The sequence below is a fragment of the Mycetomoellerius zeteki genome, unplaced genomic scaffold (genome assembly GCF_001594055.1).
Source record: "Mycetomoellerius zeteki isolate Tzet28-1 unplaced genomic scaffold, Tzet1.0 scaffold35, whole genome shotgun sequence".
Taxonomy (NCBI): domain Eukaryota; kingdom Metazoa; phylum Arthropoda; class Insecta; order Hymenoptera; family Formicidae; genus Mycetomoellerius; species Mycetomoellerius zeteki.
The window spans coordinates 3,783,394-3,927,572 of record NW_017257338.1 but is presented as its reverse complement, the minus strand read 5'-3'; the positions used below and the strand labels follow the sequence as shown (position 1 = coordinate 3,927,572).

At 30.7% G+C, this 144,179-nt stretch overlaps 1 protein-coding gene across 1 annotated transcript; it reads left to right on the top strand.

Moving 5' to 3' along the window:
* Positions 1 to 54,822: 54,822 nt before the first annotated feature.
* Positions 54,823 to 137,051, top strand: Nmdar2 (glutamate ionotropic receptor NMDA type subunit 2). Its single transcript, XM_018452830.1, has 17 exons — positions 54,823 to 55,304; positions 58,225 to 58,396; positions 96,201 to 96,379; positions 96,691 to 97,105; positions 99,194 to 99,377; positions 99,808 to 99,946; positions 113,809 to 114,038; positions 125,692 to 125,839; positions 126,651 to 126,834; positions 127,265 to 127,374; positions 127,989 to 128,101; positions 129,355 to 129,639; positions 130,145 to 130,326; positions 130,486 to 130,721; positions 131,785 to 131,978; positions 135,444 to 135,545; positions 136,234 to 137,051. The coding sequence occupies exons 1-17, from the start codon at positions 55,014 to 55,016 to the stop codon at positions 136,289 to 136,291; spliced, it is 3,222 nt and encodes a 1,073-aa protein (XP_018308332.1). The 5' UTR covers positions 54,823 to 55,013; the 3' UTR covers positions 136,292 to 137,051.
* The last annotated feature ends 7,128 nt before the right edge of the window (positions 137,052 to 144,179 follow it).

Sequence of the window (144,179 nt, the reverse complement as noted above, 5' to 3'; positions counted from 1 at the left end):
AAGATTGCTCGAGGAAAGTTGTTCTGCAGCAAGAAACAGTAATAAACATGATTCTTTTCTCGTGCAATTGAAACAATGTTTTTAATCGATTTTCATATACGCAAAATTTTTTTTATTTTTTTATTAATTTACATTCCATTTCCCAAAGATTTGAGATTCTTAGAGAAGAGCTTAATCATCCAATAATTACCAGAGTGTCATTCGCGTCCACAGTAGGTATGCCACGTGTCGAATACTCTCTTATTCCCTTTTTATTTTTTGTAATCGCTTGTTTGCTTTCCTCACGTCGGGCTGGCGCCTTTTCCTCTTCGGAAATCCACTGTGAAAACCTGGCGCCGATGGAGCTCACGTCGTTTCCTTTTTCTGGTTTTCTTGTAAAGACTACCTTGCCGCGCTTTTGCGTCGACGTTGACGTCCGTACGGGGAGCTATATCCGCGTAGATCGTTTCCGCTCTCCAGTTCGTGTCGCGTTACTTGATACCATCTGTCCCTCCACTCCGTTCATTGTGGAGGATATCCATTCCTGACGAAAAGAGGGCACTGTTATTTGTCACGTCGTACGAAAGGATTGAACCTAAACGTGGCTAACGTGCAAGTGTGGTATGCCGCTGTAAATCTCACAAGCAGAGCTCAACCTAGGTATTCGTCCAATACGAGGTAAGGATCTTACTTCCGGTCGAGATGCTTCAAAGAGTTATAAAAGACGGAAACACAATTTTAGACCATACTCATATATCTTCTCCAGATGATATCGGCTGTAGATCTTACTGGACGTATTACTGGACGCAACAGAAAAGTAGAAATTCAATAGAACTGTTTTCTTATCTTAATTTAATTTTCTTTTCTTATCTTTAATTTGAAAATACATGTAAAATGTTATCTTTTTTTTTGTAGGATAAGGAATTATCTTTTCGTTATCTAACAAATTAAATAGATGCTATATGTATGATTTTGGTATAAAAAAATATATTTACGATATATATGATATTTTATTTTACTATATATGATTTCGCAAAAAAATTACCATTCCTCAATATCAATCAGGTTTGGACTATGAACAGCTTGAAATCCGGATTGACCGTTATGGGTCACAGAAACCATTTGTCCATTTAACTTGCGGATCACTGGCCGTGCCGGGTCTCGTTTTCTGGCCGAGAAATTTTAATTAAACGATCTGCTATGTGCGCTTGCCAAGTAAACAGTCTGGAAAAAATTTTTCAATTTAGAAACTTGTTCAAGGACTTAATTCTCGGTTTCATAGTTGCAGCAATCAAACGCAAATAGAAATTCTGTGTTTTATGTTATCACACAGGCTTCCGTACGTTAATTGTCTATCACAGATGTGAGCAAAGCTTAACCAATTCAGGAAAATTGGCTCTCGGAGAGTATTCGTATCTTATAAGCACAGCTTCCCAGATTTACTCTGGGTAATTCTATTCTTGTTAATCGAATTATTCTAATTATTCCTTTCCCCTTTTTTATGTCATAAAATTTACATTATTATTCCAGTCCGTTCTTTAAATTTTTGTTTTAGTTTTTGTTTGAAAAGTGATGAAAAAATATAATACTTTAAGTAGAGTGTGCACGCGTAATATTTTCCTAATTATTATAAAAGTATCATATGTAATAGTTAGAAGTATAAAGCTAACAAATATCCAATGAAAATAAAAATACTACGAATAGTGATTGAGATAAAATTTTATTTTTATCAAAGCAAATTTTGCACCTTTGCGAAATTTTTATATTTTTTTACACAATTTATAGATATATCTTAGTAAACAAATAAACCAATTCATCATTTGAGTTCCAATTTCGATATTTTATTACAGAAATTCTGCTTAGGCAACAATACCAGATTGTTTTATGTTGTAACTAATACAGTAATAACAATTTTAGTATGAAGTAGCTTTAAACGTTTAGAATAAAAAGGGTAAAGAACAAAGAAATGAAGAGAGAGGAAAGCAGTCGGTAAAAATTACATGGAAAATTAAGCCCTTGAGATTCAATTTATTAAAAGTTTGTGAAAGTTCACAGAAAAGTGCTCTTAGGCTACAATAAATATTTACTCTCATGAGTTTAATTTCGACATTTAGGAGACGGGCCTACATTTTACATAAAATTTCATCTCCCAAATATTTTTGCGTGGCCATCCGTTGGGAGAACTTAGCAAAAGCGCACACGTTCCCACGATGTGCCTTTGCGGCGCTTTGCATTTAAAATTTACGGATATTTCTCAGAGGAATGTTGGTTTCGTGACGAAGTCGAAGTTAGGAATAAAGTCGATAAATTTGAACAAGTGCACTTAACTTCATAAACGTATTTCTTTAAATGTAAAGTAATTTGTGACAGAACCTTTTATCTTTATAGAATTGTTACGTCAATAGATAAATAATAACTTTAGTATAGTTTTATAGAAAATATAATATAATTCAATATAATTATAAATCTTATATATGAATTATATATATATTTGCTTATAAAATATTAAGTAAATTATATGAATAAATTTACTATTTCTTTTAAAAAGTATTATTTTTTCTAATTGTAAGTATTATGATAATAATAATGTTATTTATGATTTAAATAAAAATAATAAAATTGTTTTAAATATTAATCTAAAATTTTTCAATGCAACATAAGATAAATGTTTCATGCGAAAAATATGAATTAAATCAATATATCTAAATATTTATTAATTGATCAGTTACATTAATTATATTTTTCTCTATTTTTATGTTATTTTAATTATTGAAAGTTGGGGTGGGCAAACTATCATTAAAAATTTGAAAAGGTTTTAGTCTTTATTTCTTTATTATTTTCGGTCTTTCTAATTTCTCAAATTTTGATGAAGATTAAATGTGAGTGTTGAGCTCTCCTTGACGCTCTCCAATCTAACTCTAATAATATTCAATCGAGATCGTGGTGGAACTCTGCATCTAGAATGGTGAAAAGTTAGGACAAACTTTCTCAGTGTCTGACGTTACTCGATGCCGCATTTGTTTCGCATAACGATACGTACATGTGCACCGGAAACCGATCAGAATTTGTCTCACTTTGTAGATGCTATCGCTACTTCGTTCGACATGATACGGCGCGTTTCAGATTGCTGTACCGAATTACACATCTGGCTCGCCAACAGTACAGATAAACACTTTTTTCCTGAATTGATGAATGAATTTGGACCATAAATATTGTTAATTTAAGTTACAGATGGATTTCTGTAAATATCATTATATATGTCACGTGAATTCGCTATATTGTATAATCCAGACATGTGAAAAAAAATATAGTCAATTTTAATAAATATTTAGTTCAATACTGCCAACTAAACATTTACTTACAGTAAATAAATATTTGTTTAGTAAAAAGAATGATTGTTAAATCAAATTAATGTTTCTTGTATCAAATAAATATATCTTTATATTTAATAAATATTTAGTTGACAGTATTGAACTAAATATTTGTTAAAATTGATTATATTTTTTTCAGTGTGAGGATAGAATTTGTTAGCGATATAATTTTTTTTTCTTTTACGAGAGAGAAAAAAGAGAGAAAGGGAAAAGAGATGATATTATAATTAATATAAAATTATAAAGAAAAACGCGAATATTAATATAGAAGAAGAAATTTAAATTTCTTTTAATCTTAAAGAAATTTATAAAAAAGTGCTTTTACATCTTAATTTTATGAAGATTGAAAATACTAACTGCACCATGTGAATACACAGTACAATTTAATTTCGCTTTTCGTTAAAGCATAATGTAATGAAATGCTTACTACTTTATGGCAAATCGTATAAATATTATACATTGTTATAAATATATTTGGAAATTCTGTAAAATAATTTGCTTTAAATTAAGAGGGATTTAAATAAAAAAATCATTTACATTTTTATTAAATCAAGTTGAATTTTATTAAATCACGTTGAGTTTCTAAATTGTTCACGCACGCACACACGCACGCACACACGCACGCACACAGCGAGTAAAATACTATAATTATTTAAAAAATTGTCTGTTGTGTGTGTGAATTTTACCATTAAATTTATACATCATATATTAGAGAGATTGACGTAATATAGACACAGCAAAGATTCTAATTAGTTCACTGCAATTATACAGTTGCAGGAATACATTAACATTGCTTGTTTTATATAATACCATCTTGTTTAATGTTCGATATTGAAGCGCACATGTGTTTGAAATGATTGTATCTGCATTACTTCGGGCTGTGGTCATAGCTAACAGAGTATGCGAACGGGAACATAAGATTGCGTTATGAAATATTCATTTTCTGTAAGATGTATTTATTTTCACAAAAAAAAACAATTTTATATTTTTTTTGAAAAATTCTTATACCTCTTGCAATATAATAATGCCCATTCATCATCTTCCTTGAGCACGTTCTTCCTATTAATACAATATTTGCATTTGTCATGAGTTCGATCTTAATAATAATAATATAAAATTTAGCGAAGTTTATGTTGAAGAAATGAAAATAAAGATTTTATTTTGTGAGAGAGAGTTTTTGTATGAAATATCAGAATAAATAATACCTTAGCTACAATAACAATATTAATTACTTAATAATTAATTATCACATAATGCCAATAATTAGTTATTATTAGCAATGGATGACACAGCAAGATAATCCGCAAACCTTTTGGTATCTTTAAATTAATTATTATTATTATTAGTTTTATAACGATAGAGTTATTAATAAGTTATAAGATTTAAAATAACATCGGAAAGAGAAGTACCTATGAAAAATAACGGTGTTATATTAGAAATGGAGATTTTATTGCAATCGTTTAATATAATGCACTTTTAAAAGATATTAAATATAAAAATTTGAATATTGGACAGAATTTTATATAATAGAAATTAGCTCTCGGAATTAGCGCAAATTGCATTATAAGTGTCGGTACGAAGCATATAACTTGTAATATGTTTAGATGATGAGAAAGGTTGTATTTTTAACAAAATTAAAGTTCTTGTACATAGAAATAACTTGGCAAAAATCGGTGCATCTGCTAATTATTTTTATCTTTCTCAATGTAATTATCAGATACTGAGACAGTATGTTATTTACATTATTTTTTTTAACACGATAGATTCATTAAAATCTTTTTTTAAATTTTGGTTTTTCTCAAATTTTTAAAATTATTGAATTTATAAGATAATATATACAAAACAACAGTCATATACATAAGTATGATAATTACATTGATAAATTTATGTTTATAATACTACTAGTCATCAAATTTGAATTTCGGCTAGTTATTGAATATCCGTATTATTGCCTGCTATCGAATTACTAATTATTTGCAGATTATCAAATTGTCGGATATGATTATCTGTATCCATGTGTTTGTACATTCATAATTGATATATAAACTAGTGCTTTCCAAATCTGTATATCTCTACAACACATTTCATAAAATTTTAAAAAAATAAAAGGTATATTTTTCTTTCTATATACGTTGAAAATTCTAGAATAATAATCAATAATGTAATAAATACCAGACAACATGAAATGAATGATATATTAACTGCATATGAAACAAAATATTACTATTTTATATATATTATAACAATCTATTTTTTGAATGTATAATTTTGATCCGTTCAATATTAAATCTCTGTCGTTGTACTTTCAAGCTTTATTCGCCTACAGCTGACTCTTTTTATATTCATATTATTCAAACGTTCAGCTCTTCGAAAGGGCCGTGAATTGCCCGTAACCTTTTTCTCTCTGAATAAGCGCTTGAATAGCCGTCTATCCGTTTTCTCAATTAAGAAAGGGGAAACGTTAAGCACAATCTTTTATGTTACATTCTATATAATGATAAATATATATATAATTTCTATTATATATATATATCTGAAAATATTTGATAGTATTTGACTTATAATGTTTTTATTGAATTTTTTAATTTACAAAACAGTATTTTAAGCGCATCCTTTAAAATTGATTTTTTAAATAAGATTTTCTCCGAAAAATCATATATTACGTTAATCGCATATTTTAGTATAGCAATGTAGCGTACATTTCGCTTGTATTTAAAATTTTAATGTTGATACGTTGTTACCGTTAAGTAATGCATTTTAGCTGATACATAGCGTGTATGCAATCGATTTGCAACAGAATAGAACCCAGAGGATAATTTTCCGTAATATTAGTTTTCAATGTTACACGTCATAATAGCGTGTAATCTATCGGTAGCTTTATCATATCTCGAATAAGCTAAAAGTACTATGCGTGATGAAGATCGTATTGTGATTAAACGTTGGATGTATATATAGCTTCACATTAGCTCTGTTTGAAGTGTACTCTTGAATTAATAATACTATCTTTAGATTCTTTGATTATTGTATTTTGTGACTTAACTTATCTTAATTTCCGAAAATATAAATCTTTATTTTATAATTTTTTTAGTTTTACGTGATAAATAAAAAATTTATTAAAAAATTCGACTCGAATTTTTAAATCCTTGATTCGTAGAGATCTCTAATTCATGGAACTAAAATTCTAAGGCTTCTATCGATCCTAAATTCTTGGATTTCATGTAGCTAGACATATATTTGATGACCTTAATTTCTCTCTAAAATGGAGCGACATAAATTTTATACGTTTAATTTGATTCATAAATCACATGCTGTGTAAATATATCATAACTTATAATTATTTTTTATTACGCAATTACTGTAACAAGTGCAATTAAACAAGTATAAGTAAAATTTTTTCTGATACGCTAAAAGTAAAATACATTCATGTTGTATTAAAAGATTTGACATATTGTATGTGTTAAAAAATTATTGAATAAGAATAAATAAGAAAGTTACAAAACGATAAAATTTATTTTTTATAAACATAAAATATAGTTGAAATTATGAATGCATAATACATAATGAATATGACGAAAGTTTACAAAGCACAATAAATTCAACAAATAACATTTGTCGTTCACTTTATAAATTATTATCGATATCTTACATGAACTATATTATTATTGCTATTTAAATTTGAACAGAAACATCGCAAATTTGTGACAACAACTCTTATATATTTATTAAACATTATTAAAATACATATTTATTTTATTACTATTATTTAAAAAATATTACAATTGAATATACATAATAATTTTAAAATTTAAATTATTTTAATATTATTATTAATCTAAATAATTTACGTATAACTTGGATGATATACATCAATGTATATTTAATCAATTTTTATTTTTTTCGTTCTTTAACAAAATTCTTCACCATATTTTTGTCGCTTTATATTTAAAATAAAAGTAAATAAAAATGTACAAAATTTCTGTAATTGAATTGTTTCTTCTCGGATCTTTGCTTTGTTATAGATCTGTTATAAATTGTAGTTATATTGAATGTAATGCATGATTTATTTTTCAGCCATATCTCTTTTAATACTTTCTAGCCATAAATATTTTTTGCCCATGCTCTTTATGCCACTTAATCGCCAGTTTCTATAAATCTTTACAGTGAATAAAAAATATTATTTCGATCGAAAATATTAGAATATTTTAAAATACGGAGATCGATAGAGAGAGAGAGAGAGAAAGGAAAAGAGAGAAAATTATATTGTTTGTGTACAAATTAATTAAGAAACGTTTTACTTGTATTAAATTAATTAAGAAACGTTTTACTTGTATTAAATTAATTGCTACTTAAATTGTAAGTTTGCACTGTTATCTACTGTAAAACGTTTCTTATAGGTAAAGTTAAAATACAGCCGTCATTATTATATTTTTTTTATTGAAGAGAATTATTTTATATTTAACATCTTGAATTTTATTTTTATGATAAATATGAATGTGATGTGTAGGTACTTTATGATCAAATAATTATTTTTTTAAATATCAAAATCGTATTCGATACGCTTGTTTCGCGAACATATATGCAATAATTAAAGACAATTCTTGCAGTGAAGTTTCAATGAGCAGTCATAATAAAACGAAGAGTATGACATTTGCTGATATATGTACGCTTTCATTAAAAGTCTAATTGCATTTCCGTATGAAAATCACATCTTTTGAAAATGCCATCTCATATGCTTAAAAGCATTCTGCTATTGTAAAAATTGCACTCTACTGTGAAAGGCTACAGTGTTCTTAATATCAAATCAGAGAATGTATTCTCGACACATATGTAATGTTATTATAGTTCCTACTCAAAAAGCCTGCTTTTTTCGGACTTTTGAATTTAATTTATTTCTTCGTACCTTTTTCTGTTATATTTTGATTTTTGTTCATCTGGTTTTTCAACTAAATGATAACTTTTGTAACAATCGAAAGTAATTTGTTAATTATAGAATATAAACATAAGAAAATCTCATATCTTTCTTTTCCTTAAATCATTATTTTGAATTTTATTCTTGAGAATCTTTTCGAAAACATAATCTCAGATAGTTTTAGTTTACTGTACAAAATTTAAATATATTAAAATAATGCACAATTGAACTTTTGTGGAAATTTTATGTGAAATGATATAAATACATATTGTGTATGAAATGATATATATTTTAATTCAGTATAACGACCAGACACAATTTCTACGCTTTGTTCCATCCACATATGCTGGTATTTTCTTTGGTTGACGTTCTTTTACTATCTAACTCGCAGATCGAGATTACATCCAGACTGTAATGCACAGTGGTGTCCTAGGGAGATGTTTCGCATAATTGCGATCGTATATTGTAACGCTGGCGGTCCAATTTTCATGATTTTGCTCTTTTTTCTCGTCTATGCTTTGTTCCGTTGCCTGACACCTGCCTTGTATTTCCAATCCAATTTTAACTCGATCAATGTTACGTTTGTACAGAAGTGGAAATGCAAGTGAAAACAGAATTGAACACATATAACAGCAGTAGTACTGTTCTGGAACAGGGGATAGAAAAACGCAAAAGGGAATTCAACACCTATAATAATGATAGAATTGTTAAAACGAAAGTTAGTCTTTTGTATATCTACGAAGTATACAAAATGCTGTGATACTTATATCTGGCAGTCTTTTGCTTATTACTAAAAAGGAAGTAAAAATTATTCATGTTGATAATTTTACGATCAAACCATAAAATCTTAGAATTTGAATATTTGAAAATTTTAAAAAAGGCAATTTATAATCCAAATTTGCATGTCAAAGAACCTGCTAAGAATTTAAAATATAATATTCATAAAGATACTAAATCCGGTTTTTATATGATATATTCGCAGAGAGAATTTCGTAATGTAATGAAAACTAATTTTGTTGTTTAATATTAGGTTTTTAAATATACTATTTGATTTACAAATAAGAATAAAATTAGAATTGATTTGCAGAAGCATTAAAAAAATAGAAGTAAAGATAATTTTTCAGGGTTGAGGAAGATATATTTTTAATTTATTTTGACTATGAATTTCTCTTTTATCTAAGAATTAAAAGTCATATATTTGTGTTCAAAGTTTGAATTTGAATATCTAAAAAAATTAAAAGATATAAGAAAACTAATTATTACTATTAATTGTCAGTTAATAAATAAAAACAATTTATTATAAACAATAATAATTTATTAACTTATTTATTAAAAATTTATTAAATTATAATAATTTATTAATAATAATAATTTATTATAATTTTTTAAGTATTCATAGTCTAGATTTGCACGTTAATGATTACTTGCTAAACAGCTATTTCTGTAACAAGCTATGCACATGTATATGCAATAGTCAAGTTGTTCAGCAACACGATAGTTTTGTTAACCGAATTGGGTGATAATATTCAAAGTTTAGGGAATTTGTCAATAAAGCACTCTTTGCAAGAATGACGAAGTTCATGGAAAGTTTGCGAACAATAGAGACGATACTAAGCAAGGTATCATTATCCATGTGAAAGTTTCAGATTATTATGGAACATCTATATACAGGCAGTATGAAAAATAACATTTTGTAAGCTCCACAATCAAAAGAAGCGGCGATAGTACCGTCGCATCGGTTCAATATCGGAATCGCGTTGCGGATTCGAAGGATTCGCTTGGGAAACGTGGAAGGAAGAGGTATGAAAAGCACAGCGAAAAAGAAGCTACATTTTCAATTTCGGTTTTTACAATTGGATTCGCTTCTGAAACTTTTGACTGCGCGATTTATCCCGACCAGGTGGATCTTGATGTACGATTTTTCTTCGCGACGGCGTGGCGATAGGTTGATATACCTCACCATCGAGATTTATATGTGGATATTTCGAAATAAATGACCATAGTCGGAAGATCTATTTCAGTATGTAAAAAGCAGTATTTTGCAAACAAACGAAAAATATTAAAACTCAACGTAAATTTGATATACATGTTTTTTTCATCAAATAGAGGGATACGCATATCGAGGTCTAACAAATTCCAATATTTCGTTGAAATATCCGCACGATTTTTAACCATTTTCTCCTTTGAGACTCAATTAGATAGAGCTTTATTTTCTTTGCTTAGAAAAGTAGCCGAAGTACATCTTGGAATACCTTGGAATATCTTGGGAACTGCTAAATCCCAGTATGCACTTAAGAGACATACCTATATAGTGATACGTAAACTTCTACATTTAAGTTTTTATTCAGCGAGAGTACATTTTGCCCGAATAACGAAGTTAGAATAAAAAGGCTAACATAGTGTCCGTCCAATGATTTCCATGGACACACCAGCGACGATAACCGTCCAACGTTGCGGGAGTATCGATCATACGACGTTGCGCCGCTGGCAGGATTAAGCGAAAGGGCGTAATGTCGTCAAGCGGCTATATCGCCACGTCAGAAATTAAATTTCGCATAGTCTCTCCCCGACAGATGATGAAATCGAAACATCACGGAGATGATTTTTTGGATTACAGCACATCGCTGTTTTCGTACACGGGGCCGACAACATTGAGCGACGACAAATTTATTGCCCGATCTGGAGCACGAGAGTACGCGAACGAAAATTTATTGTCGCAAAATTCCATAGTTCATGTTTCGCTACGACAATGGAAACATCCTTAAGGCGGAAAGGATGGTAACATCTCTCAGTTACGTTAGTAGATAGCTTATATTGCTATTTTATTTTGACTTGAATTGTCGACTTGGATAATTTCAAACTCGTACGATGTACCGAAACTGTCGCGCTTGCTTTCAAAACGGAAAACGAGATGGATGTCGTATTCCACTTGTGCCGAGCACTTCACGATACGCTTTGCGATGACAAATTATATGTCTGATGTTACAATCAGGATGGAAGACATCACGTTATGAAGCATCCGATATCGCCGCGCTCACGCGTCGCTTGCAGGCCGGAATTTCCCCGACGGCGTATTCGAAGTGGAAGATGGAACTGCGATTCTGCATCCGGCGTTTCGCGATAGCACTTGATTTTTCTCATTTTTCTGAATTTCTCCGTCTATTTGAGTGGCCGTTCAGCTGTGAACGGAGATTCCAATCGAATTAGAGTCGAGAACGGCAATGACACGACGACGCTCCGGGAAACAAAAAAAAATTGATAGAGAAAAAACGGTAAAGGGAATATCGAAATTGAACGCCGGTTGCGCTGGGACGTTATAATTATGCGAAGCATCAGTTCCCTGGAGAGATCGTCACCGTTGTTTGTGAACGGCGGAGCTATATTCCGAGATTACTAGCAGGAAGGCGTGAAGGAGAATGTGTCGTGAGAAACAAATGCTTGAAACTCAGAGGGAGAAGAATACTATGGGGAAATAGCAGAGAGCTTTCGGGTGTGTTCTAATCGAAGCAATATAGCAAAAGGAGGTACATAGTCGTGAATCTAGAAAGATATTCTTGCAACACACACAATTCGTGCAACATGACAATTCTCTATTCTGTTTATTTGATAAGACCATTTTATGAACGAAAAAACAAGTTTAACTTTGCCACGGCTAATTTTCGTTTCGTATAGATTTAAAACAGATAGAAAAATACATTTTCTTGAAGAATAATTCATTGAATAGTCAGAATAAGTTGGATTCGTGAGAGAAAATTAATTTTCTTTATTTATTACTTTTTCAATCAAAATTGCATAATATTTGTATATAATTAAAATAAGTTTTTTGCATATTTATATATTTTTTCTATATTAAAAAAATACTTTTATAAATTTATTTGGTAAATAGTAAGGTTATAAATATCTTTAAATTAAACAATAATAAACGATTTACTATTATCTTTAAATTAAAATTATATCCATGATAAGATTTAAGCACGATTTAAACAAGTTTATCATATATTTTCGGCGATGTGCAATACTATTAACTCTCACAATTACTTTTGCAATATCATTATTTTAATCAACAATTTTATTACATTTTTATTAACATTATTTGATAAATAGATTTTTTTCAGAATATTGTATCCAGAAATTATTCAGTGAGGTACTATTCTCGTGTTAAAAATGAAGAAGCAAATAGAATATTCAAAGGAATTCATAATTATTTTATTCTCAGCAATTTAAAAGAAGATTGTGTCTTCGAGTAAGACGAGCGTAGCCTGTAAATCTACTTTCATAGGAATTAAATATCTTTTAATCTTCTTTTCCGTTTCGGTTTTATCACGCTAACTTAATTGCACTAAAAGTGGAAAATTGTATATAAATTGCTGGTAAAGCGGTTATCTGAATATAAAAATTAAGATGATTTTTTGACCATGTAATGTAAATAGGCAAACTTTGCGTTACTAAGCGACAGTGTGTTAAAAGAAGAAATATTTCAGCATATAGCCGATTTTGAAACTACAAAAAAATAAATCGTGTGAAAGAAAAGGAAAACAAATGAAGTACACAAAGCACGCAAGACAAAGAGAGATGGCGAGGAAAACAAACGGCTTCCATCGTTGAAAACTATTAAGTACTGAGAAATATCGCTGCGCGCATGCTTGTCGGGCAGTGAAGTGTACGTCAAGAGAGCAATTCCATTAGCTGGTACGTTCGTGTGCGATCGGCTTTCCGCAACGGATGCGCTCCGACATGCACGATATCCTGACAGCACTGATCCATAAACACGCATATGAAATATCCAAAAAATACTTTCCTTTTTGATGGTGAAAAAAAATTTAAATGTTCAAAATTTTATTAAAGGAAAAGAGAATTGCATAAGAATTTTACGTAAACAGAAAGTTCACATCTTCCCATTTTGCTATTTTTTAATTTTATTCTCAATATTTTTTAGACTATATTTTTTTGTTTTAAATTTCTTTTCAATGAATATAAAATTTCACATTACTATTAATTAATAAAAATATTATAGAAATATAACAACAAATTTGATAATAAGGCTGTTAGTGTTGCTATTACTACTATTGCTAATCATATGAAAGGTTTTCTGTGCAGCATCATGTATAATGCCGAGTCTATACAATAATTTGTTGCGAAAGCACGTCGAAAATTAGCTGGCGCTTTCTCATCACGATACAATTTCGTACTTGACGTCATACCATCTGCAGTTCACACGTGGCAGAAGTGAACAGATGCGGCGTACGATGGCTGGTAACTTAATGGATAACTTCGAATTCGTACTAAATTCTCGCATCTGTGTGCAAAAATACGTGAATGGACGCAATCAAATCGTACATCTAGGTAAATGTACGTCGCCAAGTTCTAAGATGTATGCTTGTCACTTTAAATGATGAATGATGCCGAGGTAATCCTTCATTTTAAATTAGTTTGGTAGTAGCGTAGATTTCATATTCGATTATTTGCATATTTCTGATAATGTATTTTTAATAGTGATACGTCAATCGTAACGTTAAATTAATTTAGAAAGAATAGTAACGGAATGGCGAGCATTTTGTTTTATTGAAGTAACCCAGTAGATATTCGTGTGACATAATTACTTTTTTTAATACGAGTTTGTTAGCTAAAGAATGATAGCTATTATGCTGTAGGTAAAAGTTCTTCGGGTAGAAGAATGAACATAATTTACAAAAAAGCTAAAGACAAAAGGTTGCAGTTGCGGAATCAGAGGAGGGATATGGAATACTACCAACTTATAGTTTACTGCGTAAGATATCCTGGTATTCCACAATCTCTACTTTCCTCTCTTCTTCTCTCTTCTTTTCTCTGTTAATCCACATAATTTAATTTTGCATTTTTATATAAATTATTTAATTTAATCTAATTTTACCCACTTTTTTGTTTTATAATGCGTGTACATCATATAACATATCGATTACCACAATTTCATCATTTGTGATATCGCTCCGCTAAGCTGGAAAGCTGTAAGTTTTAATGGAAAATGTTTATGGTTTTAATGCTTGGGGATGATCTAATTTTCCGCGCCATTTCGTAGAACAAGCGAAAACATGATTCGAGTTATGAGAGCTTTTGTAGCTCTCGGAACTTCGGCAGTCAGTAGCGCTTATATGTTATGAGCTTGTACGTGTAACCGCTGATGTCTCATCACTAGCCATGATATTGTGAACTCGCATGAGAGTTCAGTCATTTATGGAAAGTGTCTCAGAGTGTAAAATATGCCGCGTGCATTCCATTCGAATAAAATACTCTGTGAATAGCGGTACGTTCAATGCATTAGTATGCAAAGCATGCAAACGGTATATTCATTGGTGCACATTCGCCATTTACATCGAATACGTGCGTTAGCCTATGTAGGTACATGTCTGCATTCATGCTCTTGCGAGAGACCGCATATCTGAAATGAGGATGAAAATGTCGTTGTCTTTTCAATACGTGCACGAAAATCGCACAAATTATCAATCATCATGCAGTGAAAAAGATATAAATTCTTTATATAGATATATTATATAATCTGTATGCTCTTGCAAAATTAATCACACAATTAGTGTTTAATGATGTGCCGCATATAATATTTGTGAATATGAATTGATTAACGGATTTTCACAATGTAGGTGTACATTGTACATTTTGTAAATTTTGTTTAATATAAGTCTGTAATGTAATTACATATTTTATCTGACATAAATAACACGTTTGACTTTTTCAACTTAAAAACTTGACAATCTAAAATCAACATTCTCTGCAAATTGTTCGTATGTTTTTGGTGAATGGGATAAAATTCACTGTAACACGACAATAGAATAGAAAACTGAAAGGGTTGGATGGTATATGGCACATGCCACAATACACGATCGCGATTGTGCACGCATGCATATCTCAAATGTCGGATTGACTTTCCAACCAATCGGCTTGAAACACAAATAGATCTCTTCTTATATTTACGGCACAAATCATAGAATATGTATTGCAATATCCAAAGATTTATGTTACATTAGTCAATTTAAAATTACATAATTTATTTTATACAGTATTTTTTACTACTGATTTTACTATGACAACAATGGCAGTCGTAGAAATATATTGCACGCTGAATGATTTAAATTCAGATATTCAGTAGATATTTCGTGATATGTTACGTATGGATTACCGCAATATGAGCCATAATTTGCGAGCGCTGCGTACACGTTTCGTGCATCTTAATGATCTCGTACCAGTCGAGTTGCGGGATTAAGGTAAAATCTCGTAGGTGCGCGAATTCGTTCATAAAGTGCATATACATACACGTGTACGTGAATAAAGTGCTATGGAAAGTCGGTGCATAACCCAGATACACTTTACCAACAAACGTGCGAACTATGCTTAATAGCGAATTAGTATTAAAAGCAGAGAATAATATCCCATGTAATAAAAATGACATATTGAACTTGTTCCGTCTATTTTGCTAACTGCACAGCTGCGTGTAGTAATGGCGAAGAAATTGAACAACTTTTACGATTCTTTTTGTGTGGCTATTTTGATATTGAGGACACTCTTGTGGATATTTTAACACTATATAGGTATTATCTTTTTTTTAAATGCTCTTTTTATATTAAATGGTAACTATATTTTACTTTTCTTAAATATAATTATGATTAAAATAATTATTTTGTGTTTTAAAAGTAAATATAGTGTAAAATACATATTATACTGAATACGTATTTTACATATTCGGAATTAAATTTTAAATGTAAAATAAGGCAAAACAATTTTTTACATTAGTATATAACATAGCTTTTTATTATTTTAAATTTTCATGTGATATATTATTTGTCACAATTCGTGTTTATTCAATATTTCCAACATAGAGATTAAATTGTATAACGAAATGATTGCTAGATCTAATTAACTAACGAAATGATTTGTAAGTAATTATGACTAATATAATATAATTAATTGACATATTAATAATGACGAATACTATATAATGGAAAAAAAAATTTTATAATGCTGTATAATAGAAAAATATATTAAAATGTAATTATAATAACTAAATATTGTATATATTAAAATTATTAAAAAAGCAAAAATTATTAATTATAATATGTTAAGTCAAAAATTTTTCTCAGATTCAAGAAACGTTTATGAGCAGTAAATATAAGAAGAAACAATATATGTATCTAAATCTCTTTTATATATTTTATTGAAAATATAATTCTTACAGTAAAGGTACTTAATTACTTTTTTAATTAGATTAAATTAATTTCTTTGCCTCTATTGATTTTTTTATTAATTGCAAGGACTTGGACTGACTTGTATTTACCAGATGTTTATAATTTATAAACATTTTATAAGTACAACTTACAACAGCATAAACATTCGACTCCGTAACTGATAGGCGTAATTATAGAGAGGAAGGAAATCGCGCGAACCTTCCGTTACGTTCTCGAGTATCCCACAACCGCTCTGGTTGCGGCCGTTGCGTCGCACACCGAGAACCCTTGGAAGAGCCTTTAAACCTTGTAAATCCGATGGGATTGTTTCCGCTGTTTTAGCTATGAAACACGACAACAGTCCTAGGACTCGAATTTCCTGTGGCACTCACAGCTTTTCAGCTCTGGTATCCTGAGCAATAGCATCGTTAATAACAATTTACCGCAAGAACATTGATGTAACGCGATATTGTGGATTCTGAATCTTTTGAAATACGAGTGACTTTGCTTATTTTTTCTTATTTTTTTCACATTTTAACGAAAAATGTTAAAGAAAACGGATTTGAAATTTGCTACCCTTGAAGTTTATTATTCTCATGTATAAAAAACTATATTCCTTCTCTTAATATTTTATTTATTTAAGAAAACAATTTGATCTATAACATAAATAACTTACTAATTCTATGTATTGAGTTAGAAATGATAATTAACATATCTTTGATAATAACAATGCATTATAGTTTTCATAAATATATTTTTATTTGACTTATATTAAAACGTAAGATTTTTTTAAGTCTGTTTAATATATTTAAAATCTCTACGGCAGCTTAAAAAATTCTGTGAATTATCAGATAATACGTATCTTATATGTGATATATATTTATCTTTTTATTTATTATATTTTTATTATATTATTTAAATAATAATGTAATCAAATGATTCTGTATATTTAAAGATTATTTTTTGTTTCGTTTCTTACAATATAACTTATGGAATAAACCCGGTATATACGCCGCACCTGAGGGAGATTTAATTTATCAAGTACTATTTACCATGTTTAAGGCAAATAAACTATGCCAGTAAAAACTTCATACTTTCTACTACTATGAAATAAAATGACACAATAACTTATAAAATGCGTTTATAAAGTTTTATTAAGGAATAAAAATGATAAATATGTATATGAAGTAATAAATAATAATTACAATCTTTCTACATATATTAGAAGTATTATGACAAGAGATACATATTTCACGTAATGCGTTTATTGCATTTAGTGCACTGATTTCAATCTGCGCACTTTGTATGCTTTGGGCAAATCCCGCCCGCTAAAAATGCCGTACATCCCAAACAGAGATATACAAGACAACAAACTAAACAAAGAACACGAAAGCAAAGCACTTGTATTTTGTTATACAACATACTTTATTATTCTTCTATACGTATGTAGCACGAAATAACCATTAGGTCTTTTACACGCCCTACAGTAATCATTTTATGTAGATTATAATTTATGATGGCGCTACTTATTACAGTAACAAATCGATTCAACTCATAATAATTTCATTAATATTAACAGTAAGAAGCTGAAATTATAACTCAATACTAATATAACATAAAAGTATGTAACAGAGTAGTTGCGAAAAAATTACCCTTAACTCCTTCTATTTTTTTTGACTTCTGCGGCGTAAATCCCAGTGTGACGTATTTGTCGGGTTTATCTATACATATTATTTGACTTGTCAAGTTGAAGCATCAGTGCTATATTCAAACTTCGATATCAAAGTTGTATATATGTATGTTTACTTCCAATCAAAGTATTCTTGTTACCAATATGATTCTCGTATGAGAAAAATTTTATTTTTCCTTTTCGGCAAATATATCAATTATTAATGATTATTTTATCTCTAAAAAAGTAAAAGCGATATCGTGTCCGCGCAATTAAGCATCGTTGAGTGTCTAGGAGAGAAATGAAATGGAAGAAAGAGAACAAGGGAGTAGTGTCGAACATGAAATTGACATAACTAATGGTTATAAAGTAATGCACTCACTTAAGTAATTCTTCTTTTCTCTTTCGATTGCGACTAACAGAAAAATTCGATTTGCCAAATCAATCAATATGATGAAGACATAAGGTTATTAAAGCTGAATGCTTTTAGCGTATTTTAAAAATAATATTGCAATTGTATGTATGTATGTCCATATGATCGCAAAATAAAAATTTGTGCAATAATAAAAAGTAAAGAAAAAATAAATGTTGATATTTCTTTTATATTAAAACATAGAAAAATGTTTGTTACTTTTTAGCACACATTAATCAATTATTACGAAATATTAAGTGTTTCAATCATTTTAATATAGTACATACCCTTCTCAGTACTTTTTAAAAAAACCAAGATATTTTATAAATATATTCTGATTAGATGTTTTATTGATAAAAGGAAATGCCGAATATTTGCTTTATAAACTACTTGACATTTTCGTTTCGCACCGTTCACTGCACGTAACACAGCAATTCTCGAAAAATGCGAGCGACATCCTGTCGAGCACATGTGCAGATATCGTAGGAATATCTAAAGGAGATGGAAATGAAGTGCATAGAATTCGAAATTCGCCAGAGAAAAACAAGAATACGCTTCACCACTCTTCAAAATCGATCAGTCAGCTTTTGCGCTGCAAAAAAGAGAGTAAAGTTTCGAGAGTTTAGCGGTTAAAAAAAGACGTTAAAAAATATTGGGTGGAGCACCGTGAAATATTGGATGGTCCCGAGTTCTCGATGTACGAAAACAGCTTGGTGAAACGAATTATCGCGAGATTTTGCTCGATCGTTTAAATTATGTTTGTCGTAGCTATTTCCTTCGAACTTTCTAGAACTAAAATACAAATGTTGGTATTATACTTTAAATATTTTTGCAAATATTTATGTAATATTGTGCAAAAATTAAAATAAAAACGTTTATACAAGTTAGAATTAAATTACATAAAAACTTTTATACAATACTAATAGCGTTATATACATATTATATTCATTTTTTACGAAATATTCTTATATATTTCGTAAATATCTATTTATATAAAAATTCTACAGTAAAAGTTCTCTTAGAGAAATATTATATTAATATTAAAACGATTATTACGATGTGTTTGAGATAATAGATTAAAAATTTTATCCTTATAAACGCCACTTTGAAGCGAGATTAATTTTATAAAACTTTGAATTATATATTATAAAAATTTAACTTTACTGGAAATATGTCCATGATATCGACGTGGATACTCCCGGTAATCATACACAATTCAATTGATGCGTCTGTGAGTGATATTACATAATAAAACGAGTGAGAATGAAGAGAGTATAATGTTTTAATTTATAAAAATAAACGAGGGGGAAAACATTTGTAATTTGCGAACGCTGATATATTAGTCAAGAGCTTTCCATAATATTGTAGCAATGTATTATTTTTACATTCTTTTCCTCATTATTTATGCAGATGTTTTTGTTTATACTACATTATGAAAGTTTAACGTGATAATGATACTTATAATAACGCATGGAATGTAAAATATAAATAAATTTCGCGAAATTATAACACAATGTTTATATATGCTGCGAATTGTATTTTTATATGTAAATAAATATTTACTTTTAAGATAATTTTATTATTCAAATACTATATAATATAAGAAAACGGTTCAAATGATAAAAAATTAAATAATTAAAACAAGGGATTACGAGCCAAAGACATTTTTTATTCAATACATGTGAAATTAATTTTTTCGTTATTCATCTTTTTTCCGTTATATAAATTTAGATTCTTTCGTTTATGTAAATAACGAACGTATAAAAGTAAAAATAATTAATTACAAAATCCGTTAGTTTATATTTCTCGATAAATAGTGAATGTTTGTATTGCTTGTAGACTGAAAGAAAAAATTGGCTGTTGCAGCAAATTATATGATAAAATATGGTATAGCATTTTTAATTGGCTGGAACATCCAATTTTTGATTGTGTTAGCCTATCCGCGATGTCTAGGAGATCAGTATAGGATTTCAATAGGCTAACGCAACCAAAAATTGGCTACTGCAACCAATTAAAAATGCCATATTCAGCCAATCTTTTCTTTCAGTGTACCGAAAGTACACTTAAACATTTATATATTACTGTTTGAGAAAATTTGAGTGGTAATAACGCTTTTTAATAATTATTATTAGTTTCAGGGTGCCGATTAAATTTGTGTATATGTGTGTGCGTGTGTGTATGTGTGTGTGCGCGCATATGCCCCAAAGTTATTCAAATAACTTTAGAACTTCTTTGTTTACTATATGGATGAAAAGGTAAGAGAAAATGTTAATTATATCTCCATGCTTTCTCTTGCTTCTTTGTTTTTCATGTTCTGGTAAAGGAAGTTATGGCAGAGAAATATTTCTGTTTGAAGAACTTTATCGAATTCTCCTGTTATTATTAGAAGAATAAGCTGTGAGATGGATGGTGAAGATTTCCTTTCGTTTTAGCTTGCATTGTCGAAGAAGTAATTTTTTTCTCTATCATAGTTTACAAAATCAGAGAGAATATGTATTATGTAAATTTCTTCGGATATTGTCTTTTTGCTTTAGTTTCTTCTTTCTTCTTTCTTAATGAGAATTGTAAATTTCTATAACGCAAAGTGCTGCCTATTTTTCTTGCATGGTGCATTATAATTCTCGCCTTTTCTTGTCACATTTCATTTGCATTATTTAATATTTTATTTTTCTGTATTATTCTTTTACAGTTACTTTTCACGCAGTTTTTTTAATACAATTTTATCCGATATATTAGAGGGGAAGGTGATATTATGGCTAGTGTATATATTGTGGCCTCCCTTAATATCTTAGCTATCGTATAGCGAATCCTAATGATTACTTATGGAATTATTAGTTCAGTAGCTCGCCGTTACACCATGAGAGAGAGAGACGCTAATATTACCAATACTCAATAACCAGCACTTATTATAACGCATTTTTACTTTTTCAAATATTTTGAAACGTTTCTGAGATACACTTTAGCTTCTTCTGAGGTACATTTAATTACACTTACTTCCTTATTTTTCTTAAACTTGAGCGTATTATCACATGAATATGTGTATTTTTGAGTGTGTTATTTATTATTTAACATTTTATTTGACTGTATATACAATTTTGAGTTATGCAAATTTAAACAATACCATGGCATTTTGCTAATGTGGCTTTCTATGGATATCGACTACTCGACCTCTTTTTTGAGGTTTTCATATCAAAATAATTATTTTAATCGATTGTAGCTGTACTGTTAATCTATAGTTTATATTACATGTACTATTTTTAGTACTGAGCAGCTTATATGCAGAATTCATTCGCATTTATTTGCATATATTTTAAAATGTTTTACAGTTTTGTTAATTTTGTAACCAAATACTGTTTTTTAAACAAAACTAATATTTTAAGACTATTTTTATGGAAGGCCATATTACCCATTTTTTTCTTCGAGTCATTATGCAATGTCGCCACATTTTTATTAATAGTATCTTAAGTAATAAATATTTCGTAACTTTGAGTCCAGAATCGGTTCAACAACATTTTAACGAATGTAATTGTCAAGTTTTAAACTTAAATATTGATTATTAACAAAGTTATTTTGTAAAATGTAACTGGGATGCCATAATACCACCTTCTCTACATTTTTAAAAAATTTTAGCATTTTTTCTCATAAAATATCGTCAAATAAAGACGAAAGTTTGTGATTAGTTCAGTAAAAGGACAGACAGAAAAGAAATAATACGAACTGGAACAGTAAAGAGTAAAATGGTGGCGAGCGGAAGGCAGGAGTTGCAAATTGCATGAGAGTGAACACCGAGAATGGAAAATAGAACGTTGAATCTGTACACAAGGATCTCATGTAAAGCAAATGCATGTTTAAAGTCATTTACTGATCATAACAACCTTTTACCACCCTTTCCATCATTATAATTTCGAATGATCTGATTGCTTTACGGGATGTTTACGATGGTAAATATTTTATCCATCTACCTCGTTTTTCTTTTTTTCGGTTATTTTCTCAGTTTTTGCACTGTAAAAAATTCTAGTAGAAAATTCTTTCGCGGAGCTGCCTTCGCACCGATCTGCCGAGCGTCGTTTGTAAAAGAAAGTAGGCGGAAGGTAAAGTCCTTAGTAACTCCCGCATGAGGTTATCGCAAGAAATGACGCACCGTTGGCCGACATAGCTGTCAAGCTCCACGCTGGAACTTTCACGATGCTATAAAGTTTTGCAAAAAATTGTGGAAAAAACACTGCTATTTTATCTTCTTATTTTTTCCTTCCTTCTATTCGGTTTTCTTCTACTTTTGAGTCTATCATAATTAGACTACGTTTGTTATTTCTGAAACTTTTGTTGTATTTATTATGTGCCAAATTTATATTTTATAGAGATTTTGTGCGTTTTAAATAAATTGTGTTACTTTTGTCTCAGTTCAGATAACTATTGTAACTGATTTATCGGCGAAAGTTCTTAATGAAGACGTTAATTTTTGCTTTCGCTACCGATAAATGTTTCATGTGATTTCGCTTCTTGAACTTTCCACAAAAGCTTCGTCAAATGGTATGTAATTTGACGATTGTCAATGGTACGATTGTTCCGATCTCGAAAAATCAGCGCAGTACTTCTACACTCGGGTAACTTATCTCTAAATCCCTCTTGGCACGTTTCTTACTGTAACGACGTCCAAGAAGTTCATTGCCTTCTTCGTGAACTCAAGTTTTTAGGATCCGCGATTATCTAGGGCGAGAGACTTCTCCTGGGATTCTGTAGAATTTCGGATCTTTGTCCCTAATTTATGATCTAATAAATTAGAAATGTATATGACTGTTAAGTTTTTTTTCACGTTTACATTATTTGCTAACTATGTAGTGAAATAAATCACAACACAAGCGGCATCAAAAACAAATGAATTAAAATATAAAAGCAGAGGAGCAAAAATATCAACATCTCGTTTTATCAGTAATGGTTATTATATATAAATAAAATGAAAAGTTAAAAACACGTTCCGAGATTCAAAGGGAGACAGATTAAAACTTTTCTAATTTCAGAAATCGATGAATCTTTCGGTTTACTAAGAAAGATTTCGTTTCTCTTTTGATATAAGCCATTTAAAGGAGTTTAGATAATATCGCCATAGTCGTCTCTTAAAATAAACTAATTAAGCGTCCACTTTTTTTAACATAAAATTATATTATACAAACAAAATTTGTACAACGAAAACTGCATAAATACCTACTTATGCAGTTTAAACACTTTAAATAAGTTCGTCCATTTTCAGATACACGGATGTTTAATTAAATGCGGCGATCGTTTACTGTTTAACATAGATGGTGAATATTTATTTAAATTAAATGCAGAACATGAATTTATTATTACATTATTTATTTAGCACTGAAGAATTATATTGAAGTTAATAAATTCATAAAAATAAAATTTTCAACAACAGTTGGCGGATTAAGTCGGTATAAGAACACATAATATCGGCTATCTAGAGATGGCTTTTAAAATGCTGTTGCAAAGCGCATTTGTGCGCCTGAGGGGAGAATTTCTTTTGCGTAAAGACAGAGTATGTATACTAGCGAACCACTCTCGTGCTTCCATAAACAAAGCGTAGAGAAAGTCTTTATCTGGCGTGTTTCGAATGTCCGCGAGGTCCTCGCGAGATGTATCTCATAACAGAATTCCATTTCAAGCAGTTTATAATGGTTATCGCAGAAGTAAAATAGATTGTCGATTAAAGCAGAATGAGGATACACTTCTACGATCTAATTGCCTGAGTTAAAAGAGTTGGTCAGGAAAAAAATATGTCGCGTTCAAAAAAAACAGAGAAGAGATCTAATACAATATGAATATGAAACTCTCATCTTTACAAGACTTCACTGAATGTCGAGAACCATTAAACCGGATACTTTCAGGAGCTGAAATAATTATATCAGCCTTAGTTTTAGACAAACTATTTCCCAACATTAATTTTCTGTTCTGCATTAAATAAGTGCATTGAGATAAAAAATTATTTACTTTAAACCGAAAATAAAATATTTATATGTCATAAATTATAAAACAGTAAATACGAAAATTATTAAATTTTATATTATACAGTCGTTGTTTCTATGCAAATTATCACATCGCCAAGATTAATACAGACTATTTTTTTTTCAGTAGCAAAAAGTACTCCATTTAAAAATGAAAAACATTATATAATATAACGTATAATATATACGTATAATATATATGTATATTTGTAGTAATGCATTGAATTAAAAATTTAATTAAATTAAATTTCAATATTTAACTTTTTATAATCAGCTTATGCTAATTAGTAGAAAAGAATAGTATTGGTCAAATTCATCAAAGTTGTCTTATCTATTCGTCCACCAATGACGTAATCGAGCACATATATATCGGTAAGTGCGACACGGCCACGAAGTGGGTGCGGCAAACACCACCATCCTGCGCCAAGGGGCCAAGGTCGCTTTTATCTTGTATATAAGAGCCAATGTCGCTGTCATGCCAACCGTGTGGAAGAGTTTTCTGGCCTAGTACTCTATATAGTATGCTGTCCTTTCGACGAAAAGCTGCCAAAAAAAGTTCGATTTGCATCAGCCGGCGTTCCGGTCGTTAGCTGTGACAGGAAAAAGCTACGATAGTGCAATTTGCTTTGCCTAGCCCGCGCGTTCGCGTTTCTTGTGCATCGGCAAAAAGTACGTTGCCTCCGTAATAGAATTGGCTCGTGGGAATCAACGGTACAAAATATTTTAGAGAAACTCTTAAGTTTGGCTGAATATGAAATTATTAAAATACTTAGATATACTTCTGCACGGAAAGAACGGTTTTGTTGAAGTAACGAAAAGTTTAATTAGATACATAGGTTGAAAATAATTTTATTGGGCTATCAAAATAATCATGTAGGATGTTCAAACTGGTTGCATATCAAATCTTCTGCAGGATTGTTCATCACTCTTGAGTTTCCTACATAATTATTTTAATGGTCCAACAAAATTATTTTCAGATTTATATCTATAAGCTAAATTTTTAGATTTTTAACAAAATCGTATTTTTCTGTGTGTAAAATTTAAATTTAAAGCTCGTTCTTTGTACATGTATATTTCTTCTAACAGACATTTTTGCACATGCGCATTTTATTCTAACAAACATTTTCTTTATTTAAAACAAGCAACAGAGTAATATCTTTCTTAGTGCAAAATTTACTTGTAATGTTATTGTTACGATTCATATCAATTTCAATTAATTTAAGAAAGATTTTAAAATGATAAGTAACAAATAATAAAAGTGCGACTGAAAATACTGTATTGAAATGTAAATTCATTTCTGATTCATTCAAATGATCGATAATGAATAAGTATTAAGGTGAATAATCTTCCAACTTAGTACTCAACTACGATATAAATTTAAACGAGATACATTTTATCGATTCCTTGTAGTATGAAATAAGATTGCGGAGAAATGAGTTCCAATGCATCCAGTTGGATAGGAAATATTTCGCGTTTATTTTCGACGAGCAGAGACGGTCTGTCACCTTTCGAATCTTCGCTGGGATGCATCGCAACTTCCATTTCCGCTTTCAAGGATACCTGCAGTTCTTCCAGATTGCTGCAGCCACGAAGCCATTACGTTATGGTGAAGAACGAATTGACAGTTGAAATCCCTTTACTATCAACCAGCGTACATATCAAGTTTCCATCGGTAAAAGACGGGTATGTTTTCTTATAAATGTAAAAAGCATCATATTTTGTACATGAACTTTACACTAATATATCGATTTACAATCGGTCAACTTGAACGCGTTAATTACATTTACTATTCTATTTATGTTAAAATCTTTTCAACTTTTTGTTTGAAACATGCGAAAAATATCAGTATTTGTTGCAATAACGATATAAAAATAACCGATATGTAAAAATTATTCACATATTTTAGGAAAAAAATTAGCTTAAATTTGGGTTCTTAAAAATATAAATTTAAATAAATATATGTAATAGAAAATTTTTAAATGGATATATAAATAACTAACAATATAGCTATAAAATCCCAATTTAAATCATTTTTTAAATGAAATATTAATTTACAAAGTTTGATTTAGTTGGAAGTTGATTTATGTCTTTAATTTACAGGAAAAAAGAAACATTGTAATTAATTTAAAATTTAACTGTAATTTAAAATCGAGAAGTAGTATATATTTTGACAGATTTTATATACATGCTAATACGCAAATATTATAATAATATTGAAAAAAGTAACAAAGAAAATTGAAAACATTCTTTAAAAAGCAGCTGAATACTTTTTGTCTTTTTTCTCGAATCAATAAATTCAAGTTTAAAGTTCTAATTGGTCTAACTGAATCCAATTCGGTTAGACCAATTAATCTCTCAAAAGATTTATGTGAAAAGTAACAAAAAAAGGATAATAGTGTTCAAAGCTCCTGAACTTGATAATGACAGGAAGTATGGTATTCAGTCGGTTTTTCGCACGAAAGCTTTAAGTCGCTCTCCATCGGTCTCGTCTCTGAGATACAATCTTTCGGCACGCGAAAAGAGTTCAAACGATTGAACATTAAAATCGTTCCTCTCTGCAAGGTGATTAAACTTAATTGTATCTTCAGACCTGGAGCTTTTAGAGCGAAGCAACGTACTTACATTTACATAGAGCGTGAGAAATATTCATTTCAGTGGATTAACGTGTTTTATGTCACGAATTCGTGATTAATTCCTTCTCTAAAACGTTCCTTACGCGCTGCACATCAAAGACTCATTTTAAGGCGAGATTATTCCTGTGTCTGAAATCCGGAATTAATGGTAGCTTTGCGTAGTACTACTCCTGAACCAAATTTGACAGAGATTTCAACTCACTTCAATCTGCGCTCCCAGCTAGATCATTTACTAACAAGTGCGAATCGTATTCTCTGTGATGTTAAATGCCGAGGGATTAAATATAAATTTAGAAACACTATTAGTACTGTTAGTAGGAATGCGCATTTATCTAATTTCAAACGGCATCAGTCTTTACATTTAATACAAACAAACATCTCAAATGAAATTGTAAAAAATAATACTACAATCATAGAATTCTACGTTCTACACTGTGTTACCAAATGGTATAATAAACTGTGATGGGGAGAAATCCGAGAACATTCATTCCTTTTAACCCATTTCACATATGCAACTTTACGAGGATCCCATTGGAAAATATTACATTTGTACTCTACTAACCGTAAATTTAAGGTTATACTTATTTGCATCTTTACATTAAACGATATTTTATATTTATACGATATTTACGATATTTTATAGTTATTAAGTAGGAGAGACCGGAGCAAGTTGTTACAATTTTTGATTAGCAATTTTTTCCGTACTAATGTATACATTTAAAAATGTATACATTTAAATTAATAAATATCTATGCATCGCTTCAAATACATCTTTAGCTAGATAGTCAATTTTTTTCTGATTTGTATCTATGTCTTTAAATAATGAAAATTAAGATTTTCTATCAGATAGATAAATTGTAACAACTTAGCCCACTGTGGGACAATTGTTGTTGCTGAGTTGGGAAAAGTAGTTGTTATATTTACAATATCACTTGAAATATATATATAAAAGCAAATTCAAGATTACAATGAAATCAAATACGAAATACTTTACAAGGAATATTTAATTATTTTATAATATAAAGTTCAAAAAATATATTATTACAAAAATTTTTTCTTTAATTAGTTATTAAAGTTAACGTTGGAAAGTCATAAAATTAATATTACACGTATTTACTGCTTTTCTCACAGATAGGTGGCCACCTTTAATTTTTTTTGCCGCTGTCGCATACGTTTCTACATTTACAGATCCTCTGTTTGTCTTTTTTTTGTAAGATCGCATCATTCCACAGACTTTTATAACTATACTGCTGACTTAATATGTTAGAAAGAGATGAACTTGATTCCGTCCGAAGAGTCCTTGTTTTAGTTCACATATGTGTATGTATAATGCATCCTGCTGTGAATATCGCATAAATTTATGCGAAAGCACTAACGTTATTATCCATGTGATTTATACATGTGAGATGAGTGAGTGAACACAAATATGGTGCTGTCCAGCGCTGTCTTTAAATATGGAGATGAAGTCGGCAGTCTATTTATAGAAGTCTGTGCATCATTCTGTAGAAGAAAAAAAATTTTTTTCAATGGAGTAAGTTGTTACACTGTAACAACCTGCCCCGATCAAAGTGTAACAACTTACCCCAACCTTCTATTTTCAATTCGAAAAAACACAGAAAACCAGTACCTACATTATCGATTCAAATAAAATATGTTATTATATTATAATAAACGTATATAAAAGAAATATACAAAAAGATAATCACATACATCTAACTTATATATACAATAACACAAGCGATTGATACAATGAAATATTTACTTTTAATAGTGAAAATCAAGAAAACATATGTAGTGTCTTCTAAAGTTCAAATATGGCGGCTAAACTAAGTGAAATTGTAGAGTATCATAAGAATCACATATAAAAATTCATAAAAATGTGCCACTTGTGGCAACTAAAAAAACTAACTGTAACAACTTACCCCGTGTAACAACTTGCCCCGGTCTCCCCTACATTTTTACAATATTTTGCAACAATAATTTATATTTTATAAAAAATAGATATTTTATAATGTCTGTTGTTTTATAAAAATATTTTATAATTTTAAAATATATAAAAATTATATAGTAAATGTGGTAATTTTACAGATTAGAGTAAAAATTCTCATAACAAAGTTCAAAATAAAGAAATCGGCAGAATTATAAATATTTTCACATTTGATAATTTATTATTCTTAATTTTTAACAAAGCTTTACTTTGCATTGAAGTCATTGGCCCTTATGAATATCTTTTTTTGTGACGAAACATGGCAATCCAATTGTTCAATCAAGGACTCATCTAAAATCTTTTGTTTTTTTTAATTAGATAATGGGAATTCATTAATCACACTTAAAGACTGCCGCAAGAGAATTTTCGATGGAAAAGATCCAATAACTTTTAAATCTTTGCGTTTTACTGCAAAGAATATAGAAGTTCCAGGTTGCGCATAAACAGAAGTTCTTTAATTAAGGATGCAATTAAGACGCAAAACTTAGCGGTACTCATTCCTGTCTTTACGAATTCTATTTTGTGTTCCGATTGAAACGGATTAAGATGTCACTGAAAGCCATTTCATTTACATGATACAATATTATCACGTAGGCGGAATACGCGCCTCTCATATGAATAATATTTTAATTGTGTTATTTATAAATCACTTGGTCATTTTTTTGGTGTTCACAATTGCGTTTACAACAAATGAAACGTCATTAAACCATTATATTTTATTGATTCTCTTTCGTTTGTTACACGGTTAAAACGTCATAATGATTTCTACTCCAAAATTTACATGCTGTTTTTTGGAGCTTATTTGTGATATTTTATCATGGAATGTAGAATATTTTAATGAGACATATTGTTACAAACGACATACTAACATTCCTATGTTGGTATTGCGCAAAAAATATGACGTAGAATCGATGTCATATTTTCTCTGTTGAATATTGATATCATATTTTTTCTATCAAATGTATCGATTATCTGAAAAGATTTTTTTTAAATTCTATTGAAATAAAAATATTCCAAAAGCTAAACACTATTATGAATTAAAAAATTGAAAAATAGTTATGAAAAATTAAAATAAAATAGAAAATGTATTTTTTAATTTTATAAAAATAAAAGTATTTTTCGTAATGTTCAGTATCACATATATTCTTCCAATTAAATATTGTCATTCGACTGCGCTATATAAGCTATATTACCACTGTTCGGTAGCTCGATAAAGGGAGAGTAAGAAAACTGACCGTCCTATTATACTCAGATTCTTGGCGGACAATTCCAAGCATTCAGACTTTCCACAAACTGCTTTTCACGTGAGTCTCGTAAAGGCATGCGTCCTCCGCTTAGTAGCAGAAATACGAGCGTAACATTACTGTCTCTCTGAGTTGCCGCTGCAGCTTTCTTCAAAGTTCCTTATTCGTATTTCTTTCGTATTACGTGTTCTATTCACTAGCACGCAGTATCCGCGATTCTTATCTCTTATAGCGATTATTATTCGATCAGCAGAAAAATATGCATAATTCAGAAAACAGGTTTGCCACAATTTTACGCGATTTCTACACTTTGTTATACTTTTTCCATTTGAGTGCGTAAAAATGCAAGTTTTACTGTTTAACTCTACTAAAAGCTAGACCAGTAAAACAGAAAATCATTATAAAATAAAATTGAAATATGTATACTAATATTAATAATAAATACCTGTACATACTATACATGTGTACATTATTTTACTTAAAATTTGTAATTTTTATTTTTTATTAAAAATACCGAAGTTTATAAATTTAGATACGAATCTTATTCATTTATTTTTTATTTAAGATATGTATTTTTTTAATCAGTTTATTGCAAAAATTCAGAAAAGTTTATCCACATCTCTTTTATTAATTTTTAAATTTATTTAACTAAAAAGGGAACTTTCACAACTGTCCGGAACTGATTTGATTCTCCATGAAATAAGTTGTAAAACACGAAAATCTAAGAGAGACACGTATTTTTTTATACGTGCGCTAACTCATGTTTAAGGGGTGAAACACCCCTTTGAAAAAAAACGGTATTTCTATTTCGAGCCGAATACCGTCGGAAGTATAAAAGATGGAAAAAAATTTTTTAAACAAAAGTTGTACGGTTTCAATGTTATGAAGAAAAAAATTTTTTTAAATTTTTTTTTGTTAACAATTGTTAAACAAAATTTAAAAAAATTTGTTTTTCTTCATAACATTGAAGTACTCTTGAAACCGTACAACTTTTGTTTAAAAAATTTTTTTCCATCTTTTATACTTCCGACGGTATTCGGCTCGAAATAGAAATACCGTTTTTTTTCAAAGGGGTGTTTCACCCCTTAAACATGAGTTAGCGCACGTATAAAAAAATACGTGTCTCTCTTAGATTTTCGTGTTTTACAACATATTTCATGGAGAATCAAATCAGTTCCGGACAGTTGTAAAACTTCTCTTGTAAATTAAAAAGTACGGAAAAAGTTATATAAAAGTTTTTGGGATATGTACAATATCTAAAGCCATAGAAAATATAGATTTATGTTATGATAGTTTGCATGTACCAATCGCTTTGCGCATATTGAACCGATATATTATACATGTATCGTATATTTCCATAACACGGTTATGCATATAATAACACATCATATTGCGTCAGTACGGGATCGACAGCATATCTTAACTGGTACACATCGACCTTAAGCATGAGCGTATTCGAAAAGCGCGTTCGCGTATGAACTGCATATTGCTAACTTTTTCAGTAATTCCATTTCCAACAGCAAACATGAACCGCTTTTATACGGACCGAAACACGCATCTTTTTTTTGCGCCAGCTATACGAATGTATTGATTATATATAAAGACCGTTGTGCATTTCAACGTTAGCGTTATCGGCCGATATATTCGTTGTCATATTTTTATAGATATAAAAACTCTCCTCCGGGCCTTGGCAATTAATTCATTGTTCCGTAGCACATCGTTTTGCGCGCGATTTATATCACCCTATTGACCAAACACTGATTGGCAGCTAGGAATTGGCATTGTCCGCAGGTCATTCCGAAATAGAAGCCACGAAATATAAACGAACACGCTGATGTATTTATACGAGCCAATTTCGAATCACGTGAAATGGAAAATTTGTAATCTGCATATGCTTTGCTACTGGAAGTGATAATGAATAACTTCATGATTTAATGATGATTTTAATTACTAACAGTGATGAAATAATGTTAAAAATATTTTAATTCTTCTTATTTTAGATTTTTTAAATACTTTTCTGCATATTTTATTATATATATATATATATATAAATGTTTTTAAATTTTTATTCAAGCTCCGTTAAGTGATCGATATAAATAATATTATGTAAATATAACATAAAAATTTTTATATATAATATATTATTAAAAATATTATACGAATAATTAAAATTTTAATGCAGAATTTTTTTCGAACGTGGCAAAATAAAGCTTTTTAAAATGCGTATAATATTACGAAAGTGGCCGTTGAATAAGGCTCTTTAAAAAAAATTTAGTACAAAAAAAAATTTATTTGCTACATTGTTATGCATGTCTACCGGAATAGTTTGTGTACGAAGTTACTGCTATGTAAATATAATAATAAAAATGTGTACAATATTTTCTATAAATTATAATTATTATATGAAAATAAACATCGCGTTTGAAAATCGTTTTGCATATGTGAGATAAAATTTAATCTTGATAGATTAGTAATAAATATGAGACACCATGACTTTATCAGTAGCGATAATTGTTTAATATATTTTTGTTTGCTGTTCCAAAAATGAATGTTTTATCGGAATGCTTTCTACGACGCTATTGTATTGTGACTCTGTCCTTCGCTTGAGCACAGATAATCGTTACATACATAACAGAGCGTCAATTCTCAGCCACAATGGAGTCTTCGTTCACACACAACGAAATGTAGCCTTTATCTAGAAACAATGGAACTGTTACCAGATGTAAACTGCTGAACGATTCAATATAATATCGAAAATTCCTTTGTATTAGATAAATAGGATATTCGAAGATTATGGTGGTATAAATTGAATACGGAACTCAATTTTGTTTTTCTTTTACATAAAAGAGAGAAAAATATGCATATACATTCACGTATATAAAAATATAAAAAATATACAAATGAACTGTTACACGTTATTGTATTTGCAAAATATAAATCTGAAATACATAGTAGTAATTTTGTGTGTGTGTGTGTGTGTGTGTGTATGAGGTCTTTAATAAAAATAAAATCACTAAAAGTAAGATGATCAATAAATGTGAGGATAACTAAACGTGAATTACCAAATTGCCAATTATGTCAATTCTAATAAATTGAACTAATAATATCTTTTTATAATTTAATTAGAATATGTACAATTAACTTTGATATAAATTAACTAATTGTGAAATGCTCATGCGTGATCATTAAACTTATCAATATAATATGACATATCGTAATCAATAATTGTGGCCAATAGTATACCAATCTAATACTGACTAAGTGATGTGAGACAGTGGTCTCCCAGTTGGCTATCAATCGTCAGTCTGATCAGCATAGAATTATGACAGGAGTTCCGGAAATGTTGTAACGGTCTGTACAATACAGCGCTTGTCGGGGTCCCCAACAATAACGGAAACGTGCCTCACAGATCGAGAACAATGTTATGCAACTTGGAGACAAATACTGTTCGGTAAGTTAAATGTAACTATCTTTGGGTAGTCCGAGATAAGCTACACGTACTGACTTTATGACTGGCCTCAGAGCTTAGATGAGAAAGTGTCTCACATTACATACATATACATATATAACTGTAAAGTTCTTGTGTACTCAAGGGTACGCTTCGTACATACATGTAAGTCTTCTACATGTGCAAATCGTGTGCTGACCAATATTAGTTGCGCGCAGGGATAGTTTCAAAGTTAACCAGATTGTGGACAAATGTGTTTGATATCTGGTGTAGTACTCTGATGTATTGTACATTTGTTATATGTAATAAGATTTTTTTATATGTTGTTATTTTTGTATTAATTTTGCACAATCTCTTAATTAAAGATCGAACCGATATAAAAAAAATTCCGATATTTGATTGGCAAAGTTATACGTAAAAAAATGCATTTTGTGCAAATTTTATGGAAAGTCACGTAAATGATTTGTAAATATTCATAGTATTGAAATGTCTAAAAGATTATTATTATATTTTTCATCCCTGTTTTTTTTAGTAACCTAAAATGGATGTAAAAATTGAATATCCCAATACTTGTTTCCAATGACTGCCATTTCATTTTTACGTTGAATCAATAATGCATTACAATCTCGTTGCATTTATGGACAGTATTTCTCTCTCTAATGCAGTATATTTTAAATATTAAACATATAGCTGTACATCGGTGTTTCACGAGTGTTTCGAAATATCTCGAGTTGCAGTATTATATAGTATATTACATGAACTTTCCCAAACATAAATAGGAAGCATTTGTAACCTCGATGTCGGTGAGATAGTAAAATGCATAACTATTTGAAGGATGCGCAGACGGTGCTTACAATTCGTCTCTGAAGAAATTTCCTGGCTATTCCCAGCAGGGATAAGCGGAACGATGGAAATGGTCGTTTCCGCGCGACCGTGGGTAACTGGGATACTGTCAAAAATTGCACAAAACGTTAAGCTTCTCCGGTGTATATCGAGCGCGCTTGCATGAACCATTATGCATGTTCATATTTCAAAAGATAAACAAAAATATCTGGAATAGAGGTGTGATTGGTTTGTTCCAAATTTTACATATCCGGCTCGTTGCAACAACATGGAATTATTTTGCGAGGCCATGACATCGCGTGATTCCGTGGTAAACAATCACGTGATTTTATTTCGATGCATCGCTATGTGTTATTCAATTGTAAATTCATATTTCTGTGACACGTAAATTCAGTGCAGATTGTATTGTAGGTAGACGAGCGAGCGAGCGAGCGAGCGAGAGAGAGAGAGAGAGAGAGAGAGAGAGAGAGAGAGAGAGAGAGATCAGTAGTATTTTATTATATTTATTGAATTTATTGACACTATATTCCCCAAATATCATCATAGTAGATATTTAGCACATTTATATAATACATATGTACATATTTTTGCTTTTGTACTATAATAAGAATAAAATTATATGTACATATATATATATATAATTTTAGACATACATGAACAGATAGAATCATGTTTTTATACAAACGTTCATTAAAAAAATAAAAAAAGGTAATGCAAAGTGACGTTGCAAATTTCTAGAACTCTCTGGTATCTCATAATCTCTAGAACTCTCTCTAGAAATCACTGGTATCTTTGAATCTCTAGAACATTACTAAAGTTCGATATATTTCTTGTAGCTTTACCTATTCGCAACATTAGGATACTTTTGTGAAGGTTTGCATTATGCATTCACACGTACTTTGATGCATCAATACATTATGTAGTTAGTAACTGTGGAAATAGAAATATGTAGTCACTACTCATAAACATGATATTATACGTGTAAGTGTTAGTTTCTTTGCATAATAGAATGAAGTATATTTTGTCATATACAATGAATTTCAATAATTATTATATGAAATCTAAATATATATGTATTAAATATTCAAGTTTCAGGAAATCTGCATAACATTAAAGTAGCATAATAACATTAAACAGTATAAATACTATTTTGTTAATACACTGTTCACACGCTGTCATTATTGCTTATGTTGATTCTATTGATTTATTAATCAGTCAATTAAACATAAAATTAATCAACTGATTTGTGTGATAAAACGTCTAAAATTGGATCCAAACAGAACGAATAAACACAAATAACTTCTGGCGTTCCTGTTTCCACTCATTAAATTAAGTTATTTGATCACAAGTGTTCGATCGCATTCTCTTGCTTAGTTAAGATTTAAGGAAGGATCGCTTAAAAAGTAAAATAGTTTTGTAAACAAGAAAGAAGAAAGAAATAAAGGAGGAAAGAGTATAATAAGGATAAATCGAACAACCGCGAACGATAAACTGGACTAAGAAACATAGTGTTAAAAGAAAAGTAACCAGCGATAAAAGGGTGAATAACGTGCGAAACAAGGTTTAAAAAGAGGTCATTCGATCGATCGACCTTTTATGATTTTTCAACCGGAAAAAGATCAGAAAGCAGAATGAGATCTGCGCGTGAGGGTATTCTTTCATGGAAGTTAAGTAAAGAAGCGTCGAAGTCATATCGATGTAGCCGGAGTTTACTATGTCTTTTTTTCTTCCAACAATATCGACAGGGCGGATGTGTTCTGACTTTCAAGTATCGAATAGAGAGAGAAGAAGGAACTGCTTTAGGATTGGGTAGAGTAGAAATCATAAGAGTTACAGCTTTCGGGGCGTTTCTTTTACAAATCCCTGAATATAAAAACTTATGGAGAATTAATAGTCAGTTTTTTTACGGTTCGTAAATTTAATGAGATCTATTAATAATAGAAAATGAAACAAAACGAAAAATAATTATATTTATTATTTTAATGTTGTCTATAGAAAATATTTATTTATAACATTATAAAAAGAAAACGAGTATCATTCTAATTTTAGATAATATATACAAGATATTGTGAAGCAAAGAAATTTATCCACTATTTTTCCACAAAATTTTCTTTTCACGCAAGGTATCTGAGAAGATATAATTTCCTCTCTGCTAAGATTTAGTCAATTATATAAAAATCTCAGATAAGATGGCGTTTTCATGATTAGAATCTCTTGTCATCATTAAAAGGAGCGTCTCAAAATTTGTTTTCTTATTCCTAAAGAATATACAGGGTGTCTCACAATCATCGCGCAATACTTTTATAGTGTATTCTAGAGTAAACATTTTTAATATGTACGAGAATGTCGAAGCTACAACAGTTTTTGAATTATAATTGATAGTTTATAATTCAAAAACTATTATAGTCTCGATATTTTCGTATTAGGATTTTCGTCTTAGAATGTTCCAAAGAATCCAGAAATAATAATAGGACTATGAAAGTAAAATAGTTTTTGACTTATAAGCAGCTAAAGTTAGCTTATAATTCAAAAAATTATTGCAGCCTCAATATTTTTCTATTAGGATTTTTATTCTACTTTATCTCATCTAGATTACTTTAGAATAGTCTAGAATATGCTGTGAAAGTATTGTACGGTTATGAGACACTCTGTATATAAAGTACTCCGATATTAAATTATTCGTAGAAAAGCATGAGTCGATTGTAAGATGAACCTACAGAAATCAGGTTGTGAAATCAGTGCCTTGCAATACCCAGAACTCTTTGGCGTATAAGTTTGCAAAAGTAAATGCATATGCGTCGAATTGGAAATGCTTTTACGAGAACCACGTGTGTTAGAGGATACCCGCCATGCGAACTCGATCTTGGATGCTCTCCATACCAATTCGGATCATGTCTTATCACCTTTTTTGTTCTTTCCCCTTTCTTTCTTCCGTGACAAAATGTCACACGGTCGTGTGAATCGCGCAAATCTCTGTGCGATTGGTTGGAGCTACGCATGGAATTCGATTATCTCGGGTAAAGCCGAGTAAGGAGGATGATCGGAGTGGCGGGAGAGAGATAGACGTGAATCGTGAACGACATTAGACTTCGTATTGATTGACAAACAGATAGATGCCGATATTTATTATTCTGAAAGAATAGAGTTTTAAGTATTATAATGAATTGCAAATATTATTCAAGATTATGATAATATAATCGCTAAATTTGTTCTGCGATAGGATCTGTCGAGTGTTTTGCATCTTACGCATACATACAATCAGATAAAACTTATTATTGAAGAAATTTATTATAGAAGTGCTTGGAGATCTAAACTCTCTTAAGACTTTTAAAAAATTTCCTTGTTTAATTTTTTTGAAACATAAATTTTTTTATAATGTGTAAAAACGAATGCTTTTTTCTTAACGTAGATTATTAAAAAAAGAATTAAAGAGATGTACATACGTCATTAGAGGAACGAAAGTAATTATGGAATAAATAGGGGGTTGTGAAATATCACAGTATCTTGTACAGTTTGCAGTGTATTTTGGAGGCAACTGTCAAAATTACTTCTTCGTAGTCTGTTTAAATGTTACAACATGGCCACTGGACATTAGTGTTTATTGCGTTGTCGTAAAAGATGTATTTTAGTTTTGTAGATAGTAGACAGATTTGCAGGTGTGTACTTTTTACGTAATTTTGAAAAGTACACAGTTAGAGTCAAAGGAGCAATAATAACCTAATTCTTTCAGTTAAACAACATTTTGTTATTTTTAACTTTCGTGTGTCAAAATGTAAATTAATCCATTTCTGTGTTCCAAATTAAACAATATCCATATTGACTTAGATATTTAGTCAATAATAACCTAAATTTGAATTAAATTTAATACATCCTTTTAGTTAAATTATTTAATTCCATTGTTTTAGATAAATTAATGACATAGTGAGTAGGAGCAGTGACAATCTTTAGAAACGATTAAAAATAACTCAAATTGGGTATAATATGACATTATGAATTTAACAGTGTAAGTTGATATTAATTTTGTAACTTTAGTCCAGTTTGAAGGGTTTGAATGTGGTTTTCAAATAATGCAATTAAATTTAATAATGAAATGTGTATATGTGTGTGCATCCGACGTGTAACGTTATATTATTTGGAGATATTCCATATGTTCTCTCCTATTTCATAACCGCAACCTTTTTTCTCTCTTCAGTTGTTTTGTAAATATTAAGCTGATTTTGTTTATCCGAAGAATTCCTGTCTACAGCATAATTAGTATAGCATAATTTACTCTATGATTAACAAACTTGTACCAAAAGTAATTATGTCATGTGAATATTTACTGATTATTATTTCGCTAAAACAAAATAGTATTTTATAATCCCTTCCCTTCCTCTACATATAATTTATAAATAAAAAGAGACAGATATAAAAGAAATGGAGAAATTAAAAAAGACGTTATTCTTATATAAGATGACGATAATAAATCGCAAAATGTTTTCCATTCCAAGACAATCAATGTAATATATTATAATCTGTACAGCTCAGCTGAATTCTTAATTCAGAAAACCAAGTATGTGTGACTGGCGAGAACGAGATAATGGAATGGAATTACGATCCTGCCAATGAAAACAATACCACAGTCGTGCACATACCACACAATGTCGACCGCTCCATCGTAGGTCGAAATGTGCCGTTTATGTTCACTGTAAACCGGAATTCACACATCACAAATCTGCGAGTATTTTATAAACAATCACGCGATATATTTTATATCGCGCAATTTATTTTCTATCGTAATCTATATGTTTGCAAAAATGCTGCACAGTAATTATATTTTCTGATTGTTTATTATTCTATGAAATCCACACAAATATAAAATTTATTACAATAATAGATTTCAAAAAAAGTTTCAAAATATAAATATTATAATAATATTATTTTAAAATAAAAAAAAAGAAAATAAGTTAAAAAAACATTGGTGCAAAAGAATATTTGTTTTTTTAACAATAAATAAAACTTAATAGCCCATCGTCATCAAACTTAATTAAATTCTTATTAAATGTTTGTCTCATAAAAGGAAGTGATCTATAAGTTTTACAATATATAAAAATTTATTGAATGTTAGAGCTTATATGTTTGTTCTTGTCTTAAAAGCTCACATTAGAGCTTATGTGTTATATTAGGAATGAGAAAAATTTCCAACAAAGAGTAAAAAAAAGAATATGGTACTTGTGTGAATGCACGGTATTCTTTATTTGCATATGAAGAATGTGAAAGCGCATTTTTGACATATGTGAGAACGCGTGCAAGAATCCGTGCACGGATTTCGCGTTTCGAAAAGTGGAGTCTAGATTTATCTGCCATGTGACCTAACAATAACGGGCCCATATAAAGGGATATCTTATTTTCTACTTTGCTCTAGTTTCTCGTATAATCCAATATACCCTCTTTAAGTTGTCGTAAAGTACTGTCATTCCCAACGGCATCCGTTTTTTTTTTTTTTTCGAAAGCTTTTTTTCTTTCTTTAAGATTGATGTCTTTTTAACCTTTAGACCGCCGGCATCTTTTTGTTAAAATAGTGGTTTTTTTCTTGAAATTTTTTTTATATAAGTAACATATCCATGGCGCAAAATATCGAAATTTGTGCAAAGCCATAAAAGTGGCTTTCCCGGCAGGGAACGTACGATCAAATAAAAAAATTTTTATTTTCTTAAAAATAGCGTATTTCAAGGTTCTTGGTATCGCTGATTCCAATTCTGAGCATAGATTTAGGAAATCTCGAACCCTAAACGTAATATTGACAATATACACGAATATAAACGTATAGACTCATGCAGAGAACTTTCCTTTAGCATTACTCAGAGCTAACGACGTAGACGTAAAAAGTTTATAGCTCCTTTTTGACTTTTCTTTTTTGTTTGGTTCTTAAACTTATTTTTTGTATTTTTTTTTACTTTTTTCTTGTTTTTTAATTTTTTACTTTTTTATATTTTTTTACTTTTTTTGTATATTTTTCAATACTTATATATTTTTATATATTTTTGGCAACATACACATACTATATATATGTTTAATACAATTAGTATTTAAAATGCCACCAAAAATGATATTTTAACCCACACTTAAGAGCTACAAAAGTTCTGTTGTGTGGCTTTCCTGGCAGTCTAAAGGTTAAGAAGGTTTTAGATTTTGCTTAACATATAATATTATTTCAGTAAGTAAATGTTTGTTCAATTTTTCTCAATTCAGATTTTTGTCTAAAAAAACGTGAACAAAGATAGTAAACTTTGATATATTAAAAAAATTTTACCTATTTTACCGTGGCGATAACTTTGAATTAGTTAGGCCGGAAAAATGAATGATGGATCGTGATCGATTCGAAATATGATCGACCGCGGGGTTTCGTCTTGGTCCCCACTACTGGAATCATCAGTAAGGCGATGTAGTGGGACCTGCCTTAGACGCCCGAGAAAGTATTAGATCGGGATCTTATTTAAACGGAATTCTGGGGTGCTTACGAGAATCCGCGCGAGACCCGTGAGCCCTCGGGGGGCGAGCCGTCACAGCACTCCACCCCAATGAGGGCGCGATCCAACGGATTGCGTCGGGGAATGATAAAGATTTACGGACGAGCGCGGTGCTTGTTGGTGCAGCTCGATAGCTTATTCTCTTCAAATTATAAATTCTAGATTTTTACAATTGCTCGATGCTTGTACTCTGATGCTTGCTCCCACGGCGCTGTCGCTTCGAGCTGCTCTTGCTGTGAGCTTATGCGAGCGTATGCTAGCGCGTGCGAGTGCATGTGTGAGCATGTGCATGTGTGAAAACGTCTTTACAACACCTATGGATCCCCACGGGATCGCATACATGTGTGTATAAGGATCAGAAGGTTAGATTAGAAGAGACGCGTATGCGTGTGCGTGTTCAAATCACGTCGGGGTCACCACTTGTGGCGATAACTTTGAATTAGTTAGGCCGGAAAAATGAATGACGGCTCGTGATCGATTCGAAGTATGATCGACCGCGGGGTTTCGTCCTGGTCCCCACTACTGGACTCATCAGTAAAGCGATATAGTGGGACCTGCCTTAGACGCCCGAGAAAGTATTAGATCGGAATTTTATTTAAACGGAATTCGTGTAACTGGGGTGCTTACGAGAATCCGCGCGAGACCCGTGAGACCTCTGGGGGCGAACCGCCACATTACAAAGTATATTTATTTCTATAAAAATTTTCTAAAACACTCTCTAAATTGCTTTATATTATATAGCGAAATTTAATACATAATTAAATTGAAATAACATTTTGACATTGTAAAGGAATTAAAATGTGTTAAAATATATAAATTTAATTTTTTTTTACAATACAAGGACAACATTATAATATTTAAATATATGATAGTAATAAGGCTTAACAAATTTAAAAAAAACAAGAAAAGAAAGGGCTACTAGCCAAAGTCTATCGTTAAAATTTAAAAAGTTAGTAAATAAAACATACAAAATAGTCAAAATTTAAAATTTAAAACAGACATTTCGATCCTCATCGGATCATTCTCAGCATTTTAATATTTATTACATCATTTTATAAAAATTTGAACTATTACATGTATTGTAAATCTTATATAACAATTGTATATTGATTTTCTCATTACCGATTTATTCATCGACTTACTTTTATCTTTACTTAAGAAATATAAATTATATCGGATGTTAGATTTTGAAAAATTTATCCGTCTAAGAGTACCCATCGTTTGGTAGTTGTCTCATTTGTAGAATCGCATCATGACAACAGATTTATTCTTGAAGCGACGTCGCGTCGAGTGTAATGATTACAGAAAACACGGTTCGCCACTTTTACGCGTATGCGCCCAGGGATTACCTGATTTATCTTCTTTATTCGGCATTCTCAGAAGCTACTTGCGAAAGGGATATAAGAGCGCACGCAGTTCCCCGATGTCTGATGATACGACGGCACAGGGTCCCTTTGGTGTGTACCGGTGTCCCTGGAGCTCGCTTTTGTCTTATTGAATTTATCGTCTCGTCGGGTCTAACTTTGTATGGAGCTACAGCCAATGGCGGGTCACCCTCTCGCTCCATCGAGTTACTCGCGTCCGTCGGGATAGCGAAGGGTGGCGTAAAAGCGTGAGATGGCATGGCAAAGGCAAGGAAAAAGAGAATTTAAGGGTGGCCAATTTATGGGAAGCAACGGTAAGAGGAGTGTTATTTCTTAGATACGAAAGCGTTAGTAGCTAGATCTTTTGTGTTGTTGTTTATTTGGGATCGAAGGGTGAAAACAAAATTTGCTGGTTGATCGAACTAAGACAGATAAGTTATCGGGAATTTATCGCGTTTTGTGTATTGGATTGGAATGAATGAGATTAATCCCATTGATAACGATAAATGGAGCTAACTATTTAAAGATTTATTTCGCTTAGCGGACATAAGTTTAACGAAGGATAAGAATTTAATGCTGAGAAAGCATAATTGTTATTATGATTAATTAATTTAATATTATCTAGTTATATACTACATATTAGTTATATATATTAATTATACTCAGAGAAAGGATGTAACGTATCACATTTAATGCCATTACCATTAGAATTTATTTTTTTTATAACGGATTGGTATCATCTTTCTTTTTTGTAACTATAACAGTAACGTAGTTACATTTTTTGATAACGATAACGAATTTTATAGTTATGTTTATCGTTACTTTTTATATTTTGCCATGCATTTGTTGTAATAAGAAATGATTAAAATTGTATGATATTTAGAAAGCTCGACGTTCACGATATTAAATAAAATCATCTTGAAGCAGTTTCATTTTAAATCTTCTTCAGATTTTACTAATTGTGTGCTTTTAATTCGTTCTTCTTGATTGCCTTTTTTAATCAAGAAGATATCTTATTCAAGGCGTAACTGCGAGAATACTCTCAAATAATGATCTTTAAATATTACGTTTTTATCGCGCTTAATGAGTTATATTGCACATGATTGAATTACTACGTGGCAATCCCTTCGTCATTTCAATTTTCAAAGGTTTGTCACGATATCTATGTCGTTTTATTTGAGAGAAAAGAGGATCGAAGAATTCTTTGGTATGACGCTGTATAGTGTGAAAATCGCACTTTTCTTTCGAGACAGACAATTCAGAGCGACCTTTGTTGTCTCGTAATGGAGCAATAAAACGAACAAGCACTGCCTTCGTAATGAGAATTTCTTAACTTCTAACGAAGACTTTGAAAACAAGGCTTGAAGTTTGCACGTTGGAAATTTGTACAGCGGCAAATTACAAAATTGTGAATTTTCTCCAATACGTTGTCAGTATTAAAGCTTTATTTTTTTATTTAAGTTTCAAATGTCAAATTTTCGACATTATTTATTGCATTTGTACCAAGTTATTACTATGAAACATATAATGAAGTAACTTGTATGTTATTGTTAAACGGGTAGTAATTAGAGAATAATTAAAAAGCATATATGTGCTTTTTATTCGTAAAAAATGCTTAAAAAGTATCAAAGCGTAAAGCATCTTTTATAAAATATCATCTTAATTCTAATAACTTGTTGTAATTTATTACAACATAATGCGAGACAGGGGGAGAGAGAGAGAGAGAGAGAGAAAGAGAGAGAGAAAGTTTTGTATAATATATAAACATTTATATAGAGCGCGACAAATATAATCTCTTTTTAAATATCTACTTTTTATAATCTGTAGCTTCAGACGGTAAATCAAATTTTATGACTTTTCGAGTTCAACGACTTATGACAATTTATTCGTCGCTACTAAGGTCATAAATAATAGTTTCTCGGTTGTAATATTCGGTCGTTTTGATGTCGTGGTAAAAGAAATGGATATTCAAGTGTTCTTTAATGGTTTTTCTAGTTGGATGACCGACGTTTATTCGCGTTCCTTTGGGAAAAGACATGGTAGATGGATCAGACATAAAGAGAATATACTAGAAAAAACTAAATGTATCCGTAACAAGGGTCAAAATGGTATCTAAAAGAATTGCTTTTCTTCTTTTTGCGGTTTTTTTCGTACGTCTAACCTTTTGTAAATTTACTATTCTTTCAAACGTTTAACTTACATTAACGTAGTCTCTGAAAGAGAAAATCGTGGTCTGAAAGCTTATAACTTGTCGTAAGGTAATAATTTACTTCACCATTTAATTTCGGTATAAATTAAAATAATTAAAATAGAATGAACAAAGTGATATAATATAATATATTATACATGTGTGTGTGTGCTATATATGCTACATATATATTGTATAAATATAGTGTTAATATATTTATTTATTCATTCTATTTATTTATAAATACGTAATATGCGAATTATTTTATTATAATTAAATATCTGTATAGCCTATCATTTATAATAACAAAAAACAATATATAACAATAAATTGCACATTTAAATTTATATCTATACATTTATAATATATATATATTTATATCTATTATATGCTACTCCATAATTCTGTACTACTAAATTCACATTTTCCGGAATTATCTGTGCGATTAAACTTAAATTACAATAATAATAGCAATGAGATATTAATACGTCTAATAATTAATATATGTATCATATTAATTGTGATCTCATCGCGCTACGTCAATAATGTTATGAAATAATGTTATAAGAATAAATAATACAAGGAAATAAATAGAAAATAATGCACATAACATACGAAAATTATCACGAGCAATTTTATTATTACTTCAACTACAAAAATTATGATATAACGTAATAATATGCGAGATATTTATGACAATTGAAAATAGAATAAATCGTGTTTCCAAGAAAAAAGATTAAGAGTTATATATATAGATATACAAGAATTTCAATACGCTATATAATTAGATGCATATAAAGACATTGATGATGTTTGCCATAAACTGTCAATATCTATCCTGTGAAAGCTCTTGGGAGAAATAAAGCATATGCTCTAAATGGGAATTATTATTGTGTATCTCGCAACATTATGTGTACTTACATGCCCGTTACTGTGATACATTATACATAATGTATTATATGTAAATGGACTGCCGACAAATGCAAATCCTATGCAGTTGCGTCATGTGTTCCCATACTAACAAAACTGTTCGGTTAACCACTTAACATCGTAGTTAGCATGCTGGCTATATGACGATCATATGTAAGCACTTGAGATGTCTCATAGGCATCATCATTCCGTTTCTAATTGCGAACCAGTCTCAAAGGAAAATTAATTCCATTCGACGAATGCATTACTAGCAATCAAGGATGTTGTAGAAAGTGCATAACGAACTTCAGCTTATCACTCAAAACTAAAGTTTTAAGCGATGTTTTAATAAATTAGTTCCCATACGTATTCTTATCGATAATAACTCTGCAAGAAAGTATTAATTTTACTGTAATGGCGTAGACGGTACCAACAATTCATCGCAGAATTTTCAGTCGAATTAAGGAAACAAATTTTGCACTGAAATACATCTTCCACGCGGTACGAGCTATTGTAATTTCGAGGAAAATTACGAACGTCATAGTTCTCTTTAATACATTAGAACTTTCTTCGAGAAACATCGCAACATTGTAACTTTATTCGCTGAAGTACACAAAATTCTCGGAAAGTAGAAAGAAAAGAAAAACGATAACGTATAGAAAATACGCCGTCTTATGATACGTCCCTTCGTATGCTCTTCCCTGTATAATCTTGAGCATAGTTCCTCATTTTCTCGTATTATCATTCAAATTAGGTTGTAACTTATCTTTCGGTTTCTCGTTCATTTTTCGGTATTCCCTTTGCCGATGTTGTATGCAGCATCTCAAGTTCCCTTTGCTGTTACGCGTACCTCACCGAAAATCCTCTTACAGGTTTTATTGATCCGACCTCAAAGAGCTTTACGTAGCGTGTTTATGTCGTCCTGTGCATAAACTATTAGTCTTAGAACAGTGTTGCTTCTTGACTTTGCCGACAGCTTTCTGTTCCTCACCCTTCCTCATGTTTGTTTCAAAAGCAACGTAAAGTAATATGCGCCGTTATATTGCTTTACGCGTATTCGCTTTCATCTTATTCTTTTCGCCTTTGAATACTTATTTTTGCCCACATATTACTTAAAACTCGGTTTTCTCTGAAGAATTAAGGAACTTAAAATCTCACATCTCGATCAATTCCTTCATCATCTACTTTTCTCGGAATTAATCCTTGCAGAACTTTATCACAATAATTCGTCGCGTCTTCTCAATTTCACGCGAGGCTTTTTTAGATCGAAAAGTCACATAATCAAAGAAATATCACGTAGATTTCCACTTTCCTAGCAATTACCAAGAAAAGTTGTAAACAAGTCCGGAAAGAAGTAGAATTCGATATTTGATTCGCTTGGTTACGAGAACCGGTAGTTCCGATCAAGAGCTTCCATCCGGCGGTCTCGGCGTTCCGGGTTATTTCGCTAGAGATACATACATCGAATGAATTCTTGATTGAATATCGAATTGCGGTCCAATAGAAAAGAAATTGAAATCACCGGTGATTGATAAGCTATCAAGTGATATAACAAATACACGAATCATATGTCCCGATGTTTAATCTTCGGGGATCGAGTTTCCATATTTTACTTGCTTTTCTAATTAAACCTTCGTTTTTATAGATTGTGGAAATTTACTCGATGTTGCGAGACATTATATGTACATCAACTTTAATAATTAAAAATATCTATTTCTAACAAAATTTTCTTTCTATTTAATACAAATTATACAATACCTAATAATTCTATATTTAAAAAAAATTAGCAAGACATTATTATTTATTGAAATATTAATTCATTTTTTAAGAAACATATTGTTATAAATTGTTTTGAAACTAAATAAATATAATTATTAAATTATATATTTAAAGAAAGGTTGAGCCTAATTAAGCTCACAATCGGTGGTATGATTTATTTTCACATAAATAATTCAGATAGAAATAAAAATGTGAAAGAAAAATGATTAAACTTCAAAAAATAACAAGATTAAATTGATAAAGACATAATTGAATTGTAAAATTTATTTTAATAATTATAATTAGTATTGAATATAGATCCGGCAAATACGCCGCGCTGAGATTTATGTCGCAGAAGTTAGAAAAAATAGAAGGAGTGGGGGTAATCTTCCCGCAACTACTCTGTTATATGTTTTTATGTTATATTAGTATTGTGTTATGATTTCAGCTTCTTATTGTTGATATTAATGAAATTATTATGAGTTGAATCGATTTGTCACTGTAATAAGTAGCGCCATCATAAATTATAATCTACATAAAATGATTACTGTAGGGCGTGTAAAAGACTTACAAGTAAACCTACGGAAGTGTCACTCACCGATTTAATGAAACTTACATATTTGTACAATTATGAAAAATATTTGACACATGTATTTTATTTTATCGGCAAAGGTTTGCTCTAAAGAGTGAAAACTACCCCTTAAAGGTAAGGGGTAGACGCTATATTGGGTCGGCCATTTTGAATTTCATACTTTTGACATAAGATTTAGTTTCAACTCTAAAAACCCCCTAACCTAATTTTACTTTTTAAAATTTTCAATTTATTTCACTTAATATATTAAATCTACCTCTTTAGTTTTTACCTTTCAAAGCGAACCTTTACCAATAAAAAAAAAATACGTGTCAATGGTTTGTCATAGTTCTACAAATATGCAAAGTTTCATTAAAATCTGTGAGTGACACTTTCGTAGGTTTACTTGTTAGTTGTTATCTCGTGATACATACGTGTAGAGGAATAGTAAAGCATGTTGTATAACAAAAAGTGCTTTGCTTTCATGTTCTTTATTTAGTTTGTCGTCTTGTATATCCCACTTGTTTGGGATATACGCATTTTTAACGGGCGGAATTTATGCCCCAAGCATACAAAGTGCGCAGATTGAATTCAGTGCACTAAATGCAATAAACGCATTACATGAAATATATACCTCATGTCATAACACTTGTAATATATGTAGGAAGGTTGTAATTATTACTTTATATTCCTACATATTTATCATTATTCCTTAATAAAACTTTATAAACGCATTTTATAAGTTATTGTCATTTTACGTTTTATTTAGAAGCATTATTTGTAAATTTTTCATGAGCCGTACATACCCCCCTCTCCCTGAGTAGCTATATATCTCACTCCTGTGGGATATACGGCAAAAATGCAAAGAGGTTTTAAAAAGTTCATTTTTTAATACGAAAAATAAATATATTTCAGATTTGTAATATTTTTTTCATAGTAGTAGACAGTACAAAATTTTTGTTGATATAATTTGTTTACTTTAAATATAGTAAATAATACTTTTTTAATAAATTAAGTTTTTGATAGGTGCAGCGTATATACCGGAGTTAACCTACAGTTGGTATTTATTTATAATTTTTAATACTAAAAATCAATAGAAAATTTAAAATTTTTTAACCAGGATATTGATTACGCCGATTACGCTGTTGTTTAATCGAATTTCCAATTATTGGATTATCATTTATCTGAGACACCGGTTATTCGATACGACAAATGCATGCAATGTCGTATATTCCGATAATGCACTGATATTGAATATTGACATTGACGTAAAATTTAACAACACAAATTTCTGCGATTTGAATGACTGATGACAGCTTGATGTTGACAGCTTGATAGTGATTAGTTAATTTAATAATTATTATGAATAAATGATATTTAACCATAAACTTTTTTATTAAGTATTAGTACTTAAAAATATTTACTTTATGAAATAGTAGATTACGAGTAAATTTAATTAGTAAGTAAATTTACTATTTAATAGCAGATTAAATAGTAGATCTAAATTTTATTTAAACAAATAGAGAAAAATGGATATTTTTTAGAGATTTCTAATATCTATAGGCGATATATCAAATTAATACATTGTTGAACTTACAGTATTTATTTATTAAAACGCGATATATATTAGCAACGCTATTAATCGACATTTACATGGACAGTGTTAATTAACCTACATACCGCTACCTAATCACGTCAGAAGTTCGTAATCAAAGCCGCGTTTCGATTTTCAATCAATTTTCAATCAAAGTAGCTTCTAGATACATACGCATTGCTTTAATACATTTTAGCTAATTTGTGTCAAAAGTATGTACTGGTTGAAGAATAGGAATGATGGATATAATTTCTTATAAAGAAGATGAAAGTATCATGAAGAAATGAATGTGTGAAAAATACATAGGGTATTATTCAAACTTATAAATCATATAAGGCAACATTTAAAAAAATTTCATGAAGTGTTTGATACAAGAAGAAAATTCTTAGAACTATGACTGAATATATTTTATTAAATTGTTCGTTAAACTTGGTCATGTCCGCAATTTATCTATATCACTGTTTGCAATGTAATTTCCATCTTTTTCATGCATTATGGTGCATTTCAAAACTTAATGCACTTGTAGAGAGACTATATTTGTGTAAAATCTCTTTCTGTGCGAGAGATTTAGACTTAGTAGTTTTACATAGTATTGTTTCATAAATTATTAGAAATGCAGCTTCATCTTTTTGCAAAAACTATTCCAATAATTGTGTTTATTTATTCCTTTTTTTAAATATATACACAGAGAAATTGCATGAATTTTTAAGCAAAAGATATCGAAGAAGTTTGTTGAATAATCAAAGTTTAAATTTATCAATTTTTGTTAATATTAGGATTGATTTATGAATTATGAATTCTTTATATTATTTAAATGTAGGTACTAATTCTGTTTGTTAAAAATAATTGTTTGGTACTTACGTTATTTCTACATTAGGATTATTAATTATTGTTAGTAGACGATTTAATATCCGACGTTTGATGTTACAAAGGTGGTCGTTAATTGGATGTGTAATTATCACAAATAGATCAATGGATAGCGGCGGGTAGTCCCCTTACATGTTGGTTAGTTTGGCGCCTTAATAGAGGATACAAGGGTTCAGAGATAGAGCCAGGCCACAGGAATCCGCGACGACCAGTATAGTAGTAGGTTTACCAAAGGCCATCCGTATGGGACGTGGTTCAATATCGCGAAACCTGATACGTAAGAGCGATAAACGCGGGTCAAAGCAATACGTGGCAGTAAAAACTCAACCGTCTCGTAGCTGTATGCTTGTGCCAATATACCCTATGGACCACTTTAATCGCCTGTCGACTCGTTGATTGCCTGCTGAAATACTGAACATTTCGTAAATATTTATATTGTGAAGGATTCGATTACATAGTATTATAAAAGTAAAGATATCATTCTTTCTTGAATCATATAACAGTAATTTTTTCAAGAATACGTAAAATATGATATTTAAATAGTTAAGAATTAATAGTTAAGTATGTACATTTTAATAATGATATTTTATTGTATATGCAAAGAAAAAAGATTCGTTATGAACGCAAAAGGGATTGAAAAATGTGTTTTTCAAATTTCTTTGCTGTTTATAGCAAATAAATTTGTATATTTGATAAATATTTTGTATTTGTTATAAATAATTTTTATAGCAAGTACAAAAAAAGAATGAATATTTGTTACACCTGCAAATAATTTGCGATCCCTGTATCTGCAGATAAATTTACCGTAATGGCATAGGATTAGCGTTCGAGAAACAAATTTTTTCTCTCGGTGTGTGCAAAACAACTTGCACAAAAGTATTTGAGATTCATCTCTTACAGGAACTGTTTTTTTTTAAATTTGACAAATAACGATTGTAAATTCAAATGACGATTTTATCTTCGACTGTAATAGGTCTATAACAGAAATAGATAATATATTTCTGAACAATATTTTAACACGAAAAAGCTCGATCTTGTGAGTGAGGATCATTAGACGTTCTCGCATCACGGTCTAAAACAAATATTTGACTTCGAAAATCGCCTTTCGAAGAAGCTTGAGAGGAAAAGGAGAGAATGAGATAAACTTTCACAATAAACTCAGACAAACCTGACAAGATGAACGTATCACGTAAAAAGTTAAGAAAGAATTTATGTTGTGAGATACTGTTGAACTGTCAATACGTTGTGTCTACTTCCATTCAACTCTCAAATTGTTAACCAATTACTTATATAAGATAAGAACTAAATCCCTTTATCTTTAGCTATTTAACTGTTTAAAAGTCTTGAAAATTAATCTGATTTATCTAACATGTAGATTGTTACATCAAAGTAAACTTTCTATCCGATTAAGAAATAAATTCATAAATATATTAATAATAAAATTACTATATAATCTACAGTTAAATAATATAATAGTTTATAATTATTAAATATATAATAACTATTAAATTCTATTTGAAGAAAAATTTTATGGAGATATTTATTATTATTATTTAAATTATACGCTTATTAAGAGACATATTGCGATTATAATCTTAATTGTATATTGCATTTGCATTATACCGGTGTAAAAATTATTGTTATGCAAGTAGGAAATACAATGCAATGCGTTGCGATTGAATTTGTACCAGTCGTCTGCGTTTTACATTTTACATTTGAATGTACAATGCTAGCTCGGGATTAAAATTGTTTGCATGTAAAGTCAAGCACATTACTCGTAAATTACAAATCGAATTCGCATGTGACGTTAATACGCATAATGCTTCTATTATTACGATTTCCATGCAAATCACTCTATTACCATGTCAATGATTAATAGCAGTCCCCGAGAAAGATAACTAAACGTTTAAAAATACCTATCGTCATGTCATATGTACAGCATTATTCATACGTGTTCAAAATATAAATTTCAGTCGGAACCGACGAGTGTCTGCATAGTAGAGACATTGCAATAATGAAACAGCTGCCAGTATGTCAAAGTTGAAACAAACGTCATTTTGAATGCAGGTCTGACAATCGAGAAATAAAGCAGGAAATACGGCAATATATCATTTTCGTTATCGACAACGCATCACATATTTTCTATGGGACAAAGTTTATATGCTGGTTAATGAAAGATCACTTAAATCATAATATTTCATATATATATTTTTACAATTTTTTTATAGAAGGTCTACAATGAAAAATATAAAAATTATACAGTAAAATTATCTTGCTATTAGTTTCATATATTTGCTCTAGATTTACGCATCAATAAATGATAACAATCTCTCCTTGTTCACATTTGTTATCGGACGTTGAATGATTGAAGTTCGATGAAACTTAGAAAAATTGTCGACCGTAACGTGAAAGGACCAATATCTACGTTTTATGTTACGAAAGGAAAGCCGTGAAAAGCTTTCACGCCACAAAATAGGAACCTTCTTTAGAATAGAAAGTCTTACAAAAGTTGATAAACTTCTTAACACGATTGACATACTTGAACAATTGAAGTAAATAAACATTCAATCAATTTTATAGGAACTTGATTTTTGTTTAAGACAACCTAGAATCCATAAAAATTATGAAAATTCATAATGTTAACATCAAAGTTGCAATATTCTCTCTCTCTCTCTCTCTCTCTCTCTCTCTCTCTCTCTCCCATTAAGTATAAATTAAAAATCACTGTTTTTATTTCTTTAAATATAATAACATAATATTTTGAAGTTACAGTTGACTAAAACTTAATTTAATAGAAAATATTTAAACACACAGTTACGTAAAACGTAATTGCTCTTATATAATTGGCAACACATATCTATATATTCTACACACGGTTAAAGTTATTTTAGGCAATAAATTGATCGAATCTAATTTGATATATATATATATTTCATATTTTTATCGACTACATCTTCAAAATCGAAAGTTTTTTTTTTAGGTTTGCCGAATCGAAAGTTTTTTTCTTTTAGATATTACCGACTAGTCGCTGAACTTATGTAAGACCAGAAGTTTCGTTCGTTACGGGACTTGAAAGCTTGTTCTTTAGAAGACTAAAGTATTCTAGTGAAGTCCGAAAAATCAGATCGGAAAATTTCTGAAACCGAAGAAAGACTCTTGAAAGTTGAACGTTCAATTTGAAATTCTTTAAAATACGATATAAAGATTATATTTGAACATGAAGCGTGCTTGCTGCTCTATTTCTGGATATCAATCTGTATCATATTTTCATAAGAAAATATGTATCTCTTTTATGTGCTCTGAATACAACATTCAGGCGTCAAGTTTCGAATAAAATCGATTTATACTTAATATAACTTTCAGTATTTTCTTACAAAATATTTTTTTTATTATTAAAATAAAATAAAACATATGTTAAACTAAAATAATACATAATGTTTAAATTTGCATTTGCACCTCGTCCAGTATTAAAAAATATTTTAAATAGAGAGAGTAGTAATGTTTGCGATAATATTTTCTTGTTTTAACTTGAAAGATTTAAGTCAAATTATTTTTAATCCATGGAAATGGAATATGTATGTCAAAGCTGCAAGTTCATGAAATTGGAATTTATCCGATTAGACTTTACAGATTTACGGTATCAACGTGCAGACTCGATTTGTGATAGACTCGATCTGTCAGGTAGAGCATTTCACATACGGGTACGATGACAGGTAGTGATGACCGATCAAACTGTCCGACTAATCCTACGGGAAATTGACCATTATATACAGCCGTCTGTTTTTTTTTTATTGATCCATATGCAATTCTCTCTATAAAACAAAACCTTATCATATATAAAGTTCACTGATCAAAGACGTATTCTATAGACATACCAAACTGTAATTCCCGATTTAGATAATAGCACAAAAGAGGTGAAGCGAACCGAGGAATTAAAGGGAATTAACCTTGGATGAGCTTGTATTTGCTCCGACGGCAAATTGGGGCAACTAAATTAAAGACCTTCTTAGCTAAAGCTTTAGTAAGAAATATGAAGGATTATTTCAACATGTCTTGTATTTATTGCCGTACCATACATTAAGTATTTACACGTTTCGCTCCCTTCGAAGGGATAATGATTGCATTAAAAATTTAAGACAGTAAAATATACTTACAGTAGATTATGTGGTTAAAAATAAAATATTGAATGCAATATATATTGGAAAATTATAATTTTCAATAAGAGCTATAATTATTCAAGATTAACAAAACTTTTTTTTAACTTTTTCGTGATTTCTATACTTGAATCATTACTTATTTGATATTAACAAATTTTAAATTTGTATTTCAGGCGCATCAGATCGCGATGAGACGACATTACGACAGCAGAAATGCGCGTGCATGCAATTGCATTGCGTCGTCGCGACGCTAAAGAATTTGCCGGTATTTTGAATGGAAGCGCAGTGTCAAGATAGCACGAAGAAGCGGTACACGATTGAATCAATCGTCGACAGATCGCCGTCTCGTGACAAAAACGGTCATCGCTTCGAGCAACAAATTCCGCGCCATGAGGACTGCGTGGATCCTCTCGTTGGTGATGTCACCGTTGTTGGTGCTAGGTAGTCCACCGGGTAACACTATTAGAGAAGGAGGCATCAAAATCGGAAACAGGGGAACGGTTTCCAAGGGCGTAAACGTGGGTAGAGGCAATTCAGCAGTTCGTATCGGTGAAGGAAGTAGACTATCGAATTCAACGAGACAGCGATCATTTCCGACTACCACAACCACCACGACTACTCCTACGCGTTTTACACCGCAATCTTCTGTGGGGAATAATTATAACATCACCGATCTCAAGGTAATGACTTTTTTCTGAAATAGACTTGGTAAAAAAAATCTCGAATCCATCATTTATTAAAGCCGAAATGTTTCTTCCAAATGAAAACATTTCGTATCCTTGATATAAAAAATTTAAAGTATATTTATAATATGAATTTATTGTGTTTCAATTGAAAAAGTGTATTTTCGAGGATAGACTGAGAAAAAGTCGTACGAATGTTTTATTGACAAAATGCGAAAACTTGTTTTGTTAAGAAAAATTTATTAAGCTGCAAAGCATTATATCGAAAAATAAATATATTATTTAGTACTCAATAAATTCTATATTATTAGAAACACTTTTACTTTAATCAAAAGATATAATATATGTATGTATGTGTATGTGTGTGTGTGTGTGTGTAATTAAAATTATCCGTCAACTATTAAAAGAAAGTGTATTTAATTTTTAATATTATAAAAAAAGATATAGAGACTATACGATATATCTGTTATGACTTGCACAAACCTTTCTTTGTGAATTTTTGTAATTTTTATAATAACCAATTTATCATATAATTCTTTTCTCTTTTCCTCCTATTAATGGATAATCAATTATATATTCTTTAGATAAAATATTTTACAATTTAGGTATTTAATTAAGTCATATTTTTTGCACAAATTATACTCTTCTAGCTGTCAGCTTCATTTAAATGCAGTTGACGAAAAGTTTTTAACGTTTTGGGAATATTCGACGTGGAGATAATCACCTTTAATGAATGTTAATGAATTCATCGAGTTAATAACTCACATTATTCGGAGATAGTTACCTCATTATTATTTGAACTTAACCGAGTTGAAATTTCCAGGAAACCACTCATTTTCAATGAATTTATGAATTTTTTCTCGATTTTTCAAATCCGTGTCGATCTATAACGAGTCAATTTATAGATTCTCGTCTCCATTTAATACACTGATTGTAGCACAAGTACCGTCTGTACTTCGGAACAGAGTGCATAATTAAAGTCGATAAATATACGGTTAGTGGTGCGATTCGTTACCAATCGATGGAATACGTCACTTCTCCGAATTAAATCCGTTATTCAAACGATATTTGAGAGAAACTTATTATAATATAATTTTTATCGATTTAATGTCACAAGAGGCGATAATTTTATGAATGAAAATATTTCTATAGAAAATGTTTTTAAATCTTTAAAAGCTTGAAATAAAGAATTAAAAATTATAGATTTTTTTAGAATATTTTCATCTATCGCAGATGTGTACAAATTATTAATAAAAGTAATACTAATATATTTTGTATGTCTAGGAAACCATATTAATATTTGTTAAATATTTTTAAATAAAATTTTAGTTAAATAAAATTATTTTATTTTCAAATAAACTGAATAATATTGATAATGGAAGATCTAGTATTTTTTTTTGCGCGCGCTTACAGATTGAAAATTTTATATTAAATCGAAATCTTCTATGATTGTATTATACATCTTAAAATTATAGAAAGATATTGTGCTAAAAACCAAAATCTTGATCGTTATAGAAAAATAATAAAACGCTTTCCTTAAAGGACTCTACTTTGAAGTAATCGGTCTTTTGCTAAAAAGCATTATTGATAGGCCGAAACGTAAGCCGTTGTCCAGTCTAAGCCTACACGTAGGTATTCATTCTCATCGATCGATTTATGCAACAGGTGCGCGCCAGTCCATTCTTGTGGTAATAAAGTGAACAAGATGCCCCTTGCTGCACTTTTCTGATCGCTTTGAGCGCTTAATGCATTGTCGATCGTGATGCGGTGCATTGGTGATAAGTAAAAATTGTAATGGTCTGTCGTTAATACTTAAGAAGCGTTATTAAGCTAAATAATTACATATCGACATCACAATTTACAAATCATATAAGACATTGAACAAAAGAAATATTGATCGCCCAATTAAATAGTTTGATAATATAATGACAAAACTATACGATCTATTAAAAGTCACAACGTACCTACTTTTTCTTATTTTTAGATATAAATACGTAATCTATATATATTCCTAATATTGTATTAATTCAGAATTCTCTTTAAATTTAAATATCTTATTCTTATTTAAATATCTTAATATATATATCTATCATTGATATATTGTGTTTTAAGTAGATTCTAGTTTTATAATGGAGCAATTTTTATATCTATATTTGAAAGAATTACTCTTTTCGATAAGAACATGTTTAAAATTTCCACTATCACGACATTATTAAGTATTTTACATTTTATTTAAAAAGAAAATGTAACTTTAGAAGAGAAAAAGTGCACGAATTGACATAGAGGAAAATCTAATTTGATTAGTTCGAAATTATATATTGTATTTTCTCTTTTATATTTATGTAACAAACGAATATGATATATTATACAAATTCTTTGATGCGAAGAGTATGAATAAAAAATAATTTATCATTGAGATTATGAGATCAGTCAATATTTATTGTCATTAAACAAGTAAATAACAAAATAATACAGTCCAATTTGGTTGAATATTAAATTATCATAAATTGAGGAAAATTCAGTAAAGAGAAGAATTATAAAATATCCAACATAACGTAACAATAATAATGATAAATTAAAATTATATAACATGTACGTAATGAATGTATTTTCCAACGCAATCATACATGTCACGAGTGAATATATATTGTAGAATAACACTCGTTGCTAAACTCGGGTCATTTGTAACGTAGCGGCCGTGTCAACTGCCACGTTCTTGGTCGAAACTTGGCGAAATATCGTTTTGTACAACCTGTTGACGATCTTTCTCACCATTTGATGGAGCAAGAATGATTTATCACCTGACGGACGTTGTTCGTTTCCGCACCATCCGAAAACGCATGATGTACGTCTGTAAGACAGCCTAACAGGTGCCTTACTAAAATTTCATATTTCCTCCATCATATTTGTGTAACAGGTGGGCATGATGGTACCGTACAAATCCTTCGGCGTGAGAGAGTACACCAGAGCAGTCACTACCGCTATTAACACGCTGCAGAGAAGTACGAGAGGTCCAAGGCTGGGGCTTTTCCAGCGATATGATCTTCATGTCAAGATAGCGATGAAGGAACTTACACCTAGCCCAACTGGTGAGTATTAATCTCGCTTGATTGATAGCATTATTTGCCATATATTGCTATTATTACACATTCTATCACACCGTACATTATATGTAAATATATTAACAGAGGTATTTTACATTATATAAAATTAAGTAAAACAAAATTAACAAATTAACAGTGTTCTTAAAATATATATTTGTATTTTAATTTTTAATATATACAGTCGGTGTTCAATTTTTTGTGAAATGCAGTTGTGACATTTTTGCATTGGAAATGCAATATATGTATGAAAAAAAATCTGCATTCTTCCTACTACATGAATAATACATACAAAAATTCTGGAACTTTTATTCTCAGTTCTTACTAACAAATTTGGTATGCAAATATTTAGTGCTTAATTTTATGAAAAGCATAATATAAGTCGTACATTAAATTTGTTGATTTGCAAGTGAGAAGATTATAAAACGTTTTAAAGAGAATTTCGAATGATAAAAAAGGTCTCGACGATTATTAACTTTTTATCTTTGCGATGGGAAAGATTTACTTGCGAAATGGCAAATGATGAGACTTTTCGGAATCGTAGCAGGTTCATAAAGAGAACAGAAAGTCTCAGATCAATACGAACCCATTTCTTTAAAGACATTGGAGGCTTTTATGGGGCTTGGTCTTTATCAAACAAAATCTGAACGTTGGACTGTACTCCTTTCACTAGTACCGTTCTTTGTGCCCACTGGATACAAATCAGCACTTTAGTCTTGCGATAAAGAGATTCTCTGTTGTCAAACGAATGCAAAGCAGAAATGTAAAATGACTTGGATTTATCCTTTTGACGATTTATGTAATTACTTCTTCGCAAAGCTTATACACTGAATAAAGATTATAATTTATAGTTCTAACGTGACTAAAGAATGAATTTCTGTTTTACACGAAATAGAAATTTATTTTGTATTTTTTTTTATCTTTGCTGCATTACAGTACCTATTACAGCAACGTAGAAAATGCCGAGTAATGCGAAATAATTAGGAAGCCAAGTGTTAAAGTAACATGCAGGATAATATAACCTTAATTTAAAATTCATGTCTGATGCAATGTAAAAATAATTAATGAATAGACGAAAAAATTTTGTATGTATTATATATATAAATATATTTACACATACACACAGTCGGTATTTATAATTTTAACAAATTGCCATAGAAATGAATTTATATTATGGTATAATTTTTATTCTTTTGTTGAAAATTCATAACATTGATATTTGCACTGAATATTTTAACATCGGAAACTTTGTGTCAATTTCATAAAACATAAAGTGGATTGAAATGAAGTACAAGCATTTTGATCATTGTGGGTTTTGATGGATGAAAGTGCATAAAATACATCCGTTCTACAATTTGCACATGCTGACCTGCAGTAACAGCTTCATATTAAATTAATTCAGAATGAGAATTATATTGAACCGACGCAAATATTAATTAAAGAGGAAAGTTTCGAAAGCATGAGAAAGTATTAATTACTATTTAATCCTGACCTTATCTGTTATCGGTACATTAGTAAAATGTGAAAAAGAAAGTTACTTTTTATATAACTTTTCAAATTTAAAAATATATAAAAATCCATAAAGCTTTATATAAATAAATATAAAAATAAATATTTGTATTTGCATTTAATATATATAATATATATTTGACTTGGTGTAATTTTTAAAATAATTATGTATGCAGTTTACTTTTTGCATATCATATTATCCATACTTTATATATTTCATATTTATAAAATGCTTAAACGTTAAAATAGAAACGTGTCTAAAAATATTGTTATGCACCGTTCCTTTTAATCATTTCGTAATAGACCGTAAAATTTTTAAATCTTTTTTGAACATTTTTTAAGTTTATAATATATTAGATTCGGTAAATGACTATGAGCATGTGTGACGTTCAATTTTTTCTAAAAATTCTATTGGTGATGGCGGAAACTATCTGGAGCGCATTAAATTTATGAAAAATCGGAATTGGGCTGAAATGGGATGTTTTCATGCTGCCGCGCTCCGTCGAAAGAAAAAGAGACGTCGGGCGCAGTTCTGCCATGTAAATCACGTTGGAAAAGCTGGATGTCAGCCAGGCGCTGCTTGCTCACACATCATCACACGTCACACCACCCATTGCCACGTACCACGTTCCGTCATCACCTCACACACTTCCTGAATGAATACATTGGCCGACAAATGGTCGTACTACTGCCGGAAATCTTAAATGAGTAATGACAATCACTTAGTAACACAGCACCATCATTTGTCGGTCCATTAAATTTCCGTGCTGCAGGAAAATTTTAAACATTCTGGTACAGCAAGAATAGAGCAAGTAATATGAAGAATGCCACGTAATGTAAGCTGAAACTTTGTAAATAATTCTTGTTTTTCAAAAAAGCGTTTTGTTTTGCGAATTCTGCGGATTATTTTAGAAGCTTCGTTTGGAAGGTACCTTTTTAGAACGAATAAAAATTGATAACTTATATTTATGATTTAAGAATTTACAAGTCTCTGATTCAAAATATTTACAAATTCGTAGATTTTTAATTAGTTTATTTAGAAATTTCATAGATTTTTGTAACGTAGATAATAAAACATAAAAACGTAAGAAAAATTTTGTGATATACCTTTATATTTTTTACTTTAAATCGGAAATAATAGAAATGAATATTACAGTCATTTTTAATCTATAATGATCTATAAGCTATATAAAATCATACTTTTTTTATTTCTTTTGAAAATTACGCGAAAATTTTTTCGCAGCTTTTCAGCAGTTTTCTGTGACCTTATGAGACACTTCTAATAGCACAACTGCGATAACTATTGGGGAAGTAGCGACTGCTTGCCGAAAACCGGAAACGGTTCGGCTGGAGGGCAAATTGAACATTGCGGTTAAACGCAGACACCGCAACGGCTGACATGTGTAGAGTAAATCGCGGGTCAACGCCAGCAGTCACGATCGATATCCGTGCTTTCGATATTGCGAGGGCAATTTCGATATACACGATAACTTTCCTATACAGTCGCGTTTGTTAAAAATGGAAATGGTTAACGTTGATCCATAATTGACATGTCAAAAAGAAACTACGATTCGGTGTATATATATATATATATATATATGTATACATACTTATAATATGTAAACCCAGTACATGGACAAACTCTCATTATGAAGAAAATGAAGTGGAGATAAGGCAAAAAATTGCATATACGATACAAAAAATTGCATAATACACTGCAAAAAAATTTGCATTATTAAATCAAATTGCAGATGAGTTAGGATATGAACGTGAACGTCGAACGGATTATATGTATGAATAATGCAAGATTATAGCATGTCGAGAATTGAAGCTAACGATAGGTACAAGCATATATAAAACTTTCTTTGAATACATAACTTCTTATTCTTCAGATTCTTTTAAGATTCATAAAATATAAAGAAATAGAGAAAGAAAGAGAAAAATTGTATGAAACTTTTAAGATATGATTTCATGTATATTGACAATGAAAAAAGTTTATATGAGCTTCGCGATTGTTGGTGTAGTTTTTGAATTACTCGCATATCGACGGCTATAAAGCTAGGTTTGTGCCAGCATCGTTGCGTGAAAATCCATCGGTAATTCCAGCTGGCGTCACTAAAGGAGGTCGCGTCATGCCTTGAGAGAGCGCTCTGTTCTCCATCAGGCAAAGTGATCCACTCAATTTTATCGGTGACTCGATAATACCGGCAATGCATGATTGAGTTGGAGCTTCATCGATTATTTAAAATCTTGTTAATCGCTATGTTCGATCCGGCAGTATGGATAAGAGCGAGCTTTCGCAGAGAGAGAAAGAGAGAGAGAGAGAGAGAGAGCTTGCAAGCTGCCGCCATCTAACGAAAAATGACGGAACGTTTTTACACGTGGATTTTGAGAAACGACTTAATTATAACATCTAAATAACAACAGCTAGTCATAACTTCCGTCGGTTCAATATATTAATTAATATTTTATTGAAAACTTTTAATAAAATTATTCAAATAAGAAATGATTGAATTCAATTCAGTCTTATTTGAATGGGCTACTAAAGTTCAATATAATTTTACAAATAATATGATAAAATAAAAAAATAGAAAAATCTAAATAATAGTAATTTTCACTTTAGAAATGCTCCGAGATGCTCCGCGCTTGTCTCTATGGCAATGTAAGTTTTGCAAAATAAGAATGTGTTTACATAAAATTTATTACACAAATTTCAGCGTTGTTTCTGTATAAAATAATTTATCATTTTGTTGTATAATTACAAAGTAACGTGTAGAGTTAGATTGAATGAAAATTTTGAAACAGCATTGTGCAATTTCTAAGTTAATTTGAGTCGGCTGTACGTAAGCCCAAGTTAAATCGAACGCTTAGCTGTACTAATTGATGTCGGATCAATTGATTTAATTAGAAATTAGAAGCTTGGAGATGTAAACATGGGAGTGTCTCTTTAATTTTAATTCTATTTCTTTTTTTGTTTACCGATCTATTTAATTAGTTTGAAATCTTAATATAAAACAGAGGGGTATTGTATGTAAAAACATTTTAGCTACAATTTTATCAAAAATTTTGAATCGCAATTAAAAGATCTATTAGAATTAAATGTATTATCTGAATACGATTAAATATATTATCTGAAAGACAAAAACTTTAAAACGTCCATTTGATTTGATGTATTTCTTTGTTGTTACATGACTGATATAAAGTATATAATCTTAATAATATAATATATATAGATATATAAAACGATATCAGAGAAGAAGTAATGAGAATGAACCAATATTTTGTTTTAACTCCAACAATCCGTGATCAAGAAATAAGTAGCGATAAAAGTAGAGATAAGTAGAGATAGTCTTCCAGATAGTCTTTTAATTTCCCAAAGTTAAACTCACAATATTATGTTATATACCTTGTTTCACACTATATATATATTTATATATATAAATTTTATCAACAAAAGATAATTAGAAACTTTATATAAGAGCAAAGATATAAGAACTTTTATTAATAGCAGTGTTCAATAATAATTACTTGTTGATTTTTTTAAGCATTAGAGTGAAAAGAAAAATGCAATTTATCATAGAGTACAAAATTATGCTATTTTACGTTGAAATTTATCTGGTCTGAGTATTTTGAATATAAATAGTAATTTGTGAAGAAGATTTAGAGAAGTGTTCAAAACATTTTGCGTAGTCGCAAAATGCAAAACTTTCACGAAAATATCGACCGTCTTGAAATAGAAAATCAAGATACAATCTGAAAAGTGTTCAGAAGCTACATTTTGGAAAGTTATACAAAGTACAAGTGAGTTAGACCGATCATTTTTCCTGTCGTATCTTCTTCTTGCTCTCTTTTTTTTCTCGATTTCATTGTTACGCAATCGAAGTGTGCTGATTTATATGTCTCTCACCTTTCCTTAGCTATTGGAAGTAGTTTCAATTTGTTGATCACACCTTCCTTACGACATATAATTTTGTTTGTATTGCAACTTTTAAAAGACAAATGTCGAAAGGAGAAAGAACAATAATAGATGAAAGGTCTTTTATTAAAATCTAAACTTTATAGACATATTTAATTAGTTAAATATATACACACACACACATACATAGCAATATTTTGAAAGATACATTTTCTTATGAGTATTAATTGTTATATTCTTTAGCTTTTTAGTTCTTATTTAGTTTATTTGGCTCTTATTTTGATTACTTCATAAAAACGTTTATTTTAAATTATTTGGCGTATAATATTTACTCCTAAATCTATATTTTATATCTTAATTTACGTCATACGACGAAACTTAGCGATCAAGATTTCCGAGCAATTAATATCAGGCCAATTTACCGTTCGTGACATCTCCGTTATTTACTTGCATTTACTTCAATCATCGGCAAAGTCTGTCGCACATAGACTTAGTTTCCTCGAAATATTTCATGAAATATGTGGATAATTAATTTTGTTTTAGAGTTTATTAAATAGCTTTTGTACATACGAAATAATGTATTAAAATATCTTTTGCGTCTATAAACATAGTGACATATACATATTTTACGCATATCACGGTATTAGACGCAAAAATATTTTTAAAAATATACATATATGTTTACATATTCACAATTTTTCTAAACAATACTTAAAATTATAATAATTTAAATATTAAATAAACTCTATGTAACGCTTTTTATTGACCATCCTTTTTCTATACACATCTGTGCACTTTCTTCATTATCTTTTTCTACACATTTTGCAACGTACCTTATATAAATAGCTGCAACTATTTAGTTGCTGTGAAGTTTCTGAGCAATTACTCGACATCTGATCTATTTACCGGAATCAGAATACTATAGTATGAAGCGGCGTGTTACAAATGCTTGGCATACCGTTTGAAACGTCGATCGAAGAGCTTTTGAATTATTTGCTTTAGCGTTCCTTTGTCCTTATTAAGAATCTTTTACCCGACATCATTGCATTGAGAAATGGATTGACAGAAGGAGTAAAAGGGGAGGATAATAACGGTATTCTAACAAATAATATAATATAAAATATTTTTGCGAATTGTAAAACGTTTCCTTTACACATAACGACTTAACAACTTTTGTTCAATTTTATATAAAAACAAGAGAAATCTCGCAAAATTATTATTCATTAATTAAAAAATAAAAATTAATATTTTAAAAATGAAAAGTTATATATGCTACACATATCAGAATGTAGAATATATTAATCCAAAAGAAATATAATATTACATTCGAAAACTGCGTGTCAAAATAAAAAGATATATTTAATGAATAACGATTGAATAGATATTTTTACATTTTTTCATATATTTAAAAATATATGCGACTTAAATTGATACAAATAATATCATTAATTTCCTCATGTTTTGATACATCGAGAAGTTTCAACTTCATTTCATTAATTTATTTAACTTAGTATTTTGTATGTAATTGCATACAATTGCAATTTATATCAATTGTGATTATTAAATTGTATATAGAAACATATAGTGAAGTCTCAATTTTAGTTATTTTTAAAAATTACTTTTTTAAAACGCTATTAGGAAAATTATTATATTTATTACAGAAAGTGCATGTGACAGGTCTCATTTAGTAGATAATTAAGCTCTTATAAAATTAAAGCTACATTTCATGCAAAGGCCAATTTTCTCTGCTTAATACACACATTTTTCGTCCTTTGAAGGAGATTTTTGCTGTTTGCGAATCGGCAGAGAATATAGCTACGAAAAAAGTCGTTTTCACCAATCAAGCTTTATGCGATCTTTAAATTGTCACCTTGTGTGAATTTTACCGTCTCGGGATAACTTCGCGATCAATCGATCGATTTTGTCATAGATTTACCGACGACATTCGCACAAAGACTGCGCTGACCTTTCTATGGCAAGTTCGAGCCATTTCAACAAACGACATCCCCTTATCGCGGGCTATTCCACAGATTGATGTAGCTACATCGTGCGCTCCAATACGAAGTTCAGATTGGTGTGCGTCATCGATTAGTAATTTGGGGCTCAGACTTTTAGTTCCTCAAGCTTAATCCTTTTTCTTCTTCCTCTTTCTCGTGGACGTGTCTGGATAGAACGATGCTTTTGGCGATGTTCCGTCGTAACAATCTTTTTTCTATTGGTTTACGTAGAAAGATAAAATCAAGGGTAACACAAACTATCACAATACTTCTTTCTAAAATTCTTAATACAATTTGTGATTTTTGTAATGCAAAAATTATAATAAATTTTTTTAATTATTAATATATAATTCTTAATAATTCTGTTTTTAAAGGCTTAACTTGTGATTTGTGAAGTCTTATATTCGAAGGAAAGTAAAGAAAATTAATTACTTTTTAATACCTATTGATAAATGCTCTTTGTCATTAGTTCTTTACTGTTATTGAGTTGTAAGGCAGAATCATTGAACTTTGAATGAGAAGTAATGGAAATGTCAATGGACCCCAGGTTATCCGATATAAAAACAAGATGATACCCATCTATTAACAATGGACGTTTGACCTAAAATCTCAAAATAGTTTCTTCAATGTGAACACTCGGAGTGTTTCTTGAAAAAATAACTACTAAAATTGTGTGAAATCGAAGGAGTAACCGGAGAACGTAACACAATGCATTTCTTGATCAGAAGAATAAAAAGAAACCTATTACTTGAGTGTAGTTACTAGTAGAAATTTCCTATTCCCACTGCGTCGACCAATTTTATCTCTCTTTTCTCGAAAGATATCTTACTATCGAATTATCTTACTATTCTTGAGAATAGTTAGAAAAATTGTTGGTAAGAATTTTTAAGGCTAAATTTTTCAAAGCAGAAATTCCTAAAAATTTCGTTATAATAGATAATTTTCGTTCATTTTTGTTCTGTATTCTATTCATATGACAATATTTTGAAAAGATTGTATACGTTTTACACATATCAGGGTGATCCAGACCAGTACGTACTTATATGTTTATGAAAAACTGAATCAGAACCTCCTGTAGCCATTTTTCAATAATCACAACAGTTAAGAGGATCCTAAAGCCGTCTATATTATCGATTAAATCGTAATTTTTGTACAACAAATACTTAACAGTACATATATGCCGGCTTCTCCGGCTAGTCTGAATCATTCTGTATAATGTATTTATACTCATGTATACACACACAAATATGAACATAGGTACACATATTTTTAAATAATATAAAATGTTATCCGCTTGAGGCAATTTCGTTTACTGCAAATAAAGTAATACGACCTTTTTCCCATTTCCGACAAAGTGAATCAATCATGGTAGCACTTGCCATTTTGGATCGTCCATCAAGTAGAAGTTTCAATCGTACCTACACTATAATCAGACGCTACTATCGCAATGAACTCCTCCGCACATATCGATACGATTCTAGATTTCGTTTCCGATGCCATCTCTTCGCTAAGAACATTTAATCAATCTTGTCGTTGTCCGATAGGTCTGTCGAATGCGTCATTTGGACGAACTACTCAATACACAGGATTCTCTCCCGACGAAGTCGTTCGTCACTCAATAAAAGAGAGGGAAATCAGGTCGAACCACTAATGAAGCTTTTCAACGATCTCGCGATGCTTCTCTACGGCCCATTCTTAATAATCAAGTTTTGCTTATCAAAAAATCTGATTGATAGCTGCACGAAGGAATTTTTCCTTTCTCTTTCGAAGGATGCATTGTTATTTCAATCAGCATCAATTCTTTTCTTCCAATAAATAAACCCCAGGGTAGCTTCAGCGAGATATTGCGGTGTTATGATTCATTCGCAGACGAATGAATCCATAAGATAATTCCGAATAACTGTGTGAGGAATTTATCCAGATGAAGTGTTAAATTGGATAAAAATTTGGATGGATAAAAATTTTGAATTAATTTCTGGAATATCTGATTATGATATTTTTAAAACAAAAGCAATAATAGCGGAAATTTCTTTACATATAATTTTATGGACTTTGTATGATTTGGAGATTCTTTTACATTAATTAAATACTTATAAATATTTTAATTAAAGCTATTTTAATTAAAAGGTAGATAAAATCATTTACTGGACGCGAAAAAAAATTAGCGTAGCTGCAGTGAAATTCACGTTGGAAATGAACACATTTCATACACGTCGGGACAAATGGTCAAAGGAAATTGCACCAATATATCCCATCAACGTATGAAGGATGCAACAGGGTAATATCAGGATGCAATCAGTATTCGAGGTCGAACACGTTTGAATTTGTGTTTTTTACTTGCTGATCAAACTTGTGCGAACACATTGTAACGAATTGATTCATGCTATATTAAATGTACGACATATCGTAACAAATTTGAAATTGACGAAACGCACGATGTTATAAAATCAGTTGCCAACATATTATAAAACAGAAATCGATATGGCACCGAATATAAATTATTTCCTATAAAGTTGATCTTTTAATTATAGGATGCTGCAAATAATTTCACGTTTCCACAGTTAATTACTGCATATTGATTATAGTAACTCTGAAGGGTTAAATTATGTAACATATAATTTATGTAAAAAATAGCGTAACGGTAAATATATATGGAAATATGATATCTTCGCGTATTGAAAACGAGTGAACGTCAAAGCTAAGAGTTTGTTTTATAAAAGTCTGTTCTTTCTTAGAAGAACAAATAAACGGAGAAACAAATGGAAAGGATGCCAAAGTAGGTCATGCTTGGAGCACATGTTATTTGGTTCGAAGATGAAAGGGACGCAAAGGCAATATTCTATGGCAATTCTCATCTTGATACCGATGCGTATTACATGTCTTTCTCCACATAGGTGAAAAGAAATGAAAGAACGCTTTGTAGCACGGGGTGACATTCGGGAAAAGGTGCGAAAGGAAAAAAATACAACCATGTGACCGGTACAACAAAGTAAATTGTTCAGGACAAGGCGATCGAATTGAGGATGGTTCGTACAAAGAAAATCTCAGAGAGAATACATGTGGATTGGGCATGTAGCAGAGGCCATTCAATAAAGTGATTCAGTGCGAAATCTCGTAAGCCGAGTATATGCGTTATGGTTTTCAGTGATTCGATATGAGCCATGCTTGAAGCGCTCTTATGAATATTTGATGTCGATATCGTTACGTCGGATTGTCTGCGTATCCCATTACAGCACGATGGACATCAATACTTTCGCAGATGACTGTACGCATAATAAAAGGAAGCGTTTAAGTTTTTGATTTTATCAATTTTATATAATAATATAATAATTGTAATATAATAGTTTTATTATATTATTTATTATTTATGTTTATATTTATATTTATGTTAAACAAGATTTGACTGTAATCTTAAAATATCAAGAGCATGATGTTAATTAGCTATCTTAATTTTAATGAGCATTTAAACAGTATACATGTTATTTTTGTCATATTAAGCAAATAATGTTTAAATAAACTCAACGGTTAATTCTCCATCCGTAATTACCAAATAAACAATCACTTAGGAAATTCTCTGTGCTTTAAGCTATTCATATTCGTTCCTCCTGTTTGCAGTGTAATATCACGGTCCCTCGCGCACAAAGACGACTGTTATTGCCACTCTCGTAGAATTCCAGAGTGCGGAAATGTAGTCAAAGTAATGCAATATACTGCCGCCACTACCTCTTCGTACCGGCCTGTCCATCCATGATAGGAAACCAATGTATCTGCAGTGAACGTTTATTTAGGCGAGCTCTCGTATGAGATCACTTTCCTAATGTCATTGCTTACTCGGGAGGTCTCTATAAATTCGATCTTTGATGATGATACTGTTTAAATTACGTTTTAATAAAACTAAAATTTCCGTCAACGCAAGTCATCACAATCAGTTATTTAATATCGCAATGCTTTCTCCTCAATTTATCAGCGTGAAATAAAAGCTTCTTTCGTCAACCAATTTTACGAAATTGTCGTGATACATTTATCGCCAAAGTTTACTTCGTGAAAGTTGAATCCGATACTTTGCGGAAAGTTTTCACATATTTTCTTGTCAGTATATACGTATTTAGCTGTATATATTTCCTACTGAATGTACAACAGTATACAATTTCTGAACTTCAAATTTAAAGATATTAAATTTATGATTTTAATAGTGCGTTAATGTAATTAAAGATAAATGAATGACTTTTATTAACACATGAAACTTTTACGTAAAGTTTGTAGCAAAAGTATATAAATTTGATATTGATAAACAGTTGGGGGTAAAGGGTATCCTTATACTCTTCGCATTATAAACTTTACATAAATATATTTTGAAGATAGAATTATTTGGTTTTAAATAAAATGGTATTCATAATACGATATTTCAATTATTATTTGAGCGTGAACTAAATATCACTGTGAAGTGATTTCCTTAATAATTGTTTCGGCAAAAGATTAACAGTTGTTATTTCTCTCTAGTTAGCTATTTTACACGGAAATTGTTAATTCTGCAATAACAGTGGAGAACCTCTCGACCATAACGAGCGAATTATTCCATCAGAATTCAATTTTCACGTGTTTGTGTGTGTGTGTGTGTGTGTGTGTGTGTGTGTGTGTGTGTGTGCGCGTGTGCGTGTGCGTGTGCGTATTGCATTGTGTTTATGAACGTCTATGCTATGCATTTGCACATATATGTATAATGTTGAAGACAAACTTGAATAAATGACATACATAAATTTGAAGACATACATGTACGTATCATCCAAAATAATGAACAACATATTATTACATCCACTATATTACATTTGTCTTGTTTATTTTTTCAAATATTTGGAACGATCGTTAATAACATGCGAATTCACTCCAATATTGAATTCCATCGAAAATCCTGCAACCCTTCTAGGTATGACAGGATCGTGAAGTCGATTATTCTCGAGGTATCTCAATGCTTTTTCCGTGAAGAAATCTCACAATGAACATTTCTGGGGTATGCTATTTATGCTATTCATATTGAAATATAAATAATCGGTAGAGATTGACTGAAACTTATACGTACAAATGACACAACAAACGCTAACATGAAACCGGAACTTCGTGGAATAATTGCTAAATTAATACTTATATACATATATAAATAGTTGAATAATAGACTATTATTGTTATAATTACTTCCATTTAATCATAAAGTCATTGAAATTTATTCGTTATAATCAAGAATGTCTTACACTAATTTAATAATATCTAATTTAACTTTATGACTTACAACTATTTTTGTAACGTATATTAATATAATTTTCATGTTATTCCCCTTATTTAATTTCCTGTAATTTTCACATGACATCTCACGAACTCAAAGGATATATATAACCGTACTGCTAAAAGACACGTCGGACACGTTTCTCTTTTATGTGATATTTTAATAGAGACATGTACAACGTATTCGGTTGACTGAGTCAGACAAAATCCATTCAAATAATTACTTTACTTTCGCACGTGGGATAGTAAAACATACCGCAAGCGAGACTTACCTTTAGCGAGGTTCCTAATTATAGCACAAAGAACGTCGTACGATACCGACCTCTCTTATTCTCTATTCAGTATAAATCCAAACAAAATTACGTATCCTGTACCCTCTTCTTTCACTTTGTGTGGTAACACGATCACGTACGTTGGACTTAATTAGAATTTGCCGCAGATACATCAATTCGTTGGAATTCTCGGATCGAAAGTCTCTCGAGTTTTAAAATACTATGCATTTCAATTATGAAATTTCTAAGTCAATGTTTGAAGCTAAAATGTTGCATATCATTAAATTCACGAGTATCAAAGTTTTTTAAATGTATACTTATATATATATAAGTTAAATTTAATTAAGTCACATTTGTAATATTATTAATTGAGATATGTTGTAATACTATTTAATTCTAATATTAATGTAATACTATAGTACTAATCCTACGAAGCTAACGCTAAAATCTACAACAGTTACTCATACTGGATTTGTAAGATCCATTTAATTTATATTAATTAAAAGGCACTAATTAATTTCAAGGAATTAAAACAACAAAGAATGAATACTATTTAATAATAAATATATTTTTACAAAAATAGTCCAAATTTGCAGATGTAACATGAAAAAAATTAAATTGTTTGACATTTTTAACAGAGAGACTTTTTTGAGTGGCTCCACAATTCATCATCAGCTCTAGAGAGTTAAATTGTGTGTGTGTGTGTGTGTGTGTATGTGTAATATTAATTTAATTGTATAGTAATTAAATTTTATAGAGCATCGGATCTATCCAATCGACAATATTGGAATTCTTGAACTTTGCAAGACAATATAATTTACCATAACCACTGTAACATAAGGCTGTAATATAAAATCATTTGATTTAAAATTAATACCATTCCTTGATCGACATGCAGGATTAAACTTTACTTATGCCGGATCTTATATTCATAGCCGGATCTTATATTTAAGACTGTAGTATAGTACACTGTAGACTTAAGTACAGTCTTAAGATGTCATGAACCAATCAGGAAGTTGTATTAAGACAATACTTAAGATGATCTTAAAATAAGAACGGATTATGAATACCATTCTTAGAGCCTTAATAATATTTGAATTTGATCTTTCAGATATTTACAATACATGATATTGAATGTTTTATTTCTTGTTTTATAATTTATACAATGACTTCATTAAAATATACAAATACGAAGTTGTCCCTAGTGGAAATCTCCTCATAGGTAGTTCCAAAAATGCCCATGACTCATGGGTATATGCCCATTTTAAAAGGATATATACCCATCTAAAATGATAGGAAGATTTCCACCAGGGGTGTTACATCTTTATTGCTATTGGATAATTGAGATCTCAAGTTATTATAAATATTATATTCAATTTCAAGTTTAATTTGATTTTTAATCGATAGAACTTTTAATCAATATATATAAATCTTATCGAGCAGCAATCTTAAATCTCTCTATTCACCGTTTTAATGAAATGCTTTCAGCTCTATTAAGTAACTCGCCGTCGAGCGTATCAAACAAATTTCTTTCGATGTCTTTTGATACGTCTGCCGATGCTTATTACATTAACATAAGAATGGACGTGCGCTTACGACAAAGGAGAATTGAGTTCGGGTTACCAGCGCCTACTTGCCTGGGTTACATTTGCATATTCTGAGGGGAGAAAGTTTTTAAAAGGAGATTGCTGGAGAGGAACGAATGTTCGCGTGTGTAGATGTCTTGTTCCTGTGATACGTCTCATAAGAATCTATCGATCGGCGGCATTTTCCATTTAGGAAGTATAGAAATGTGCACTTGCGTGCGAAATTACGTAGTCTGTGTGAATACAATTAGCCATATTAATCGATTACCGATGCCATATTCCATTATCTCGTATCCCGTTATTGATGAAGATTGATTCGATTACAAAGATCGACAATGTATTTTCAATATTAATGTAATGATTACGTACGCGATGTTTTATACACTGAAAAAAATTTCTGGTTGAAAATGGACAAATCAGAATTTTCTGGTTAAATTTATTACAATTCTAGTTGAGATAACCGGAATTTTTGTTTGAAAGCCAGAAAATTCTGATTTGTCCATTTTTCACCAGAATTACTATTTAATCCAACCAGACCATTTTTCTCAGTGTATATTATATTCAATTTCATATATAAAAGTATTTACATGAATTAATAGCAGCATTTAATTGAACCCGATAAAAAAAAATCAGATAACATTTTTTAAAATTATTAATTGTATTAATTACATTCTATTAATTATATCCTACGTCATGTGAATGTAGGATGGTTATAACGATATGCTAATTTCTCGTTCGTGTCACAGATTTTGTCCGATGTAATAATTGCTTGTTTCCGCATGAAGAACATCATCTCACACACAGTAACGTTTTCTCTACCTCAGTAATTTTACGGTTACTTATTACATCACTGAGCGAACAGCCCTGGCGAATAGTTGAAGGAGAGGCAAACCCACTTTCGAGAAATATACAAATCATATTTCATTAAGCGAGAATTTTATTATGCTCTGTGTTTAGTTGTTTATAAATCAGTTTTCTCTTTAAAATAATATTTATATTATATAATAACAATAATTATTAATTTATTATTATATTATTATATTATATTAATATTATTAATTATACAATAATTATTATTAATTAAAATTTTTTAAATAATTCATTCTTATTATCAGCTTTAATTTTAGATGTGAAACTAATATATTCTTTGGCTTTTTCTACTTTTAAAAACATTCTACATGTAGAGACATTTACAGCAATAATCAATTTACACAAATATTATGCTACTTTTTACTGATTTAACAGAATTTTGAGATACTACAAAATCTCTTTTCATTATTTCATATCTCTGAAAGATAATGTTCCACTTTTAATACAGCTGCATATGTCGTATTTGATAAATATCTGAGGATACTTAGACAATTAGTTTTAAATACTTATTAGATTTAAAAAAGTTTCATCAGTATAAAAATCACAATTTATTCATTGTAATTATTAATTGATAAATCTTAAGCAGAATTGAGTCATAGAATTAGAAATAGATATCATAAATAATCTCGCTATCCGTTGGCCTCGCCCACGTTAAACCGCAGAGTGCAGACCGTGTGTCACCCTTGCGGCATTGTTTTCCTATCCCTTCACCCCTTGCTTTCCACCCTCTTCATATAGCATTAATATTCAAGAACTATCCTGTACTTTTATTAAGTACAATGGAATGCAAAATACTGATATAACAAAGGTGACACGAAGGAGATGAGAGAAATCCGTCATTTTTCGTATATATAGCTCTAAACCTCGACATACTTATTGTATGTGAAAGTCCTGGTGACCCTTAAAGTACCGTGGACCGCCACCGCCGCCGCCGTCAGCGCGTATCTGTCGCGGTATCCATGGCGACTGAGCACATGCGCGATGGTGGTACTCGGGCCATCCGCCGTGGAACACACCACGGGGGTGGTTTTTCGTGTTGGCACACCCGGGCGGTTGGCTGGGCGGTGTCTGTGGCCTTCACTTTCCTCCCGAAAATCGAAGGCTACGGGGGTGGTAGCCGTCCCTTTTTCCTGTATCTCTCCTCTTCATCACCTTCTTCGTTTTCTACCTTCCTTCTACTTCTTCGCTTTATATTTTTCCCTTTTCTTTTTCTCGTTCTTTCCAGCTATACCTATATCTTGCTCTGTTTTTATTTTTTTCGTGTTCTCTTTTTGTTATTACATTTTCGCGCCGTACTTATCGGGTTTACGTCTCTAAATTTCTTCTTCGATGTGCGCGTCTTCGGACATACACGTGTCATGGGAGAGTTTCGTAAAGCCGCATCCGTCGCAACGATGCACGTGTCAAAACAGCAAAGAAGGAAGTGAGTGTCGCAATCCCGGCAATTCGTTACGTCCCTCATTTTGTGCACTCCAATTGCTCTCGTACAACTGAGCAGCTGGGACTTCCTTTCGTCTTTTGAAGACCCTCAAGGGTTGAAGGGTCTTCAGTGATCTCGATCGTTGAGCCCGTTTTTCAGCACGCAACGTGCCCGGGAAGAGCTCTGGCGAATCGAAAGATCGTACACCGCATGGATCAACCAAGCGTCTCCACTGCGCCAGTGAAACTTCCTAGTCACGTGAGCAGCGAGGGTGGCGAGGAGGTGAGAAGGAGTAAGCCGAGTGTGCCGTAGTCAGCGATACGACGACGAAGAGCGAGATACGGTCCGCGTGGGAAGCCGCCGATGGATCTTCCGATTATTGCCGAATAGCGAGGGTAGCTCACACGTCGATCGATCATCTAAACAGCTGTCCCGAAGATCGCCACCAGTCTCGGTTGTTCCGTGACCAAGTGCCGACGCGTGTACCGTTGTAGCGATTCTTGGAGCCGTAACGAATTGTGGCACTTCATCACAGTTGGCGAACTTTCTCTCGTCGAGATAGATAATTCACGCGAACTCGGCGAACTCGAGACTTCGTTATAATGAGCCCGAAGAAATATATTGCGCTGAGCCCGGCAGCGAAACAGCTGACGAGTGACAATAACTCAGGCCGCCTCATTTGCAGCATGATCGAACGACCAATAACACGGTGACTTAAATAAATACATATCCTTCGACCAGTGCGAAGCAGATTGATCGTGAGTATCAGCGCAACTTCCACCTCATGCGACGGAGATCGTGCGACGCGTGGATGCGTCCAATTTTGATCGAGAATGACCTGATTTCCATCTTCAGAGCTAAGATCGATCCTGGAGAGTATCCCACTCTCCATCGCCCTGCGTATTCGTCTCCGTTTTCCTCTCTCGCAGATTCCGGAGGAACGTCGTGGCACGTCCGCAGAAACGGATCTTCGTGGTCGGCGCGGATAATTATGTCGCGAGCTGACACCACTGCCACATCGATCACTGTCAAGTAGATCGCGTGTTCGCACCTTTGTGCGACTTCACAGAGGTACCACATATCTATTGATTCAAAAAAGGATCATCGATGACGTTAATTATGCGGATGAATATGACTAATTGCAAGTCAAAGTCTCGAATGTCGCTTATTTTATTCATAACATTGAGTAATTTATTTAAAAGTTTTCTTTGGACTCTCTGTTATGTCTATTTATATCATTAATTAAGATGTGTCAGGATGTTGTTGAAGGCATACAACTGAAGAGTAAAAATACCTAAAGTTTCAAGTGTCGCAATAAGTATCCTATGTCTTCACTTTTTCTTCGGACTTCTCTTTTTAATTCAAAATCTGAATTTTAAAAAAATTAAGTTCCCTGTTACATTAACTTTTAATATTTTAAATAACAGAAATCTTATAAATATGCATCTTATAAATATGATTTTATATTCTTTTAATACTAGGAAATCCGTTTAATATTTATAATATTTAATCGTAGAATTAACCATTCAAATATTTATTTCAATATGCGATTTAAGTTAACATGTTTTTATACTTTTTTTCAGAAAAATCTGTATTTACTATGTTATTGTAATTCTCGCTGTTTGGCTTTGCAATGACCTGATCCACTCGCGAAAATATCCAATTTGAACGGCGTACTTATCGCTCGTACTCAAAGCATCACAATATGCATGCTATACCAATCTGAATGGACAATTTTCAACTTCGTGCACATCCCGCGGGACCTCGTTCACTACCATTTCTCTTGCACTCGTATAACAGCCCCCACGCATCAGCACGTTACGCTCGAGTTAATTCCGTCAATCGGTTCCATCAAAATCAACACAATGCTAAATACTCTGAAACGCACGGCTGCACAGGCCCTTTAACATTCCTCTATTGCCCGATGGGTATCCGATCGGTCCGTTAACCATTAGTTATCTACAGCTCTGAGAATGCATAGGATGATAATGGATGCATCTGTTTGCGTAATACCGACGAAATTCTACACTCTTACATCCACTACAACTCTTACGCAAATGTCAAATGCAGCCTTCCAATGCACATCGTTTAACACTAGAAGACCCGAGGTAGCCAATTTGGCTCCTCGCGAAATTCAAACTATAATATAATTGCTTTTTGTAATAAAATAAATTAATGAAATTAGTGATACTATTGTTAAAACATTCATTATAATTATCTGTATTCGTTTCATTTCTTTCCATTTATTGTTTACAAAGAAAATGTGCTTGGAGCCAAATTGGCTCTAACGATCCTTCTAGAGGGATCGTCAAATCCGGTCCTTCTAGTGTTAAAGAGGCGTTAAGCGGAGACCGCATTGATTAAACTCTAATATAAGATCAGATAAACATGTCAATATTCTAAATGGAATGAAATATTCTTTACTTCACTGTCTTCGTCATCTTGTTTTATTTTTCGGTTCTCGTCTTTTGGTTCCACTTCCTCGAATAAACAGTATTATGTTTTGTTTACCAGGATGTGTGACGTCAACGTCATGTATTTTCACCAAGTCTTACGCTTGTGATTGGTGATATATTATAGAGTCGATTTATCGCATTTCAGAGTAGCAAATATTCATACCATTCATTCGCAGTGCAAAACGGTTATTAGCAGTATGCTCCTACAACGTTTCTTTAGTTATCGCATCCATTACTGCTGCACGAGATATCGATTCGCTGCCCTGCATTTATACGAACATCCAATATATTTGAATAAAATGCAGAGCACGTTTATTTCTGTTTTATTATTAATCCCTGCTAAGCCAGAATTGCTTTTCATCGAAGGATGATCATATTAAATCTGACGGAATTCTCCAGATAATATAAAAATACTTGTTGGCTAAAGAAATGTTTAAATTAAATAAAAATGAAAACATCTAGATTCAAAAAGATAAAATTAAAAGCTACACTTTATTTATTCATATATTATATTAAATGTAGTCATATTTTCAAACCATTAGACCAATTTTATAAAATAATAGAAAATTATTGTGAAATATACAATTTTATAATCCCTATAGTAGAGCTATAAAATCTCTTAAAAAATTAAAATATACATATAATATAAATCTTTAAATAAAATAAATTCCAAATGAATAAGTTAATTTAAACTAAGTAAATTAATATTATATAATTATATTATTTTTTGTCCTGGGAATATGTATTTGTAGCGTTATAACGAATTATTAACTAATACTAATAGAGTATGATAAGCTAAGCAGTTTTTCTATGTAAAGTTCGTTTATTGAATATGACTTAGCCCGAGCTTCGATTATACGAACAGCTTTTACTGCGTTAACAACCTTATTGCTCCGCGATCGTGCAGAATATGAGGATTAAACCAGCTGGAACACCGAAGGGTGGCGCATGACCTTAATAGCCGTCTATATTTTTTGTTACTTTCCTAGCTCGTTTTCCCTTTTAGCCTTTCACGAATTGGTAACCCTTGTTTCACGCTGCAGGCAGTCTTTGAATCTCTAGAAAGAGTAATATGGTTCGGTCCATTTTACGTAGATTTCGATTCATTACATACATTTATTTAACAAAATAACTACAAGAAGATCTTTTTCTTTAGAAATATTTCATTATCTTTTTATTCTGGCATATATGCGCAAAATTTTAGAGATCTTATCTTTTACGATACTGACTGTGCTTTTGATTATTTTTTTCATCTCTTAATAATATGTGGATTTAACGCTATCTTTTTACATCATACATATTTAATTTTTTATATTCTTTTTTCCCTTTTATTATAATTTTAACATTGGTTTAAGTTTTTTTTATATATGTAGACCACTTAAAAGTTGATAAAATGCGTAACTTCTGACAAACTTATAAAAAAATACACTTGTAAACTATCAGAATAATTGAAGTTATATAGTAGAAAATGAAGTATATTTGCGGTCAAATATTTTAATTAACATGATATAACGAAGTTTATTTTATTAAGATTATTAATTATATCAATATATCGAGTTTGCCACTTACGTTTGAAACTGTTCAACAGTGTTAATTGACTTTTGTTAAAATAAAATACACTCTACAAAAACGCAGAGAAAATTTCATAAAAACGTGATATAACTTTTTAGATTATACTTACTTATTTTTCTCGCTTTTCTTAACTTTCTCGCATATCTCAAATCTTTCTATCAAACTTTGTGACCCTTATGTTTGTTCTGCCCTTCGGCATAATATATATATATAGTACATATTTTTTTTTGATAGCGTAGTCACCCCTTGTTTATCAAAAGAAACCAAAGATCGCGTGGTCAATGTTAAAGAGGCAATTTCAGAGTGGCATCCCTGCATGATATACCCCAGTCCGGCAAAACCGTTCTTTATACACATTTTATCGTTTATCCTCGTTTTTCCATCCTATATTTTTCCTTAATTATTAACCATTGCTAACATTCAAGTCACGTGTACAAACCACCTGTGGATGATGAATACAGCCAATCCTACACTTTCTATCTTATTATTAATCCGCGTAGTAGGTACACAGTAGTAATTGTAATGCGTGTGTTTTGTTTACAACAACGTTTGCACTAATTAACATTATTCTCTTGCGATTTTTTAAATTCAGTTTATATGGATTGATATACGAAGGCAGGCGCATACTTCTGAGAAGGTAGAATATATATTTTCACAAATAAAACTTTTCTCACGTACGTATTTTCGAGAATAGAAATTTTGAAATTCTTTATATTTTTATTTAAAGAATGCTGAGCTAACAAGACATTAAAATAAAAATGATTTTTAAAGCAACAGGTTAAATGTAAGTAACTTCATTGTGGTTTTAACAGCTTAGTGTGCTGTCAAATAAATCACGTTATTCAAAAATAATGTTGTGAAACTTTACTTAATAATATTTAATAATATTTGATAATCAATAAAAAACTTCATAACTAGATTGTTTTATTATTGTTTATGGGATGAAAGAATTACTTATTAAAACTTTTCTATATAATATATATGTGCTTTAATGTTAATGTTGTTTAATATTAAAATGATTAATGGGACAAATGAAATATTTTATAAATTGCTATAAATTAACGAAAATAATTATTGCATTTTTCTCTATGATTCTTTGAAATGTGTATATCTTTCTTTCATAGCAAATTCCAGAATGAAATATTTATGCTTAGGAATAAATGATTAATTAATACATTATTGTATGCACAGAATGATGCACAATAGAGATAATATTTTTCTCATTTGTGTTTAATGAAATAATTGTGCAAACGTGTTTAAATGCATAGTTTCAGTTTATGAATATTACGCGTCAATTTGCTTATGAAACGCATGGATGAATAAATAGTTAAACTGCCATAATTTCAATGATAATTCCACTTCAGTCGCAAAGCATACCGCGATTATTAATAATTATAGTGGCTTGTAATGCTATGTTGCTGTCAAAAGAAGAAATAGAAATCATTCTCTTCGATGTTTCATTAAAGAAATTAAAATTAATTTTGCTTATATATAAAACAATAAATACAAAATTTTAAAGATTGCAAATATTCTTAATGACCACCTATATATTTTAATGAATATTTATGAATATTTGTTTACTTTTGCTACTTTGCATATTGGACAGGAAAGCAATCAGAATGGCAAGGACTACCATAAATGAATAACAAAATTATTTCTTTTTAAAATGAGAGAAATAAATTTATATATTTATAGTGAAATTTCACAAATTAAGCTAACATTTAGCAACTATTAGTGCCATTAATAGTTAAACCTATATACGCGTAGCAATATATTCCGTCATTCGACACAGTCAAACATTTGCAACTCTCCCGTAATGACAAAGGTTTCTACCTCTCATCGACTCTGTCGCATCGCACCACTCGTATCGAATTTAATTTCACACGTTTGATTGCAACGAGGGGCTACTAGTGGTGCAGAGCAAAATGAACAGGAAAAAGGAGAAAAAAATTGACACGAAATGCGCCTCGAATCAATAATCCGAAAAGCTTGCGAGATCAAGTTTATGTCAGATTCCACCTACATGTTAAGAGAATTGATCTTTCTCTTGTTTTCCTATTTGAGTCGTGTAAATAAGGTTATTTGTCGCTTCAATATTGCCTTCTATTTTGATAAAGAGACATGAAATTTGCGTTATTATTATTAAAGAGATGTAATTTGAAAATTGTATTTCTAATGTAATCTGTGCAACTATTAAATGATGTATGTATAAAATGATTAAAATTTAATTTGTTGAGGATCTTTTTCAACTCATATTACCTAATTGTACGTTGCAAAAAGTAATTTAACTTAAGCAGCTCTATAAAAAATATGTTATTGTTTAATTGAATTTAAAAAATGTTTAAGTTGCATTTTCGATTTATATTGTTAACTAATTCTTATGTAAAGCTTTATCTCTAACAACGCTATTTTAGACACTTATTGGTATACACAGAAGAGCTTTGGTGCTTAACTAACTTTCAGGTTAGTATTCTTGGTTAATTAATTGTGCTCTATTATGATGGAGCACGCTGATGAAAACTAATTTTTTCGATTGAAACGCAAAATCGTTCGTGTTTCTAATAAAATGCACTGATGAAGGAGCTGAAGAAATAAAACAGCTTCGATAGCTTTTAAAAACTGAAGCATCGATAGCTTTTGAAAACTACATGTAAAAAATAAGCAGGGCAATCTTGAACTAGAAAATAGAAATTTAATTAGCTCGCTTTGTCAGCTCTTTGCATGCTTTTCACTTGCGTCAAATTCAATCCTGACTTTTCAAGTTGAACAAAAGAAGAGAAATGTGATAAACGGGTAAAATTGAGATGAAAGACCACACTTAAAGAAGTAAGGTGAATGACGGGATTAAAAGTTTTTGACCAGGTATTTGAAAAATCGCTAAAAGCGCAAGAACTTCGGATAAAAAATTTTATAGATTGCTTTAGAAGATGAAATATGGCAGAAAAATGAGGGGAATATAAAGTGTGTGTGTGTGTGTGTGTGTGTGTGTGTGTATGTGTGTAATAAAGGCGTATAAAAGTATAACAGCTATTACACATTAAAGCAAATTATATTTTCGGTTTATTTCTCTAAATAAATATCATAGATCTAAACTTAAAAATATTAAAAATGAAATTATCCATAATTAAATAATTAAAATGTTTTCTGATAAAACAAATAAAAAACATGAAATTTTCTGCAGTTTTGGTATAATAATTTTTTTTAGTAGACAAATAAAAGATATTGACCTACGAGAGAGAGAGAGAGAGAGAGGGGGGGGGGAAAAGAGAAAGTGATGAAAATTTGATATAATTTTCTTTATGGAATTAAGGATCGTTTTCGGTAGACAATAATATTAAACGTGTAATTTAATTTTACAATTTAAAATACATTGAGCATAAGATAATTTTAAAAGAATGAATGAAACAATAATCCTCTATATTTCAAGGAAAAGTCTACGTGTGAGAAACAAAATTGGAATTTGCTAATATTTGAGAAGCGTAACGAGAGTAATTTAATAATTCCAATGATATCAGAAATCCAATGTGAAAACTAAGCAATCATCAAACTTACGTGATTGACATTCTAATTATTATAAAATGTAATAAGTCATCGATTTATCATACGATAATTCTCATGTAATTTGCTTTATTAAATAAAACATTATCGTTTAAAGAATCGATTATTGTAATAATTTATTTGAAGTAAAATTTAATGTTATATATAAATATAAATACAAATTTTAATATTACGAATAAAAATAATAAAATATATATAATTTTTTTTATTAAATAAATTTGATATGAATAATATATTATATACATATATGATTAATACTTTTTTTTTAATTTTGTTTGTCATTGATTTTTTTTCAAGCTTCATAATGTATCTAGCGCAAACATTTGATTGAGAAAATTAAGAAAATTAAGAAAAGGGCTTTATACTTCATAAAAATGCAAATCTTGATTGCGATAAATGAATTGGACGTTTAAAATTGAAGGAAAAATGGAAAAATGTATTGAATATTGATGGAATAAATTTAAAAATGATAACGTTAAAATAATGATAGAGATTATTTAGACTTAAAGAATAAAAATTCAATACAAAAACGATGATCCATGATATTGTAGATTGGAACGATTAATTGTTAAAAATGTCAATTGATATAACAAATATAAATGATAAAAAAAAATAATTTATTCTTAATATTATAAAATATTGTAAATTATTTCATTTTTGTCAATTCTCAAAATTAACTATAATACATTGACATTTTCAAAAAATTTTGAAACTTAATATTTGTAAAAAATGTTTATTAACATTTTTAGCGTTTATATATCACTTCTAGTATATTATTATCATTAATGTTTTCACAATATTTTGTCCAATCGTATAATTATTTTTGAAAATTAATTCTAAATTTTTTTATTTAAAGTCTATAATATAAACAAGATGTCAAGAAGAAACGAATAAACTATTTTTTTTAATGATATTTAGAGCAATCGATATAACTGTTATATTTCTCAAACAGAATAACAAGTCACAACAACATCAAAATGACGTTAAAGTGAGTCGTAAATGATTGAATTTAATATTCATTTGAAGCTATTTTGACGTAATTTTGATGTCATTATGATGTGTTCTAGGTTGAAATATTAAATATAATTATTATATTTAGCTTTTCTTCATTAAACAACATCTTCCTAAATTTACTTTAACATGAATCAGAAAAAAAATATATTACTGCAGTTTTTTTCCGGCTACTCTATCTAACTTTAAGATTCCACAATAATGCTTCGTGAACCATATCTGCAGTTTCAATTCCCTGCAATCTCGCGGTTCGATTTTTCTTTTTTCCTCCATTTCGCTCGGTGCGGATTGAAAGGGGGAGGGAACCGAGCTTACTTTTGCTATCTTCCATTCTTTTAAAGCTGAATGTCGTTTTGGAATGTTAAAAATTGCAGATGAGCGTGATTATAAAGGCTTAATTATCAAATATTCAGTTTTAAATATATATAACATATAGTTGCAAAGTGTATTATATTTTTCGCACAAAGTATATAGCAGAACATAATCTTCTAAGTTCTGTGTAATATTATATATTATAACGCTTGTAAGTAATTTTTATGTCTATTACTACAAACTTGATTTGCAGTAATAGACATAAAGAGAGAGAGCATAAGACCGTAATTACTGGCCTTGTATTCATCTCATGATGAATTGTATAAGAAGAATAGATTTTTAAGAATTATTGTATAATTGAAAATTCCACCACGACGCGAGAGGAGTACTGTCGTGCATATATCTATGCAAGTGCTATTAATATGATAAGTTTGTCTCCAATCTGTATCCCTGTATTCCTGTCCATTTAAATCCCATTTCTATCAATAATCATGATAGTATGTTGAAACGCGAAATGCAGTTAACCGGATATCGTTATCTTGTCAGATAACGATATCCGGATATTTCTGTAAATCCTGTTATCACCGATTTCCCGTTCGCATAAATAGCTCTAATCCGATACATCTCAAGGCAACCTTGACACCATCAAGATATTTTGAATCCGTTAGAAATTGTGCATATTTATTGACAAAATAGGTGTGTGTCAAGAGATAAAATATACTGATTTGTTTTTTTAAAGAATTATCAATTTATTTGAACAGTTTAAAGAGTTGTATAACATTATAAATATACATACACGACTGTTAAGAAAAATTTACGACGTAACTTATAAAAATATATTGATAACAAGTTATCTTTTTCTATTTAAAGTATTATCTTTATACAAAAATTTTATTTTAAGAATAAATTTCTGTATGTACACTGCATAATAAGATTAAAGTCGATAAATTAACCCAAAAATGGAATCAATAAAATTTGATTTTTAATGTGTACAATTAATGCCACTTATTAAATATATCATCTTTTACAATTATGCAATCGTATTTTCCAAATGACACAAATATAAAATAGATCTCCTTCTTGTTCGATACGTTTCATGGTCATACTCTTGTAATGTCATTTAAGACTCGAACTTCGCTGAACCGGTCATCGGTTGCAGGATTCCGTACAACGTGACTGCGATCCTTCCGAAGTACTTTCCGAAATCCAGGGCTTAACTAGAACCGACACGACTATCTTCCTAAACTTTGGCATTGGTTTCTCTATCGGTGATTCCGCGAGTGACGGAATAACTTCGAGTTTGTTGAGAAACACGTTCGGAAACCGCAGAATCCTGCGGGTGTCTTTTCTCGTTAACGGCGATTTCCTGTTACGGAATGAGCAGGCTTGTTTATCACGCGGTGATATTTCATTGCCGTCTTTATAAAATTAACTTAGCTTCTCACGGCTTGCTTATTGTAAAACATTTTTAAGCATACGTAGGATTAAATTTAGGTGTACTCGCGTCTGATCATTTCTCTTTCATGTTAAACTGTTAAATCTTGTATCTGAGTTGTTGCGACAGAGTTACATCCGATCTTTAGAAGGAGAGGATCTATTTCTAAAATCTTATAACTTTTTCTTGAGTAAAGGATTTGTTATAACTCATTATTTTATTATATTCATGAACTCAAAATACTGTTTTAATATTATAGTGACTTTTTCGTTCTGTAAAGATTAAAATTATTTTATTTGAACGTTAAAAACACTTGGATAATTTAACTTCGGTTAAAATAGAAGTAAATTTCATAATTTTTTAGCATAAAAAAATTTTTTTAATTTTTAAAAATTTAACTGTTATACAAATACGTGTACAACGCGATCCATTGAGAATAATGAAGGAAATTATGTAATGATCAAATTATATTTCATCAAACAGACGATTATTATCAATTAAAAAAGCAAAATTGCAAAAAAAGATATTTGCGAGTTTTACATTCAAAAATGTTTACAGTCATGAGATAGATACTAATGGATTTATTAAACTTGATATTTCGTTCGCGATCATCATAAAATGAAAATAGATGCATATAAAATATGCAAATTTCCCGTTTATCGTCTTTGCAGTCTGTAGATTGTAGTCAATTTTCATAAATCAGATCAAACACGGTTTTTCCCATTTTCTTCTGTCTGTTTAATCCTTGACACAGTCAGTAAAAAGCGAAAGAAAAACATTACATTGTTTGCATGAATGAGAGGATGCAAGACCGAGCACATCGAAGTTCTACGTCAATCGAATAACATTTCCGTCGACTTGTATATTATATTCCCTAAGATAGATATACCAGAGAGAGAGAGAGAGAGAGAGAGAGAGAGAGAGAGAAAACGAGCTAGTGATATACGAACCCGCATTCTTTACTATCCGTTGTTGTTTGGATTTACAACGCTTTTTTTCTCCGCGCGTTTCCATTCTACCACACGTCATATTGTCAGCGAACCTGATAAATGAGCATTCGATATTATCGAGAAACTCTAATCTCTTGAAAAACTTTTAATGCAAAAACGTATTTATTTATTGAATCCGTTTTTTCTTATATATACTTTATATATCTTACTGTATTTGATATAAAACATGTGAACTCTCACATTTTTGCAAGAAATTAACAGCGATTGACGGGAAACACGAAAACAAAAAAATTTTTTTAATGTAGTAAAGTTTAAGAAATGTAAATGTAATTAAAAAGATTAGACTTTTATTGTATTGACAATGTTAATTGAAAATGGACTGAGATGTATTTAACACAAATTAGGTTTAACACAAGAAGGTCAAGACGAGTCATGATGTCTGATAATATATTATATGTGTGAAGTTTTATAATTTCCAATTCAAACAAACTGCATGTCAATTGTTCATTGTTCTTGAAACACAGTCTTAGGGCAGTATTCAACGTCGATTTTTATATTCAAAACCGTCTTAAGTACAATCTTAACATGTCACAAACCAATCAGAGGACCGTATTAGCATCTTAAGACATTACTTAACACGATCTTGAAATAAGAATGGACTATGAATACCGGCCTTAGGCTGAAGCTGAAATACGTAATATCATAAATGACAAACAATTTTAATATTATTGGTGCTAATAAACATCTTTAAAGCACGGTACATAATTTATTGCGAAAAATATCAGGCGGGATTCGATACTTTATGTTAATTATGATAATAAAATTTTGAGTTTTATTACTAGAACGAATTTAAAAAAAACAAAAACATGCATGCTATGACCAAATTTAAGCATACGACACATTACTATAATTACCAATTAATGTGGTATTACACGCGAAGATGACTCTCCGACGGACGGTTGAAAATCTCAGTAATTGATTCAGCCGCGGTCCTGACGCTCTAGATCCTCGTGAAATTATCGAACCGATTAATCGAAAGCATCGTAATTGCTTCCGGCTAATCTTGCTGTTACTTCGCAAAGAAATACTAATTACAGTAGAATAGATATTCTCGAGAAAATTATCGGTAGACACAAGACCGCGAAACGCAGTTGTATATTTAATTCATTTCAAACTTTATTCTTACGTATATTCGAAGAGAGTTTTATTATTAACATTGTTCTGTTATATTAATTTAAAAAGTTCACGTACCCATCTCTTGCATCTGTTATTATCTATTATGTGTTCCGCAACGAAACTCGGTTCTTGAAAATGAAGAAGAGAGAAAGAGAAATAAATAATAGAATTAAATACTAAGAACTTTAATATCTATATATCTAAGGATTAAAGGATTTATAGATCCAATTACTGAGACATTTAAATACTTAAACATACAAAATTCTATAGAGTTTAGTTGAGGTATTTAAACACTTTGAGAATAAAGAACCTAAAAGACCGTAAGTAACTACTACTTACTTACGTAATGTATTCGAGACTTGACTTGCGATTATGGATCATCCGCTTGACATCGAAGCAAAATCTTATTTTATCTTTCAGTATCTTCCTAAGTATCGGCTACTTTCGATGAACATTTCCTCGATGCTTTACAAAGTTTCCAATCTTCGTGTCTAATATAAAATATCATTGTTCGTTTTATGCTAGTAAATTTCGTCTTCCTTCTAAGGAATATAATATTATCATGTTTACAACGTATGAGAGAAATATATTTACAATTTTGGATGTTAAATAACAAAATATATGAGCACTAGTAAAAGAGGTGTTATTAAAGTGTCTTATCTTGTTGTGATGGATTGTGATATATGTTTTCCATAATGTTACATGCATTAATTAAATTTTAAATAAATAAAATACAGTATATATTTCAATAGCTATAACGTTATAAAAAAAATCTACATTCACAAAGAAGTCCCAGCGAGCAAAAGTGTGCGCGAGGTGTCTTATAAGCTTCTGAGTGTAATGTATAAATCTTCAACCATGACAATGACGAGAGTACGAAAAAAATATATTATAATGACTGAAGTGTTACTAAAAGTGGACTTTAATATGCGATAGATCACTTGTAATTAACGTAGACATTAAACTTGTTAATCTGTGTTTGTGACCGTGTACCTGATTTACCATAAAGTAAAGCAGTTAATACTTCAGCAAAAATCGAGATTAATCTTTTAAAACTAGAGATTAGAAGAATCGAAATCGTGACTCAAGAGAAAAAAAAATGCATGGTTTATACGTCCTTTTGATGGTGGGCGCACTAGTCGCCTCGTCTAGGGACGGATTAAAATCATCGATCGGCCAGACTGATCATCAAAAATTGATGAGAAGCAATACCTCCTTGCCAAAGCTTAGCATCGGCCTGATAGTTCCTCACACGAGTTTTGGTGTGCGAGAATACACAAGAGCCATCAACAAGGCCGTTCTCAATTTGCACAAAGGTCATGGCAGGACTAAAGGCCAGTCCAGGTTCTCTTTCTTGGACAAATACGAGTTCACACCATCGCAGGTCAATAGTACTATGATGAAGCTCACGCCGAGTCCGACAGGTAAATATTTTCGCGATTGATTGAGTCTCGGGGAGAATACGTTTATTCTATTGTCGGATACAGGGATTAATGTTAGTATTTTACAATAATAGAAATATTGTTAACGAAAGAGTTAAGTGACAATCTATTTTTCTTTATTTGCAAAAATATTATATAATATAGAACGTGAAAACATTATATGATTTACATACACAAATTTATTTTCGTTCTATATGATTTTACTTGATTTCTTCTAATGTTAGACATTCTTAATCGATGGTTACATACAATTATATTTTAGATAAGGAAAATACAATTTAGATAAATACTTTGAAACTGATACAGGCTTGACAAAGTATGACACAAGTTCGACAGGCAAATAAGCTACCACAAAATCGAGGAGAAACGTGTTTGCTCTGTGAATATATAACAGATGTCAGTGATATAGCCTTATTGAAAGGTAATATGACAAATGATACTAATAACAATGTTAGTGGACGGTGTGAGTCTATTAAAACCATTCAGTTAAATCTGTTTGTAAAAAATATCAAATAATTATCTTTATGTTACATCTGCAAAAAAAATTTGAATTATCTGGTTAAAATATACTTAGTATTCATTTTTTTTATACGAATTTAAAAAAGTACTATTTTGGTTTCTTGAAATTAAGTAGGATGCTTTTAAAATTAATGCCTTTATTTAGTTAAATGGATCGTAAAAAATCCAGTGTCAGTAACTGTGCTACAAAGTTTTTATTAGCTCTAAAGCTTAGATTTTAGCTTGATATTATTATCAACAAGGAAAGAACAATCTTGTTAAAATAACTAAAAATTTAGGTAGATACGGATCTGAAAACAAATTATTTTAGATTATCAAAATAATTGTGTAGGACGCTCAAAGTGATTGCTAAAATGTTAAAAATTTTTGCAACATTGTTTATTATATTTGATTGTTTTGCATGATAATTTTGATAGTCCAATAAAATTATTTTCAGATCCATGCCTAGCTAAATTTTTAGATACTTGAACAAAATAGTTCTTTCTATGAACTTTTTTTTTATCGACATTAATAAAGGAATAGATATAATAGGTCATTATTTGTATTATTTATATATCTTGACGAACAGATTTTATTTAATGTACATAATAATTTTAGAACATTTCATTAATAATAAAAAATTCACAAGAAATAAAGTTGCTTCATTGGTTAAGGTAGGTTGATATTTCTTCTCTTTATTTGGTAATGTTTGAAGTCTGCTCGCATCGTGTGAACATCGCCAAGCAAACACAACTGTGCGCAAACCCCTCGTAATTTCCCGTCTGACGACGTTGGTCAGGAAGATTTTACCATGGGAAGTATTTCTCTGCGCGTTGTTCAGCCATAGAAGTGATGTACGTCCTGTCGGAATTAACATTGGCGCATTGCGTTTCTTCGTATCTGGAAGATGTCCTAGAGAGCCAATATTTCAGGCTTAACTCACACGTTCATGACGACAGCGAATAGTCGATGTTAGTGTATTTACGCGTTTACTGTCACTCGGTATGTGATTCTCGGCGTCCTAAATTTCCTCCTCTCTCTATGTAATATTTGGACAGCACGCTAGCTTCCAATCTCAATGTTTATAGAACTACCGCGACTGTATTACTTAAACGACGATACACACACACACTTTGAGTTTTAAAAACCACCTTCTTTCAAGTGACACGTACACTGAAAAGAATGCATGTAATTTTATATGGAAATTATATGACTGGAAAATTATCTAAATTACTTAAATATGATTGGAAATTTCTAATCATATTTAGGTAATTTTCCAGTCATGCATATTTCCGTGTAAAATTACATGCATTTTTTTCAGTATACGGAAAAAAATAATAAAGTAAAAAATCGTATTATTAAAGTTTAAATAATTATAGAGTGAAATTTTTTTGATATTCTTCTTTGTAATTACGAAAATTATGCAGAATATATTATTGCACGTGATTATATTTTTGGAAATAATTATTGCTAAATGAAGTAAAACAGTATCAATATCAATCAAATTGCTATATAGTCGCGAATAGATATTAAATAAGTCAATTTAAACTTATCTGATTTTATTGAATAAAATCAATGATATTTAAATGATTAAATAACTCGCAAATCTGATTAGTTGTGAAACATTTTAAATATTTAAATATTAAGTGTTGTGTATAAGTGATCGATTAAATAGTTATCAATTAAGCTCGTTTTATGCTAAACGTCAACTGTCATTAGTTTCATATTTATGGGAACGCTACTACATATACTCTGCTCAAGCTTTTAGACTAATTGTGAGATATTTACGCAAGGAACGTTCAGTATGCATTCAATTAAACTTATATCGTCAATTTTGTTATATAAGAAAGTTTGAAAATCACATCGCACTTTTATTACTTGAATTATTTCGTCATGACGTAATACCAAATCTTTCTTGTACGAATTCCAATTAAGGAAAAACTTTGAAATTTACGACTGAAGGTAAAACTGCTGCGTATTAAATTTATCTGAAAAATGTTCAGTTAAAAGGATAATTAAACGCAAAAGGATAATTAAACTGTAATGAAAGCAAATATAATTTTTTAATAATGCGTTCACGTTATATTAATGTTATAACAACAATATTTCTATTACACAGTTAACAAGTTCAGTTTATAACTATTACTTTCAAACAAATAATTATTCTGAGCATTTTGTATAAATTTTTATATCTTATCATTATTACGATATAATAAGAATAGAGGAATTCTCATTTATTTATGAATGTTTTATAATATTTTTAATATTTCAAAATACACGCGTGCTTTAACAAATGTAAAGAGACATGAGAGAGAGAGAGAGAGAGAGAGAGAGAGTAAACATTCTAATTAAATTCTAGTAAATATACCTTAAAATAGTGATGATGCTAACTGATAAATTTTAACACTCTTAATTTTTTACTGATATTCTTACAATCGCACTTTTTCATTATTACTTCATAAGGGTACATCCTCCACAAAATGAAAAGAATTATATTTCTATCGTAATAATCACGCCTATCGTAAGAAATTAAACATTGCTACAAATTGAATTAATAAATGATTATACATAAATAGATGTAATCTATTTTTCAGTAGAATAAAGCCGTGTATGGTCAGACATGATCAGATTCATATTTATGACTATAAAGGAGAAATTTTTTCGTCATAACGAAATTTCGTCTCACTTAAACCTATATTTATTTAAAAGGATAGAATGGTTTTCATTAATTATGAAAATACGGAAGCCTATTCCACACGCTCATAATAGGCTAATTAATTAATATGTGGTTAAACTGACTATACGATATACAAGGGTTAAACCCGCAGCAACCAAGGCAACATTCCCAAGCTAGTATCTCCGATTACGGTAGCGTAATCATTAGCGATATTGTAATTACCAGCGAAATATCTTTGCGGTCAATAATACGGAAGCCTCAATTTGTCAGGATTGTCGTTATTGGTATCGTAATTGTTGGTCGAAACAAACGCGACCGATTTCTGATTTACAGCCAATGTAGATGTGTTAGTATTAATGGTTCAGGATTGACAGAATCATGTTAAGTTGCTCACAAATATCATGATCAAAATAACGTTACAAATATAGTTCTACGGAGGTGACTAATCTTGATGAATTGAGCGTTTAATTACGTTAACTGAATTTACGTCTATCAATACGGATTAATATATTACGTGAAATCGTAAGGTATATTCCATTAATATGTGCTACATTATACAGAAATAGACGTATAGTTTGGTAACGTGAAAAAATAAATGTGTGATCAGACTTACAATTAAATAAAACCGGATATTAATTTAGCATTTGTCGGATGGGACGAGCAGCGTTCATATTTGATAATTTCACATATTCAATTTTAAATGTCATTTGCTGTTACAAACGAGAATCCAACATTCCATTAGGAATTATTAATTTTCGCGAACACGCAAAGTTGTAAATAACCTATTCATCGATTTAGACCAAACACCAATAAGCCATAAATAATCTTCGTTAATAACACTTGACGAGAATTTAAAACAAGTGGTACCAATTTGTCCAGTTTGTCATCCACTTTCTGAACATTTATCACTTTCATAAGTACAATTATAATTTATAGATTTCCAAACAAATGCAATGCTTAATGCAAAATGTCTATATATATATATACATATTTATTGATAAATGTATGAACAATTCTCTCAACATTAATGATGCAGTTTCATTATAACTAACAAACAATTATTTATCAGAACATTATTTATCAGAGATCAATCTTTTCGTTATATTCTTAATTATTACAAATAATTTTTAATTGTAATGTACCTTTTTAATTGTAACACTTAAAAAGTATTGCGTGTTTGGACTGTTTTATTGTATTAAAGTTCATTTTAAAGGTCTATGTACGTTCAGTCTCAACAAATTACGAACGTATGGTCGACGAAGCACTCGACTATAGTATATTCTAAAGTCAAGGTAGTTCCTGATCAAAGGAATTTACGTTAATCAACTTGCTCTCTCTCTCTCTCTCTCTCTCTCTCTCTCTCTCTCTCTGTTGTTTGATACAGATTTAACTACTACATTCATGGTACTACGTTTTCATTAATTCGTAACAGGCCATAGTGTATACCATATATACAGAGAGAAGTGAAACTGGGCCTGTTAATTTAATACAATCATTTCAGAGATTTGTGAGTTCTATATAAAATATGTCTCTGAATTACCGTTATTTCTTTTGATAAGACTACCTAATATACTCTTTTTTCCATCACAAATGAAATAATTACATAAATTACATAGGTACTCATATTAATGTATTTTATTATACTACTTCCACTTCTATTGTAACATTGTTTCATTAGAGGCATAGAGTGCTACGCAAATATTATTTTATTATGCCAAACTTGATTGCGGCTTTGTGTTGGAAACAATACACATGAATAACTGCTGTTGCGTTAAAATAACTATTTAAAATAATTATTTGGTAACGTTAATGTAGTCACATTACAAATCCAATTAATTAACGTATTTTATGATCAATATCAAAGGCATGAGTTATTATTTACATATTTCAATTGTTCTCAGTGATTAAATTGATTTTTGTTTGGTACTTTAATCGAATTTTTTGTGAAAATTTCAAAATATATAAATAGAAGATGAATGCAACCAATCATGAATAGACTGGATTAATTATGACTGGATAATCAGTGGTTTCACGATAATTGCAATAGTTATATATTTTAATGATTTATTTGCACATAATCTGACAATTATACTAAATAAATAACATAGTATATGTACATAACGCAGTAATGAATATGAAAGCACAGTGTTCAAATATATCAATATAATTTGATATCAAGGTGCATGTAATACTTATTATAACTCATAAATTATTCTAAAATTGTAGATAAACTAGAGAGAGAATAAGGTTGACTACAACGCACAAGTACAAATTTGTTTCAAGAAATATAGTCAAAAATTAACGAAAGAAATACTTTCATAGCTATTTTGTTTCACAAACATAATTATTTATATAATAATTATTTATATACATATATAGAGAGAGAAAGAGAGAAAGAGAGAAATATCAATTCTTTCATTTAAATATTTATAACTATTATCAGGATAAAATCTAACCTAGTTTAATCGTTATTAAATTAGTAGTATAAAGATTAAAAGAAAATGGCATTTATAATATTTGTCAAATATACGTGCTTCTAAATTGTATAAAAATCATTCTCGTGTTCAAATTATAACTCCTGTACCTACTATAATACGTTTTAAAATTATTTCAAGTTGATCGTTAAAGATCATATTGTACAAGACAATCGGTTCTTCTTAGACGATTAATCATCTTTTCGACTAGTACTTGGCAGAGCAGCGAAGTACTTGTATTTAATGAAATAACGTTATATTATAGGAGTATTTTCTGAATCAAAGAATATTTTCTCTGATTAATCGAATTAAATTATCGATTATTCATATATTAAGGATTATGAGACTTAAATTACATATGCGGCTACCACCGTCGGAAGTGAAATTATATTAGAAAATTCATTATTAGAATTTTATTAGCAATTTTAATTTTAATGACAGATTTCTAATTATTGCGATATATTATCTTTGAGTTAAAAAATCAAAGTATCCTTATTTTTATGTTAAAAACAACTAAAGATAAAAAATTCTTTGAGGAATAAAAAGCATAATCTAAAGTGTTTACTTAAATTCAATCCCTGCACTATATATATATATATATATATAGTCTTTTAAAATCTCAATTCTGTGTTATGACCTTGATGCTTTTTGCTTAAATTGGATCAGATAAAGTCAAATAGAAGAAATATCACACGAAATAAAAAACTAAAACTTTCTATTGTACTTTGTATTTCGAAACAATAGAATATAACCAAAACGAGGTCAGTCGGTCAAGCGTGTTTGTGCGTGAGATAGGTCGGACTACATTCATGGTCGTCGTTTTGCTTTTCGCTTTTCGAAAAATGTGCGTGTGATAAAGACGCAGAAATAAATTTAGTGGGAAAGAATAACGTGACGTAACTAGATGATAGTAAAAAATTGAAGTTACGTGTACCGTTTTATTCCAACGATTAAGCGATAGTGCATTCGGCAACGAGATAAGCTTAATGGTACTGACGAATAAAAAATTCACTTGATTTTACTGGATTATTGTAACTTACAGAATACGACGCTGATTGCTCATCGATATTTATTCGATTAGCTAATCTGCTAATACGATCGCTTTGCAAAATTAAAAAAAAAATAAAATTGGAGAAAAGCAAATTGAAAAAAGAAATACATTGAATACGTATAAACGGTTGTTATTTCCATGATTATTATTTTGTAACTTTCAAATAATTGAGAATAATTAATTGTATCGTGTTAAGAGGTACTATGTGGATGTTAACAAAATAAAAGACTTTTAAAAATTTCCTTTAATAATAAGGAAATAAATAAGGCAAAAAATTGGAATATTTGTTTATTAGGATTATTATTTATCATGGAATAATTGTTTGTGTTTCAGCTATCTTAGACTCGCTTTGTAAGGAGTTTCTTTCGGTGAACGTATCGGCCATCTTATACCTTATGAACTATGAACAATACGGACGCAGCACGGCCAGCGCTCAATATTTTCTTCAATTGGCCGGTTACTTAGGAATTCCTGTGATTGCATGGAATGCTGATAACTCTGGTCTGGAGAGAGTAAGTTATTACAACAAAAATGAAAAAAAGTAAAAGAACTTATTAATGTTCCTGCGCGCAAACAATATCTGTAGGTGAATTTTTCATTACGTCAAAGAATGTCTCAAGTTATATTGAAATATACGAGATAAAACATGCAATTTGCAATAAAGCAAGTTCGGACTATTTACTTTTCTCTCTCTGCACATAAAAATATTTTTTATAAAAGTGAAATTAAAATTGAACTGAAATATAGTTTGTGTAAATAAACATATAGTTCGTATACTTCGTCAACATTCGCGAAACATAACGGGAATTCCGTTGGTTTGTAGCGGGCGTCACAGAGCAGTCTGCAGCTGCAACTGGCACCGTCGCTGGAACATCAGACCGCGGCGATGCTGAGTATCCTGGAGAGGTACAAGTGGCATCAGTTTAGCGTAGTCACCTCGCAAATAGCTGGTCACGACGACTTCATACAGGCGGTCAGAGAGAGAATTTCCGACATGCAGGACACATTCAAGTTCACCATACTGAGCGCCATTCTGGTTACCGAACCGCACGATTTGCTCGAGCTGGTTAACAGCGAGTCTCGAGTGATGCTACTGTACTCGACCAGAGAAGAGGCTACTCATATCCTGACCGCTGCCAGGGATTACAAAATTACCGGCGAGAATTATGTGTGGGTCGTAACGCAAAGCGTTATCGAGAATCTACAAACTCCCAGTCAGTTTCCAGTCGGAATGTTAGGTGAGTAGCAAAATTATTCGTATCTATATATTCGCGGTCATTGGATTTGCAAATTCTCCTAATTTTAAAATACCATGAGGTCTGTGTGTACGAACTTCCATTCAAACTGTGCGTGAACTATAATCAATATTATAACGTTCACGAAAATAAAAAATAGTGACATATTTTAATTAAATTTACAATTGTTATATAGTGTTAGACTAAAATTTTCTGCGATAATTTTATATCTGAGAAATTAAGTATTCTTCTATCGGAAGCCTTATTTCTCGTTTTATAATTAATTATAAAAGAAGATCAAAATATATTCACAAAATTTAAGGATTATGTATATCAAATACGTATTTATTACATTTTAGTCTAAAACTACATAAAAATTTAGTTTAATTAAAATATATGTTACGTTGAAAATAAATTAAAAATAACTATCTTTTATAATTAAAAGAAAAACATAATACGTATGTATGTACACAGCAACACGAAAATAATTCTGGTTTAATCATTACACAGAATTCATTTAAAATAATATCTAATCTCACATCTCTTTCGAATGTGCTAGACGTCGCGGTAAAATGGAGTATTTACGTCGGTTACACATATGTTAACATTCAGAATACGCCTTTTATTGGTAAGAATGCATGGCTTTCGGGTGGGTAAACGGGAGAGTTATTCACACCGTGACCAGAATCGCGGAAACAGAAAATTGATTTCTTCCTTGAGAATTTTCTAAGAATATCCTTGAGAGAAAAATAAATTCGTCGAATTCCTTCTGGTGAATCATGTAGAATAACATAACTTAGATTGAATCTCTCGCGTCTGAATTTCTGCGAGCTAGCTAAAACTAGTGCGGTAAACTCGTTCTATGTATATAAAACATAAACACCTCGTGCTCTTAAACACGATTGCTACGAATCAAGCAAAGCAAACGTTGCTTGCTTGTATTTAATATTCTCTGTCTTTTCCTTTCGCAAGTTCTTTCTGTTGCAAGAGTATATATGTTCAACTATATTCATCCATATAAATCCACATTTATCTTACGTTAGCTAACACGAAAAAAAGTAAGAATTTTATGTGCTTCATCAAAAAGATGTTATACACTGCTTGTAAAACTATCTCGTGAAATTCAAGATTTTTCTCTATCTCGCTAAATTGTCAAAGAATATCTCGTCCTGAAATATACTCAAACAATATAGAAAATTTTTGTTGACTTGATTTTCACGGGTCAACTTCTGGTCGAAGAAAAAGAAGAAAACAACTCTAGCATGAATCGCCAATGCCAACGTTTCTCAGCTTTGTACGATACATACATCGATTTATCTTCATTTTTCTCTCTCTTTCTCGCATCCTGCTCACACTTTGATACTTATGGAAATGTAGTTGGCGCAGTATATCGCATAAAAATCTGGTTGAATAAAATCTTACAAAGCGCAAGTTCTCCGTGTTTCTATACGAAAAAAGATATATTCTTTGAACACACACACATAAGAAAGAGACAATCAATATAAAAATATTTTTAAATATAAGCAAAGTAAAATCAACAGCAAGAATAACGAAAAAATTTATTTGGTAAATTTGGATGAAATTCTTCTATTATTTTTATCTGTTTATTTTATTAAGTCATATTATATCTACAAAATTCATTTTTCACTTATTTCTTAATTAAATTATAAATAAATATTTGGTATTTTAAGTTTAAAATTGTATTTTTTAAACAATTTTTGATATGAACATAATCGTAAAATTATTCAAAAATAAACAACCAAAAAAATATCAAATCGAATTGAAGTCCAGTTATCTCAAAAATCCAATTCTTATAAATCGGAAGTTAATGCGAAATTATTAATTATCAAAAAGAGTTTAAGCAATAAACTCTATATTGAAAATAAAAATCCGTGTCTCATAAATTATTTTTAAGCTCATTCGGTTGTTCGCCCGTTTCTATCCGATTATTATCGGTAAAAGAAAGCAAAAAAAAGGAATGGAAAATCTTCTTTACATTGCAATGATTGAATTGGTATCGTGCAAACTGATATAAATCCCGCTGGTAATAAAATTGCTTTAATAAATCCGCCCGATATCTCTTTGCTGCAGGTGTACATTTCGATACGAGCAGTGAGAGTTTGGTAAGCGAAATCACCACGGCAATCAAGGTCTACGCTTATGGTGTCGAGGACTTTGTCAATGATCCGAAAAATGCGAATCGAAGTCTGAACACTCAACTGAGCTGCGAAGGCGTCGGTGAATCACGATGGAGCACAGGGGATCTATTTTTCAAGTAATTTCACATAATTTGCTAAAATGTGGATAGATTTGTTCATGCATTATTCACACGAAACTTTCTAAATAGCAAGACTGGAATTTTCTTCGAATGGTATTACAGGAAATTTTTACAAACTTTGTAATAAATTAACAGAATTTTGTAAAAATATTCGAGAATTATATCCTTGGGTTAATGCAGTATTTTATTTATTTTATATAATACAAAATGATATGATTATATAATTACAAAATGAAAATGTTTATTTTATTAAATGATTTAAATTTATTATACATTATTTAATAAATTTAATATTATAATCTTATTATATTAATATATACCTATGTATACACATACATCATATTTAATATTTTATATATAATATCTTTCAATATAATTTTTACAAAAGCTTACATTTCTTGCTTTATACATTATATTCTCTCTTCAGATATTTGAAGAATGTTTCGGTCGAGGGTGATCAAGGAAAGCCAAACGTAGAGTTCACTCAAGATGGTGTGTTAAAGGCGGCGGAGTTGAAAATTATGAACCTTCGGCCTGGAGTTAGCAAACAGCTCGTCTGGGAGGAGGTAAGTTCAAATCATCTTGCATGCACTTTACCAACCACGAAACTTTATCTTCCGGAAGCTATTGCTAGTCGCGACGCGAGATATGATGCATCTCTGAACGTTCAGGAATAAATACGTGAAGACGAACGAATAATTAAATCAAAGCGCCGAATATCAAGATTAGAACCTCCATGGCACTCTCGCCAAACAAAACTGAATATTGCGATGCCATTAATGCAACGAGACGTTTGCATATATTTGCATAAAGTTGTATAACAGAAAGAATTTTTAGTATAAAAATTGGGTTAAAAACAAAAACACACTAACACTAATTTTCTATTATATTCTAGCGAAAAAAATACTTATACGCTGGAAAAAAACTTTTTTGACCAGCGAATTATTATGACATGAAAAACAGAAATATCAAAAGTTAATTAATAATTTTTTTATTTATTACATAAGATCTTTCTAATTATATATTTATGAATTAGACAAATTTTTGTTAGAAGTAAATATATATTTTATATGTTTTTAGTATATAATCGATGAAAAAAATTTTCCAGTAAAATCGGAGTTAAATAAAACAAAGTGGGAAAATAAACTCACAGGTGCAACATTTCGTTAAATCAAAACTGTTGAAAAAAAGAATGAAAACACGCAATGGGCAGAAAGTTTTTTTGTCGTGCACGAGTTGGCTTCAAACTGAAGAAGCGTTATCGAGTAAAAATGTAGAATTTATCGCCCTCTCTGTCGAAAAGGCTCAAAGGGGTCACGCTATATATAACTTCGTGATCGTCTCTTTCATTACATTGGATTTACGGAGCTGAAGCCGCGGAATTGCGGTAAATTTTAGCTTCCTTTTGCATCCGGCGCCGATGACGTTCCTTTTGCAATCTGCTCATCTGCTGCGGAGAACCGCAAAGTGTTACACTATTAATCGGCGGAATAACTTCATATCATAATCCGTATCTTTTATCGTTTTCATTGTGCGGCGCCAAATCATTCGCGATAATAAATTAATGCGACAGTGCAAGCTTTCAATAAATCTTGGACCTATCACAGGTATGCTCTGCTTAGTTGATGCTTTCTAGAAATTGTCAGACCTGAATAGCTCATAATCGCGTTATGAAATGCTTTGCAAGATATTTCAGGACGCATCCGTTTCCTTCATAGAAACGGTAACACGATTGTCACGTACGCAGTAGTGGAGGTACTACTGCGTGGTGCTTTGTGGTAGATAAAACTAATATAGCATCCCTTAACGTGCGCAATGGAAATTTCCGACGAGGAAGATATTGTGTTGGAAAAATTTTCTTTTCCCTGAAGTTTATGATAAGTTTTGCATAAAATATTAGATACTAGAAAATTTATGATTTTCAAATGGCCGTAAACGTAATTTTAAATGTTAAACATACTTATACCATCTTACCATTATCTTTTTAATTACTGTTGTTATATTTTTATCAGTAATATTTTCGAAAATTTAGTTTTATTATTAATTAAATTGTTACCGTTGAATTAACTAATTAATTTATCAAAATATCGTGTTCTGATAAATTATACAAAATAAGCGTGACATAAAATGTTTTGCAATTGGATTTCTGCACAATCTTTATTCTACATATTTTTCCAAAATTACCATCGTATTGTAATGTATCATTGAGTGTCCGTTGAGATTTTTCCTACGTTTGCAAGTTTTACAGCGGTATCGAGTTTCACAAGTTTGATGGGAATTTCGTTAGAAATGCCAGCGAAGTTTAACTCCACCTTTCGACATTCCTCTTGTGACACGAATCCATCTCTGTTCAGTGAACCGTTTCATCCAGGAAATTCTTTCGTCACCTCATTAAAGTTTGAAACGCTTGCGTTGTGAAAATCACGACGTCTCGACACAGACAAGAATTTATCATCCATCCGCTTCAGTAAATTCGTCATTTGTGGAGAATGAGCTTACAAGATAGACATCAAGATAGACTTTTTTACCGAATAGCTGATAAAACTTTTATACTTTGTGCTGGCTATTCATAATACATTATGATGCGCACCGGTATACCACTCTACTTTGATGAAATGTTGTTCTAATATTGATGTTCGATATTAACTTTAGAAAGTCTCGAATCTTTTTCGTATAATACTATTTTTATAGTCTAGAAGTCCATAACAACATTGAAAAAATATTAGAAATGTGTTTATTATTCTTCATTACATAAATATTATTTATAATATTTATAAAACTAATTTAATCGTGTGTTATTTCTTTCTATTAATATTTTTTTAATAAAAAATTAATATAAGATCACGATACAACGATAACCCGCAAACCCTTTGACATCTCATAAGATCAATTATTCTTTAAATTGCGCTTTTCTAGAACTTAATTAACTTTACGATAAGATCATAAAACTACAAGATTTAAGTTAAGATATATATCATGTTTATTGAAAATGATGTTGATATTTTGTGTTTTGTTCATTAATCAATGCAAAAATGATCAGGTAGAGATTAACGATGCAAGTTTTAATGCACATAGACCTTTATGCGTTTGCATTTTTAATATATAAATCTAAAAGCTTTTATAGTGAGTATAACTGTGAGTAATTAATTTCTCATATAACTTAACAGCCATTTTACAAAAAATCTATGAGTATGTAATATAATAAGAGTTAGGAATGTGCTATAAATTAAGTTTAAGAGATATATAATAATTATTATAATATTAAAAAATGAATAACTTATTTAAGATAATATACCTTTAAAATACATCTAAGCACTATTTAAATGTAAAGAAGATGCGATTGTGCTACTTCTGTTCAAGCCTTATATTCGTTGTGACATTTATTTGCGCTTATCTTGGTAAGGCTGTAATTAAAATCCTATTAATTCAGCACCTAGCTCGTCACGTAATGAAAGCTGCGCTAAAATTTCATTTGCTGCCCTGCAACCAACGCGGCGGAACACGGAACTTTGTTACGCCAACACGCGCGACCTTTTCGATTCTAGCGATTCGCGTGGGCTAGTCACGATTTTAATTATTTCTTTTAAAGATGATCATCTCGACACTTTGTTCCTCTAAAGACTAGAACCCATCGCGTGATATTTCAACCACGCTCGTCGACGTCTCATTTCTAATTATATCTTACGTCTGTATCATGTCAGCGCGAATTATCACCGACAGATTTCAGAGTATCAAGTTCTCATGTTTCTGTTTATCTCATTTTGACAGTGACATCCTTCCATTTCACTGTGCTACAAATAATTAATTGGAGATATCGAAAGACGGACTTGATATTTCCTGGGCAAGACCAAGCTGACAAGTTGATAAAGGAGAACAGGATTACAATGTACAGATGTAAAGGAAAACGCATTTTACAATTAAAATATGAAGTATTTACATTTTTTTATGTGATTTGTTTAATGAGAAATAGCCGTTATGAGCAACTGAATATAATACATGTTTTTTACAGAAAATATTGGATCTGGGATATTAATAATATTCTCATGTCATATGTACTTCAGCAATGGCATAAATAATGCTATTAAATGCAAGCTACCTTGTATCACGAATTCAATAAAATTTTAAAATTGAAATATTTTGCATTTTTATAATGGCTGTGAAATCAAGTTTACAACAATTCTAAAAAATTTTAATATCTGAAGGAAATTATACATTGTTAATATTTTAGAAATATTATTATGTATAATAATTCTTCTATGTAATTATAAATATGACACAATATATTAAATTCATAATGAACAAATTATTCCTTAAAATATTTTTTAAACTTAAATTTTACAAAACAATTGAGAAATTATATCGTGCTAAGATATACGTACTCGTATGTGTGTATGTGTATATATATATATATGCTAATTATATTGCGTGAAATACATTTGAATTATGTTAATATATGTATAAAAATTATATGTTTATGTAATATCTTCTCTCTCTCTCTCTCTCTCTCTCTCTCTCTCTCTCTCTGTTTATATGTGATAGAATTTTTCTTTCACGAAGAAATTAAATCTTATATTAGTTTGCGGTATTTCTTCGTTGATATCTTTGATTACAGACTTTTACAAGGATGAATAGATCTTCTGATTTATACATACAGTTGTTCGCGTAGTAACTTGAAGGAAATTAGATCTTCCTGATATCAATCCTTATATACAAAGGACGCCAGGTGTTCATGACAAAATTTCAACGGTACCAGTGATGTATCATTTTCCGGCGTGCGCATGTTTCCCGCACATTTCGCTACTAAATTGCCGGCCTTTTGCAAAATAAGCGGATTATATCGGATCAAAGTCTGCTCGATGCGAGCGGTATCGCGCGTGAAACGCGTCGATCGGCTAATCACGTTAGGTACATCCACTAAATTCCAATTCTCGACGCAAGAATCGCACCAAACTCGCCGGAACGCAGTTTACTCCAGAACCTGCTGTATTCGCGCAATCGTGCGAAATTAGGTCGTCACTTAGGAAGCTGCATGGAACTAGAATTAATTAGTATGCATGCATCAGAGCGGGATAACGTGCGATGTGACTCCGACAATCAACTATACACAGATAAACGTATTTTCGACGAATACTCGACTATTTAGTCGATATTTCAAACATACCTTTGTGTATATGTCTTTGATGTTTTCTCTTTCTCTGCCGCTTCTTTTCTTTCTCAGTTCTCGTTTTTACAGAGAGAGAATGAAATAAATCGTATTAAACGCTAAAAAAATTGCTCTAAATATAATATTTTATTATGTCTAGTCTATTAATTTCTTGTTTTTTCTTTTTCTACAATTTTTTTACTATTGTTACTTTTTTTTACTATTTCTTTTTTTTTCTTTGATTTTTAATCAAGTTATTGCTAATTACAACTGTATTCTGATAATTTTTGTCTTACTTAAATATTTATTAATGACTTCTGTATTTCATTTATGTCTTATTAATTTATAAAATATTTTTTTAACTAATTTATGTTGTTTGTTTTGCATTTATGTCTTATAAATTTTTATGATATTCAAATTGTTTATTTCTTAAATATTATATTGAAAATTAATATTAAAAATTATGTAACCGAAATATATGAAAAAAAATTACATTAAATAACAAATAAAAATAATTAAAAAATATTTTAAACTCAAATAAATGATCAAATTTATTATTATATTTCTTGTAATATAAACGTGTATATGTAGTTCACAGCAAATTGAAGATAAAAAGATATTGATTGTTGGTCAAAGGCGCGAGTAATTTAATAATGCCGGTAACCCAGAGATTCAAAATTCAAGGTAAATATGAGCAATTCACCTTGAATTTCATGTTCGTTAAAGTGGCAATTTTAACCAATTATTATCTTCTCATCTTCTGAAATAGCGTATATTATTTTCGGATGTTGGCAAAGAATATAGAAAAAATATATATATGTTCTCATAATCGATATGTTTTGCTTCATGCCGGTTGTATGAACTACAACTAATTGGAAATATTTCTATTTTAAAATATTTAAACACGAGCAAAAAGATTTTAAAATGCAATTACTATAACTTAATTAAAAATTAAAAATTTAGAAAAATTCTTTCTATATTCATTTTTTATTAAAAATTAATTAATATTAAGTTAATAATATATCGGAAACATTTTTATGTTGCACGCGCGCGCAGTATTAGATTAAATGTATAATGAAACTTAAAAATATTTATTAAATAATTTACTTGGTAATAAGTTATACAATATATAATTTAATTAATAAAATTATTTTCATTACGATACGTATAGATTTCGAGAAACAAATGATGTAATTAATTAAGGTAGACATATGCAATTAATTTCCAATAATATAAATAAACAGAACACTATATATAACATATAACATATTTAACAATGATACATGATGTTAATTGATTAAGTTATATATATTAAAATTTGTATGCAATTAATTAGGATGTGCAATAATTAATAGAGCGAACATGTACAAAGTCGAATATCGATGACCCCTTGAATAGCTCGCCAAAATCAACAGCAACGTTAGCAAAACGTTGACAATCAATTCTCATGCTATTCACGATGATCATTTCCGACCTTCGATATACCATTCGCGTCACGTTACTTTCAAAACGTTAGATTTTTTACAGCGTGAAAGGTATAACGAAATAGTCTGCGATATAACCTACCGATTTTGCGCCAAAGTGGTTCTTTATTTTTTACACTGCAGCTATATCGATTTTTTCCATAGCGCCCTATATCCTTTCAAACAAAAACGCATTCCAGAGAACCTTGGCAATCCGGAGGATTACATTGAAATCCTCAGTGCGAAATCAAGCAAGATAACAAAAGGTGACCAAGAAAGAAAAATCAATTAAGTCGGTAGAATGGTGTATCTGAAGAAAGGAAGAACTATTTACTGAATACCTTATTGGAATATCTAAAATAATTCAATAGATTTTTCAATATATTTATTGTATGCTGCAGATTGAATTTAATAGAAGACAGAAATGAATGATGATGGAAATTATAAACTTAACGAATGGTAATGTGATGGAAATGAAACAATTAATTTCTCGGAATAGCAGAAACTTTTTAACGCAAATATGATTATCATATAAATACACATATTTTTATTTATAAAAGAATTTTTATTTTAGATTGTAATACATTTAATAATAGCACAAATCAGAATTACGCAACTTATAATCATGCAAAAATCATAAACGTTATTTTGATTTCATATCTGTACTTTCCAACAAACTTTTGTAATAACTCTCTCATGTTATTAGCACTTTAACGAGAACATTTCGTAGAACTTCTGTCTATATCTGTAGCTTTCTTGTCAACACAATGCCGTTGTGTTGAGAATAAAGGACGAGATGAACCACTCTCTCATGCAAACATCATGCACAACGTCGGGTGGTAATCGGTGCTCGTCGTGTCTAAATGGTTAGCTGTAAGCATGGGACGAATAATTAGTCAATTATCGGAAACAGCGAAACTGTGTAAGCTTGCATCCAGAATTAACTATCGACAATATAACATCGCAGGGTCACTCAAAGCTTTTCAATATCGCTATCAAAGCGTGTGATGTATGCACATGAGTGATGACGCACGTGTGTATCCTAAGACACGCGCGATGTGTACAGCGTTACGAACTAATTAGCGAAATTGTTCGAATAGTGCTATTTGATGCTCCCATTTACTCATCGATGGTTAATTGCCTTAGAATAGAGAATCGGGAAATTAGAGAAGTAGATTGAATTTATTTATCGGCAGAATAATTATTTATACGACACATTCGACATTAGATCTGTAACGCGTTATTTTGTGCATTATTTTATATTTGCGATATATTTATTTATAAATAACTCTATCGACATTTCATTTGCATAAACATAAACAGATTACATTCTCAAATAATTTGTGTTGCATTAAATTTGATATGTTTCTCTCAGATTAACAAACAGCTATATTGAATTTGTATATTTACAAAATAATTTATTTATTCTTAGCATCTGACTTTGTTTCACATTATTTATATTTATTAAATATTATTACAGTACATTTTAAATGTATTTTTGTTAATAATTATTATATCAGTGTAGAATTTTATTTTTACAATAAATTATGATAATATTCTCTGCGATATAAAATTTCTTATATGATTTCTAATTTAATTGATTGAAAAAATTATTATTTAATTATTACTTAATATAACAATGTTAACTATGAATAATATAATTTAACACAGCGCGGACGTAGTTCGTAAGAAAAGCGGCAGAAAACAACACTATATACATTATATACTATGATGCTTTATCATTTTATTTGACCAAAAAATCCAGACCCTGTAGCAATTTAGAGTGCGATAACTCGTCAAATTTCCGGCGGAAAGAGTATCGTGAGCGTGCACGTGTCGCGTATGCTTTTTCTCCTGCACCATGTCTCTTGAGTTACGTTCTTTTCCATTCGCATTCTCAATTGCAATGCCCCGGAGCACCATGGCCCACGAACGAGCTTAAAAATTGTCTATCCCTTCGAGAAGGATGTTTTCAAGCGGAAATTTAAGTCGGAAGTTTTATAGATTAGAGCACCGTAGCGGACTTAACAGGATAACTGGAACCATGCCAAATACTGAGGGATGTATTGCCGCAAACGGTTCCAGTAAAATGCGAACAATGTATATCCTTAATCCCCGTTTCCCCATGACCTAACTGAGCTTATCGAAGAGACAGCTATTGCGGGAACTTTATATCACGGTCGGAATCCGGGCGGGCCAATTAACCTTTTCTAAGACCGCTAGTATTCTTAACACAACGAATTCTCCGTGAGTTTTTGTATCGTGCACAGTTGAATTTTTTAATTATATCCGGAATAATCTAAGAAGAGAAAGAAAAATGACGACCAAAATCATATTTAAAAAACACACTTTCTGATAACAGATTGAAAAATTTAGGACCATATTGCGTTAAGCAAATCGTTTCGTTCGACGTTCAATCTCGTTTTTTAAAATTTTATAAAGATATATTTTCAATCAAATATAAAATTAAAAAATTTAGATATTGTACATAGGATGTCCCAAATTTAAATATCAAAACTTCGGGAGCGTATAGGGGATTGGTAAACTAGAGAAAAAGTCCTTTAGAGATATCCTTATTTTTGCTTCGTGTTGGAGAAAATCATAAAAAAATACAAACGTAGTTGCTTCGTTCTCGCACTGTCTCTGAAGTATTAACAACGTTGAAATCGTACATAAAAACAATAATATTCTTTTTTCTGGTGAAAACTTTGTTTATATTTCTGCCTTTCTCCTATAAATTCATCAGTTACTCATCAAAAGCCATCGAGTAAATTACTCCTGTTACAATATATCGCGTACATATTCTAACTTTGAATATGCTGACATAGTTTTCGTGTATGATTTCTGCAACGGTAATACTACAGAGGCGGTGCGAGAGTATGCGCGTCGATTTCCAGAGAGAAGAATGCCGAATCGGTGAATCATTACGTTGATCAGATTAGTATTTGACTGCAACGCGAGTTGTTCATATTAAATGCAATGCTTGCATTGTTGCAACAAGTCAACATTGTGAACAATATCGACGTTAAGCAAATGACACCGTGAATAAATAAGTGTGAATGAATAAGTAATAAGTAATATACAAAAATGAGAATACGTTTTATCTTTTTTTGCAATTTTCTCCATCACGTTCCTGAAATTTTGAAATTTAAATTCTGGACATTCTGTATATTCTTTTGTTGTCCACAATATATAAAATTGCTTTCACAATTCTCTCATATATGTAACAGAACTTTTTTTTTATAAATTCTTAATTTTGATTTGATAATTATTTGTATTGTAGTTTCTAAATTTATTCTATATGAGCTGGATTATACGTATATCTCACACATCAATAATTTGTATTTTTCATACAAATGAAAATATAGGTACAAAATTAACAAATATACATACTTAAAATGACATTAATATACGAAGAACAATGTTCAACATATTTGAATTGTCACGTATACACATTAACCTACAGTATGTCAACCTGCATATCTCATAACTGTAACTGCCGCTATTATTGTGGAAATTTCAGGTTTCGTCACGGCGGAACAAACTGGTTAACAAGGATGTAACTGCTAACGTGTCACAATCTAAATAGGCGGCAGAACTTATAATTAGAGAATGATGTACCAGCGAGAACATGATAATTAGGAGATACCACAAAATTTTACAGTACATCACGTTGATCCCACGTCAAACGAGCGTTTGCAATTGCCCTGACGAGAGAAACACGACAGAATATCAACGTCAAAGAACGCGTTACGGCGTATCTACGTGCACAGTTAACACGATATAATCTCGACTCGTGTAATGAACTTGTAATCTGTTGATTAATTCACATTAATGTAGTCATTAATTCATCACTGGCGCTTTGTAGCTGGCATCATTGCATATGACGTTTTGCGAAATATTTCTTAGTAGAAGTTTAATTTCCGAGTCTTTCCTGCGGTTTACTGACCTACGTTATATTCGCGATTTAAATTAAGCTGAATAACGAGCAAGAGCAGAAGAAAATACGTATTTTTTATCCCATTGTTAATTGTTACCGCGAGTTAAAATGAAGATACAATTTCGGTGAATATCGGGCTTGAATATCTGAAAAAGAAATGAAGAGATATAACAGTCAATGGGAGATCTTCATTTATATTTGTAGTTCATTTATATTTGCATTTCAGAAATGATTTTGACTTATTAAAATGAGCATTAAAATCATTGTCTTAATTAATTATTATTTTTATATGTCGGATCAAAAGATTAAATAGAACATAATACATGTATATCCGATATTTCTCTTATACAGTTTGTGACATCATATCCCAAAATTTATGATTATCCCTCGTATCCCCTCAAAATGTGATTCTGTTTGTCGAACATCCTGTTTGACGTCGTTTTCATTAATCTCTCTTCGATCCTGCGTAACCACGTTAACGCATAAAATACGTACGCGCTTGTCGTAATTCTGACGTAAACGAAAGATTTTCCATAACGGAACGCACAGAACACGGCGACTGCATGCATATTAATTCACAGGCGCAAAACATGGTCGATGGGTATGCGAGCGAAAAGCCCCGAATCTCGGACTTTTTAATCATGCATGCATAAATCACTTGGATGATCCTCCTATGGATGGCCTTCCTAGAGAAAACGGTCGATATTGATTGAAAGGTTACGCGTTTTAATTTTTTTTCGCGTTCTTTCTCGACGGTATAAAAAGTGTACGATCATACTACACGGGCGTGATATGAATTTTCATGACAACATGCTCGGTGCAACCTACTCCCCCGTGCAGTATTGGTTTCTAATATGTAGATGTCTCGCGCGCATCGCCATCGAGAGCTTTACATATTCAGAAGTTGAGCAACACTCACACCGGAGCAATGCAATTTCGTTTTATTGGCCCCTCGCACCTGAAAAGTTGCTACGTATTCTACAAGAAGTCATTTACTTCCTTCGCTGTAGTACATGACTGCCAAATAAATTTTGGCGGGTCAACAGAGACAATAACTATTGACAACATCGCGCAATGCATACGATGAAATGACGGAAATGTACAGAGCGAGCGTTATATTGACGATGTAAATAAACTGTCCTAGTTTGGCTTCTTGTTCACATCGAAGTAAAATTACCTCTTTGAATAGAACGTTTTGGAATGTTTGGAATAAATCAATTTGCGTTCGAATGCACTCGATTAAACGCATCTCGCGAGGATCAATGAATAGTCGATGAAGTGTGACAAAAATAGATATAATCTGTTGAAAGTTTCATACTGGATATATAACTATTTTTAAGAAAATAACGTTGAAATATTTTAAATATTATGAAAAGTTTATAGGGCGTAAAAAATAGATTTGTACATATTTTATCTGAAACAGTAAACATGCTTACTATAATATTTATATAAGTGTAATAATTTGCCTTTTTAAAAATAATAAAAAGAAATTTCTTATATATTCTCAGAGAGAGAGAGAGAAATCTTCTACAATTAAATTGCGCTCTATAATTTTTACAGAAAAATTGTACATTAGAATTTATTATTCATGTAATATTTTATATCTTAATTCCGCTTTTATCAATTTTTTTTATGTAGATATTCGTGCGGAATAATTTACTTGTTGAATATTTCATATAAATCGATTCTCAATAACATATAATGAGAACAGAAATTGATATTGCTTTCAGATACTATGAATCAACAGATAATTTTCTTGAGCTTTTCTAATTTCGTTTTCCTAACATAAAACAGAGGAATTTTTTGTGATAAATTCGAAGCTTTATCTTTAATCATCAGAAATAATATCGATCCTTGATTTATTGAGAGAATATTTTATTTCTATCACACAACATAAATGTGAGATACTATTTTTTTTTTAATATTTAAAGAATATTATAATAACAATGTTGTTAATTTAAGTCTTTTATTGAACTTTATTTGAATATTAAAATATCAAAGAATTCTTTAATTTCTGACAGGAATCGAAAAGAATTTAAGGTAATTATGCAATTTAGGGGAGCCCCCGCCCCAATGACCTTGACCTTGACATATATTGTCAATTACACATTATCGACACATTATCGTACTTTTTAACGAGTAACGTCAAGGTCAAGGTATTAGGGCGGGGGCTCCCCTAAATTGCATAATTACCGAATTTAAAATTTAATGCCAATTAAAATTTTTTATATGTATTTTGTTTCTTTTTCTATGAATATCATATAAACTCAACGACGCGAATCTACGATTAAAAGTTGATAGATTTTATTTTTTTTTTACGAAGCTTTTATGAATGTAATGCGAGGGATACAGGAAAGCTGAGTGCACTTTTCAATGCTGCCCACGCTTCTTTTCGACGCGACAGTCACGTATTTTCACCTACATGACCTGGATCGACCATATGTTTCAACATACAGAAATGTTTGATATATGTGCAAATGGCTTTAATTACCGGCGTAAATTACATCAGCGTTATTTTCACATTTCGACAGCACATCCGTTATCAAATTGCTCGGAGCAAAACTACAATGCTCTTAATATTGCAGCAAGAAATTGTCAGAATTTAACATGTAAATCATGAAATCGGTTTTTGTATTTTCTAAATAAACTATTACTTCGAAATATATATATTACTACTTTATTTTATTTCTACTTTCAAATAGTTGTTTATAATATATCTTTAGTATTTATTTAAACTTATCGGTGACTAATTATATTTCTGCTTGAATACGCGTAATAAGCTGTGAAAAAGGTTCCGTATTCGGTAAGGCAGTTCTTTGGGTTTAATCATACTTCTCTTTTTGTGAACTTATAATTTCTAGTTCAAGCTAACTGTGCGCTGATTACTTCTGCTTGAATTATATTTCTGCTATCAAAGAATTATTCAGAATTATGTTTTTACTCTCTTTACCTTGGCTTAGTTCTTCCTTCATGGCAGTAAGCTAAGTATCTAAAGTTCCTGCCGGATCGGACCAATCATTACCAATGTTAGATTTTCTGAAATGATAACGCCAGTAATGATGGATGTATTATAAAATTTTTATTGACGTTGAATAATGGCGCTCCATTACTGAATACAATTTCGTCTGAATAGAAAATAAATTGCGCGCTCAATAGTGAGAAACGATACGCCTGGAAAACTAGCAAGTTGAAGTACACGAATTTATATTTGTGTGCAATTAAACCTTTCGTATCAGACTCGTTACGTAGCGAGTCAGAGAAATCTAAGAAAAACTTTGTAATTTTACTTCCATCTCACGTTATACTTTCATCCCCGATACTTTCTGAAAACAACTTTGTACTCAATCACGCATAAATCGCCAGCAATACAAAATTTAACGCAATCTAAGCAGAAGTTGCGTCGTAAAACGCTCTACACACATTAAATGAAAGTATTAAATATTGTGAATAATTACTAAAAACAGATTACCACATTTCACAGAAGATATTTTTTAAATTATTTAAATGGATCGTGTATAAATGTTAAAAAATTTTTACAGTTTGTTCAAAGGGGAAAACCGAAAAATATTTTTTTCAAAGATTATATATATATAATATATAAATCATAAAGAAAGAGACAAATAAAAATAACACTCAAATAATTACAAAGACAAAAAGGGGCTTGTTAGAATTCTTGAAATTTTCAAATTTGCCGCACTGATAAATTGATGTTAAGTAATGTTCTCAGTGTGCCGTCATTTATCTTTGTCTGTATTATTCAACAAAATTTAAAAAGGAACATTTTAATTACTAAAAATAAAAGTATGCTAATGATGTGATGTTTAAGAGCAACTTGTTAAAGCTGGTATTTGATCACGTTTATTTTCGCCTGCTTGTCGACAGATCGGTGTCTGGAAGTCTTGGGAGAAAGAGGGTCTTGATATTAAGGACATCGTCTGGCCGGGCAATACCCACACTCCTCCACAAGGCGTTCCAGAGAAGTTTTACCTCAAAATAACCTTTCTGGAGGAGCCACCCTACATCAATCTTGCACCGCCCGATCCTGTGACCGGAAAATGCCTGGTGGATCGTGGTGTTCATTGTCGTGTGGCTAAGGATTCTGATATGGCTGAGTAAGTATGAGAAATTTGATATTTTTATTGAAGAGGCATATCTGCCGATGCCATACATCGATTAAATGTTTAAATATTTATATAGCCGCAATTTTTAATGGATAATTATTAATATATTTACATATCCTCTTTTAATTGTTAATTTTAGACTGTTTATATAATTTATTAATATGATTATTTGTCTATAAATAATTAATGTTTTTTCGCAAATTATTTTATATTATATTCGTATTTATAAGAAAAAAAGAAATAACTGCATAATCCATATTGTATATTGGAATATCATCTTTTTAACTGAATTTATTATAGTGCAGTTTTGAAAATTAAATAATATTAATTGCAATATATATTATATATATATTAAAAAATGATTATTAAAATATTTTTATTTTTAAGATTATTTAAATCAGAGAGTCGCAATTTAAATTAAATGTCGCAATGACAAACACGTTTGACCGCAAGAGAATTGACTACTGGAAAATAGTGACTGACTAGAAATACATTACTACTTCAGTGTTTCTGTGAAACTGGTAAAACTATATTTAAATCAATATATATACAATTAATTTCACCTTTAGTTGAAATAAGACTTTGAAGTTTATTGAATAGTAAGCGAAGCAAGATTAATTAACGTTAACAGTAAACATACTAATAATTCGGATACTCAATTTATTATTACTGCTGTGTATACCAACGTTACAAGTGCGCGAATATCCTAGTTCGTGACAATTTGGAGAAATCGATTCATTAGAGCGGACTCAGCGCTGCTTTTAGTCAAAGACCGAATATGAAGCCCGAACGTCACGGTACACTTATTTCATTTACAAGGGAGTCCTAGTAAAGTACACATATTGCTTTTGCACTAAGTTGGAAGAAGCCTTGCGTTCCTTGTGAACATTCCATCCAAAATTAAAGGGCTGGCCTTTGAAAGCATAGGACAGGCGAGACTAGACTAATATTCGTGCTTCGGAGTGAACAGTTGATACTTACAGTAGCATGTAATGACGTTTATCATGTGGAAAATGAATCTATTGAAAAGCACTTTGCCATGCGCCTTTAATAAATCTTTTGAGTTTACATTTAGCCTCTCAGAAAACGAAACACTTACAACGTTTATGCGGGTGTATTAAAGCGTTTACACGACGAAAAGAAGCGGAGTGGATATGAAAAAAACTTAATTGTGATCATAGTGACTTTGATAGTCGAACGTAAGTGCTATTTTTATCGAGTCATTTATATCGACCTTCGTGTTAAACGTGAGTTGCATTGTTAAAATTTATCGAGCGTGTTCTCGAATGTCGTTATCCAATTTGGAGTATCATCGATATCGTTTGGAGTTACAGCCTTTAGCAGACGTTCTCTGCATATAACAGTATTTATTTGCATGAAACCGGGTCACGTAATATACGTTAAAAACTTTTTCCCGCCTGCATTCTCTATACAGTATGGTGCATGCGACAGCTGTTGCAGTGCTCGTTTTCAGTGTAAACTCGAGAGTCTGCGAAAAAAAAATCTATTTTTGTGTAAAAACAATAGCACTTCGTTGAAAATAGTGCGAGGCACAGTGGCTCTTAACATTTTGCTATATTTTTTCTTTTTTTAACAAGAAATTGTTGAACCAACAATTTATTATATTCATACACTATTGGTTATAAATAAGAGATAAGAATATTAAACTGGAAATCGATACTGTGAACAATTTCCACATTCATAAATGCAGCATAATTAAAAAAAAACTTTTACCTCAAATGTTTTGAAATAATTTGATCAAAAATTTGCTGTTTATGTTTTTTAATCTTTCGCATTTGTTTTTTTTGTTTCAAAATTTGTTTCTGAAATATTTAATTTACATCACTAGACCCTTGTAATATTTTTGTAATATTTTTTCTGTCATGTAACTGTTATTTCAATGAAGTCTCTAGATACGAAATTAAATTACGAGTTATCATGACGCACGAGAACGGAAAAAGAAAGACAACGTTTTAACGTATATTTGTACACGTCAGATCCAAGAATCCGATTCGAATTGTACTTCGAAAATAGCCCGCCGACAAGTTTCCCAAAGGCATTGGCGAGAATAATAGCGTGGAAGTAATTGAACCTCTTCTCTTTCTCTTAGACAGAAACGCAACTCGTGCGAAGAAATGTTAGGAAATTACAATAGAGAAGGAAACAAAATAGATACAAGTCGATTTTCTGCTTCAATTGTCGATGTCACAGCAGTTGCTCCGCTTACGGAGAAATTTGAAAGCAACGGACATCCGCAAATTGACAGTTATGTGTAGAACTGCAACGATTTGTCATAATTTCAATAATGTTTACGTTTTACTTTAATTGGACGAATAGATCTTTATTAATTTAAAAAAATTTTTCACGAACTGTGTGTGTGATATTTATGATAATAGCTTTACTGTTTTATAACATATTCTTTCAAATTTTATTAATGCTCAATCAGCTCAATAATTCAATATAAAATCAAGCTTTTTTTTAGAAAGAAATTAAGATCCACTCTTTTCAAAACTTAAATATATTACAAAAGTTTTTTAATTTTGAAGATAACTAATTTTAAATTAATTAGATGAACAGCTACATTATATTGATGTAGGTCACGCTATCACTTTGACAAATAGCAAAGGAGAATTAGCACTTAGCACAATTTCTCCTAGCAAGAGAATTTCGGGAGAGGTATAATTGAAAATTCCGCAACAAATCTTCATATACAACTACTTGGAAAATGTCGACTTGAGAATAGTATTCTCCTATTTTTAAGGTGAATATTGAAACTTTCAAATATGACTACGATGAAGATTGTGAGTTAAATTTAATGTAATAATTGAAAAGTATCCAATTTGCTGCATAAGAGGAAATTTTAACAAACATTTATCAATGTAATTTTGCGATGGGTGGATATTAAGATTTTTCGGTTAGATTATATAATTATTATTATTACTATAGATACGATTTTTTTATTATGTGTAATAACTTATATACAGATTTCATTCATGATTCGAAAAATATAATAAAATATGCAGAATACGGAGCATATTTATTTTACAAAATAACGTTTCTCATTTAAATAAATTAAGTTGATAAATTCTGTGTAGCAAAACGTATTTGGTGCAGGTGAACGAGGAATGCATACTTAAATGAGAAGCGCTGAAAAGGATTAAACCATTAGTAGGAACTTGTACATTGTATTATCTTTTTTACATTCAGCGCGAAGCAACTAACTGCTGCCAATGAAAAATAAAAATTACGTTCCATCAGTCGCTGGAGGGAACAGAGCGAAATTACCTAATTGCTAATTGTGTGCAGCCGGGGAGAACAGCGCGTTACTCTCGCTTAACGAATTGATATTAGCGCTGTAAGAAACTTGCGGAGGTATCGCATGGTGTAGAATAATTGGCAATAAATTACACTGAACGTAACGTTTTACCGATGATATATCGTCGACACGAATACCAATTTGTTTGCGCTGCATTTTTAATTTTTCTTCGGCGCGGGGATCACATTCTCGTCCAATTAACCGAGTACTACGAACAAGATAATAAATGTTACCTCGCACCGCGATTCTTTTTGACAGAGAAAAATATGTCTGCTTGAAATTTTAACGAGTTCATCGAAGTTTTATTATGATAAGGTAAAATCTTCTCTACTCATATATCCACATGTTAAAATAATTGATTAACATTTCTTTTCTTTTTTTGCTTGAAATACGAAAATTAGAATAATGGCAAAATTCAATTAATTTTCGTCACGGCCACAATTCTTCTCATGCTGGTTTTAATTTTTATCGTCACTCTACCTCAGCAGCTATTCTAGTCACATAATAGACCGTACGCTTACTCTACTATGCACTTATAATCTCCGGCAAAATCGCGAGCAGTGAACATATCTCTCTGTATTAATATGCAAATCACTTAGATGTCCTTTACAAGGGAAGTGGTTGAGACACCTACAAATGGTACAGGCCGAGTCCTTATCTCGAGTAAGGAATGGAATATAAACGCGAAGTTCTTGCGGAATGCAGCCTCTTCTTGCGGCTTGGAATGCGAGTAGGAAACGGAAGGAATTACATTAGCGTGTTTTCATGCGAAACTAGATTAACCCCAAGATGTCCGACTTGATTCAACGTTTGTTACGCGAATCATAAATGCGTACAAATTGGTTCCATAAATACAGACATAATTTCAAATTTTAACAGTAATAAAAATAGAATGTTTGTACAAATTCTTTTTTGTTATATTTTTTGTTATGTTATCTTTAAAATCTTTATCTGTATATTTAGACCCACCTATTAGTAATATTTTTTTGTAATAATTTTTAGAGAGAGTAACGTAAGTTTCCATGAAATAAAATCTGTGAGAAAGCTCTGTTTTCTCTAAAACTTTAATATAACAGCTTAATATAAGAGCGATTATTGAATAATCGCCTACACTAAATTTGAAAATGTTATAATTAATGATGATGTACTGTGATGGACAAGGTCCATTTTGCTCGACAACAATGTTAACGACATAATGCAGCTTTATTGATAGATTGTATGTGCGTATGAACTGTATGTCGAAAAAAAATGTTAAAGCACCTACAATGTAATTGTCCTATAATTGATATTACAAGTGTTTAACTCTCTTGCTATATTTAAATGTAGTATTTACAGATGTAGTAATTACAGATATACTGAATGAGCAGACAATGTTTTTAAAATATATATTTTTAATATTTTTAAATATTAAAAATATATTTGAAAAACATTGTCTGTTGATTGGATATTTACGATCTATGCATATATATCATTTTATTGTATATTCAAAATTATTTGTATGCTTTGACGCTTCTAATAATATACATGGGTAATGAATATCTCGTTAGAGAATCGCAACCGAGACTTCCTTAATTCGGCCAATAACGGTTCCAATAATTCAGAAACACGAATCGATAGTGATAAACATATATATAGCTTAACACAAAGTAATTTGAAGCAACTCCAGATATACTCTTGACAATTTCCATCTCATGCTAATGTGCGAAGCGAGAAGGTCATGCGAACGTGATTCGAAAACGGATGCCACGAAAGCGTTGTGTCGATACGAAAAGCAGTTCTTTAACGGAATTCCCATGTAATACTTCTTGAAGGTAAAGACCTCTCTTTGTAGTCTGACCGCCCTTTGTAGCTCGATCTTCTACTTTCGTGAACGACGGAAGAATTTACTTTTCGTAAAGTAGTAGTACGCTTGACAGACCGCCGAGTAATTCAATGAGATTTTTAACGTAATATTGCTGAAAAAATATGTTCAAAAGAAAATTAAAACGAAATTATCATTTTTCAGGATAATTAAATTTTTATAAAATAAGAAAGTATTTAATTTTTTGAAGTTTATATTAAATGCAATGTTAAACATTTATATTATAAATCTTTATTGTTCTGTTAAAAAATGTATCATAAATCTTTAAAATATGTGTTTCTTATTAAATATAAATACAGTATTAACATTATTTTATTTTTTTTCAAAGAAATTAAACTGCGGAATAAAATCGATTTGTCTTTCAATTATTTTTTTTATTGATTTAAACTATAGAATGTTATAATTAACTAAAAAAGAATCTAAATGTTATATAAGTAAACAAACACAAGTAAGGACGTTATAAAACGTCCTCACTTTTGCCAAAGTAGGACTGGATTTCAAGCAAAAAATTAATCGCAGGAACGTACGTATCACAAGCTACTTAATCTTTCAGAAACGATTTTTATTTGTCAAGCGTCAAGTGGTCACAAACGTTACGCAAAGAGCTACCGTTCATTTTTCATGTTTCTGATACACGGCAGAACGGATTTGCGATAATCGGCTGTCCGTTGTGACAAATCACTGCCGTTGGGTCGATTCATAATGCGGATTTAAAGTGCATTTTACGCTATTGTGGTCGTGGCAATCAATATGTGGAGTCGGTTGTTCGTATTGTGGGAAATGAAAGAAAATTCGTATAAAAGTATAAAGACGCCCATGTGTGTGTGTGTGTGTTAATGTAAAAACAACCAGATACAAGGTCAGTGATCGAGCCAATGACGCTTGACACATATTTAAATAATTATTTATAAATCAATATACAAAATATATAAATTAAATATACAAAATTATACAAAATTAAATAAGTACGTTTCGGGACCGCCGGTCATTCTTCAGCTAAACGTTAGATGATAGAATGTTAATTTGACATAATTTGGTGAGACAATGACATAATTTAAAAATGAATTATTTCAATAGATGTGTAGTCAAAGTTCACAATGAAGTGATCTTACATATTCGAATCGGTGAAACGCTGATATATAGTAGTGTGAGATAAATCATCTCAAAGGAGGTGTAATCAGAAATTACGATGATTGTAAAAAACAGTTATAACGTTTCGATATCACGCCATGTCAATGCAAAAAACTCATCAATCCATCGTTGTTCAGCGAGAATCAATAACCCAAATTAAAAGAATTTTGCGTGAGTATTAACATGAAAGCAGGGACATCACATTAAATGTGTCAACGCAATCGATAGTCACAATTCCAAAAATTTGTATAAATTATAGTCGATGGAATTGGCACATTTCCCATATGTGCTTCTAAGAAAATCAACGTCAGGCATTGCCCGACTGCTGATTAAAATTACGCAAATAAAGTGTTTGCGATTAATATTGTTTTATATAATACTCAAGTGCCAGTTTTACCCTACATTACCCACTCGCAGCAGGTCGCACGTTACTGTCAGACAAACGTGTCTGTGACTTTGAGTGCACTTCATTATTGCCGACTGGCAAGAAGAGTCTTGTGCATCACTCGTCGTATAAGTCGAGAGTACAAATTTATTTTTCCGCAATGAAAAATTTAATTTTTTTACATAACTGGCTTATGGAATCTACATTGTTTTATTTTTCTTGCACAATCATAATAATACATAAAAGAAATATTATATATAAATATTATATATAAATACATTGTAAACAATAAAAATGATACGGAATTTTATCGCAAATATGATGGATTATTTCGTATAAAATCAATATTGAGAAACTAAAAAACATTTTTTTAAATAAGATAGAAATGAAACAACTGAAATATATTTGGGGTATATGTAAAAGAGAATTAATGAAAAAATAAAAATAAAAAGTATTATATCAAAAACATATTTGAATCTACATTTACGTAATAATAAATTAAATTATTATTATAAAGAAACTTTTTAAAGACAAATTTATATTACTTTGTCTGGAATCTTGAGCGTCAAAATGTGCAAATTTACTTGTTTCAGTAGTGAACATAGAAATGTCCAAGTGTTTAATCTTTAGAAGACGTTATCCAGCTAGCAGCGACAGCTCATATATATGAAATTTCAAAGTTACGTAATATTATAATTTTCAAGAATCTTACTTTAGAGAAGGAAGCTCATTTCCGTCCCCTGGAGGTTGTATAGTTTCGCTGTCATTTTGATGAAAAGATATAAGTTGCATCTATGTATTATAATATACGGTAGAGTATGTAAATTATATAATGTTTTCATAAATTACAGGCTGCACATGTGTTTTAAAGTAGGTACGTTAACGTCACTATTCGATCAAAACAATAAGAAAGTTTGGTACGAACAGCTTTATCGATCCTGATGTTAGGAAATCGGAAATAGTTTATACCAGCAGAACTGCCTTGTTTCGGCATGCATAATTTTCAATATTTCTGTATAAACAATTTGTTATTCGCGTATTATGTTTAATTTAAAATTATAATGCAAAAATAAATCAACTAAATACCTCAGAAGATAAAACTTGACAAATTATTATTACAAATATATATTAATTTTATATTTCACTTTAATTAGAAAAAATGTCTATTTTCGTCATTTTTTAATAAAATATCTGGAATTATTTCTTAAAAATAAAGCGCATGATGTTTAATCTTTAAGTAAATTGTCTACTTAGGCTGTATTTCGATATACACTGCTAGTATTGAAACTCTATAATTTACATTTCGTATATACTATAAATTTTCAGCACTGGCAGTGTATATCAGAACGTGACCTTAATTACATCATAAATATAACAAAACTAAACCTTTAACTTCCTAAGTAATAAGCAACGTAATGTACCGCGTAAAATTAACTTATGGAAGCCTGTAGCGTAGAATAAACTATCGCAGAAAGCGTAACGCCCGTCATATTGAGCGTATCATAAAGTCTTGTGAAAATGTCGGCTCCGAAGAGTAACATCAAAGTTCCCACTTCTTATCCGACACATTACTGAAACGCGACTGAAACTGAAAAGTTGAAGACATTACGGGCGTGAACTTCTCGTTTTTAATGCGACGCTACATTTTTCTTAGCGGCAATAGTAGCAGCAGGCTGCGCACTTCCTCGAAATTGTGAGCACCTTTTACGCGCCGTGTGCTACTGCGGAGAGAGTAGCAATAAATGTCAGTGTGTGGCACATTTTATTATGGTGCCTCCACTATGGTACTTTTCTGGGCATCGTTGCCTGCAGGCTGACCCGCGAATATGTATTCGATTTTATCACCGCTGATTCCGGCATATACTTCCATTGGGACCTCACGTCTTGTCTTATCGCGAAACATATTTGCCTTATATCTATTTTACTGCTCGTGCGGCTTCGTCTTTATGCTCACTTTTCCTTGACAAATATTTCCACTTGAAACAAAAAGGAGTGCGTGCACACACACATTACACACAAGCTGTATATGGTAAGTTCAATATTTTCATGCAGCAGCTAAAGTATAACAATTGTAGATATATATATATCTCTTCATATGTTATATATAACATCTCATCATGTTATATTCTGCAAAAGATAGACAGGGTCCTGAATGACGTAATGATTACAGACTTTCCATACAGACGATCCCTTTTTCACAAATCATGTAAAAATATTACAAACGCACACAAATATATATTGTTGCATGCATCCCTCGAAATCGGAAACATGATACAAAAGGACATGACGTGATAGCGTACAATACCGAATTTTATTCAGTGTGGGTATTGGAATTCGATATTTTCGTGCGTCGCATACATGTCAGCACATCGACGAAAATGCCGTAATCGACATCGTAAACAATGCAAAAGTCTACCGAATATATTGTTATAAAAACTTATATCTATCATTCAGCGTTTTTATATTTTATTTCTCTTTTTCCTGGATGTTTTTTTCTGAAAGTGCCCTGTTAAAAAAACATCGTTATAAATCAATAGATCGTTATTAAATAACATATTGAACACGTTAACTAAAAACGAAGTAATTTACATGGAATGATAATTATTAATTTTCTAATAGTTGCGAAAAACAAAATTTGTTACGAGCCCGATTTAAATGTGCATGGTATTTTTTTTTTAAATTCCATTGAAATTTCTTCGTTTACAAAACAGATTGTATCAAATTCTATTATTTATGTTATGATAAAATTATATACATGTTATTTAAACGTTTCAAATTTTTGGACAAATGTAATCCCTAATATTTTGCCGCAACAATAAAAACGAGGAAAAACATTTGTTTCTCTACTGGACACTGCTAAATGGAGCGCGGCGTCTGTAAAGCGATGTCAGCAAACTTTTAATCGGCAATTTGAAGTAACGCTTCGATGGAATCGGCCACATTCATTTGGTCATAAATAAGATACATTGGTATAACTGTTTAAAGCAATTATTACTCGATATCGCCTATTTAAGCAATTTTATACTATTGAGAAATCAGTATCTCTCGTTAATGTACTTGTGTTAAATGTTTAACTTATGTTGAAATTAGAATTACATGGATTTTCTGTGCTAAACGTAAGTTTGTGTTTTTAAAACACCCAAGAAGAGAAGCAATCGATATTTAATATTCCCTGCAAACAGTACATAGAATTTCTATATCAGTCAATTTGATTATAATCCAAGGAGAGTTGCAATACGCACGGCCTATATAGACAAAAAATTTACGATTGATAATTTTATAATAAAGGAAAATTGAGATTTATACTCGGTATTTGAAATCTCTATTCCGTTATATGTAATTGATATAGTTCCATTTTATCGTGAACACAGTCGTCATAAATACGATAAAATTTGTGTGTGTATTTATTGTACGTCAAGTTTGCTAATGATAATCGATATATTTCATCAAACTGTTTTCCAATACGTGGAGTTTCCGTGGCTTTCCAATAATGTTATTTTACTTTTCTTACTTTTAGTTTTCCTTGATCAATTATTATTATTATAGTAGTATATAATTTTCCTTATCTATTTTTTTATTTTCAAATTTATAAGTAAAATTGATAAATTTGAAAAAATTGGTATTTTAGGGAAAAAAATTTGTCAAAGGATCATTACTTAAATATTTAATAATTTTCCTGTTTAAGAAACCACCGAAATCCATTTACTCTTAATATGATTGTCTTCCGTTTTCTTATACCCTTATACTTTATTCATCTTAATGATATTGCGCCTTTGGTATATCAGCATTAATCATGACTTAGACTTTTATGCACAAAAGAATTTAATGTTACTCTTAGAGTGAATCTTGTTAGTTGTACATGTCAGATGCATGAAAGGGCTTCATTTTGAGGGGCGATTTTCTCAAAAGGCGGCCAACAATGGCTGTCAGTTCTTGCCTCAACGACATCTGACCCGAATGGCACAGCTGTGGTGAATTTAATTGCACTTGCTTATACTAGGATAAAGAATGAATCAAGACCGCCTAAAAGAATGGAAAAATTCTCGAAATAAAAAATTAAGATGATTAAATAAAAAACTTTCGAAAGATGTCTCATTAAGTTAATAACTTTTCTAAGAATGCAATTGTAATTGGTTGAATATATGCATTATTCCATTTTTTATATAACAGTTTACTGCTTAAAAAAATGTTTGCCTTATTATGTAAATATGTAATATTATAGAAATTTTTGAGAAACAGCGAAATGTTACTTTAACATTTGAAGTACCAAGCAGTCATTATTGACCATTTCAATTTTTTAGATTAATATTATGTTTCTTATGTAAAAATAGGATTTTTTAATTTTCTTTGACTTTTTAATAATTATATTCTTTACATTGATGAAATATTTGGTTTTTCATCACTTTTTATTTTCATAGTAATTTATTCGCATTTTTCTTTCAATGAGTAAGAAAGGGTATTTTTAGTGTTAAAATATCCAACTTTGTTTATTATTTTATGTTTATTATTTTATGTACATCATATTCGCGGAAAAAGCACAATGGATTTATGCAGTGTGTTAATTTTAATTTTCGTCTTTACTTTGTTACAAGCGTCAATTATTAATTTCATTTTGTAAAAATTCTTATCTGCAAGTATATGTATATTAATTTTATAAATTAATATCTTAGTTCAGTTTTATTCAATTCTTTTATTAATATTTTTATAAAGAAATTAAATTTTCTTATTTATCTTTTTGCAATTATTAGAAGAAATTGTATTCTCTATTGAACGTTTTGCAATAAATTATACGTACGCAAGTTGTAAGCAAAAAAATTCTTTAAGAAAATTCTCAAATCTTTTATTTTTCATTGTATTTCCTTCCCAAGTTGTACACGCGAATATAAAATCGATCCCATATCTGATACAGATATTGCCGTTTAGTGTTCCGAGCTCCCGTTTTGTGTTCCAGAATGGATATTCAATCGGCACAAAAGAATGGGAGCTTTTATCAGTGCTGCAGCGGATTTTGCATCGATCTGCTGCAGAAGTTTTCCGAGGAAATTGGTTTCACTTACGAGCTCGTAAGGGTGGAGGATGGCAAGTGGGGTACTTTGGAGGTGAGCCTGAGCAAAATTCATGAAAGGTGCTGCTTACTTACGTCGCACGGAAGATAAATGTGTCTTGTAATGCAACGAGAAAATTCCCACGGAGCATTTACCGCAACCGCAACGGCGTGCTTATTTCTTCCTTTTGGACGTTTAAAATTTTCTGTCCTTTTATGTCTGCAACAGACGCCTACATCGCGAACGAAATGTAATGCGGCTTTAAGAGCATGACTGATCGCTTTTAGTCTTAACACCTCCGATAAATTTCTCGAATATAAAAAGAGAAAAAAAATTATGCTCCACTATTGCAACTCTTGTTGTAAACTTGTGTAATTTGAAAGCTGAATTATCTGACGATAGTAATTTTCTGCACGTGTATTGACCCAACTATTGATGAGTATTATTACGAAATGAACGCATGAATCAGCTTTCGATGAGTTTAATTTCCGCTGCATAAAAGTTATTTTCGACGATGCAACATATATATTTACGCTTCAGCGACTGCTTAAATGGCCCAAAACAAATAATTCTTCGTTTATCGTGCGTTTTAATTACGTTATCGAATCATCATGATCATTTTATGTTTTTCTCTCACGAGAACCGTATATTAAATTATGATTATTGACGCTAAAATAATAAGAAGAAATATTCGTTTCAATCATGCTTGCATAGCATGCAAAATAATTTTCAATATTTTATTATTCCGTTATATATATTTTCACATTTATGAATCAACGAACATTAAATAAAATAATTCCGCGAAGGATAATTGACTTTTCGGCATATCTAACAAATATCACGATTTATTAATTATTGTATACAGAATGGGAAGTGGAATGGACTTATAGCTGATCTCGTCAACCGAAAGACCGATATGGTGATGACTTCGTTAATGATTAACTCGGAAAGGGAAGCGGTGGTCGATTTCACTGTACCTTACATGGAAACTGGTATTGCCATTGTTGTAGCAAAAAGAACAGGCATAATATCTCCCACTGCGTTTTTAGGTGAGAATTGCATTATAGCAACCGCTTCGCAAACGATATTTATAAACATGTTTACAAATTGATAATATACAATAATTCTTATAATATGGCTCAATCAGAATAAATCAATAAATAAAAGAAGGGCTACGAGCCAATTATATAATTGGCTCGTAGCCCTTCTTTTATTTATTGATAATATACATATGTCTAAAAAATATTATGTCTTATCATAAATAATCTTTATCATAAATAAATATTGTTACATAAATTAAGTAAAATATTTGCGAAAGCATGCTACTGTTGTTTCGAAATATTAATATTATTGTATAAATTAAGGGAATATTTATAAAAGCAGTAATTTCGCACGAATGATCAACGCACAAAAATACACGGCGAATGTCGGTATAACCCAAAACAGAACTTGCTTTAGCATCTAATAATGTATTTTCAGAACCATTCGATACGGCTTCATGGATGCTAGTAGGCATTGTTGCGATACATGCCGCAACGATAATGATACTGCTCTTCGAGTGGGCATCACCCTCTGGGTTCGACATGAAGGTAAACCCTTCAGGCGCTGCTCAAAAACTGGTATTTTTTTATTTCGCTTTTTATTAACTACATGTATATGTTTTCTCTTTGTTTGCACCTTTACCTTTCAACGCACAAATATTGTGATGTCATAACTAGAATAATAATTAATTAATTAATTCTAACGCATGCTTCGGTGTTTGTAGTCGAAAATAGAAAGAATACATTCCTAGGATAATATTATATACTGGTTTCTAATTTGCAGTTATTGTTCGTACAATTTTGTATAATTAACAACATTTCTTTACAGGAATTTACTATTTTGTGTATATTTTTTATGTGTATTTTTTATTATTATGTGATGTTCTTATATAATTACATAACTTATTACTTTTTTTCAGCATTACGTATGATTATTTGTTTTGCATGTATCTTGCATAATTTTATAAAAGCCACTGCGTGTCGATGTTCTCATATATAATCATAATCATTAAATTAAATTTTTAATTGGAAAAGGTGTAATAACGATGTACTATATTTCTTATAACGTGCACATGAGCAGTTTCAAATTTTTTGCTCATGTTACTGTTATTATTGCACAATGTTTTTTTATGTCAATGATACAGATCTTTCCCTTTCTGCAGAATAATCCATCGACGAACCATCGATTTTCTTTCTGTCGCACGTACTGGCTGGTCTGGGCCGTGTTATTTCAGGCTGCCGTCCATATCGACTCTCCCAGAGGATTTACAGCTAGGTCAGTGAAAAGGATCCCTTTCCCCAAGAATGTCGTTTTCCCGACGAATTTTAATTACCGACCCGAGATAGAACTCAAGCGACAAATTAGTCTCCCGGTACTTCACCTAACCATTCGAGATCAGTCGCTGTGCATAACTGTTTCTGAGCAAACATTTACTTGCCGACTACCATTTTAAAATATAAATTACTCCAATTTGTTATAAATTGTCAATCATATATTGACTCAAATCTAAAAAGATTTACTTTTTACTACTATATAAATTATACATTTCGTTGATACAGCACCAGTTTTATAAATCAAATTTATAATCAGTTAATTCATTCAATTTTTTTTTAATGAATTAACTGATTTTTTGAATAATTAATAAATCTAAATGGAAAAAGAAAGCTAAAAGCTTATTAAAACTAAACGTATGTTTAGAAGAAAATTATCGGTGTTAATTTTTTTGGATATTTATTTTACTGTTGAAACTGATCATATATATATAATATTAATATTAAAATATCAATTAATAAATGTTTATCTTAACAAGTAAATGTTTCATTAACTGTATAATATAATTTTATTAATTTTTATAAAAATTGCAAAATATCTGAATTAAACAAATGATCAAAAAACGACCAATAAACGAGCAAATTAAGATGTTAAATGAACAATTAACGTATATTTGAGTTCAGCGACAAGAGTCTGAGATCTCTACAAGAGCGATAGCATCAATTATTACTGTCAGACAGTTATATGTCAAACAGTTCACATCATGACTATTATTTTACACCATTGACTTCACTTTGATGGACTTAACGTGATTCTCGCCGTTAAACGAGGATTTAGTTATAAATTTGTCATCTTGACGTTACTTTTTGCGGACATGCTGTGCCAATACCTTGGTGCTGCGGTACGATTACGACATTGAGTTCTATCGACTTTTATGTTTACGATTAGAATAGTAGGATAATTTTTTTTTTATTATTTTATTTGTAAATGAAGAAGACTCTGTGAGTTGAAACGTTTTAATAATTTTTTATATACAATTTTATTATTGCTGAATTCAAATATATGTTAATTGTTAATTTAACTTAATTTGCTTGTTTATTTGGTTGTTTCTTGATAATTTGTTTTACTGTGTCAAACAATCAAGCATTATACGTATAATTGTTATTTGGATTAAATATTTACAACATACTTGAGTCAAAAAACATAATTAATAAAAATTATTAAAAATGCTAAATGTCAACGTACTATCTATACAGATTTATGACGAATGTCTGGGCATTATTTGCCGTGGTCTTCCTCGCCATTTACACTGCCAATTTGGCTGCCTTCATGATCACGCGGGAAGAGTTTCATGAATTCAGCGGTGTGGATGATCACAGGCTCGCTAAGCCCTTTTCTCACAAACCTATGTTTAAATTCGGTACGATACCATGGAGCCACACAGATAGTACGCTTGCAAAATATTTCAAGGAGATGCACTCCTACATGAGGGCTTTCAACAAAACCAGCGTTGCAGACGGTATCGAAGCTGTCGTTACTGGGTAAATATATTTTTGTAATATCATTTCATTCTAAATTTGTCAGGAAAATCAAAGCAAAAAATGAAACAATTATTTTAAAATAACATAGAAGCGTAGTAAATTTATATTGTAATAAAAAAATTTCTCTTTTATGTAAACAATTCGTGTGCAGATATCTATTTAAAAAAATTAATTTTTAGATTTGTATGTTTTTATTTAACAGATTTATATAAAAATTGTAAAAGATTTTAGTAACTGAAATAAAATCTTTTATTTGATCCATTCGTACGTTTATATATTGTATCATATACGGATTCCAACAAATATAATTAATATAAAAAACATAATTTGAAACTGATTAAAGGAATAGAAATTTAATTATCTCTAAAGTAGGACACTCTATTTAATTCTGTAGTATTATACATAAATTAAAAAAAGGTCCCTCGACGTTTTGATGTAAAGTCGATTTAAAATGTCTTTATGAGGATATAATGAGGTACAGAGTATCCTGTTATAACTTATGCAGAGATATGGATGCGTTCATTTATGACGGCACAGTTTTGGACTATTTGGTCGCTCAGGATGAGGATTGTCGATTGCTAACGGTCGGATCATGGTATGCCATGACAGGATATGGTTTGGCGTTCTCCAGGAACTCAAAGTACTTACAAATGTTCAACAAGCGGCTGTTGGACTATAGAGATAACGGTACTTTTGCATGTGCTCCAAATCTTTTTAAACATCCCGAAGAATGCTTTCACATCTAAAAGATCCTTCTGTGTGTGTAAAATATATGGATCCGTAAATTTCACTTGACGGATTACTCCGCAATTATTCTTCGTATTTACGTCATTCCATCAATTCTAGGAGATCTGGAGCGATTGAGAAGATACTGGATGACTGGGACTTGCAAACCTGGGAAGGAAGTACAAAAAAGTAGCGATCCGCTAGCATTGGAGCAATTCTTGAGCGCATTTCTGTTACTGATGATGGGTATTCTCTTGGCGGCAGTCTTTTTACTTTTGGAACATCTGTATTTCAAATACATCAGACAACACTTGGCAAAAAGCGACGATGGTGGCACATGCGCTATTTTCAGCCTGGTAAGCATTTTAATATCGCGAAAATTTTTTAATTTCCTGTGTTATTTCTGGAAGTAGGTCATTCTTAAACTTTAAAACCACTTACAGAGGGTGACAGATGTTTAAATATTAATAACATTTCTTAAACCGTGCAACCAATGATCTAAACCAACTTTTTATGAATTTACGATAGATATTGCATACTTTTGAGTAAAATAATTTAATTGACAATTATCTATTAGTATAACTATTTTATATAAAATGTTTAAAATATATTGACAATAATAAATTGATAATAGAATTAAATTGCATGTATAACAGTATTTCAAGAATGTATTAAACGTACAGTCTCTGCAAAGAAAATTAAATTTGGAAGTATGTTTAATATTTACACTTCAAGTAAATTATATATATATGAAAGTTGTGTGAATAAGATTATATTTTTGTTTAATAACACATTTTTGTAGTTTATTTATTTTATTTGTTATTATTTTTATTGTTAAAAACTAAAATTTAAAAAGTGATAAAAAAAATTTACATTTTTCTTTTATAAGTACTTTAAATATTCAAAATAATGTATACAAAGTTTCATTATGATTCCGATTAATTACAAAGATATAGAACAAATTAATATTTGATTTATTTACTGGACAACTACTTCATGCATTGCAATATAACTCTACGTAAATAATTTTGAATACATAATGTACTTATATTAAAAAATTGAGATTTTTATCGTTTATTTTATAATACATTTCCATATATTTTTATTAGAGCACAGATTAAGAAAATACTACTATTTATTAAAATAACTTATGATCCAATAAACCGTCATCAAATTTGTCGTATTATTTTTAAACGTGATTTAGAATAATTTGTAATTCTTTCATAATTTTGTTATCATTTTAAAAATATGCATAAAATATCCTTAATATCCCAAAAATATTTCTAATTTTCTTTGCAAATATATCGGCAAATCCTTGTATATATATTTTTGTCTTACTCGATAATATCTATTTTCATATACTTCGATTAGCATTGAAAACTTGAAGAGGATAACAGTATGCAAATGTTTTATTTAAAGAGCGTGGGGAAGTCCTTGACTTTTCGTGGTGCAGTGTACGAAGCGCAAGATATCTTAAGGCATCATAGATGCAAGGATCCGATCTGCGACACCCACTTATGGAAGGTCAAGCATGAACTTGACATGGCTAAGATCAGGATACGGCAGCTTGAGAAGGATCTCGAGGCCCACGGAATAAAGCCAACTCAGACCAAGTACGCTCCGTCCTTCTCCTAATACCGTTTAATTCCGTATCAAACTACGAAAGTACTCGACCACACCGGGTATTTGCAATGCGATCGAGCGAAGAGCCGGATTGATCAAGTTGAATCTCACGGCTTGCGAAGACAGAGGCTTGCCCCTCTGATCAGCCATGCTATTCGATTATCTTCGAACTCGATCGCATAATATCCAATGAGGAATCGTACTTTATAAGCAATTCGATCATAAGTTTTCCGTTTGATTGATTTTATTTCTTTCTACTAAAACGGAGAACTCGCAAATTTTTTAGAATAAATCGCCTTAATATTTGCATCAGAAGTCTATTTGACAAATGAGGTATTTTTTTTATATGATTAATCTTTTAATGCCGGATTTTCTTGAATCGAAATATCACTCTTGTGTACGACGAGAAAATAAAAATTTAATGTTACATGCTATTGATATTGAAACTTTTTTAATTTTAGATTTTAATTTTTAAACGTGATTTTAAAAAATATGGTAATTTTTTTAGCGCGTATTGCACAGGACGAAAATAAAAGTGAATCAATATTTCATTAATGTATATCTAGCTGCAATAACATTCTATTCAATTTCAATACAATGTTCAACAAAAATTAAATTAGCTTATTTTAAACGCGCTTGTTTTTTCAGTGTGTATGTTTGAAGATATTGTAAATTTTTTTAACTATTATACATCTCAAATAAAAATACAACGCTCGTAAAAACAATTTAAAGGGTTTAAAAAAATAACAAATATTTGTTACCAAAAAACTATTTTGGTAACAATTATATCAAAATGTTTGACTTAGTTATAATCAATATGTCGTGAAATTGAGTTTAGCATTAACATTGAAAGATTAATTGACATAGTTTATAATCGAGTAAAAAATGTTTTCGTGGCAGAAAACGAAATGCCCGATCCACCGATCCACATTACGCATTCTATCATTTTTTTTTTCTCTAGATTACGGTTACGCTTTCACGAAAGATATTTCGCTGAGTGCTGTCGCTTGTTTTCCATTTCCAAAACTGGAAAACCTTTGTTCTAGAAAGCTTTCTTTTGAATCTCTTCATCTTTCCACACTCTCTTTGCTCTCCCGGAAATTACTTCACAAAGCGGAAGTGAACCCGTGATAAAAGTCTACGCATGCAGTTGCACATTTATTCTCATACCTGTCTTTATTCTAATATCTTGAACAAAAAACTTATGCTCGGTTCTCTATGCAAATTTTCATGTTACAGTTTAATTTATTACGGAAATTATTGTTGTACGAGTAGCACAGTTTGAATAATTTCTAGACTAAGCTTAAGTAGTAACCTACTTTCTAACGTCACTTGGAATCTTGTTCGCACAGCATGCATCTATCTATAATAAAAAAAGCGAAACGTGCGTTTTCGATGGGACGTCTAATGTGTCGACGTCTTTTAATATCGCAGAAGTCCTATCGCACGTTTTTTTCTTTTCTTCATCTCCTCTTTTTACTACTGAATACTTTACAAGCACTTTTTCCGAAATATTACTGCTTCATATTAAAATCGCATAAAATGTATTAAATATATATTAAAGTATTAATGATATTTAAAAATGTATTAATGATATTTATTATATTAATCTTAATATTTGTACAATATTATATGTGTAAGTGTTCTGTATTTATTTCAAACACTACAAGATTATTTGCATTTTTTTTTATAACTTAAGAAAAATGTAAGATGGAATGGAAATTTCCATTGAAAACGCTCGTTTTGCCGCCTCTATTTAATTTCGGTTATATATATATATACATATATATATCATGTACATATACATATATATATCATGTACATATTTATGCTTACATACTTTAATATCGAATATTAGCATTCGCACCTGATTTCTTCTCTATTGTCCGTTTGCGGCCTCATATGCTCACTGTGTAGATAATCTTATTCTTGTTTCGTGAGAAGCGAATCCATCCGTATCCTCGTGTTTGAAAAATTAAAAAAAGAAATCTCCACGAGAGTGGAGTATTACATGGGGTATCCCGGGGTGTCGTTTCGAGTGAACGGGAAATGGTTTATTTGGATCATGTTAAGCGATAATTGGTTCGACGGTGTGAAGGAAGCCTGGCACATATCCACGTCGGCTTTTTTAAAGGAGGAAATCCGGAAGTCTCGGCTGGTGGCGAGGGTGCTTCCAAAGTTCGGACCGCCTTACACAATCCGCTACCGCCATACTTCGATTCGTAAGTCCGCAATGCCAAACTACACGTAAGAACGTTCAGTGACGCAGGAACTATCATTAAAATATTCTTTCGTTAACGCTTCAATAAAATTCTTTCTACTGAAATAATTTAATTTTTCATAACTAATTACTTGGAGAAGAAAGTTCTATTAGCGATGCTACTCTGATTCATCTTGTCTTTGTCATCTGTTATAATTAACAACATTAAACACAACAACATTTAACACAATCCAAAACATTTCAATGCTATTCAAATAACTACCATCAGTTGCTCATGAACTACTACTACTACTACTACTACTTTTAAAATTGATCGAAACTATTCTATATAGCGTGTAGCCGTAATCGTGACGCTAATGCGTAGCATTATAGAAGAGCTGTTGCAAATCCCTTTCGTAAAAGCCCTTTTCACTTTGAATGTTAAAAAATTGAAACTATTTTACATAATTACACTCTGATCCCATGACACAATTGGCACTTACACTTTGAATTCAACAGCAGTTCCTACGTCACTGTAATCGATCTCACATGGTGTAGCAAAAGATCGTTCCAACGATCAAAAAAATTTTGCCACGACTCGCGCGATCCCGCGAGGCTCTGTTGTTTCGTAAGCTCGCGCGACCTCCCCTTGACTTCACTTTTCTGTAATGAAGAAAAAAAATGTGCGGCGAAAGAAGAGAGAAAGAGACGCCGAGCATCACGCGGATCGACGACGGCGGGCGCCTCGTTTAGAGAGATCAATAAGTAGAATAAGAGGGATGTAGAGATTAGGGGTATAGCCGCTTTTCGCTTCTCTTAGTTCTCTGTAGATTGGTAGATCGTTTGCATAAGTTACGCATAAGTATTTATCGCTCATACACTTTCGTGTCGTTCTTACTATCACGGATATCTTTTTTTTTTTTTTACTTTAATGTGCTCGAGAGCATGGCATGCAAATTCCAGGAGGAAATAGGTAGATAATTTAGGCGTATCGGTGCCAGCAATGTATACGTTATAGGTAATTACCTGTGGTAGTTTGCGACGGTTAATCGATTAATTACCTATAATGTCCGAACGACGACAGAGAGACAACAACGCGGAGCGAAAATTAATTCGGGGTATGGGAATATTGAGAAAGTGCCGTGACCGGGGCCGAAGACGAGAAAGACGGACAGCATGATAAAGTTTATGTGTAGGAGGCAACTTCCATGGTGTTACAATGGCGATAACATAATCCCCGATCATTTATATTCAGGTATATCGATGCCGTCGAGGTTGCCCGTCCGAGGGACATGAGTAGAAACCATGTGGTCAGTACGGAATACGCCGAGACGTTCCTACCCACGGAGATTTACAGGTAAAGACGAGGAATTATGCGGCGTTGGATCGGAGAGACTAATTGTTAAAATGCGACATTATTTACCTTAAAGTATATCATATGAGAAATTTCACAAAATAAAATTCTTTAATCGTGTCTTTTAATTATTATTATTATGAATTTATCAGTAGAATACAGATAATTTATCATTAATTTAATTTTGTTAAATGATGTAAACTACGTTATATGTATATATATATATGTATATAACGATTATATATATATATATATATATAATTTATATATATATATATATAATCTAGAAAAATTTAAAATACGTATATTTGTGTATCTATTTATACAAATTGTAATTGTTGGACATTTTTGATTTTTATTTATTTTTAAATAACATGTATTTGTATGTAAATGGCATTATTCTGTAAGTAATTCTGTTATATTATTGTAATATAACGGAATGTGTTATATTAACATCTCATATAAATGTTTCAATTAATATGTTATAATATTATAATACATTATAATATCATAATAATGTATATTAATGTAACCAAAGAGAATCACAATGATTTGCATTCTTTATACTTATTTTATATTGAAGTTGTTATCTTTTTGAAGTTATATTTGTCAGTACTGTACGACTATTTATTTAGGTATGTCATTCGAAAATATTTCAGATTTTGCTAAAATAAAAGATTGTTTGTCATAGGATTCCGGATGATGATGTGACTAGGACGGAAATCGCCGAAATGGAGACAGTTCTGTGATCGTAAGAGGATCGGCTTCAGTCGCCCAATCACGCAACGCTGGAAGCGTATAAGACGAACTGAGAGGCCTCTGAAGACTCCAGAACGCGATTTAAATAAAAAATCGCGTCCTCTTGCCCCTGCCTCGAACAACGAGCCCTACCTATATCAACTTTTCGTTCGGACGAAGACGCTGATCCGCTGATATCGATCCTCGGAAACTATCGTCGCACGCGCGGTGAAACAACGAGAGGAGGAACGTCGTCAGTGCCTATCAATGATTGAGAGTCAACCAGACCAAGAAGACACCAATCGAGGATATTTTGTGACTCAAAGAAGTGCATTTGTTACCGACACTCGCGTTATATTCTTGAAAGATGCAACCTTTGTGTCCTTTGAAACATTGGAAAGAATGCATTTGCATGACAATTTGCAACTTTACGTTCACATAATAGTGATCGTTGCAAGAAAATATTTCAAAAAGTTACTGAACCTTTGTAATGCTCGGACAAATGCTCAATAATCGAGCAGGATTTCAGTCTTTCTGCGAGGGATTTATTTTTAACAACACGATCGACAGGCTACGTCGTCGACATTGAAGCTAACTCTGCTTCGTGTTCACGTAGACGTGTGCAAAGATTTATTTCAAAATTTCAACCGGTGCCTAAAATCGTTTGGACATGATTCACAATGTACTAAATGATCTATTAAGCATTCTGAAATATGATTAGTTCTGTAAAAACAAAGTATAACATTAAATTTTTTTTTAGAATATTTTGAAATGCGACCATTTTATTTACACAATTAGTTTGAATATATCATTTTTTAAATTAAATTCTCATATATTTTTATAATTACAAATCAATCAGTAGAAACTTCTATATAAATATTTATTAATAGAATTTTTATATATATATATAAATATACATATATATAATATATATTGTATATATATATATAATCATAATTAATTAAAACATTATAATATCTATATTTTTGTTAATCCTAATTTTTTATTAAAAAAAACATTGCATTTTTCTTTTAATACATACCTCAATACTTTGTTTACTTATTTTACTGTCACTTTTAAAAAGAATAACTTCAATTTTTTTGTATACTCGTGTCTAATATCAATTTTCAATTTTAATATTGATTTGTAATTTAATATTTTTTAAATATTACGTTCAAATTGTAGTTATAATTTTAATTCATAATATATTATTTATAGAACAGTTCCATTGTATTATATTGTGTACAAGACATTTATTTTTTAAGCATATATAAATATAGTAAATATATTTTACCCTTATTTTTTAAATCTTTTTCATTTCTTGTTTATTATTTATTTTGATATTTATGTATTGATATATAATTATTTAATTAAATCGCCAGTATAAGAGAAACAATCAGAAAAATGATTATTGATAGCTGGAACCAAGATCACAGAAAAAAGGCACACATTTATTCAGGCATTAACAATGCAATAGATAAGTTATGTGAAATTCCTAAATCTTTCAAAAAGGACACATTCAACTTTGTACGAACTCATGCCAGTTTCCAAATAAATGTCATATAGTGATACGTCGATTCGAGCAATGTGACAAAATCCAAAAACTGAAAACCTAATCGATATCTTGATGGAAAATGTCAATGTGTACCATACAAAATACTTACTTGATATCTAAGCCTGTATGTCGGATAAAGTTAGTGTGAATGAGTCCGTATAACTATAAAAAATATAGTATGATATATATATTTAATATGATCACATACACAACAATGAAATATTCTAAAAAAGAATCTATTCGAAGACGTAATATGCTCAAAAACAAGAAGTAATATATATAATTATGAGATAAAAATCGAACCATAATGCGCGCGTATCGCGGAGTGTCAGGACACGTTGAAAAAAAAAAGGTAAAAATATCGATTAAGGAACCCAGTCTCAATGACCTTGATCTTGACATATGTTGTCAAAGTCATGATCCTGAGTAACCTCCAACAGGTTTTAATCGCTCGTTATTCGTTAAAAAATTATTAACAGTCAAAGTTAGTTATTATTTCTCTGCTTTAGATATATGAAGAGTTAGATAACTTTAAACAGGGAGAGAGGTATGAGATGGACGAATTCAAGGAATACAACTTTCCACGCAAAACGATTTTCACTTACATCTCCCTCTGCCAAAGAGCGCGCGATTTTCCGTGCGAAGCGATTTCACCCTACCTACCCCCTGCTTCAGGGGCATACAACTTCCACGCGAAGCAACTCCCATCCCATCTTCCCCCCTGCTACGGGGCAATGTTTGTGTTGTTTATGTTTTTAAAACGTAAACAGAAATCTCATTGGTCTTAGTAGTATTCAGTCTTCGAAGATAGATTTATAATCTTACGTTATGTGTACTAATATTCATCCTCATCTTCATTCGAAATTGGTGAATTTTTCCATTTTTTTCTTCATTTCACAGTATTATTTCTGTGAATGAAGTTGCACAAGTTTTTCTCGAGGAAATAAAAATAATTCCATCATCAACATCAATGCTACCTACTCGTTGCAGATTGTCAATGAAAGTCGAAAAATATTCTGCGTCGAAATTGAAATGGATATGATTTTTCGTCTCAACATAGAAAAAAAATAAAAGAATCAAGTGTTGTTGCAAAATGATTAATCCGAAGCGACTTCGCGTGAGAATCATGCGTCCCTAAGCAGGGGGGAAGGTGGGGTAAGAATCGCTTCGTGTGGAAGTTGCGCCCCTAAACAGGAAGGGAAGGTCGAATGGGAGTCGTTTCGCGTGAAAAGCCATTACGTAAGCAAGAAAGGATATATAGAAGGATATATAGAATAGTTTTTGATATAGTTTTATAGTTTTATAGAGAGTTTTATAGTTTTATAAGTTTTATAGTTTTATAGTTTTTATAGTTTTTTAATAGTTTTTTAATATTACATATATAACAGAAATAAGACGTTATTTTTTCAAACTTTTTTGTTAATAACTTTTTAACGAATAACGAGCGACGGCTAAAATCTGTCACTTAGGGTCTTGACAACATATGTCAAGATCAAGGTCATAATTGAAGCTGGCTCCCCTAATCGATACTTTTACCAAAAAAAATATCGAGCAAAGATAATCGATAACAAAAATAAGGCAACAGTGGTAGTTGAGTAAATCAAAAAGATCATGAATAGAATTGATAGCTGTTTACATCTGGTGTGAAATATTTTATATCTATATTAATAAAGCGCACGAGCCTAAAATTGTGATTTATCTAATCTGCAGGAAAACGATCAGTTGATAACGATTTATTATTTCTATATGTTTCTCAGATATTTATTAAAAACTATACGTAAATTTTATAGATTTTTGTAGACTACGTAAGTTTTTAATATTGATATGATCTTAAAAAAAGAAAGAATGTCACAATCTTCGATATAAGGTCCTGACAATCCGCAATGGATGATGATTACTCAAAATAACAAACGAAACCCCTCGAACAAATTCGAGTTTTCACGTGCGCATCGGATTCAAAAATTAAAATTAAAATTTTGTAATATTAAAATTTAATACTTATGTCGCTGTACATAACTGCATTGAGTCGTATGAGCTTTAAAGTGCATTGCAGGTTACAATAATGTCCCTTTTCAAAAGATAAGTTTATTGATCATAATGATGTATTGAAAATATTTCAAAAAAGTTTTTATTATCAATTTATGTTATAAAAAATCGAATTTGAGTTTGTTTATTAAATTAAAATTAGATATAACTATGTAAAAAGTATACAAGAAATGTATTCTATTTAACTAAATATAAAAAAAATATTCTATTAAATTAAATACAATCCTCATTTTTTTTTAATATAAAATATTAAGAATTATAATAATCCTGAGATAATTCTTTTCTTTAATCTTTACTGGGCAATTCTTAATTAGTTCTTTTTATTATATAACTAATAATTTATATGGTAATTAAAATATATCGATTAAAAAATGGAAATTTGTATATGTAAGCACATATTAATTCTCAAAATTAGACAATTCTTCGTTTTAAATAAATTTATTTACACTAAGCGCTTTCTACAAACGTTCAATTCATCATTACGCATCAATTTTGTAGAAATATACTTATTTCATATTAATTATAAATCCAAATATATTTTTTTACAATGAAATTTGTAACTGTATGAGTAAAAATATTATTAAATTAATATTTATTTTGATACTTTTATAGGAATTTATGCTTTCCAAACTTGCAGTGCACGTTATAATGCGGAGGAAATAAAAATCAGAGCACATTTTGTAGGTAGGTCTACGAAAGACTTCAAGATGCTCGCGATTAATTCCGCTTAATCCCATCCATATTTGTAAAATCATTAACTATTCATAATTATTGTGCGATGTGCGTGCGTGGATGTTGGGACTTAAACTCTCGTCATCCGCGGAATATTTTAAGAAATACATTACTATCAGAAAAAAAACCATGTTGTTACTGTTGTTGTTAAAGATAAAGGAAAATGTTACGTTGTTAAGTCAAGTGCGAGATATAATTATCCTCATGCACAGAGTATTGGCGCGCCATATTCGAATATATTATGATAATAATGGAGCCGGCAGGGTCGCTCGAGTTTTCACGTGTTCGAACATTTGCGTAATTGATGATCTTACACGTTCAGATATATTTGTATATCCATTAAATACATGTAAGGAAAATGTGTAGTTTAAAATCTTTGGAAAACTTTTTGTTTTTCGTAAAATTTCATTATATATGTAAATATTAAGTTTGCTTTATTAAGTCATCGTACTTTTAATAATATCCTTTTAATTACTTCAGCTTATTTAACTTGTTCATAATTTTACACATATGTATATATAATTTACAATAACTTAATAATAATTTTTTATATTTTATATATTATGGGAATACACCTTATTAAATTTGTGAGAGAATTTATATATAAAACCGGTAAAGCATAGAAATACAAAAGATGTTCGAGCCGCTTATTAAAAATTGCAAATGTAGATACACGCGATTTGAATACTCCAAAGCTGATTATGCCAATACTGCCAGCTCCAAGCTATTATATACGCCATATGATCCTAATTAAACTTTTAAAGTTAAGATCCTTGTATACATGAAATCTTTTTCACATGTGGGCTCTCATTCCTATACCGAAAGCTTTCGTGTAAGCGTGTGGAAAGGATCCAATCCTCTTATGGGTCTGAATAAAGTGTAAGACAAGGATTTTCGATCCTTGATTTCAGAGTGGATTTGTACGCGATTGCCCAAGCGAGAAAAATTTTCCACACGTGCGATTCCTTTTCGCTTTACATCTCCGCTGTTATAAACCCCCACTGTGTGCACTCGTAAGCTTGCATCTCCCGATTATGTTAATCTACTCGAGCGACCGTTCTCGACGAATGCAAAGTGCCCCTGCATTTCGGTCATTTCCCGTTGTACGGTGTGCGCATTCGCAATCTATCGCGGTATCGCTCGAACTTGTAAACTATTTGCCATGTGGCGAAGAAAAAGTTTTTCAGATATGTTTACGTCAACAATAGTCTTCTTAATCGAATGGAGAATCAAGCATTATCAAACGGCACAGTTATTTACGTCGGCGCAACGATTAGTGGCCCATTAACTTAATTAGCTAATAAGAATAATAGAATGAAATAATCATAAACTTTGATTTACCGATTAATCGTTACTAAACATTAATGGGAAAATGTGAGAATTGATGTGAATGTGGGAATTAATCCTGCGGGGAGGAATTGTAACACATGTTCCTTGTCGCTGTTTTCAATATCGCTCAGAGCGCAAGAGCGTGTATAAAGCGTCTTGAAACTGTAAACGTTGCGGACGTTGCGATTTAATTGATTAATTTTATATGTGAATATATATATATATATATCGTGGGCCTTTATATCGAATGTGATGTTAAAGCAGTCACTATTGATCATGGAACGATATTCTCCAGACACTGCCTAACTTTGAGCTGGTTTTTATCTACGGCGAGGTGACACGGTGATGCAGCGTGTGAATTGCAAAAGAAATTCAAGTCGATTACAGAATGATATAAATCACTTTGCATTTATCAGGCGTTTCCTTTTTTTACTCCATCTCGTAGGTTTTATAATCGAAATTAATGTAGTGAATAACATCTCCGAGCAAAAGTTTGTTTCTTGAGAGATGCAATCTTATGCGAATGGAAGAATTAACGAATATGAAAATGTTAAAAATAGAAATTAGATTGCATTAGCGAAAATAATAATGTTGCACAACAGCAAAAAAGATAAAGTTCGCGATATTATTTAATATCTAAATTTGCTGATAAACTTCAATGTTGCAATTTACAGGATTACTATTATACTTGTAAATATATTTTGTATTACATTTTTTTATTTACACTGAATAATTCCAATAATATTTTTTACTATATAAGATGCAATATTATTGCTAATACAATTTAAATTCTCGTTTTGATATTGCGATGTCAGTACATACAAACTTGAGTCATACTTAAACGATTATTACATTGTATAAATTTTCAACCTATAAAATTTCTTTGGCGATACTCGCATTTAATTCACAAAACAAAAGCCGATCAAGAATGAAATCTTCTAATTCTCTTACTTACATAATTTAAATTATTGCGAAATACAATGTAGGTAACAAGGACAGTGCTTGTAACAACGTGAAATCTGTTACAACGATTCGTTAATCAATGAGATCGAGAAGCTCCCTCAAACTATCACTGTGCGCACACACACAAAATAGCGGCCTTAATAATTTTCAGTATGGTAGTCGCTGCGAATCCTCATATTCGTAACTATTAGGCGTACATTGAATTTTTCCATACCACATAGTGAGTACATGATGATCAACTTCTTTTCATGATCTCTCTATCGGACTCACATCCCTCGCCTTTTAAACTTTCTATTGCTAGCCGAAACTCTTTCGATCATGATTCACAACGTGAATTATTTAAATAAGAATATTTTATTACATCAAAACTGATCACCTAAAATTTTATGTTTAAATAAATACTTTATAATTTTTAGAAATTTTACACAATAAATGAAATCATACTAGTAATTCTGATTAATTAATCGTTTAATCAAAATTGTACAACATTAATCTATAAATGATAAAAAAGAAATTATGTACATTTCTTTATAACAATTTGGTATATCTCGCGAAAAGAATTGATGATTCATTAATCAAATTTTTGAAAAATATAAATTACCTGTATAAGAAAGATTATATAATAGAAACATGCACGTACGTGTAAATATATTAACATTACTTTCTAACAGAAATTTTTTAGTAGAAAATTATAAACTTACGTTGCATTGCGCGAGGATCGATACAACGAATGAAAAACGCCACTTTTTAGAAACTTATGGTCCAAAAAATTGTTCTATTTCAGAGATAATCAAGTTACACGAGATTAAAATATTTTTTAAAACACGATTGATTTTGTTATATATTTTAATAAAAAATTTTCTTAAATTTTGTTTAATTAAATTTACGTATAAATTAAATTAGAAGTGTGAATTGGGGAAGATGTTTTTACCAATACATTGTTCTCGGACAGAGTATCCGCGCGAATCAACGAAAATTTTAGTTATTTATATCATCTCGCGATACAATGTTCGACTGATGCATCGAAATGGTTGCGGCTACCTCAGATCATTAAAAAATTCTAACCCTAGACTAGATATGGAATCACCAAAGGCGTCGCACCCAAGCGTGAAGGGGCGCGCCGTTTTGTGCCGAAAAGATTGCTGTGACATCACAGTTAGAGGTATCATATGATTATGTGCGTACCAAAGGTATATGAACTCGTGTGTTATGTAACGTACTCGTCGATGTACTTGTACATAAAGGAAGATCTCCTCGATGAATCCTCTCGTCCT

Excerpts from the sequence above, each read along its gene's own strand:
- Nmdar2 (XM_018452830.1), top strand. The coding sequence starts at position 55,014 with ATGAGGACTGCGTGGATCCTCTCGTTGGTGATGTCACCGTTGTTGGTG. Across the intron at positions 129,640-130,144 it reads ATCGAAGCTGTCGTTACTGG|AGATATGGATGCGTTCATTT; the intron begins GTAAATATATTT and ends TAACTTATGCAG. Across the intron at positions 130,722-131,784 it reads CATGCGCTATTTTCAGCCTG|AGCGTGGGGAAGTCCTTGAC; the intron begins GTAAGCATTTTA and ends TTTTATTTAAAG.